Here is a 144,179-nt window from a genome sequence, read left to right on the forward strand (position 1 = left end):
AGATGCTCGTTAGCATCTTCATTTGGGGCCTCACCGAATTGGCATGTATTAGTCACCATGTGGAGAAATTGCCCCTTTATTTCAAAACCATCAGTCATCGTAGGTTGAACAATTGCGTGGCCTTGTCCCGTCCTTGTTGCCTTCATCAAAGCATCCATCGTTTGATTTGTAGCAGTCATCTCTTCCTCTTCTTTAATGACTGGCTCGATGATTGGTTGAACAATTGGTTCAGAGTTAGTATCTAACGAAAGTGACTCTAAACCTTGAGCAAGAGATTCTACTTCTTGAGCTCTTAAGCATTCGTGAAGTTCTCTTTCAGGTTCAGGATATGAAGGAATTAAATTAGAGTTGGAAGAACGTAGATTCATGCACTAATACCTATCCTGCAATCACAACACCACAAACAAACCAACTGCAAAAATACAAGCTTACAATAAAAAGTAACTTTTCTAGGAATTGAATTCCTACAAAAGGATCGAATAATTCAAAGTTTATTAAATTTTTTTAACAAAACCGCTCCCCAGCAGCGGCGCCAAAAAGTTGATGTGTCAAGACGTAACCTTTAAAATGTAGACAATATACTTAATAATTAACCCATAATACAGGCAACTAAAACCCGATCATGTAGTAACTAGCAAGTAAATTTGACAGTTCGATCCACAGGGAGAAGTTTGTTTAAATGATTTTACCACAATTAATTATTCTAAAAAGGGGGTTTATATTTAAAATTGTGTTTTTGTTTAACGAAACAGTAAATAAAAATAATAATTAACAAGAATGAGAATGCGGTGTTTACTTCTATGCTTGATAGATGACAGGGATTGTTCTTTTATAATTAAAACCGTTATGCGATAGTTACAATAGAGTAGTTTATATCAATTTCACAATATCTATAAACTTAAAAACTATGTTTAATCAACAGAATTCTTTCTTGGTTAAATTCACATAAAACCTAGTTTACTAAGATCACTCTAAGTAAACTACATGATTGTAAAACCTAAATATCATCCAATTACCATCCTATATTCACATATAGGTATCTAGATCACTAGGTGTTGAAGTACAAATTATACCCTTTGATAAATTCACATAAATCAAGTCATAACTCGTATAATTGAACTAGAATATAAAGATAGTTACAACAATGGATTTCTTGAAAGAACATGGTGATTTAGATTGATTAACTAACTAGATTCAACCCGGTTAAACTCACGTGAAACCTTAATTACAACAATCACTTGAGGTAATTTCATAACTATGTTGCTTTGGAACTTATTCAATTACCGAATTAAACACATAACAAAATCACTTAAGTGTATGTATCTAATTGTCTAGATTACTAGATGTATTGAAGTATAGATTGTTTTCCTAGTTAACTCACATTAATGGGTTGCAATCTATATAATTGAAGTAATGATCTAAACATGCATAACAATGGTTCTTACGGTTGAACTAGATAATTAAATCAATCAAACATATGTATAACTAGCATAACATCAAAGTATAGAACAATCCCAAGCCATAAATCTTACATTGAAGCAAACACACAAGGCTTTTAGCCTAACATAATCATAGTAGAACTAATGAAACAGTAAATACAAGTTGAATTCATGTTAAAAAGATATAGAACAATAGTACCAATTGCGATAAATGATCCTAGCTTAATATTGATGTTGAAAGAGTGGAGATTAACTTGCAGCCTTCCTTGGACCTTGAAAATCGTCTTAAAACTGGGGGAGAATGTAGTAGTGAAGGTCTCCCAAGTAATTAACCATAATTAAATAACCTCAAAAGTTAGGTATTTTGGCCAGAAAGTGACCAGATGCGCCGCATCTCTTTGGGATGCGCCGCATCTCTTTGGGATGCGCCGCATCTCTTTACGTTTAGTAGATTCCAGCTTGATTCTACACTCAAGACTGTCGGCAGGGGGTCAGATGCGCCGCATCTGGGACAGATGCGCCGCATCTGGCTTGGATGCGCCGCATCCATCTCAGATGCGCCGCATCTGTTGCTATTTTGGCCCAGAAGTCTTCATGCTCCGCATCTGAAACTGTCGGGAGTTATTTGGTGTAAAAATGCGCCGCATCTAAGAGAAATGCGCCGCATTTGGACCTGTTTCAGTGGTTTCGGGCTGTTTTACGCATTCGATCTTCGTTTTAACTCTGTTTTCGCTGTTGGTCTTCATTTATTCATTCACAATGGACTTTTTACAAATGTACATGAATTACAATACATACGTATAACAATTACATACAAATGGAACAACATTGGATCGAAATAACGATAATAAACATGTATAATTTTGGCGTTATCAATATACCAATAGTACATACATCTAAAAGCTGTGTATTGTACGAGTACGAATACGGGTGCATACGAGTAGAATTGTTGATGAAACTGAACGAGGATGTAATTGTAAGCATTTTTGTTAAGTAGAAGTATTTTGATAAGTGTCTTGAAGTCTTTCAAAAGTGTATGAATACATATTAAAACACTACATGTATATACATTTTAACTGAGTCGTTAAGTCATCGTTAGTCGTTACATGTAAATGTTGTTTTGAAACCTTTAGGTTAACGATCTTGTTAAATGTTGTTAACCCATTATTTATTATATCAAATGAGATGTTAAATTGTTACATTATCATGATATTATGATATACATTATATCTTAGTATGATATATATACAGTTAAATGTCGTTACAACGATAATCGTTACATATATGTCTCGTTTCGAAATCATTAAGTTAGTAGTCTTATTTTTACATATGTAGTTCATTGTTAATACACTTAATGATATATTTACTTATCATTTAACATAATTAACCAAGTGTATCAATATCTTAATATGATTCATATGTACCTAGTAAGACGTTTTTATAACGATAATCGTTATATATATCGTTTTCGAGTTTCTTAAATTAATAGTCTCATTTTTATGTATATAACTCATTATTAAAATACCTAATGAGATACTTACTTATAATAAAATCATGTTAACTATATATATAACCATATATATGTCATCGTATAGTTTTTACAAGTTTTAACGTTCGTGAATCACCGGTCAACTTGGGTGGTCAATTGTCTATATGAAACCTATTTCAATTAATCAAGTCTTAACAAGTTTGATTGCTTAACACGTTGGAAACATTTAGTCATGTAAATATCAATCTCAATTAATATATATAAACATGGAAAAGTTCGGGTCACTACATATTTCACATCTAGGACGCTCACAACAAATCCGACTACATATTTGTGATCATTGCATCATACTCTTCAATTTGGTACCAATTACACTACTTTGGGTAAAGTTTCTAAAAACTCTATATCTCTTTAATTCGTTTTATAGACTTGAAATGGTGCTAGTTAGTGTCTATGGCTCCTTTATAACATGAATATGTGATTTGTTTGCTTGTTCTTGATGTTTTGAGTAACTAACATGAACACTTGAAATGAGTTTGTTAAATCCTTGATTTTGGTTGATTATGTGTTAAAAGTGTTACTAGCATCATTAGCTTCATTTTGGTATGTTGGATGACATGAAAACCTTACATTAACATGATTATTGATTTTGTGATTCTCGGTTAGGGTTTGATAGATCTTAAAATGAACATTCGATGCATTAAATGCTTTGCAATGTCATTTGTAAGTGTTTAGTTGTATTGTACGCGTAATTACCTACGAAACGGCAAATTATATGTATGTAGTAAGTTCCCGAATCATAAAATGCGTTTTACGAACTTGAAACTTCAATGATGAACTTTTAACGATCATTCGACGAGGATTTGGTCGTTTTAAATGATGTAATTGTTTGATGAAATGTGTTTAGTTGTATTCCTCGTCAAAATACCTTTCCAACGATATAAGATACGTGTTTTGAATGTTTTCGGTTCATAATTTGTGTTTGAAAGTGTTTTGGTTCGAGACTTGTCAAATTGCAGCAGCAGCAATCTGTAATACATTTGGACGTCATCCTAATCCCTTGGACGCTGTCCCACCCTTAACTGCTGGACGCCGTCCAGATGATCTATCAGGGGCTGTCCAAAATTGTCATTTTTCGTTTAATTTTAACTATGCTACGCACCTCCGATTAACATGTAACTTGTTCTAACATGCTCACATATGATTATATAACTTAGAAAAATTGTCGGATACCCGACCCGACCCCATTGACTTTGAATTTGAACAAGTTTGACTTTTAGTCAAACTTAACCAAAAACTTATGCAATCGTTCTAATCCTCTTTTATACTTGATTCTTGCATGAAACTTGACAACTTGATTCACATGCTATATAATCGAGTCGTAACGAGCCATAGTACTAATTGAACACATTTTGACCGACCTTGTGTCATGACCAGTAATTGACACGACTTATTTGTTTAGATCAAGGCTAAGCAACTTTCGTTTGCACAACGTTTAATTTCAAGTACTTTGGCATGCAACCACGGTGAGATCATAGTCCCACCTTTTCAATAACTTTTACTCTTTAAACTATTGGATGAGAAACATATACGTATCATACTTTTATGCTTTGAACACAAGTACAAAAACAAACCTTCCACATCGAGTTAGAACAAAAATCCTCAATTCGATTATCATTAGTTACACTTGTCGGGTGTAAGCGAGAACTTATGTTGTATGGCCATATGGGTTTGACAAACCCTCATTCGGACGGTTCGCTACCGTTATTCGGATGAAATATATTTTCGAGAAATAGTGTAGGTTCTAACACTATGTGTATGGGGTTCGTGGAAAGTTAAGCCTTGATAATTGGGTGCTCGCGAACATACTTTTGGAATGTAAACGATTCAGATAATCAACGTTATGGAAATAAAGAAAAATCTTGTGGTTCAAAACAAAGTTTACAAATACACCTATGATTTCACCAACGTTTTTCGTTAACAGTTTTCTATATATTTCTCAGGTTCATGAATGGCTATTTGATACATGCTTCCGCGTACACTTATACTTGCTTGGGGTCAAGCATATATGCATACACTCTGATTACTTACTTGGGGTTAAGGCATACATGCACACGCTAGTGATAGCACCTTTGGATTCAAACTTAAAGCATACGTACTTACGCTATTTTATAGCAACCGTGATTTTAAACTAATTGTGTCGCAAGTTATTTCATTTATACTTTATAACTTTTGTAAACTTACATTCGATGTCGAACCATTGGTAAACTTAAAATTTGTAAGTCTTATACTTTTCAAATGAATGCGACATAATTTTGGTCAAACGCGTCTCATATAGGGACTATGACCACATAACGGGACCTAAGTTAACGACGCCATCAATGATGATTTTGTCGGGTCGTTACAGATGGTATCAGAGCATTGGTTGTAGAGATCTAGGATGTGCATTAGCGTGTCTGACAGATTCGTTAGGACGCATTAGTGAATCTAGACTACAACCGGATAGTTAACCATTTCATCCTGACTTGCATTTGCTATAGATAGCACTTATTTGACTACTTGTACATTTATACTGAATCTTTCATAGGTGAACCCCTTAATGGTACCAAATTTTTATCATACGAACTTGTACTCTGCCACTTTCTGATAACCCACGTAAATTCAAGATTCATACGCGTAAGGATGATGACGACTTCATTAGTCACACTAGTTCAGGAACTCTGTCTCCCAGATTGTTATTCACCACCGTTCCAACTTACTATCCACAAGTACTGTAAAGTTTCCACCATTATGGAAATCATTAACCACCACCGATGTCACACCGGTGTTCCTTACTATCTACCACTTCTTATTGCTACTACCACTATTCTAGGTGAGTATCGTCATCAATACTTATCACTACGGTTGCGTACTACTCGTTATCATAATTCGTTACTCCTTTCGTACCTAAAGACATTATTGGTTAACTTAAACCGCATTGACGTGAACAATCGTTTATACACTTCCCTCGGGAAACGCTTCTTTAGAGTTGCACAAATTCTTTCGATTCGATACGAGTCACGTTAGAGATGCCGTTACACTTTGTTCATTTTAAATCTTCACGATTACAAGAACTTGATTCTATGGAGTGATGTGGGAATGGAGGTATGAGTTAGCATAATATAATGACACTCGATCAACGTAGTTATATTATGGTAATTCATACCAAAGTTCTAATGACTCGTGATGGTGATTGGACTCGATCAACCTAATCACCATCATGTGCCATGTACATGACTTTATTTTTCCTTGTTGCCATCCGAAAACTTCGAGAATATTGATAACAACCATACCAGGGACACATCTGGATATTACCAAATCCTATTTATGCTTCTGAACGAATGACCAATTCTTTTAACTTTAAAACATATGTTACACGTGTATACTATCTCGTCTTCGCACATTTTTATCGACGAACTATGAAACGCTTGATATGCTCACATCGAGGTGGAAACTTCTCTCGCATTACACTCGTACTTCCGTGTAAGGAAAAATTTTATCCAAATTCTCAATGGAGAGATAGACTCTTCACGTTATACTAGTATTCGCCACGAGGGTGAATAGTCCTAACAAACATTTTTCGGAAACCAATAAGAAACCAATTCTAACAAACGTCTTTCAATAACTGACAAGATGGGAAAGACTTGTACAACTATACATTGTAGGAATTCTATCTCGACATGGTGTGCCACTGTCATTTATTTCAGATTGAGATACTCGTTTCACTTCTAAATTTCGGAGTGCCTTACAAGAAGCCTTGGGAACACGTTCAAGCATGAGTACCTCGTATCATCCACACACCGACGGACCAAGCAAACATACGATTCAAACCTTGGGAAACATATCACGAACTTGTATTGTTGCCTTTAATTGATTTCCTCTTACAACGATAGTTATCATTCGAGTATTAACGCCGCACCTTTTCGAAACTTTATATAGCCGCAAATGTCATTCTCCTATTCGTTGGACCGAAGTAGGCGACAAGCAAACCACCGGACCCAAACTCATTCATGAAATAACCGTTAAGATCGTTCAAATCCAAGAAAGACCCAAGACGGCCCGTAATCGCCACTATGCCGATGTTAGACGTAAGCCTCTCGAATTCCTAGTGGGTGACCGCGTAATATTAAATATCGCACCTTGGAAAGGTGTAATCCGTTTCAAAAAATATAGAATGCTAATTCCACGATACTTTGATCCTTTTAAAATCTTGGGGCGTATTGGACCCGTTGCTGTTGCTTACTGTTTCGAACTCCCAACTCAAACAAATTATGTTCATCCTAAATTATGTGTATCAAACTTAAAGACGTGTCTTGCGAAACAAGAACTTGTTATCCTTTTCGATGAGCTTACTATCGACGACAACCATCACTTCCTAGGGGAACTATGAATCGTGAAACCAAACTTTAAAACAACGTAAAACCCCAATTTTAGAAGTTCGTTGAAATGCCCAAGGAAGTAACTTAACTCATTCGTAGAATTGGCAACGCAAGATTTCAAGGAAGAAACAACGACTACTACTTCCAATTAAATTTTGGGACGGAATTTTTTTTAAGGTGTAGGTAATGTAACATCCCGCATTTTTCCGTTAATTCATTTTAACGCCGTCTTTTTTTTTTAAATAATCTTTCGTCATCTATATTCGTACCTTCCATTAACTAACGTTCTTAACACTTCCGTTATTAGATTGTAACATCTCCCGTTTATTCTCGCGTATTTAAAATAATTCGTTTGTTTAATTCACGCACCCGCTTTTAAACTCGAGGGACTATTGTTGCCAAGGGACCAAAGTGGAGACTAGTGGCCAACTAGTCACCACCACCCACCTTCCATCTCTCATTCTCTCTTATCTCTTCTTCATACTTCCATTTTTACTCTCAAACACCCACTTCACAAATTCATCATCTATTTCACATCTAGGACGCTCACAACAAATCCGACTACATATTTGTGATCCTTGCATCATCCTCTTCAATTTGGTACCAATTTCACTACTTGGGGTAAAGTTTTTAAAAACTTTAGATTTCTCTAATTCGTTTTATAGACTTGAAATGGTGTTAGTTAGTGTCTATGGCTCGTTTATAACATGAATATGAGATTTGTTTGCTTGTTCTTGATGTTTTGAGTAACTAGCATGAGCACTTGAAATGGGTTTGTTAAATCCTTGATATTGGTTGATTAAATGTTGTTAGATGTTAAACCTTATGTGTTAAAAGTGTTACTAGCATCATTAGCTTCATTTTGGTATGTTGGATGACATGAAAACCTTACATTAACATGATTATTGATTTTGTGATTCTTGGTTAGGGTTTGATAGATCTTAAAACGAACATTCGATGCATTAAATGCTTTGCAATGTCATTTGTAAGTGTTTAGTTGTATTGTACACGTAATTACCTACGAAATGGCATATTATATGTGTGTAGTAAGTTCCCGAATCATAAAATGCATTTTACGAACTTGAAACTTCAATGATGAACTTTTAACGATCATTTGACGAGGAATTGGTCATTTTAAATGATGTAATTGTTTGATGAAATGTTTTTAATTGTATTCCTCGTCAAAATACCTTTCCAACAATATAAGATACGTGTTTTGAATGTTTTCGGTTCATAATTTGTGTTTGAAAGTGTTTTGGTTCGAGACTTGTCAAATTGCAGCAGCAGCAATCTGTAATACATTTGGATGCCGTCCCAATCCCTTGGACGCCATCCCGCCCTTCACTGCTGGATGCCGTCCAGCCATTCTGGACGCCGTCCAGATGATCTATCAGGGACTGTCCAAAATTGTCATTTCGTTTAATTCTAACTATGCTACGCACCTCCGATTAACATGTAACTTGTCCTAACATGCTCACATATGATTATATAACTTAGAAAAATTGTCGGATACTCGACCCGACCCCGTTGACTTTGACTTTGACCAAGTTTGACTTTTAGTCAAACTTAACCAAAAACTTATGCAATCGTTCTAATCCTCTTTTATACTTGATTCTTGCATGAAACTTGAAAACTTGATTCACATGCTATATAATCGAGTCGTAACGAGCTATAGGACTAATTGAACACATTTCGACCGGCCTTGTGTCGTGACCGGTAATTGACACGACTTATTTGTTTAGGTCAAGGCTAAGCAACTTTCGTTTGCCCAACGTTTAATTTCAAGTACTTTGGCATGCAACCACGGTGAGATCATAGTCCCACCTTTTCAACAACTTTTACTCTTTAAACTATGGGATGAGAAACATATACGTATCATAATTTTATGCTTTGAACACAAGTACGAAAACAAACATTCCACAGTGAGTTAGAACAAAAATCCTCAATTCGATTATCATTAGTTACATTTGCCGGGTGTAAGCGAGAACTTATGTTTTATGGCCATATGGGTTTGACAAACCCTCATTCGGACGGTTCGCTACCGTTATTCGGATGAAATATATTTTCGAGAAACAGTGTAGGTTCTAACACTATGTGTATGGGGTTCGTGGAATGTTAAGCCTTGATAATTGGGTGCTCGCGAACATACTTTTGGAATGCAAACGATTCAGATAATCAACGTTATGGAAATAAAGAAAAATCTTGTGGTTCAAAACAAAATTTACAAATACACCTATGATTTCACCAACGTTTTTCGTTGACAGTTTTCTATATGTGTCTCAGGTTCATGAATGGCTATTTGATACATACTTCCGCATACACTTATACTTGCTTGGGGTCAAGCATACATGCATACACTCTGATTACTTGTTTGGGGTTAAGGCATACATGCACACGCTAGTGATAGCACATTTAGATTCAAACTTAAAGCATACGTACTTACGCTATTTATAGCAACCGTGATTTTAAACTAATTGTGTCGCAAGTTATTTCATTTATAAGTCTTATACTTTTCAAATGAATGCGACATAATTTTGGTCAAACGCGTCTTATATAGGGACTATGACCACGTAACGGGACCTAAGTTAACGACGCCGTCAATGACGATTTTGTCGGGTCGTTACATATGGGCTGGTATCCCAACTAGCTTTCGAGTGTATGTAGTTGGGTTGGACCCTTCAAGTGTTTGTAATCTTGCTAGTCACACTACTAGCCTTCGAGTGTCTGTAATAGTTTCGAGTTTATTAATAAAACTTGGTTTTCGAAAAAAAAATCTGATTTGAAATTGAAAGAAAATAAATAGATTCAATAAAAATACATAAAGTGTAAAATTTGATTGGTGGGGGCAAATCTCACGCTCAAACTTTCCTCCGTCAATATTCCGACTAACGCTTGTATGTGTCAAAAACTAATGTCGTGTTAGTTCCGTCAAAAATGCAATGTGGGTTGACGGGTGGAAAGTGACGCTCGAATAGAAATAGTCTTATAAAAGTAATTTACTTATCATGTCATCGCCGGATTGCCTTATTTGTTCGTTAATAATATGATTATGTTAAAAAAAACTCGTTACATTGAAATAAATTTTATCATACAATAGTTAACACAAACAAAAATGTTTCATCAAATCTATACTATACATAATAAGAAAAGTAAAATAGAGTCATTCAAAACTAAATAAATCAATCTTAGCCATCCATTAATAATATGAGAGTAAATAATGACCATTAGATTAGACAAATCATCTTAATGAAGTCATTAGAAAAAAAATTACAATAACCTGACTATTTTGCCCCTGAAATCAAGAGAAGAGGCGGGCTAAAAATTAGAAAATAGGGTCCTCCAAACAAAACCCTACATTTCTATCCCAATTGGTCGACTAAATTCGAGATAGACTGAATCAGCAAATCAAAATAAATCGTTACAGTGATATAATCAAAATCTTCATAGTCTATCAATTGAATCCATTTAATTAAACAATTTTCCATCGTCGTCACCGCTGCTTGAAGCCAGTCACAATCAATTAACAACATCGATTGTAGCAGAATCAAGAAGACGTTCGATTGTAGCATCTACGAGTTTCAACAATTAACGGTAAATTTTAATTTGAGATCTTCTGTTTAATTCTAAATCGTGGGTATTAAAGACTGATGATCGTGATGTTTTTTTGTTAGGGTTCATCGTCTACATCGACGGTATTGAAATTGAACATGTAATTGCCACTTACAAATAAGTGAATAACTATTATTATTCTGTATATTGGTTAGAGGTTATATGCATTTGAGTGTCAATAATACAGGTTACAGAATGCTCAAAAATTCGAATTTCGACTATAAAAAGTCATTTTTGTGAGGTTAATTTGGATTTATTTCACGTTTTAATAATCAGTTTTCGATTTGCTAGATTGGAGTACACTCATTTTAACAGTCTTAAACAGGTGGGATTCAGGAAGCAATGTTGGAGAATTCGACGGGCATTCAATAAGAATTCTAAGCTGCGCGTTCAAGCCAACAAGACCATTTCGCATCGTCTCATGTGGAGAGGACTTTTTGGTTAATTTTTATGAAGGACCACCATTTCAGTTCAAGCAGTCACATATGTTTGTATCATAAAATAGCCCATATAGTATTTCGTTGGTTAAAATTTCCATTTTGTATGATTGGGGGTGTTTACTGGTACTTTTATATGCAGGGATCACTCGAATATTGTCAATTGTGTAAGGTTTTCGCTCGATGGCACCAAATTCATCACTGTTAGCTCTGACAAACAGGGGCTATTATATGAAGGAAAAACGGCCGAGTTGTCTTCAGAGGATTCTCACAAAGGTAGTATATATGCAGTTAGCTGGAGTCCTGATAGTAAACAAGTAGTTAAATCTTAATCTAAGTTGGTTATATGCTTGATTTTGGTATGTTTTATATAAAATAACATAACCGTTGTTTTTTAATGCATGTTTTCAGCTCTGTTTTATGAACTTTTTTTAAATGTATAACATCTTGTCATCTTCATATTATGGTTTGTTGTATAAGACATGGGATTTCTGACCCATTTACTAATGAATAGGTTGATTTGGGTTGTGTTTTATCTTTAATGGGTCAAACAGGTAGTTTGGGAATAAAAGCTAAATAGAAAACTTGCCAAAATGCTGATAAGTTTTTTCAAGTGTATTTTTTATTGCCTAAACCTCCTAAACTGTTATATTAAAATTTCAATTTTAATTATTATTTAAATAATTTAATATTTGTTAGGGCAGACCGGTGCCAGAAAAAATTGGGCGAAATGTCATTATACTGAAAGAGCAGAGTTGATTGATTCTGTTCTCGATGTTGTTCGTAAGGAAGTCGAGAATTTTAACCGTCTTCAAGGTTTATGTTTCTACATCTCTCTCTATATGCATGTGTATTTTGTAATATTTAATATTAATGTAACAAATAATGATGATCCGAATGTATATGTCTATGTTTTAATCTGATTCAATTACATCGTCTATGATTTAACGATGAAATGGAATTACTGTTTATAATTTTGTGTTATGATTCTACCTTCGGTAAAGTAGGGTTTTGAAAGTAGATCTACCGAATTGATATTATATATAAAATCACATTCAAATGTTCGCCAGTCACACATAAATTTTCAGCTTCTTTGAGTAAAATTAACGATTTTAAATACTTTGAAAGTGACTTCCTATCTGCAAGGATCATTTGTAACGACCCGACTTTTTCGACTTACTTTTGTGCTTGTTACTTTCTGCGAAACTGCGTATTTGTGCGTACTGTGTTGGTTTAATATCTGGAATCTCATTTCATGATTAATTACTTTCGTTAATACCATACAACGTGCCATTAAGTACTTAGTTACTTAACTTGATCCCTGAATGCTTTTATGACCGTTAGTGTCACTTTACGTTTAGAACGAGCTATATGTTTTGGTACACGTTTAACTTTTGTCGTAATTGGAATATTACGACTACGTAATACTAATTGTTATTTCCTAATAACAATTACTTGGGTTTTTGGTTGCTTAATTACGCTTAGTAATTTACTTATGCTCACTGGTTAGTCTTGTTGGACTTTCTACCTTGTTGGACTTTAGCCCACCCTACTCTAGTTAATGGACCATTTAATTAGCCCAATTTTAAATGGATTATGACCCATTAAGATGTAGGGCAAAAACTCATTTATAAGAGCCAACATACTAGCATTTTTATTAACCATAATCACAAATGTTGCATGGGATCCTAACAATAAGCACCACCTTTAGACCACCACTAACCAAAAAGCAAAAAGGTGTCCCCCTTGTCCCCCCCAAACCCCACGGCCAACCCTCACCATTTTCACTATAAATACCAAGCTATTTCCTTCCATTTCACACTTGATCTCATTCACATTTTACACACACTTACTCCCTAATTCTCTCTCTAGTCTTTCTCACTCTAAAAAGTGTAAGTTTCAAATTTTCTTCTTCTTCTTATTTTCTTCTTATTTTCGACATCATCATCATCACTAAAGGATCAAGCTTTTTAGCTTCTTGATCTTGTTATATCTTGAAGATTCAAACTTTGATTTGAATCCTTTAATAACATGAAAGATTCAAGCTTTCTAGCTTTGAATCTTCATTATTTTGATGGATCTAAGCTCTATAGCTTAAGATCACTTTATTTTTGTTAAAAGATCAAAACTTGTGTTTATGATCTTCATGTAACTTGTAGATCTAGCCTTTTGCTTTAAGGATCTTCAAGAACATTAAAGATCCAAGCTTTCTAGCTTAGGGTTTCATTATTTTGTTAAAGATCTTAGCTTTTTAGCTTATGGTCTCATTACTTTTACTAGATCTTAGCTTTCTAGCTTATAGTCTCATTAATCTTGTAAAGATCCAAGCTTTCTAGCTTAGGGTTTCTTAATACTTGAGATCTAAGTTATTATTGTAGATATCACTTACTTGGAACCTTTTTATGATTTTTATGGTGATAAAAATCAAGTCTTCATCATCTCATATGATGAAGTTGCATAAATTTGTGTCAAAAGGACAAAGGTTGAAGCTTTATTGTGTTTATGCAATCAAGAGACAACCTTGATGTTCAAAACTTGTAGAATGTTAGATTTTACTCTTAGTTGCGTGTTGATGGTTGAAACTTGATTAAAGTGATGCTAAAACATCAAAGAGTTGTACACTTGAAGCTTACACGTATCAAGGATGAGAACCGTGATGAGCATCATGCACCAAGAAACCCACCAGAGCACTTGTTTGCTGTTTTTCAGGGTCTGATCAGACTCCTAGGACTTCTGAAAACTTGATTTTCAGATAGTTCGTTTCGAGTAGATGACTTTTAGTTTAGGACTCGCCTAAATCCGATATATGGTTTAGGATTTATAGCCTTCCGAAAATCACTACGCCCTTGTAACGACATGCTGAAAATTCTGACCTACTCGCGCTTGAACCGCAGCCACGGTCAAACGACATCGAGTTAAGATCTGAAAATTGGAAAGAGGTTAGAGGACTCACATACGAAGCCTTGGCCACTGACCACACGTCTTTTCGTTTTGTATAGAGGTCGTAGCAGCTATCCGAAGTCAGCCTTTTGTTTCGATCTCTATTCTTGTTGAAAACTTACTTTATCTTTTACGAATGATGATGATGATGATGATACTTAAGACTTAATTTATTCACTTTTAAACTTTTAGGGACAATATACTGACTTAGTGACCTTTGACTTAGGTTGACGACCTTTCAGACCGACTTACTACCTGCATACTTTTCATATCGACTTTTACTGCTTATTCACTGTGAGTTATAGCTTCCCTTTTTACTTTACTATTTTTGAGACTGAGAATACGTGTGCTTTTTATATTTTACATACTAGACACGAGTACTTAAACTTTATATATGTGTGGGTGACATAACGGCACAAAGATTTCCCTTATCTCGGTAACGTTTAGTCATTGGTTTATGAACCGGTGAACGCGAATCTTAGATATGAATCCATAGGGTTTGACATCCCCACTAGGGCTAGTCGCGCTAGCATTCAACGGGTGTTTAATACTTCGTAAACATACGCACTCGCCAAGTGTACTTTTAGGGGGTAATCTTACGTTAAGTTAGTTACCGGGTGCCCACGGATAAGCATATACTTTTCATACTGTTTTGAATACGAAATCTCGTGGTCTACATTACATTACTGATTAAAAACAAACTATAGCTCACCAACATTCGTGTTGACCTTTTAAGAGTGTATTTCTCAGGTGCTTAGACGTTGTTGCTTCCGCTGTTAGACTTGCTGTCTTGATGTTATAGACTTGCTGTTACAGACTTGCTGTGTTAGACTTCCGCTGCATTACTTGGAGATGTCTCAATCATGGAACTTTTATTTTGCATTCGCAACTTATGTTATTTTGAATAATGGCTTTGTAACGACCTTTGTGTCACGTTATCTTTTGTAAAACGTTATCTTTTCATGAATGCAAAACTTGTTTTAAAACATCATGTAGTATTATACCATGTAATGGACCTGTTGTTGATGATTAGTACATGATGGTTTTGTACGGGGCGTGACATCATTACTTTTGGGCTTTGGACGTTCGTCGCAATTCTATCAACGATGTTATTAAAGCTCTATTCTAGGTCAGCTTTTGAAATGACATTTAATACGAAGTAATAAGAAGTAATACATGTTTCACTTCTCATATTTAATGATTGTTCTGGTTAGAGGTGAAAATGGAATGGGTCGAGAGGGTTTTTGGAATTCATGTTAACCAGTTCTTTATGGTAACCAGTTTAACATTCTTTATGTTAACCAGTTTAACATTTAATTTCATTATGTTTTGATTAGGGATATTTATAAAGTTCCTTAATTTTTATGTATTTTGTATTATTCAATTTGTACGTGTTTAACCGATTTTTTATTAAAAATATCACACTTAACATCTTTCTATCCAATTATTATATTTTACAGATCATCAGCGGTTCAAGAACTTAAACAATCGATTGACGGTGAACACAATATTATTTCGGATTAGTAGCATAGGCAATTCAGATTAATTAATTTCATACTTCAGGTTTCATTGTAAGTAATTTTCAATACCTGCCTGAAATGTGGGTTCATGAAAGATGTTTAAAACAATAATTATTTTGTTCATTTTTATTCTTAAAAGTATACAGATTAGGTGATCATATTGATCGGCTGATACTTTTTGGCTAAAAATTTTATATAATTTATTTTTGTTTGCAGTTCTGCTACATTCAATCTGTTTTGATAGACAAAGGTGTGTTCAGGAACATTTTCACAAGCCCATTTGTTTTAAAATGATAGTTGTTGGTCTAAGGTGTGTGCAGGAGTTTATACTGTGTAGTGTGTCCATTTGGTTGGGTCATGATGGTGTAATAGCCATCAATATAAAATTCTTGACGTTTTAAGAAAAGTAGTGAAAATAATGCAGTTCTGGTTTGTATTTGTTGTTAGGTGATTCAGGTGATTGATCATGAAAAGGTTGTACTGAAACAGAGAGACCAGAATTGGGACTATTTTTGAACTGAACCAAAATCATTGTCATGTTGTCACAACCTTCACCACCAAAGGAGGGTGCGAAACACCTGTCATATACCTTCTCGCACACCACTGAGAGCTTACTGGAAGTATTGTTATAGGCTGGTTAGTTGATACGGTTATTTTGACATGTTTTTATATTAATTAATTATTACAACATTTGACTTTTAAGCGCTGGTCTCGATTAAGTTTTATCTCAAACGGTTAAACTGTAGAAACTTAGCTAAAAATGAAACGGGGCAAAGTAGTTTTAATTTCTATCATTTTGATAAGTATTAATTTCTATAATTTTGATAAGGGGTGTGGTTTGTTTTATGGGGTTATCGAATAATAGTTGTAAGAATGTGTGTGAGTCATTCAGGAATGTAAGGAGGACTTATTGGTGGTTTAGGTTCCCTACATCCATTTGACCCATTTCAAAGAACTATATGTTTGAATTATACGGCAAACGGGTCATGTTGGGTCTGTTTAAGTAACGGGTCAAAATGGTTTTGGGTTGAAATGGGTCATGGGTCAAATATATCAGATTTTTGAACGGGTCTAAAAGGGTCAGGTTGGTAATGAGTCAAAACAGGTAATGGTTCAAATTGGTTAAATAAATATTTTAGCTATTATTATTTATTAAAGTATTTATGTAATATGTATCTATTAAAGTATATGTAGTTTGTATATATTAATTCTGTGGTTTTTGTAATGATTACGAAGTAGCCCCTTAACAAGTTGGACAAGCTTCTTGGTAGAAACATCAATGCTGGTAAGCATCACACATCTTAACTTTTCGTAGGCTAATTTTTTATATTTTGTACATTTTTCAATCAAAAAATGCTTTACCACTCAAGTTAAAGTATGAAGAAAAAGTGTTGATGGATTTAAGCAATTCACTAGGTGATTTCCAGAAGCTCAATACATTGATGAATTTTTTATGTACCTCAGATCATGCTCATCTTAATGAACTCATTAAGAAATAATTATCATTAAACGAACTATTTTACCCCAAATAACTCTAAATCAAACGGGAGAAAAGAAACAAAATGGGGTTTCAGCAATCTAAATCAACCGCTACCATAAAAAAAAAACCCTTAATTCTTTCTCACAAATCGTCTCCTAAAATCGAATTCAAATCTAAAAGTTTCCTCCATTGATTCGATCCATTTAAGCATTTAACAGTAAGATTAATCTTTATCTGTTGTATTTATTCAAATATAACAGGATGAGTAATCGGATTAAGACAGATTTGATGTACATCCAAATTTCGGTTTTTGTCTACAACAAAAATTCGGTAGAATAAAGATGATCATTGTCAATGATAAAGTTTATGAAATGAAGATCGTGATTCAATCGAAACCATTCCAACAAAATCATCCAAGCCTCTGTGAATGATGACCCAATCATGTTTAAAGAGTAATGGATAACAGATACTAATTACCATTCCAATTAATTCAGAGATATATTCAAGTTCATTTAGTTTCTTTACTGTATATGTATTTATGAATTTTACATGGTCACGTTACTCATTTGAAACTGATATGATTAGTTTATGGGTAATAATCATTAGATGCATATCAGATAGTCTATAATTAAATGACATATGCATTATGATCATTGCTATGATTAGTAAAGTATTAGTATTCATTTTTTTTTCCTAAATGATGTAATTTAACTATGATTAAGAATTTATGTTATTGATAAAAGGGATGCAGATTATAGAGTGAAAGTCCACATAAGTGTGGAAGAAGTATTTTAAGTACAATCTATCTGTTGCATCATCACAGAAAATGGTCCTACATGTAACATAAGTGTATATTCTATTAAAAATACCCTAAAACCCTACATGTGTCAACTATCGGGTCATAATAGTTAATGTTTTATGGATATGGGTCAACTCTGTCATTATTTGTGAGAAACAGGTAATACTATATAAAATCATATTACTGGGATAATTTGATATATAATTAGTACTAAAAATTTAACTCTCAACTAATATCTAATATCTATTAGTACTACAAACTAAACAACATTAATAGATTATTTTTTTATTTTCTTTTTCTTTGTAATCAAACGAACATTATTATTTATAAAGTTACTTAACTGGAACCATCACAATTTCAATAACGCCATACAAAAGCGCTTAAGCTAGTATTATATAACACAAATGAAAATATTTATAGTTAATATAAGAAAGCTTCAAAAGTTAAATTATAGTTAAAATATAACAGATAGTCAATAGTGAGTAGTTATAATAAATACATACATAATTCATTATTAGATAAAATAACTCATAAAAATCAAAACAAGATAAAATCTCATCATCCAGATTGGAGTAAGCGTTTTTTTTACTTTTCACTTGATAATCTGTTTCAGTATAACTCTTAAATTGTTCCTTACCTGCCTGAGTGGTATCCGGGAGATTGATCTCTTTGTCCTTTTCGTGTAGGTGCATATACGATCCTTGAGGCCAGAACTGGTATTCGGGGGATTGACCTTTTTGTCCTCTTCTTGTAGGCGCATGTACGATCCTTGAGGCCAGAACTAAATGATACTGTTAACAATTAGTTAAAAGTTACCGGTTCTTTTATATTTCAAGGAACATGAATTATTCAATATATCCACTTTAGTTAAGCAATTAAGTATTTATTTATTTATATTTTTTTGAAAAAATATGTTAATATATCTAATGGCATCTTTTTTAACGATTCTTTATATGAAAACTATCTAACAATGAGCTGAGAGAGGTGTGAAGCCCCGTACAAAATCATCGTGTACGGTACATCAACAACAGGATCATTACAAGGTCAAACACTATATGCTGTTTGAAAACCAGTTTTGCATTCATGAACAGATAACGTTTTACAAAAGATGAATAGGAAACATTAACATGAGTACATGATACTAAGGTCATTACAAAGCTATTGTTTTGAAAATAACATAAGTTGCGAATGCAAAGTAAAAGTTTCATGCTTGAGACATCTCTAAGTAATGCAGCGGAAGTCTAACACAGTAAGTCTGTAACAGCAAGTCTATACACCGAGACTAGAACAGCAAGGCTAACAGCAGAAGCAACAACGTCTAAACACCTGATAAATACATGCTTAAAAAGTCAACACGAATGTTGGTGAGCTATAGTTTGTTTGTATTCAGTAATGTAATGTAGGCCACGAGATTTCAGTGCTTCAAACAAGCGTTTCAAATCAGTATGATAAAGTATATGTATAACCGTGGGCACCCGGTAACTAGACTTAACGTTTATAACCCCCTGAAAGTACACTTGGCGAGTGCGTATGTTCACGAAGTATTAAACACCCGTTAAATGCTAGCGCGACTAGCCCGAGTGGGGATGTCAAACCCTATGGATCCATATCTAAGATTCGCGTTCACCGGTTCAAAAACCAATGACTAAACGTTACCGTGCTAAGGGGAATGTTTATACCGTTGTATAACCCACACACATATAAAGTTTAAGTACTCGTGCCTAGTTTGTAAAACGTAAAAGCGCATGTATTCTCAGTCCCAAAATAGTTAAAGTAAAAAGGGATGTTATAACTCACAGTGAATAAGCAATACAAGTTGATACGAAAGTGTGCAAGTAGAAAGTCGGTCCGAAAGGTCGTCAACCTAAATCAAAGATTACTAGGTCAGTAGGTTGTCTTTATAAGTTCTAATAGTGCATAAAATAAGTTTAAGTGTCATCATCATAAAAGCCAAGTAAGTTAATCAAGTATAGTGGTCAAAACAATAGGCTGAATTGGATCAGCTGCTACGACCTCTACGTAAATCAAAAAGACACAAAATCAGTGTCCATGGCTCCGTATGGGAGTCCTCTAGTTTCTGACCAATTTCTAGACTCAAACTCGTCTTAGTTTGACCGTGGTGACGGTCTAAGTGTGAGTAGGTCCGAATTTTCAGCACAACGTTACAAAGGAGTATTGACTTTCGGAAGACCATAGATCTTAAACCGTAACTCGGATTAAGACGAGGTCTAAAAGGAAAATCATCTAATCGAAACGAACTAACTGAAAATCAACTTTCCAGTAGCCTAGATGGTCTGATAAGATACGAAAAACAGTAGGTTAGGTGCTCCGGTGGGGTTCTTAGTACTTGATGCTCATCACGGTTCTCATCCTTGATGCTTGTAGCTTCAAGTGTACAACTCGTTGATGGTTTAGCATCACCTTAACTAAGATTCCACCATAAATACACAATATGTTAAGACCAAGTAAGAATACAACTCAATCAAGAGTCTTAGATAGATGATGAACCAAGGTTACATCATATCCTTAGTCTTAACACAAATTCAAGTCACATTTACAACTAAAGCTACAAACTTTACATCAATCAAACAAGTATGAACACAATCTAAGTCAAATGAGGTGATAGAACCCTAAGTTAGAGAGCTTGGATCCATTTCACACAAGTTACAAGGTTGCAAAGCTAGAAAGCTTGCACCTTTGATGTTTTTGAAGATCTTGAAGCATAAAGCTTGGATCTTGAAGCTACATGAAGATTACAAACACAAGTTTGAATCTTTTCAACAAAATAACAAGATCATAAGTTAGAAAACTTAAATACAACAAAAAGATATGAAGATTCAAGCTAGAAAGTTTGAATCTTGATTGGTCTTGAAGATCTTGAAGCATAAAGCTTGGATCATGAAGATACATGAAGATTACAAACAAAAGTTTGAATCTTTATCACAAAATAACAAGATTAAAGCATAAAATAAGTAGATCTACAAAGTTGGTGAAGATTCAAAGCTAGAAAGCTTGAATCTTCCATGTTCTTGAAGGATTCATACTTGAATCAACAAGATAAAATCAAGATCAAAGTTAAAGGAACTTGATCTCCATATAATGATGATGATGAGCCATGAATTTGAAAAGAAAAAGAGGAAGAAAAGAAAACTTACAAGAATACTAGAAAGGAAGGAAAGAAAAGAGCAAGTGTGTGTGAAAATCAAAATGAGAGCAAGTGTAAAATGGGAGAAGTATGGCTAGTATTTATAGGCAAAATAAATGAAAAGGATTGATGACATGGAGGCCTCCTTGGCCGTGATTTTCATGGAGGGAAGGGGGAGACACCATTTTGCTTTTTGGGTAGTGGTTGTCTAAAGCATGTACTTATGCTAGAATCCCATGTAACCATATGGATAATCCTTATCCAAATGCTTGTATGACTCATTAATTAATTTATTTTATTTATTTTATTTATTATAGGTCACTAGTAAATAATACTTGGGCTATTTAATTGGATCACTAGCTAAAGTAGGGTGGGCTTAAGTCCAACAAGGTAGAAAGTCCAACAAGACTAACTATTGTGCATAATTAAATTACTACGCGTAATTAAGCATCCAAAAACCTAGGTAATTATTATTATAAAATAATAATTAATATTTTGCAGTCATAATATTCCGATTACGACAAAAGTTAAACGTGCGCGCAGTTCGCGGTTTATTCGAAACGTTAAATAACACTAACGGTTATAAAGGCTTCCAATGATCAAGTTATGTATCCTACGTACTTTAAGGCACGTTTTAACATATAAATGGAAGTAAACCACGTAAATCAAGTTTCCAGAGTATAAAGTAACACAGTACGCACAAATACGCAGTTTCACAAAAACACAAGGCACAAAAGCAAGTCGAAAAAGCCGGGTCGTTACATTACCCACCTGTTAATGGAAATTTCATCCCGAAATTTGAGGAGTGACTAAAAATGGTACCGTATTTAAATAAGAAGTAGCGTATCAAGGTTCTGAGAGACTCGTGGTCTCAGAAGTGAGCTATTTACCTTGAAAGGTACTTTAGCGTATAAAGGTAAGAATAGGTATATGCCATTGATTAAGTCTCTTGTCCTAAGAGACCAACAAATTGATTTCGTTTCTGGCTAACATGAGTACGTCATCTGAATATATACCCACAAAAGGAAAGATGACGTTTTTAGCCTTACAGGCATCTTCAGTAAGCTGAATGCATGGAATACATCATGAAAGTTACCAAACTCATCTAAAACATTGAGCGCTTATGTTGTAGTACCAAGCTGACAGATAGAATGGAAAACAGGGCGATCACAATATACTGCATGTGAACTCATCCTTGGATGGAAAGAAAGCACAGTTCCATAATATAACTTTATCCATTCAGTTACATGTTGAAGTTAGGTTTAACATTAATCTAGAACAACATATAGTTGTGACCAATGAAGGAAGGAATATGTAGGGTAACCATATCCGTGATATAGATGTTTTAAGCAGTCCCTTCCAAAAGGATAACAAGATTCATAGATTCTTAAAGTATTTTATACTACATTTCCGAAAGAAAATCGCACGAAAGGTGTGGTTCTCGAACGAGAGTGAACTCTCCGAGCGGTTCGTTCTGAATTTATCCTTATACTTAAGGGGATGCGCGGATGAGAAGATACGTGAACCCTAGGTCATAAAGAACGGTTTACTCTAAGTGAAAAGGATCTCAAAAACGATTCATTGTACCTCAACCTACTGATTCATAGAGATGATGTTTACGAGGGTGCTGCGATTAGCCGTGATACATTGAGAGTAGAAACCCGTCTAGTGCCTTTCCTACAATAGCGTGACCACTGAGTGTACCTCAGAAGACTGATTTATCGGCCCGCGTTTTTGTCATGTCTAACCTTAAAAGGTACATTTCATGAGCGCAAAGACTTCTTAACAAATTTTTTTTTTAAATCTGCCACCCAAAGTGGCTCAAATGTTTTTAACAAAGATTTTAATAGTAAGCTTCATCCCTAACGGAGGGCGAGAAGAAGTGTGATCCATATATGGTGTAGTCTAATACGAAAACCTTTAGTAACACCAAGGAAGTTTTGAAAAACCTTTAAACGTTTGATGTGATAACATAAACGGAACGAAGTTCTTAGTAAATTTAGAAGTATGTACAACGTGTACCATTTTGCACAAAACTATTTGACTTAAGTTAAATAACTCGATAAATGAGCGATTTTTAAGTTATTTGGAGGTATAACTTTGTATGTACTAATCAAATTAAGTGAAGGTAAATTTATTAACTTAATTACGTACATACATATATGGTTTTATAAATCGCATAACTGACAGAAAAGTTTTTAGTACTTTCATTTATCCATAAATCTCGTGAGGACCGCACAAATAAGCAACGTGTAAAATCAATGTGTAAAAATTTTGATAAACATAGTTTTTCGCATTTCAGAGGTTATGAGTTGAAAAAGATTGAGTGAAAAATCTTTGAATCATCGGGTGACGCATTACTAGGTAATGAAAACTAATGAATTAAATATAGTTTTGATAACATAAGTCTTTGGGCAAAAATGTTCACGTGTGAAGCCGTTGCTAAAAAGTGAGGTACGAAGGATAAAGCGTGAGGATGAGAAGTTAATCGCTTCTTGACTTTGCAGAATGCCACACATGTTATGGCTAATATTAAAGTCGGAATACTAATGATGTTAATATCGCTAGATGAGAATTTCCTTGGAATAGGTCAGGACTTTGAGTTATGTAAGATAGAGCATCGCTCTGACATGTGTGAAGAATAAGATCCCTGGGGTAACACAGTAATTTTGAATGGTTTAAGTGTTTGTGGATGCCCGAAGGCTCTGCATGATGTGGTAGTAAGTGCCTTCATCACATACACACACACATGAATCTCTTAGTTTCGACGGTTGTCTGTCTTCATGATGACTTGGATACGAATAAGCAACGAAAAATTTTATATTGACAAGCAACGAAAATTTTATAGAATTCGTTTAAGGTGACGATGTAAGAAAAGAAATTAAGTTCTTAGCAAACTAGGGTTATATACAACACGTACCATTCAAGATAAAATATCCTTTGAATAAAAGATTTGATTTGTAAAAGTGAAAGTAAAATTTCATATGTATTTGTCAAAAAGAAGTAATTATTTACTTTATTTTATATAACATATACGATTTCAAAAATTTGCACGAATGGCAAATAAAATAAATTTATTTTTATTAAGTTTTGAGAGGATCGCACAGTAAAATAGTGTAAGTAAAATTTTGGCAAACAAAATTTTCATATTTCGGAGGTTACAAGTTGGAAAAAGATTGATGAGAATCGAGTAAAAGACTTTTGAAAATCTCGGGTGATATTTGAGCAAAAATGTTACGAGGTAATGAAAACTGTTGAATTTAGATGTGGTTGATGACTATTAGTAGGGCATAAGTCCTTCGACCAAAAATGCTTAAGTATAAAGTTGTTGCTTATAAGTGAGACACGAAAGGGAGAGTATGAGGACGGGGATTAACTACCCATTGATTTTGGAAATTCTGAACTGGTATGACTAATATCGAAGTAAGAAGGGTGATGGTGTGATTATTATCGATTAAGATATCTCTCAGAATAAGTTAGGACTTAGAGTCGCGTAAGAATGAGTATCAAATAAGATTCTTGGGTAGTATAGAATTTGAATTGCTGAAGTGACGGGATACAATTTCCTTTATGTATCGTTGTCCATTGTATCGGTTTCTTTCTTGGCTAGAAAGTGAGCAGATTTGGTGAGGCGATCAACGATAACCCCGATAGTGTCATAACTGCCGACTGTTTTTGGTAGCTTCGGGATGAAATCCATCGTCATCCCTTCCCATTTCCATTGTGGGATCTCGGGTTGTTGAAGTAACCCAGATGGCTTTTGGCTCACCATTCTCGCGAGGTATACGAAAAATCTTCTTACTATACATAACTTTCGCTTTCATCCTTGAAAGCTAGTCCATTCCAACTAAACCTTATTATACTATCGCGAAAAATTCTATCAACTTTCTCAAATAACATCTGCTTGTGCGTAGGTAACTAATCCTTTCCAACTACTACTATAAAACTTCCAAGTTTTATTGACATGAGGTCATCTCCGAATGACCCATTTGTTAATTTTAAGGTACTACCTTAAATTACTCCTCTATCTCTGTCAGCTTACCATTAGCTTGTCCTATAGAATACATAACCCTCATGGTTGTTAATGGATTACTATTCATAACACTAATGTTATTAGATATAAGGTTTCTATCGCTCTAGTATTAAACATCTCCGAGACAATAAAACGTTGTGACGAAACGTACCCTAACTAAAATCAGGATCCATGCGAGTCTCCATAGCTTGAGATAACGATTGCACTATCGCAAGTAAGTCCAAAGTTTTCCCTATTTGAGAACTTTTTCCTTAAGTGTCTAGGGTGTCTATATTCATAACAGATTATCGGGTTATCAATTTCGCAATCAAGGCCCTTCTTGTACAGTATCTAGGCTTAGTGGTTATTCCTACCTCTAACAGACCATAATGCGTACACTCGAGTGGTTCCTACCAAAATTTTCTTTGAATCACTTCATATTCCTTATCTAGTAACATTGGGACTTCTGCATGATTTACTTCAATATAACCACGCTGGTCTGGCGTCATTATATTGTACTAAATCGTACGTTCATTCCAACATCGTTCCATATGGTCAATGTAACGTGTTCACTTCAAGTTCTACTAAATTTCATCTAACAGTGCTTTATCTATGCTATCTCAAAACAAAATCTACATAATTAATCTCAAGGTTTCTCGGTGTGGGTGCGTAGGTTCCGTAGGTCATGCCTCAATGTCTAAATGTCCCGAAATTTCTTCAAAATGTCCGGGTTCAAGTAACGTCGTTAGGTTCCTTTCTAGAAATTCAAGCTGGGTCTCGTGTTGAGTTGTACGTGTAGCAAGTAGTAATATGATATGTCTTGAGGTGACTCACAAGTCTTTGGGTATGGCAGAGCATCAGTGGAAGGCACTCTGACCTTGTGAAAGGAGATGTCCTCCCGACTTCTCCAATGCCTAAGAGTGTTAGGGACCTAAGTTCAGAAGTGTCGTTAGATCGTCGAGTAGTGGTGGAGAATGGAAGAGATAAGTGATGGTCACGAAAGTGTACGGGATACGGGTCATCTTGCAGAAACTGAACATCCTTCGAATGTTCATACGTTGTACGTGGCTAATTAGGGTGAGCTAGGGGTGCGGTTACTCCGACAAATCCTCGCATATCTCCTCCTCCGAGGATCAACTTTAGTGGGCGTGTAATCCGAGGGGTACTCCTCCTAGATTGCGTGAAGTAATGCTTCGATCTCTGGAACGGTGGAACAGTAGTAACAGGTGGATTACAATACTAATCTTTAGGGTTAGACGTGTGGGAAAAGGGTTCAAAAAAACATCTGAACTAGGAAAGGTAAGTTTTTCCAAGTCGTTGCAGCGAATAGCAGGCATGAAGCAAGCACGTAATCAGGCACTACAGCAACCTAGCTCGTTTACAGTAGTATATAGCATGGCAATATTAACAGTACTAAATAGAAGTAACATGTAATCGAAAGCAGATAGTAGCATGCAGTAGCTAGAATAAGCAAAAGCATGCAGCGAGTTTACATAGCAGTAAAAGGAAACGGTAGCATGCAGCAAGTTCATACGGTAGTAAAAGTAAGCAGTGGCATGTAGTAGTAGTAAGCAGTAACATGTAGTAATATAACATAGTAGCATGCAGCAGGTTCCGCAGAAACAAGTAAACTAGCAAGTTGTAGATTAGTCCTATTAGTGAATCCTACTCGGGTCAGTCCTAGACTCACTAATGCAACCTAATTCCCTACAACCAATGCTCTGATACCAACTGTGAAGCCCCGTACAAAATCATCGTGTACGGTACATCAACAACAGGATCATTACAAGGTCAAACACTATATGCTGTTTGAAAACCAGTTTTGCATTCATGAACAGATAACGTTTTACAAAAGATGAATAGGAAACATTAACATGAGTACATGATACTAAGGTCATTACAAAGCTATTGTTTTGAAAATAACATAAGTTGCGAATGCAAAGTAAAAGTTCCATGCTTGAGACATCTCTAAGTAATGCAGCGGAAGTCTAACACAGCAAGTTTGTAACAGCAAGTCTATACACCGAGACTAGAACAGCAAGGCTAACAGTAGAAGCAACAACGTCTAAACACCTGATAAATACATGCTTAAAAAGTCAACACGAATGTTGGTGAGCTATAGTTTGTTTGTATTCAGTAATGTAATGTAGGCCAGGAGATTTCAGTGCTTCAAACAAGCGTTTCAAATCAGTAATTCAAATCAGTATGATAAAGTATATGTATAACCGTGGGCACCCGGTAACTAGACTTAACGTTTATAACCCCCTGAAAGTACACTTGGCGAGTGCGTATGTTCACGAAGTATTAAACACCCGTTAAATGCTAGCGCGACTAGCCCGAGTGGGGATGTCAAACCCTATGGATCCATATCTAAGATTCGCGTTCACCGGTTCAAAAACCAATGACTAAACGTTACCGTGCTAAGGGGAATGTTTATGCCGTTGTATAACCCACACACATATAAAGTTTAAGTACTCGTGCCTAGTTTGTAAAACGTAAAAGCGCATGTATTCTCAGTCCCAAAATAGTTAAAGTAAAAAGGGATGTTATAACTCACAGTGAATAAGCAATACAAGTTGATACGAAAGTGTGCAAGTAGAAAGTCGGTCCGAAAGGTCGTCAACCTAAATCAAAGATTACTAGGTCAGTAGGTTGTCTTTATAAGTTCTAATAGTGCATAAAATAAGTTTAAGTCTCATCATCATCATCATTCATCATCATAAAAGCCAAGCAAGTTAATCAAGTATAGTGGTCAAAACAATAGGCTGAATTGGATCAGCTGCTACGACCTCTATGTAAATCAAAAAGACACAAAATCAGTGGCCATGGCTACGTATGGGAGTCCTCTAGTTGCTGACCAATTTCTAGACTCAAACTCGTCTTAGTTTGATGGTGGTGACGGTCTAAGTGTGAGTAGGTCCGAATTTTCAGCACAGCGTTACTTAGGAGTATTGACTTTCGGAAGGCCATAGATCCTAAACCGTAACTCGGATTAAGACGAGGTCTAAAAGGAAAATCATCTAATCGAAACGAACTAACAGAAAATCAACTTTCCAGTAGCCCAAATGGTCTGATCAGATACGAAAAACAGTAGGTTAGGTGCTCCGGTGGGGTTCTTAGTACTTGATGCTCATCACGGTTCTCATCCTTGATGCTTGTAGCTTCAAGTGTACAACTCGTTGATGGTTTAGCATCACCTTAACTAATATTCCACCATCAATACACAATATGTTAAGACCAAGTAAGAATACAACTCAATCAAGAGTCTTAGATAGATGATGAACCAAGGTTACATCATATCCTTAGTCTTAACACAAATTCAAGTCACATTTACAACTAAAGCTACAAACTTTACATCAATCAAACAAGTATGAACACAATCTAAGTCAAATGAGGTGATAGAACCCTAAGCTAGAGAACTTGGATCCATTTCAAACAAGTTACAAGGTTGTAAAGCTAGAAAGCTTGCACCTTTGATGTTCTTAAAGATCTTGAAGCATAAAGCTTGGATCTTGAAGCTACATGAAGATTACAAACACAAGTTTGAATCTTTTCAACAAAATAACAAGATCATAAGTTAGAAAACTTAAATACAACAAAAAGATATGAAGATTCAAGCTAGAAAGCTTGAATCTTGATTGGTCTTGAAGATCTTGAAGCATAAAGCTTGGATCTTGAAGATACATGAAGATTACAAACAAAAGTTTGAATCTTTATCACAAAATAACAAGATTAAAGCATAAGATAAGTAGATCTACAAAGTTGGTGAAGATTCAAAGCTAGAAAGCTTGAATCTTCCATATTCTTGAAGGATTCATACTTGAATCAACAAGATAAAATCAAGATCAAAGTTAAAGGAACTTGATCTCCATATAATGATGATGATGAGCCATGAATTTGAAAAGAAAAAGAGGAAGAAAAGAAAACTTACAAGAATACTAGAAAGGAAGGAAAGAAAAGAGCAAGTGTGTGTGAAAATCAAAATGAGAGCAAGTGTAAAATGAGAGAAGTATGGCTAGTATTTATAGGCAAAATAAATGACAAGGATTGATGACATGGAGGCCTCCTTGGCTGTGATTTTCATGGAGGGGAGGGGGAGACACCATTTTGCTTTTTGGATAGTGGTTGTCTAAAGCATGTACTTATGCTAGAATCCCATGTAACCATATGGATAATCCTTATCCGAATGCTTGTATGACTCATTAATTAATTTATTTTATTTATTTTATTTATTATGGGTCACTAGTAAATAATACTTGGGCTATTTAATTGGGTCACTAGCTAGAGTAGGGTGGACTTAAGTCCAACAAGGTAGAAAGTCCAACAAGACTAACTATTGTGCATAATTAAATTACTACGCGTAATTAAGCATCCAAAAACCCAGGTAATTATTATTATAAAATAATAATTAATATTTCGCAGTCATAATATTCCGATTACGACAAAAGTTAAACGTGCGCGCAGTTCGCGGTTTATTCGAAACGTCAAATAACACTAACGGTTATAAAGGCTTCCAATGATCAAGTTATGTATCCTACTTACTCTAAGGCACGTTTTAACATATAAATGGAAGTAAACCATGTAAATCAAGTTTCCAGAGTATAAAGTAACACAGTACGCACAAATACGCAGTTTCACAAAAACACAAGGCACAAAAGCAAGTCGAAAAAGCCGGGTCGTTACAAGAGGAGTTGTTTCGAAACCCGAGCATTTCAGTTAGATACACTATTACTTGTATTTTTTTTACCTTGAAAAGCAAGTGAAATTGTTTATATATAACTCAAACATGTACATCAAAACTGGGCAACATGCCTCGAAATAAATTACATGGCTAGCCCAAAACACGAAAGCAAAACTATTACATTATAGGATGTCTAGATCGCAACCCAAGCAAACAATCAAAGATCAAGATTAAAAGACGGATTTGTAAGCCAAATTTGTCAATCGATACTCTTTCCTTCTAGCCTCCTCGAAATTCGTTAAAAAGATTTGAATTTCATTTAAAGCAACCGGGAATATGCTATTACCTATATATATATATATATATATATATATATATATATATATATATATATATATATATATATATGTCACGAGAAAGAAAATAATCTAATTGAATCAAAAATATTTTGATAGTTAATCTAATTGACATCTTGAGATGTTTTGTGAAACTTAATGAAATTAAAGACTGGTTTCTAACCATAATTAAATTGATAAGACCTTAGACCATTTTCAACCGTGACTGTGACGTCACAGGCAGTTTGGCTAAAAAGTGCAAACTGACGGTGATTAGGAACTGACCTTTTTTAACCAGTGTGTCAGTTTTTTGTGTCAAATATTGATAATCAACTCAAAATATTCCTCTTCCACGTGGGCCACCATTGTTAAAAACGGGTTGCTTTTAGATAGTCTAAATATACCTTTCGCTACGTCTTTCATGAAATGTATCTCGGATGGTAAATTGACTAGCTTTTGGAATGAAAAATGGCTAGGTAACATCTGTCTTAAGGAAAAATATAACCGGCGTTTTCGTCTAGATGTCAACCAAAACGCCACCATTTATGACCGGGTAAGGTGGGACAACAATAATATTCTCACTTATTGGAGTTGGTCCCGAAAAATCTCTGGTAGACTTCACGGGGACCTATCCAATCTTACTAACGATCTTGCGAGTTTTGTGCCTTTTAACAGGAACGAAGATGAATGGCGATGGGAATTATCTTCCCATGGCGGGTTCTCGGTCAAGGAGCTCACCAACATCATTGTTCAGACTACATTATTACCAATGAACGTGGATGTCGAGACTTTAACAAATAAACTCGTCCCTATCAAAATCCTAATTTTCATATGGAGAGCAAAGCGTAAAAGGATCCGGGTGCTTACCGAACTAGATAAAAGGGGAATTGACCTCGATTCCATTGGTTGTCCTGTGTGCGATGACAATCTGGAACAAGTGGATCACGCTATCTTTTCATGTAAGTTTGCGTCTGATGTTTGGTCTCGTTTGTTTAATTGGTGGAATTTAGATTTGCCTACAATTATGTCTCTAGATTCGTTAATTTCGGTCTCGGGATTACATTTCTCTACACCTCTTATAAAAAAATATATGGCAAGCTGTAGTTTGGATAACTTGCTACCTCATTTGGCAAAATCAAAACGCGATTGTTTTCAACAAAATAAAGAAGGGTTTCGCGGTTTTGACAAGTGAAATTCAACTAAAAGGGTAGGAATGGATCTCCAATAGATCGAAGAGCATAAAATTTGACTGGAATTGTTGGCTTCATTCACCTTTCGCCATGGTCAGCAATCTTGCTAACAGATGTGGGATTGGTTAACTTTTCATACGAGTTTCTGCTTGTGTGATGTTACGAGTGGATGCTTCGGGAATTTGGGTACCAGCGTTGATTAACCTTGTCGTTTACTTATATCTCTCGAGCTGGCCTGACCTTCCTGTAAGCTCTATAGCAGTCGATCTAAATGGGTGGGTACAGGTTGCTTTGTTGCTATTCTATAGCACTGTTTCCTTTATTCTCCCAGCTTGTTTTTCAAGTGAGATCCATGTCTTGGTGTCTTACTAGGAGGTTAGGCTCAGGTTAAAACTCACATGTATATTATCGTGTAACATTTCTTATTGTAACTATTGTGTACTGTACATTACTTCTTCATTAATAAAATACTACTTTGCCTTTAAAAAAAATGGTGATGTGGCAAAATCTGATTGAAAATGGGGTGGGAAAAAATAAATTAATTATTAAAGTATATATTTATTAAATTATTTAAATTCATTGATTGGTTGAAAAAAAAAACTGACGGAGCCAAAAAAATCGTCAGGATGGTGACTGGCGGGACTGACGGAACTGGACTGACGCTGCACTATTTTCATCAATTTCCGTCAGTTAAGTCCAGGTAGGACTGACGGATGGGGACTGACGCCGCATTGAATGTCGTCTTATGGACAATTAACGAAATATAAATAGAATATCGACTCGAGAAATTAATATAAAGATTCTGGATATTGATTATTAAATTTTTTACTTCCGAACTAACAAAATATAATGAATTTCGCTAACCTATCACTACTCAAATTGTGAGTTCTTTTAAAGCTAATAATTTTTTATTTTTTTTATATTGGTTATTAATTTTTTCTTTGTGTACGGTAAAAAATTCATCAGAGATATTTATATAAGGACTAACAACAACAAATAATTCAATACTTGCCATTATAAACTTCTTGTAAAATGGTTGTTAGACCTTGTGTGTGTTTGAACGAGTCATCCTCCACATAAGCTTAAATGAGTCACATTAACGTGTGGAAAAACGTACAGCTTAAATGATACTTATTGTTATATGCGTGGTTACTTTTGATGTGGAAAAAACGTACAATCGACGTTAAATTTCACACATCCATAAAGTTCAAAACAGTTTAATGCTGATTTATAAATAGCATAATATTAATATTTATTTGTATTTATAAATTACTTAATTTTGGACATATAATTAATATGGACATAGAAGTTGTGATGTGGTCTAGCGGTTGGTGGTCTGACTCCTTTAGGGGAGGTTGGGAGTTCGACCCCTGTTGGCTACATAATAAAAACACAATTTCATCCATGCTATGAAGTATTCACCCATGGCACATTTCTCATATTGTTTGAGGGGTAAAGGGGAGGAGGGGTTTTACTTGGCCGTGCCCTTGGATCGGTTTCAAGGTTTCCTCTCGGGCAACGATGAGGGCGGGATTATTATCGCTGCATCGGCATAGTCGAAACGGGAGATGATCGCAACGGGTAGTTTAGTCCCCCTTAGGTGATTCCGATAGATGTTCAAAAAAATTAATATGGACATATATGGTGATTTCTTAGTTCTCACACTTTCTCCAGTTTTTGACTTTTATTCCGATGTGTTTAGAAAAACGTAGAAATTTTGTTTTCTTGTGTAACAATTTATGCTCTATGATATAATGTTACTTTCAATAAGCAACACCACACACCACTACTTATTAAAACAAAAACATTTTTATATTGTATTTGGAAAACGTTTATATATATATATATATATATATATATATATATATATATATATATATATATATATATATATATATATAGCGTGGTGAATGCAAATGAGAGTATTTGATTTCTCTCAAGCCATTCAAAAAAAAGAAGGATAATATAATATGATATTTGTTATATTCGTGGTTAAGTTATGCAAGTCTTCGTGACATTGAAAATTACTATATTATCTAAAAGACAAAACACTGTAGTACTATTCATCAATATTAACCAGGGGTATTTTCGTCATTTCACCTTCTTTTTTTTTTGGTCTCCAACGATAAACGAAACAACTTTCGTAAAAGAACCAACTCTTCAATGTTACCAAAAGATGTCGAAAAAATTTCTTTTTTACAAAAAAATCAACTACCTTTTTTTTTTCCCTCAACGATAAAAGAGGCAACTTTCATAAAAGGAACAACCCTTCAATGTTACCAAAAGATGTCGAAAAATATTTTTTTTTTACAAAATAGATCAACTAACTTAAAAAAAAAAAAAAAAAAAACTAAAAGAAGCAACTTTCACAAAAGAAACAACCCTTCAATGTTAGATGTCGAAAAAATTTTTACAAAATAAATCAAGATTTTTTTTTTAACTCGCATTCAAAACGGAGCCCCCGGCGCGAAGCGAATGCTCTACAACTAGTTTTAACCATTATATGAAATTTGTTTTTTTATTACATAAATCAAAACATCTGAACAAAGAAAATTAATAATTGACATTTTAATATTTTAACATAGACCTCAAAATTAGACCGCTATATGTAATATAAAATAATACCATCTTAGATAACCAAAATAAAAAAATTTCTTTCGTTTACAAGTTTGAGACAAAATGTAGACTGATGAGTTGAACTTTAATATATAAGAGTATTTTTTATTTTCAAAGTTGATCAATTAATTTAGAATCATATCAATTAAGATTACAATTCTTAATTATAATGTTTAACAATAGCAAGTGCGAAAATAAGATTTGAACAAACGATATATCAATAATTGTATGTATTATAATCTTTGAATATACAATTACAATTACAATTGTATAACTTCGGAGCAACTAACATTGTGTCTAGCCTGCTCAAATTATTCGGCACAAACTAAATTACAATAGACGATAAGCTAAACTTGATTTCTTATTCCATAAATCATAGTAGAATCTCATTATATCGTGATCTCAATAACTACGCTTATATGCGCTCACAGTTTTTAACATTCAGAACTTAACTTTGTAAACGTGTTTACAGTTGTTGACTATTTCTGAAACCCTCCGTAATCGTCTTGTACCAAAAAAAATTGAAAATTTTCGTTTGGAGAGCAAACAAAAAATGAATTCCGGTAAGGTGCGAGCTCGATAAAAGAGGTTTAGACCTTCATAGAGTAAGATGTCCATTATGCGACGACGACTTGGAAACGGTGGACCACTAGGTTATTTTCTGCAAACACTCGATGGATTTGTGGTGTCGGGTGTATCAATGGTGGGGACTGGGTAATTTTTCTAATCTAAGCGTGTTTGAGACTCTTCAAGGCAACAATGGTGCGGTTATGTCTAGTTTGGGCAAAAAGATATGGCAAGCAACGGAATGGGTATGTGCGTACTATCTATGGAAAAATCGCAACAACAAAGTGTTTCATGGGAAAAGTTGGTCGATCTCGGTTTTGTTGAATGAAGTTAAAATCAAGGCTTTCGATTGGATATCTCACCGATTAAAAGGAAGAAGTTAGATTGGCTCACGTGGTTAAACAATCCGAATATGTATCTAACCTTCTCATAGTTAGGTCTTATGTAATTATGTAATTGTGTGTGCATGATTATTTGTTTTCGGGTTTGTTTCCTCACAAACCTAGTGCGTGTATTAGATAATCTGTAATAGGGTTTGGGCTCCTAACTGGGCCAAGCCCACCCATGTAATTTTTTTATGAAATAATGTACACTTTCTTACTTTAAAAAATAAAAATAAATAAATAATATAAAAACGGGTTTTTATCACAGCTTCACAAGTATGAAAAACATAGATAGTGTTCTGAGCATGAGATATGAGATGCTCTAGAACCTCTAGACTTAGAATTATTCCCGAAACTCTAAGCAAACTTTTGAGTCATCAAATTTTTAAAATGGATTTCAACATTGATTTTTCCAACATATATGTTGTTAAATTACAAATATATAAAATGACCAACATAAAAAACAAACTCTAATATATGTGTGTATAATAAATAGCCATTAAACCATTAAACCACTACATATGAATATATGATCTTATGGATAATGCAATAACTTCATAACTTGAAGTAGTCAACTCCATCATGATCATGATATATACAAATCAAGGTACCCTAAAATACGCTACAACTAATTATTCAGTTTTCGATTAATCATTTTAATTACTCCAAATGGATGTTTTTTTTAAATAATTTTTTTCTTAAAAGAATTTACCCGATATATATTATAATATTAAAAACATAATAAAAGATACAAAGAGGAACAACGATCACAATACAGCCTCACCGAAAACCAAAAACCTAGCCGAATCTTATAAACATGATTAGCCAAAACAAGAACACCTACAACATACTTACATAAAGACATCAAACAAATAAAAACTTCCAACTACAACCGGCCTGATTTTATACCAAACGGGGACGTTTTCTTAAAAGCGTTTTTCTCTGCCATAAACATGGCAGTTTCATTATCATTAGGTTCTATATCGCTCGCCTCGTCCACTAGATTAAGAGTTCCAAACGAATCCTGAATCTTCATTTGTTTATCCTTACTTGTCTCAACTTCCGACCTCTTTTTATTTTCATTATGGAACACCTTCGGCCGATAAACCATTTTTTGTTTGGGTTGACCCACAACAAACCTCCCTTTATTCCCTGTTTCCGAGCCACAGTTGCAACATCTTTTCCTTTCTTTTTAATCACATTTGGAAAACCATCTACATCCAACTGTTTTTGTTTGTTGTCATCCTCTATCACTTTAGGTTTGACCTTTTGGCATTGAAAATCTGTATGACCATACACTTTACAACACGAACATTGTGATGGTTTCCATTCATATGTCACACATAAAAATCAATAGTACGAACCTGACCGTCAACTAGGGGTGTTCATCGGTTCGGTTTTTTCGGTTTTGAAACTGTTAAAATCAATACCGAAAGCCAAACCGAAATTGAATTCAAATATGAAAACCGAAACCGAAACTAAACCGAATTCAAATTAGGTTTTCGGTTTGGTTTCGGTTAAAACCGAATTCAACTTTCAAAATCAATTTTTTACTTTTTCCCTACGAGATGAACAAACATTGTTGTAATAACTTTTTAATATATCATGCTAAACTAATATATATGATTGAACGTATATATACAAATTTACAATATACAATAAGCTTATATAATATCATAATAAAATACATATTATACATATTATATTAAGAAAATAAACAACATCAATAACCAAGAGAAAATTGATTTGAATTGGTTACATGTATAAGAATGTGGAGAGAAAGAAATTAAAAAAATATATGAATTAATAATTTAAATAGGGTTTAAAATTCGAGTAAACAAATTTGGACTTGAAAAGGTAAATTATCTACTCAAATCATATATCAAACACATATATACAATAATATTAATCACTTAAAATATATATTTAATGATGTCGAAATTGAATTTGGTTTTATATTCGGTTTTCGATTAACCAAATTCAGAAATTTCAAAACCAAAAACCGAACCGAAAACCAAATTTGAATTCGGTTTTCGGGTTCGCTCGATCCGAAAACCATTTTATAAATCGGTTTGGATTTTTTCGGATCGATTTCGATTTGATGTTCGGTTTAAACGGTGTTAACTAAACCGATGAACACCCCTATGTGGCGTCAACCCAAATTTCATCCTGAAACTTCGATTAAGGCTTGCATGAAATTAGGTCGACCCCATGCTTCAACACACATAGTACTCGTGTACGTGTCCAACATTTTGGGATTATCTCATTTAGACGCCATTAAACTAAGAGCATCTTCCATATACTCTATTAGCGGGATATCATGCAACAAAAATATATAGTACCTTAGTTAAATCTTTGTTTGTCAATGAAACATTAGGTGACCATATTATCTTTTGTTTGTCAATGAAACATTAGGTGACCATATTATCTTTTAAAATAAATTATTCAGAGTAATGTTTTACTCCTATCTTTATATTTCATCGACCACATATACTCAAAAATCAAAGAAACATATACTCTATTGCAAAAAACTCAAGGAACAAAAAAAATTATGAGAAAATGAAGCAATTAGAGATCGATAACTAAAGTCAATAGTCAAAGTCAACTTCTTTGAAACAGAGGTCCCTACGGTTTCATCTTTGAAAAACTTAACCCAACTAGCCACGCAATTCACCATAATTAGTCAAATTCACACACTATAAACCAACCCACATTACACCATTTATATACCACTTCTTTCGTATCCAATTCAGACCTTCAAAACAAACCTGTCTCTATTCTTCCAGTGGTGCACGTAGCCCGAACCATGCCGGATTTCGATCATCCACGTGATAATGATCCATCGTTCTATCGTGCGAACTCCCCGGATGTAAACAGTAGAATATTAATAATTGCAATTATATCGTTATCAGTTGTCGTGATAGTAGTAACCATGCTACACATATACGCCAGGTACATACTCCGTCGTCAAGCACAACGACGAGTGGCTCTTCGACAGATCGGGTTTGTGACCCGTATCCACTCCGAAGAGCCACCCAAAAGGGGTCTTGAACCCATGGTTATAGCCTCTCTCCCTACACTCATTTATAAAGACAAGAATCATGAACCAGAACATTCGGGGTCGAACCCTGAATGCGCGGTTTGTTTAAGCATGTTTGAGGATGGTCAGATAATTAGAGCTTTGCCGAATTGTAAGCACCATTTTCATGCTGAGTGCATTGACAAATGGTTAGGCTCACAATCCAGTTGTCCTATTTGTCGCCATGAGGTGAGCTCAGGTGCGACCATACAACCCTTACCTCGTGAGCCGAGTACTCGGCTCGGGATTAGTGCGGGCCCACCTTCAGCTCCGCCAATAGAATGTACGGATTGTGTAATTACAACTAGTATAGAAGGCACATCTGATGAAATGGTACAAACATCTGCAAAAGTTAACGGGACTAATTCGAGATTGAGTTCTTTTAGGAGGATGCTTAGTATGGATCGTTCTACAAGACGTGTTAACTCTTGTACACAAGATGGAGTTGAAGATCTTGAAAGGCAATAAACTGATTGATATGATTCGTTGCATGTAAAAGTATAAATTTTGTTAGAATTGTGATTATTATTTTTTTTCGAAATTTGTGTGCATATAAAGACAAATTACAAAACTTGAACGTCGACAGATATGTTTAAGATAATATTTTAGCAATTGAGATTTCTTACATAAAAGACTTTCATGTACGCCGTTGTACTGAGATAGTAAAATTCAAAGGGGCGGCAGGTATACCCATGTGGAGCGGCGTTGACCTTAACCATAGTTTATGGAACTACAGTATGTTGTTTAGAACTTTGCAACGTAACTTTAAAATGGCCTTGACCCCCTCAATAATAAGGTGTGATCCACAGTGGTGAAAACATAAAAAAAAAATTCAACAGGGGCAAAAAAAACTTTGGGTCACGTGCTTTCTAGTTGGGGGCAAAATCTGGAAGCTTTTGAGCAGAATATGAAGACTTTTGGTGACAAAATCAAATTTTAAGCGTTAAAATTTCAAATTTACTGGAGTAAACTTAAAAAATTAAAAATTTTAAGACTAAAAAAGTCTGGAAATTTAAAATTGACTGGAGGCATCTTCCCCTCACCCCACCCTATGCTGTTTCCGCCACTTGTGACCAGAGAGCAACAGACCTTTAAAATGGCCTTGACCCCCTCAATAATAAGGTGTGATCAGAGAGGTAGGGGGCCAGAGCTAAAACACATGCTAGTATTGTACAACAGGCTTCTTGATCTTTTATTCATATTAACTAAAATGCACATGCGTATAATTTGCATAGCTTTAACATACTCTATTAATCGTCCATAGTGTATGATGTGACCTCTCTTTCTATTACATATTCCGGTTGATTAATTCGCGCAATATCCAATCCAGAATATAGACTTGCTTATGCCATCTCCTCCAATAGTATATTTATGCTCCTAAATCACTGATATTGGATGAAAGGGATAGGGACATATTTGGTAAGGGGAAATAAGAGCATTAATAAATAGTTGGACTGTATTCTATGGTTTGAGATGTTGTGGGGAATGTCGTAGAGTTATTGTGTGACGTGACAATGCTGTGAGAAAGAGGGATAATTTAGATAAAGTTGCAGACTTGCAAAAGACGATTGTATATGATTGTCGATAATGTGGTAAACATGATTAGTAATCGAGTATATATAAATAAATTTATTTTAAATTAAAAAGCCAAACCCATTTCTAGCTTCATTTTTTTTATCCGTGGTTACACTACACGCCTTAAAATTGTTGTCCCACGACGCTTCATAAGTGTAGGCGTTGCAAGTGTGCCATATCACACAACGTTGAGAAAAAAACGTCCCGCAAGAACTGGTCTTAAAGTTGAGAGATGAGAAAGCTTATTCAAATTCATATCCTTTATTATAAGTATATTCGTCATTGTGGTAAATACCATATGTGAATGAGTTCGCCCTTTTGAACCTTTAAATTGGTTTGTATTCAATTCACGCCTTTTAGAAAGCATTTCTAATTCTAATGTTCTCAAACCAGTCCACATCACACCACCATCATGTTGTTGGTGGCTTATGGCAAGTGTTGCAGAAGGGCAATATGATGCCTGCAAGTCCATTAGCTAAGATACAAGATTGACGAAACTGGGATAGTTAGCAGATAAAAGATACAGAGCAAAGCTTTGAAGGATGATAATTTAAACATCATAACTACCATCTAATATATGCTGGCTATAATATTATTGAAAGAGTCCGATGCGTGAACCCTACCATAATATTGCTTGTGTACCGGATGACCAACTGTTCATATGTTCCTATGCCAGAGTCAACGTCTAACAATAAGGGCGCTAAACAAAAGCATAATGTACCAGTGGGACCTAATTTCCTTTTAATTAGAAAAAAGGTCTGCAGAATTCCAAACCTGCATACAAATTATTACCGTTCGTCTCAAGTTCAGTTCTCACCATCTACCTTTTCCTGCAATGGATGAAGCATCATTTGTTACATGGTGTGATAAAGAAAAAGTATAAACAGTCGAAGAAAATTAAAATCCATTTTCAATCACAAAGACCTTCAAATTAACATACTATTATCATCAATATATCGATTCATAAAATGTAGTTGTTCTTTTTGAACATAAATAATTGTGAACTTCTGACATATTACTCTGATGAAACGATTACCTACTTGCCCAATTTCATTACAATTACCTACTATAATTTCATTATAACAAACTAGCAGTGTCCACAAGACTCGTTCTTTAAAGTAAAATAAGGGGCTTCCTAAACTATGACTATCTCTTGCGAGTGTTTTCAATTTGCAGAGGACATGCAATATGTAATGACGTGTTACATAATCATACAGTAGCTATAGTTAGGTCATTAGGATTCTAGCATTTAAAGGTTTTAATTTTTTTAGAATACTAAAGAAAAACAAAAACTATTTGGTGATCTCTTATAGTTCCTCATCCAATCATATTTAACTCCCTGATATTCCAAGGTGTTATGCATTTAACATAGTGCTTTCAAATAATGGTGGATATATAGGCATGGCATAAACGAACGGGATTTGACTCTTGACCTAGTCATCCAGAGATATGATACTAGTGAGGTTTGAACCTGAAACCTCTTTATGAGAATACGAGAGCACCAACCTCTAAGTCATTTTGTAATGAATATATATACCATAAATTAAACAAATATATAAACAGAGACAATTAAACAAATCTAAATGGCAACCAAAGTACTTATATAAATACGGATAGATGTATGTTATATCCATGGATGTAAAAATTGGTCAACTCAGCCGAGTACGTGTGACTCGTGGTAATGCAAGGCGATGTGGTCTGACCCAGACTGTAAACTGGGTCAACAATAAATATTCTGTCAAAGTCAGCTAAGATTTTAATATGTTTGAAAATAGTCTAATTTAAATAAATCACTTTGGGATGCTTTCGTTTCCATTGGTCTAAATCTTTAGTGCTGTTCACCAACGTTCTTCACCCTCTAGTCTATAAACAAATGGTTTAAAAAAATCTAATATTTTAACCTACAAAAAGTCAATCCGAGTACTACCCGCCAAGACCCAGTACTCACTAGTCACTACGAGTACCCCGATGACTTTAAAACCTTAGATTTCATATGCTCTCAATGGGTAAAAGGCACAAAAGTTAACAAGGTAGCTTAAAAGAAACGGTAAAAAAGCACAAAAACACGTCGAAACAATTCAAGTAAACACCAAACATTTCAACCCGTAACAATTTTTTTTACCTCTATTAACCTGTTACCCTGCCCAGCCATATTGCCACCTATGAACAATACCAATCAAGTTCTTAAAGTGGACTCAACTTGTTAGTTATTCCAAATTTCCAATATGATAATGTAAAAGGGTTTGTCCAAATGTCAAACCTTTAATTCATCAGCATCAAGAGGAGCACTTTCGACTGTAGCATCAATCACAAGTACTTCATCAAGAGACTTCTGACTGTCTTCCAGCTCAGCAGCTGATTCCTGTTCATCAACGGACTTCAGATTGTCTGCCAGCTCAGCAGTACACTCTTGTTCACCCACCGACTTCTGTACATCTTCAAGCTCGGCAGTTAACTGGTGTTCATCCACTGACTTCTTATTGTCTTCCAGCTCAGCAGTAAACCCTTGTTCACCCACCGACTTATGTACGTCTTCAACCTCAGCAGTTGACTGGTGTTCATCCACTGACTTCTTATTGTCTTCCAGCTCAGCAGTTAACTCATGCTTATCCACCGACTCCTGATTCTGTTCAGGTTCAGCAGTTAACTGTTGACCAATTGACTTCTGATTCTCTTCATGTTCAGCAGTTAACTGTTGACCAATTGACTTCTGATTGTCTTCATGTTCATCAGCTAACTGTTCATGTTCATCCTGACCCTTCTGAGTTTCTTTACTTTGTAAAAAAGATTCTCTGAGCCTTTTCACTTCATTTTCAATAGACATCAATTTATCACCCAGCATTGAAACTTTATCATCATGCATTTTAAGAACATAAAGAGATTGATCTTCAAGATTCTTTGCAACCATCATAAACTTCATCTTATCTTCTTCTTGCTTTAATCTTTGCTTCTCCAATTCTGTACTCAAAACCAGACCACCAGGGCCAGCATCTTTGTAAAGTGGTTCTTCAAAAAGAACATGCTTTTTCCTGTATTCATCAAATTTAAACCGAGTAACATCCAATGCTTTTTTGTAACCCTTTACAATATCCCCCACTAGATACAGCTCACGTTCAAGCCGAAACACCTCAGTGTGCTTTTTTTGCAACTCTTCATCTTTCGACTTTATCATGTCTTCTAACAAATTATGACGTTCTTGCAGCTGATTCAACTCGTATTGCTGGCTATATTGTGAATTTGTAAAACTTTGTTCTTTTGACTCAATTACCATCTTCGCTTTCTCCATCCATTGCTGCATTTGCTCAAAGCAGTAACCAAGATCACTTGATTTCAGCCTCTTATTGTATCTGTCATGATGGTGTAAATCTTCTTCATCAGGCTCCATTACTCTTTTACCACCATTATTAAAAAAAGATGGACCACCATGAGACATAAACGTTTCATCTCTTGATCCAAATAAATCCATGGAAGACATCCCATGAGAGTTATTATAAGGAATGTGAGATGTTTCCATTCCTTGAAGATAATTATCAGCCAACCCATCTCTATCCATTGAATCATTCGCCTCCATATCAAACCCTTCATCCAACCTTTCACCTCCTTCTTCTTCTTCTTCAACATCTTCACAGTCCAATTGTTCAAGTTGTTCATCTTCACCTTTTTCAACCTGTCTTTCCTCAAGACTATTCAAATCACTATTTTCACAACGCTGCAAGTAATGATCACCCAAAATGTTCTTCCCACCCAAATCCCATTTCTCCCGTTCCTCCACCTCCTCCTCCTCCTCAGCCGCCTTAACTTCTTCATCATCCACCATTATTTCATCATCTTTCTTTACCCCTTCGTGTACAAATTCCTCAACATCTGGTCCTAATGTCAACTCAATATCATGTTCTTCAACTAGTGAAACTTTCCCTAAATTCTCATATTTCTCTTCATCTTCTACTTTCTCTCCCTTCTCTTCTTTCTTTTCGTTCTCATTTTTCTCATCTTCCTCTTCTTTCTCGTTTTCCTCATCCTTTTCTTTCTCATCTTTCTCTTCTTTATCTTCTCTTTCATCATCAACTTTCGTAACTTCTTCACAATCATTATCAACCCCATCGCCTATTTTCACAGTTTCTTCACAATCATTATCAACCACATCATCAACTTTAGTAATTTCTTCACACTCATTATCAACCACATCGCCTATTTTCACAGTTTCTTCACAATCATTATCAACCACATCATCAACTTTAGTAATTTCTTCACAATCATTATCAGCCACATCATCAACTTTAGTAGTAATTTCTTCACACACATCATCAGCAACATCATCATCACTATCCACAAAGAGTTCAGGACGATTAGCCCTTATCAAGTACTGTAAATGAGACGCGTAGTAACAATCTGTTAGCTTATCTCCTTGAGCCAGCTCTCTCTCAACTCTATACCAAATCAAACTAGCCGAATCCAATTTTTCAGGATGCCCATCCCTAATACACCTAGTCCAATTCTCAATCTCAGTAGGCATAACCAACGGCATTTCGCCTAACAACATCCAGTTCATAACAAAATCCTCAATAAACCCAATCGCCTCATCCGAAAACACCTCTGAATCCAAATCAACCTCATCAACATTACTAGTCCCCTTTTCTACTTTAACAGGCAGTTTCAAAGTCTTAGCTAAAGCAGCCCTAGTCACAACAATCCTCGTATCATTCACGAAACTACACCGTTTCTTAGCATCGTAATTCACAATGAACTGAACTATATAATCCTTTCGAACAGTACGGTCAAACTCAATTTTGCTAAATTCATATAACCCTAATCGCTTCAACACATCTTCATGTTTAACTGAGTTCAATGCTATTGTAGGTCTAAATGGTTTAGGATTCAATATAGCGGTTAGATTATTCATCTTTTTCATCGATGATTTCCGTTTAAAAAAATTACCTTTCTTGCGTTTGTTGTTCTGACGTGGCCTTGGTGACGTCATTCGTGGTGGCGGTGGAAGTTGAGTTTGATCGTTTTCAACGACAATCGTATGATTTTTGTTTTCATCTAGTTGTTTATTGTCTGATTGATTAGGGTTTGGGGGATCTAGGGTTTCGCAATGAGGTGGTGGTAATTCGGTAGGGTTTGGATCTTGCATGTGTATATCGTGTTGTTTATGATCTGATTGTTGAGGTTCAGAGTGAGACGGAATTGCAGTAGTATCGACATCCATGGATGACTGTTGTTGTTCTTCGGCTTCCACTTCCACTTCTTCTACCGGAGACGACACCATTTCCCCGTTTATTGATTGGGTTAAACCTATTTCCAAGAATTTTTTCTCTATTGTTCCAACTAGTTATCTAACCTAGCTTTGGTATACGAATTCGATTTTTAATGTATTTTATTGCGTTTAATAAAATTATTTTGTGACTAACGATGATGTCGTTGAAGCGCAACTCGAGTCGAACTAAAAGGTATAACCCGTGAGAGATTTAAATGTTATTTTAAATTAACAATATATGTGCATCTCCGCGTTTCGCTATGCAATTGTCGACTTTTAAAAATTTAACGCAAAATCAACGTGTATGAAAAGTACCCCAAATATTTAGCGTTTTTAAAAAGCGTCCGTTTTGCGTATAGCTAGTGATATTGTGTTTCTAAAATTATTTCGAGTTTAACGATGGTGTCGGAAAAATTTAACTCGTTGCGAGCGAGAAGATATGACCCGTTGAATATTTGGGTGGAGTTTATTTAAGATTCTTTATGAAAATGGTTATTTGACAATTTACTCCCCTGTTTGGGGGGTCGGTTTGAATTTTTCAAAAAAGTGTGGAGGCCTTTGTTGGTAAAATTAAATTTAGTTAAAATTAAAAAAAGAGAGGGGAAAAGTCGAAAATGCCCCTGATACTATTCATAACTTTTTAAAAAGCGTCCGTTTTGCGTATAGCTAGTGACATTGTGTTCCTAAAATTATTTCGAGTTTAACGATGGTGTCGGAAAAATTTAACTCGTTGCGAACGAGAATATATGACCAGTTGAATATTTGGGTGGAGTTTATTTAAGATTTTTTTTATGAAAATGATTATTTGACACTTTACCCCCCTGTTTGGGGGGTCGATTTGAATTTTTAAAAAAAGTGTGGGGGCCTTTGTTGGTAAAATGAAATTTAGTTAAAATTAAAAAAGAAAAGGGAAAAGTCGAAAATGCCCCTGATACTATTCATAACTTTTTGTCTGTTAGTTAATATGTAAATGTAAATTTGTAATCAGCATCTTCAAATTCTTTTTTTTTTCCTTTCACCATCCCTTGATTTTTACAAAAGTGCAATCATTATTTCTTCGTCAAACTGGCGTCCAATTTATCCGTTAAGTGTCGTTACTCAATTAACACGTAATAAGTATTTTCGTCTTATTATTTTATTTTCAGTCTTTTTCTTTGTTGGTCCCTCATTTTTATACTATTTAGCTACGGTAATCCCTTCATTTTACAATTTTTGCGTGGATGATCCTCTGTCTAACTTTCGGTTAAAAAATTTGTAAACTTTTGACATGTGCATTCCATGTGAGGGTAAATATGTCTTTTACCCCCATCGTCAATTTAATCTTCATCTCCATCTCCATCTTCATTTTCAAACACGTCAAAAAGAAAAACCGCTCGCGCATTAACAATTTTTAATTGGTTTCAAGAGTTTGAAAGTCCGTTAATTTCTATTTGATTTCAAGAGTTTGAAAAAAAAAAATCGCTCGTACAATAACAATTATGTTATGTGTTTGATTTTGATGGGTTAACTAAAATAGGGTTTTTGATGTTTTAGTGAAGAAGATAAATATGGAGATGAAGATGAATATTAAGGGTAAAAAGACGTATTTACCTTCACATGCAATGCACATGTCAAGAGTTAACAAATTGTTTTATCAAAAGTTAGGTGAAGGGACCACCCACACAACAATTGTAAAATGAAGGGATCAACGTAGCTAAATGATATAAAAATGAAGGACCAACATAGCAAGAGAGGTTGAAAGTGAAGTAAAATTCTGAAAATGTTCATCACGTGTTAATAATGTGGTGGCACTTAACGAACAAATTGGACGACAGGTTTATGGGTGGATACTAAATGTACATTTTTGAAAATCAATGGATGCTGAATGCAAAAAAAAATTGAGGGGCGCTAATTGCAAAATGGGTATACTCAAGGGACCAACGGAGCAAAAAAGTTATTTCCAAATGTACATTTTCTTTTTCTTATTTAACTACTAATTACGGAGTGTAACTATAGTAAATTAGTAAAAGTATAAATAAAAACCAGTGAAAATAATAGTTCATTCGTCCAATATTAATACTTTTGTTTTGACTTTAAAAGTTTTTTCTTTCCAACTTTGATTTTAATATATTATGTTTGTGATATATAATACTTGATAAACGTTATACCGGTAAAAAAAATTTCAAAAACCAATCCACTGACATAACTTTTATCAAATTATATTTTTTACAAATAAAAATATTTTATGTCAAAGTTAAAAAGAAAAGACCCTTCAAATCAAAACATGATTGTTAATATAAGACGGAGAAAGTAGTAATAGTAACCATTAAAAATGTAACACTTACAAGAAGCATGCTTGTGATTCTTATAAGATGTGTAGCGGGAAGGCCGGTCTTTATAATATTGATGCTTTGGGCGGAGATTGAAATATGCCCTTCAACTTTTAAACGATAAACTTTAAATTACAACTCAACATAAATCATTTAAAATAATATTCTCGTGCATTTTCAAGTAAAATAAATAAATACTCTCTTATAGAACTTAATGTAAGAATTTTTTATATATTTAAATGTTAAGTTTAATATGTTTATTGAGTTATATTCTGAATATGAATTCATTAGCATTTCAACTATTTTTATTTATTAAAGTTAAACTATATTATATCCTATAAATTATTGAAAACCCATAAAGTTTCTAAAGTTAAAAATAGTTCAAGAAAATAAAATTTTATTAATTCAAAATGACTATAACATTTTTTTCGATGAATAGTTTACCCAGTATATATTATTTATAAATATAATATAAAATACAAATAAGAACAACGACCACGAGCGCCTTACGACCTCACAAACAATCACAAACTAAGCTGTAACATACAAAGCAAAAACATGACTAGCAAAAGCAAAGAAAATCTATGACGCACCTAAACCAAGACATAGAACAACAAGGTCATGTAAGATAACGGGTATGAAAACAGATAATTGTATTGGTTCCTGAATCGTGAAACACTTTTCTAATTAAGTATTTCGCCCCTCACAAGCATCGGATTAACACGAAATCCTAATTAGGATAAGACAAGAACGTTTTTGTTTCCAGGCAAGAGGAAATCAAAATCACGAATTAGAGAATTTGTGTGTGTTTCTGTATTTGTTTGAATGAATGTAGAGAATGCCAAAAATGTTTTTAATAAAACAGATTATTAGCAGTTATTGTTTGAAAGGTTGTAACCTTTCATTTGAGCGGAAAATGGTGTTAGATGACACCTTTTCATTAGAACGTATAGTAACATATAATGTCTTTTCAGTTGAGGTTTCGGCGCGCTGCCCCGAGCCCGCGAGGGGCGCTGCCCCCTCGACCCCAGCCAGGGGCGCTGCCCGCTCACCTGGGAGCGGGACCCCAGCCAGTTGCAGCCTTGCATACACATAGTACTAATACAAAAGTCTAGCCTCATAGGTTTTCTGAACTTTGAAGCAATCATGCTAAGGCCATACTTAGTAAAACTGTCAAAATAAGGTCATCCTCCAATAACTATAATGTTGAATACGTGAATTATAAGAATAGTTACAATGCTTACAAATTGTGAATTCAAAATAAAATTTAGTAAAAATACAAATATTATGAATAAATGCCTCACAACTATTAACTTTTTATTTTTAACAATAAAGAGTTATGTATATTTTAGAGGATAACAATAAAATACTAGTGAAAGGACCCGTGGAACCACGGGTTCTTTTAAATGAAACTGTTGATTTTCTATGTTTTAGGTATTGAACAAATTTAAATTGTTATTCGTTTAGTTAAGATTACCTTGACAATTAGATAGGCATATCCATTAAGCGTACAAATGAAAATGCAATCGTTAAAACATAATAAAATACCTCAACGCATTGAAAATATCAGGGACTCTGGACTCCTTCGTTGCCTTTGTCTCCTACGCAGAAGAGGTTGTAAAAAGTCAAACGACCCTAAGATTAGCATCCCACTTAAAAGAACAATATGAGAGAAATTTTAAAGGAAGTAAATAGTCAAACAATCATACGACTTACAGCTTTGGCAACTATGTTTGCATTTAAGTGTACATCAACCTCGACATCATAGAGTACCCAAGCCCATTTAAGGTTATAAATGCCAAAACTAATTTACCTTCTTTGTCACTAGGTCTTTAAGTATCACTTGAACACAACTTTGATTATATGATGTCTGCATAGATTAAAGATACATAAACAGTCTGATAATACAAAAGATAAAGATTAAAGGCCGTAAACAATCTGATAACAGAAAATATGAACATGGTTTTGTCTTGAAAATAGATAACTCATTGTAAAACAAAATATATATCATGATCATACCCACTTGAAGAGTTGGCATACTGTGATGACCCGAAAATTTCTGACCAAATTTAAACTTAATCTTTGTATGATTAACGTTTCCGACACGATAAGCAAAGTCTGTAAAACTGAATCTCAATATTTTTGAACTACTTTCATATGTTCAATTACCCATTGACTGTTCTCGACGATTCGCGAACAATTATATGTAAATAGATACATATATATACTATAACTTGAAAGCGTAACAAGTATTAATTGTATGAATAGATTGCGACGTATATTTAAAAATGTGTTTATAAATATTGAGAATAGATATTAACTTGGTTATGAAACGTTTGATAAATACTATTATATTAATAAATTACGAGACGATGATTTATAGAAGTAAATGACCAAAACACTCAAATGTATGAGTTATATTTCGAGTGGTATAGTTTATGGATAATTTAAGTCTATATTTTGACAAAGGTACGAGTCACTAAACGTATAGTGCTAGTTTTCTAAGCGTACGAAGTAACGTTCGAAAAATCGGAACCGGGACATAAGTCGACGTACGACTTATCGGAACAAAAATTACAAATCAACTATGCACGAGAATATAACATAATATATAATTAATTAATTTAAATTATATATATTATATTAATATTTAATTATGTCTACGAGCTAAATTATAAAACAAATGTGAGCTGGCAGGAGCAGCCATGCGATCACATGGCATATATGCACAGAACCCATGCGATCGCATGGGGTCTGAATTCAGGAGACATCTATAAAAGCTCGATCAGTTTACTTCACAAACACACACATCTATCTATCTTTACTCCGTATTATTATTTATATTATTATTATTATTATTATTATTATTATTAAGATTAATATTATTATTATTAATCTTATTATTATTAGTAGTAGTATTATTATACATAAAATACTACGACGAGGTCATGAGCGTGTCACTTTCAAAATGGGTTCTCAAACGGGTTAAAGCTAAGGAAATTATGGGTTATAGCTATGAAGGTTATGGGTAATGTTCATGGGTATTATTTGCAAGTCAAACTAGTGTTTATCATCTCCGTTACGTCTACGTACTTTCCTGCAATATTGAATCACAATATTGATACGTGAGCATTCATATCTTATATTTTATATATTAATAGTGCATCCCTGACTAGTGCTTGAGTATATATGTTTATGCATGTTTGTATGTTAAATTTAGTCATTAATGAATCATGAATTTAATACATATATTACTGATAAAAGGTATATGATATGCATGTTTTTGGAAAGCTGGCAAAAAATCAATAACTTTTCATTTAAAAATCGAGTAATTTCAATGAATGAATTAAAAGATATGGTCAACTGAATTATGATTAACATTAATTGAAATTGCTTTTGAATCTGCAATTGATATTTAAACAACTTGTTTATAAGATTGATAAATTGAATTTTCAAATATTACTAATCGAGTAAATGAATTTCTATATAAGGCACGTCTCGTCTTGTTGAGCAATTGTCAAAATTGATTGTTTTATCATATTCTAAAGCCTTATAAAAACTATAGTCTAATTTTACAAGAATTGGAAAACTATGTGAAATGTTAAAATGTTTCGATTGCCATGATCATTCAACTATAGTATTGAGTCAGATTGACTTTTTGAAATGACTTTTGATAACTTTTGTATGTCGATCTCGAGCATTAGGATTGTGATACACTATGACCAGACCTAGCTTGATAAGACATTTATTGACCAAAATATGTTCTCTAGGTTGAGATCTACGGTTAATTGGTATTCCGAGTTTCGGTCACGTTTCGGTGAACGACTTTATGTGCTGCTAAGGTGAGTTTCATATGCTCCCTTTTTAATTGCTTTTGCAATCTATATTTTTGGACTGAGAATACATGCACTTTATTTTAAACGCAATGGATACAAGTACATACTAAATTCTACACTGAGTTTGAACCGAAAATCCCTTAGCTTTGGTAACTAGTAACTGCCAGTTATAAGAACTGGTGGGCGCGAGTAGTTGTATATGGATCCATAGGGCTTGACATCCCCGTTTGTTCCAGGTTTAGAAACCCTAGCCTGAACTATAAAACAGACGTATGCTATTTGAGTTTAGTACACGTTGGTTGACGTGTATTGTACATGTTGGTTGCATGTATGTTAAAACAGGGGTACTTATTATATATACGTTAAAGTTTAGTTACCAGGGTGCTCAATCTTGTAGAATATTTTGATAAACGTTTCTGGATGAAACAACTGAAATCTTGTGATCCACCTTTATATACAGATTATGCGAAACATTAAAACTATGAACTCACCAACCTTTGTGTTGACACTTGTTAGCATGTTTATTCTCAGGTTCCCTAGAAGTCTTCCGCTATTTGCTTATATGTTAGACAAGCTTTGTGCATGGAGTCATACATGCTTTATTCAAGAAAACGTTGCATTCACAAAACCATCATCATGTATTATTGTAAACTATTATTTACGGTGATTGTCTATATGTAGAAATCATCAGATGTCGAAAACCTTGGATTTAAATATTCATTTAAGGTATACCTTTTCAAAAGAATGCAATGTTTATAAAACGTATCATATAGAGGTCAAATACCTCATAATGAAATCGATGAATGACGTATTCGTCCATATGGATTTGGAGCGATCGTCACAGTTGGTATCAGAGCGTTGGTCTTAGCGAACCAGGTCTTGCATGAGTGTGTCTAAGTGATAGTTGTTAGAATGCATTAGTAAATCTGGACTTCGACCGTGTCTGCATGTCAAAAGTTTTGCTTATCATTTCTTGTCGGAAATTACCTGTCTATCATCTTAAGTCTAAACGCGTCTTATTACATTGATTGCATAGATAGTGTATAGACAAAATTCATATCTTGACATATCAATTACAGTAAACTTTTCCTGACATCTTCCGTAAAATCCTCCGTAACTTATGAGATTCTGGTATTATAAATACATATGTAAACTATGTATTGAAGAATACCAAATTAGTCCTATAATCTATTTCATTCCAAAAATCGTTTCCTTGATTACACATGTCATAACCCGACCTTAACCATAAGGACGAATACAATAACATATGATTTCATCGCGAGGTATTGACCTCTATATGTGACATTTTTCAAAAACTGCATTCGTTTTTACAATACAAACCATAGCTTTTATTACAAATACAAGGTTTAAACAACTTAATAATGATTATCGTTTAGCGATAATCTTAGACTTACAAACTTTACATGTGATAATAACAATACGACCTCCAACATATTTTACATTACAAATCCTCCGATATGCAGTTTTATTTTTGACACAAATATGCATACTCAAGATCTTGCTTAAATTCAACATGTTGCAGCGGAAGCTTTTAGTTATCACATGAGAATAAACATGCTTAAAACGTCAACATAAAGTTGGTGAGATATAGGTTTAAAGCCGGCAGCGTTATGAATATAGACCACAAGATTTCATATATAAACATTTTAATAAAAATATTCTAAGTTGTTGAGCACTTGATAACCATACTTAACATTTAATCAACGTCGCATATTCCCTTTATTATGAAATCTTACTACACCGTACCAAGTGTAGTCACCGAAACGAAGTACTGTGCAACCGTTGAATACTGGTCCTCCAGTCCGGTTGGGGTTGTCAGGCCCGATAGATCTATCAACAGGATTCGCGTTTACAATACCTCATGTAAATAGTAGTTACCAAGTTACAGGGAAGTATGCCAGTGGTACAACTCAACGTAGAATATATATTTTTAATCACTTGTGTCCATAACGTAAATCATAAAATGCATGTATTTTCATCCCGAAATATTTAGAGTTTAAAAGTGGGACTATATACTCACTTTTGTCTTGAAGGTATTTAACTCGACTTGGTCTCCGATAGATATCACGAACCTAACCATATATATAATATATCAACATATTTTCTTTTCAAGTAATCGTTACATATATATATATATATATATATATATATATATATATATATATATATATATATATATATATATATATATATATATATATATATATATATATACTTTTAATACTTTTAATATTTTCTTAGTCCGTAGTTAGCAGTCCGATGTTAGTGGTCCACAATTAGTTGCTTAAATAAAATAAATAAAGACCCCATCGTATTCGTGTTGATCAGAATTAATCTTGACCCATGGTACCATGTTGTCAAATGACGTGTTGCGTACATAAAGTACCGTGTTGTCAAATGACGTGTTGCGTACAATCATGAGGTCTTATGATTAATCTTCTCGTGTTGTTTACGGGTGGTCCTGAAATATATAAAATAAAATCATAAGTAAATATATATTAAATATTATGTTAATTAGCCAAGATATGATTAATCCGATTTTGTCATAATATGATATATTACAGGTCTTGAAGTGTTATTAAAAATCAAATTAGAAGGATCTATTTAGTTTGCGAACAAGTTTGAAATCACTCAAACTATGTTCTTGTTGTTAAAATTTTATAACACAAAATAAGATAGCTATATAAATATGAATCGAATAAGGTTATGAATAAGGTTACTACCTCAAGTTACTTGGACAAAGCTACTGGAAAAGGTAAGAAAAATCTTGGAATCAAAAGAGTGGTGGAGTGGGATTGAAAGATTGGAAGTAATCTCCTTGAAATCAGATGACTATATTGATACGTTCTTGAGTAGGTAAATGAAGAGAGATTAGGGAGTGAATTAACTTGAAAGAAAATTGAAAATGAAATTATATGTGTGTGTGTGTGCAAAATAGCATGATTATGGGATGGATATATAGGAGATTTAGTTTGTTTTCTTGCACAAAAGTCACACATGAGGTTAAATGGCTGGTTCCCACATGTAACATCATGTCTAGTGGCTGATCATTGAAGTTTATTGTTGGTATATACCAATAGTAAATATGTATAGAAGCTGGGTATGATACGGTTACATATACCCTAGATATACTTGTAGAAATTTTGAGGAATCGGAACGAGAATTCAAATATGGACGGGTTTATAACTGTAAAAGAGGCTCAAAACTGGGCTTTTATTTTTGGGTCAAATCGGGCCAAAATAAACCTAGCCAGGGGCTCTGCCCCTTGGACCCCGCCAGGGGTTGCCACCCCTTGGACCCCGCTTATCGGGGGCGCTGCCCCCGAACCCCCGTCATAATCAAGATAAGTTCAAACAAGTGTGCACTCCACACTTCCCCAAACTTGTTCGATATTTATCAAGATTATTTTGGTTACAAATTAATCCCATTACACTTAAATCATATTGGTGACATAGATCACCAACACATTATAGATTGTAAGTATATATGTCAAAGAACGTTACATATAGTTATCGTTTTGAAAACTTAAGTTTGTGGTCTCAAAGTATACTTATAACTCATTGTTGTTAGTTCACAATGAAATGTTAAACCATCCTTAAATCATGTTAAATATGTATAGATATGTACATATACATAATCGTATAATTATCGTGTGTTATATAGTTCGTGATATCATCGGTCAAATTGGATGGCCAAACGTTGTGTGAAACTCTTTTCAAAAACATAAGTCTCAACAGTTTGGATTGCTTATCATGTTGGTAAGGTTTATTTTATGTAAATATTAATCTCATAAGTATAAAACGATCGGAAAATCCGGGTCGTTACAATACAAAATGGATCATGTATCTTGTTCAAATTCCTTAGATTCTGACAACTATTCCGATATGGATTTCCACTTGAGCTCCGAAAGCAGTGTGACTGGAATGGATCAACTAATTAGCCATCATCTATTCTGGATGAATTGGGGATGAGTTCGTAATCTACTTAATCATTGGAGACAAGAAGAAGGTGATCCCTTCCATCCACCACATTCACCTCTTGGCGAAGAATCTGAAGCACTTACCAGCGAACCTATTCGAAACACCATCTTCTCTCTCATTTCCAGAGTATCTCGTCATGATTATATACTATCCCATATTCTAAATCTTATTCATCCGCTCATCCGAACCGACAATCATCCCAGTGTAATAGAAGAAGTCAACAAGCTTCACGCTCGAGTAGTGACTTTGGAGAACATGATGCGCAACCTGCAGGCATCACAGGCACCACCAGCATCAGCGGCAACAGTACCACCGACAACAACACCAACAATACCATTACCACCACCAACAATCGCATCCACATTACACGCCTCAACATCACGATCTGTACCTCGAACATCAACATCATACGCACCATAGGCACCAAGGAGTACCAACAACAATAAACGATGAAGTATTGATTCATAACTTCATCAGAGAAATATTCTACGGTGATTATGTAATCTCTAAAATCTTAGAGATTATTTATCCCAGTTCTAACCGTAAATCAGATGAATAGAGATGATAGAAGAAAGAATCGAAACCCTGACAGGAATGGTACATGATTTACAAGCTAGACTTATTATACAGTATCACCAGAAGTACCACTAGCAACAGCTGTATCACCACAAGCTCCACCAACTCCATAACCACCGACGATATCGACACCACAATCACCAATGGGTATATTAAGATAACGAGTTATGAAGTATTAACTCACTATTTCAAAAAAAAAAAAATTTATATATTATGTATATATAAATTTCGAAACCATAATATATCTTACTAAAGCTATTACGCGTGAATTTTAAGGGGTAGATACTACTCGGTTAATTTGGCACTACGATACGTATTGCAGTGTTCAAGAGTTTTAAGGTACGGATTCTTATTTGCAAAGTAATCAAATATCATTTTTAATTCCTAAAATTCTTTCAACGTTATTCGATTATAGATTTTTAAGTTGTGTTTTATATGCTTCAAAATTTGATTTATGCTTCTAAAATGAATATGATATTTGTTAGCTTTGGTTCAAACGAGTTCGTATTACAGGTATTGCTTAACTTGAATCGTATATTAAATTGTTTTTAGTCTCTATTAATCACATCGTGTTCATATATATAATCGAATCTAACCATTGACGCCACCGATTTCAGTTACGATATAAAAGAAAGTTAGTCTTATAAAATAAACCAGAACCTGAAAACTTCTAGTAATCTTGATATCGATATATTGAAGCTTCGATTTGTAACTTACCGTTATAGTTAAGATTAAGAATAGATTTACATGGGTGGTTTAAAATAGTGTTATTAGTTAATGATTTCAAAATTCAAAAGAAAATGAAACATGTTACAAATACATATGAATAAAGAGTTAAATCAAGAAGATGATATGCTTATGTGTACGTATATTCAAAATATTCTCAGTTTAGTTCATGTATCTTAGATAAGTCTATTAATTAGTATATATATATATATATATATATATATATATATATATATATATATATATATATATATATATATATATCATCAATAGTTAACATCAAAGAGAACTACTAAAGTAGTAATGTAAATAGAAATGGACAAGAGATGTCGCCAGAAAACTAAATTATCATATTGAGACAAAGATGATTAAAATAAGTTGGATATTTTATGTAGATTAGTGGAAAATTTTGGAGGATCTATTTCAAGCTTGTGAGGTTTAGGCATCTATACAGGTACGGATATTCTAGGTGGTTTTAGGATCGCTTCGGTAAATCTTTCCTCTAAAAATCTTGTTTCGAATTGTGTATAAAAAAATTATTGGTATAACATGCTTATTTGGAAATTCGTTATATTTGTTAGTCTATATATTGTGTTGTGATTTCCTCATTTTGGATGTACTAACGAGGTTGGTAATTATGTTTGTTAATTGAGGAAATTATAATATTTTTCCCTTTGAAAATTGTGTCAAAACCATGCCTCGAAACAGCCACGAAAAATGTCGAAAACATTCCGGTAAAGAACATGTGTGAGTGTGGCGAGTGGTATGGTGATTCGTATCGAGTGTCCCTCATTCCATGTGGCTTTACATGTTCCTTTAAGTCCCGTTTAAGTTATTAATTTGTTAAGGGCTAAAATATTATGTAACATGACTCATGACAAAGGTTGGACCGAATGGTTGGGTTGACACTTGATTTTAAAAATAATACGACATACAATATTATAACCATTTTAAGTATTTTGTCAAGCGTAAAATATTTAAGTCATATCATTAATTCTTTTTAAATATCTTTTAAAGTCTATTAATCACTTTAAAGGGTATATGAAAACTTATAATTTATAAATCGGTTAAAACGTTTTCTTAAAATGTACCTAAGAGTAACCTATTCATGGAGGTCCCATTATTGTGACACCGGTAACGTGGCATCGACCGTAGTGGTGTATTTGTTATATCTACGGTGTCTCCTTTTGATTGCCCGGTGGTGGTACGAGCTCATTGTTATTATATATTTGTGATAGGAGGCGTATGGATCGATCCTAGGATTTTGTTTTGATGGTATACGTTCATCATAGTATCATACGAAACGTCACTGATATGGATGATTAGTGGAGTAGCTACCCTATGATTTCATTTTGGATAATTTGATATATATATATATATATATATATATATATATATATATATATATATATATATATATATATATTTGTTTAACTCTTAGTACGTGACTTTGATATTTCGACATATTCGTTATTAAGGATATATACATATTTGCAACTAGATTTAAAAATAAGTTACTTTGTAAATAAGCTTGTTTTGAAATTTGTCATGCATGTCATACTGTACTCTGTTCTTTGTTATATCCGTTCACGGGGCTTTGGCTCAGTCGTATTCTTTGTTTTCCTTCTTATACGACAGGTAATCAAGGGGGCGTTGGGAACGAGGGAAGAGTGTATAGTGGAGTGAACTTAGCACCTTGCCTTAGAGATTTCCTTCAAGATTTAGTAGTTTATTTTGGTTTATTAACACTTTTGAATAAGTTTGTCAACCTTGGTGTTTTGACTATGGTTTGAATTCGAATAAGAATAACGCTCATTTACCTTTTAAGTTACCTTTATTTATACGTTTTGTAATTCGTAAGATTAGGGTCTTTACAGATGGTATCAGAGCTTAGGTTCCCTCTTGTAGAAACTTACGTCCTAAGTTATGGCCTGTGAGATTTGGGTAGACTTTGGGTTAGGATTTTCTTTCCGCATTAATAATATGTTTCCACTTCTCATATTCTCTTGTTATCCTTCTTACTAATCGTAACCGTTATATCCTCATCTCCTTCATAGATGGCACCGAAAAGAAAAGGGATGTCTGAGGAGGAGGTAGAAAACAAGATTAACCAAATAATCACGAATTTGTTACCCAACATTGTAGCTCAAGCTATTGACTCTATGCGTAAGCAAGGTGGCGAGACTTTTAAGCATGAAGATGAAGAGGAGGATGAGTATGTGGAGATGAAAGCTGTAACGGGGGATGCTATTCATGTTTGGCTAGGACGGTTTCAAAAACAGCGTCCTTTGTCATTCAGCACTGCTAGTACTCCTGTTGAAGCTGAGAATTGGATCACTCACATTAAGAAGATGTACCGAGTGCTTAGTTGTGAAGAGAGATTTTGGGTTCCATTGGCTACTTATAAACTAGAAGGGGATGCTCAGCGTTGGTGGATCGCTTTGAGACAAGCGAAAGGAGGTATCAATTTTGAGGATTCGTTAGATTGGGTTGATTTCAAGGAGTTGTTTTTCCGTCAGTACTTTTCTGAGGTGGAGAAAGAGGCTGTGATTCGGGAGTATGCGAATATTAAGCAAGGGAGTGATGAGTCAATTAATGATTTCACTAAGAAGTTTTTAAGACTTGTGGGATTGATTGGGGCTGCTGCTGGGTCTTCCGAGGACCAAGCCCGTAAGTACAAATGGGCTGTTCATGGGAGTTACCGCTCTAAAATGATTAATCTGAAATGTTTTGATGTCGCTGAGTGTGATGACCCGAAAAATTTTGACTAATTTAAACCAATTCTCTATACGATTTATTATTTTGACACGTTAAACAAAGTCTGTTAGATTGAGTCTCAAAATTTTTAGAACTGTTTCATATATACAATTACCTTTGACTACTCTCGACGATTCATGAACAATTATATGTATGTATATATATATGTACAAGTAAAAACGACTTTCCTACAGTAAAATACTATTTGCTACAGTAAAACACTATTTGCTACAGTGAAACCGTATTTTGCTACAGTGCTACAGTAAAAACGACTTTGCTACAGTGATTTGCTACAGTAAAACACTATTTGCTACAGTAAAACACTATTTGCTACAGTAAAACACTATTTGCTACAGTAAATACTATTTGATGTCGACGAACTAGTAAACAAAACGGGAAAGGCGGCCATGCGATCGCATGGCAAAAACACTGAAAACTCATGCGATCGCATGAGCTACAGTAAATCGAAAAGTACTATAAAAAGGCCAGTTTGTTCGACGAAATACTTCAAAATATATTTTCTTATGTAATATAAATTTTAATTTATAATTATAATTATAATTTTAATTTAAGTTAATAATAATAAAGTATATTCGAGGGTGTTTTAATTCGGGTTTCAAACCGCTTTAAGCTAAGGAAATATTGGGTATTGTTTGGGGTATTGTTCTTGAATCCAAGGCCAACCATACAGTCATCTACCGTCATTACGTCTATGCAATTTGCCTACAATATTGAGTCTCAATATTGAACTGTGAGTTTATAGTCTCCCTTTTTAAATACTTTAAATATTTTTGGGCTGAGAATGCATGCAATTTATTTTAAACGCGATAAGACACAAGTACATACTAAATTCTACACTGAGTTAAACCGGAAATCCCTTAGCTTTGGTAACTAGTAGCTGCCAGTACATAGGATATGGACTGGTGGGCGCGAATAATTGTATATGGATCCATAGGGCTTGACATCCCCGTCCGAGCTAGAGCGCTAGCCTTTTAACGGACGTATGTTATTTGAGTTTAAGACACGTTGGTTTGCGTGTATTAAAACGAATGGGGTAATTATCACTATAGCGTTAAGTTTAGTTACCAGGGTGCTCTGTTACGTAGAATCTATTGATAAACTTTTGATGAAATCTTGTGGTCTATCTTTATACATGTTTATGACTCGAGCAATTAAACCTATAACTCACCAACATTCGTGTTGACTTTTTTAGCATGTTTTATTCTCAGGTCCTTAGAATGCTTCCGCTGTGATGTGCTTGTTGCCTGCATGGAGTCTCTCATGCTTTGTACAAAGTTTATTGCATTCAAAATAAAACTGCGTTGTGTAATAAATAATTGGACTGTGATGTCAACCTGTAAATTAAAGACTTATGTATTTCGGGGTTTTGCTTATACCTAAGCACTCGCCCACATGTTTATAACTTTCTATGTTTAGAAAGTCACTTATTTTAATGAATGCAATATTTTATCAAAACGTATCATATAGAGGTCAAAACCTCACTGTGGAATCAATGATTAACGTGCCGCGTCAATAGCGATTTTGACGGGTCGTTACAGTTGGTATCAGAGCTTGAGGTCATAGGGAACCAGAAATTACATTAGTGTATTTAACTGGTAATTGTTAGGATGTATTAGTGAGTCTGGACTATGACCATATCTGTTGTTACTGATTTTTGCTTATTATTTGGTCAAAAACATTATATGTGATATATTTATATGCTAACGTAATTGTTGTTTCAATTATGTGATAGATGACTTCCTCTAATCCTATCATTTTGTACGACTCGGAATCGGACACTGAATCTATTCTATCCACAACTGAAAAGGGCATTCCAATACCTATTAAAGAAGAAATTGTGTTAGCCGGGGAATCTCAACTCCCGGTAAACCCAGAGGAGATTCCAGCTCCACCCAGCTTTAGTTTTCCAGAGCCACAGTATCGTTGGCATGGACCCATGATCCCTGGAGTAAACGAGGATCGTCCATTTCTAAACAAATATGGACATTGGTCCAGATATACCGCCGACGGGCGGGTTGTGCCGATTACGCCTGGCAGATTTCGGTTCATGACCACCGGTACATATTCTTTCAGTTCGTCATCATATTCTCCTACACATGACTCAGACAGTTCGTCATCAGACGAGATCAGTAAGGAGGAGGATTTCGCTAATGAAATAAAAGAGATCACTAAGGAGAAATTCCAACTTGCAATAGATAATAAAAACAACCACAATAATAAAATGTCCTTAATTATTAAAAAAGAACAGGACCATTCGATCCGTAACCACCCTTATTGTATTAAACCCACTGAGGCAACGGGTACCTCAAAACCCCAACTAAAAATAAAATACACTGCCAGAATGTCTGTCGGACCATGTGCACACAAACAATTGGCAGAGAGAACCAAATGGGAAGAAGTTTCTGATAGTTCTGAATAAACGACCTCGCAACCATAAATCTTCCATGCGCTATTTCATTGCTTATGTGTGCTACTCTATCTTGTTATGTAAAATAAGCATATGTAAAATATCAGTATTGTATGGTATTGTATTATTTTGGTTTATTAATAATAAATGCATGGAATGATTATTTGTATTATTACTACTTATTATTATTATTATTATTACATAATAATGTAGTAACTCGCTATAATTTTTCATAGTGGAATATTATTAGGATTTTAGTAGTTAATTCCTTGTACTAGCTATTATGTATGAACTTAACGGGTAGGTAATACCCTAGAAATAATTATAAAATGCTAATAAGAAGAAGAGGCTTTTATAATAATCGGTTCATATTATTAAACTATTGACAACTCATTTTACCTATAATATTCTATATGATTAAATTATATCTGTTGTGTTTATTGAAGAAACATGTCTCAAATGTCGGATGCTGAGTTTGAGCAACTAGTCGAGAAACGTGTGAATGAAAGAATTGCTGCAGCCGAGGCAGCAAAAGCAACAGCCGAAGCAGCAGCCAAAGCAGCAGCCGTAAACACAAACTCACGAAACGGATGCTCATACAAAACTTTTCAAGGATGCAAACCACAGACGTTTAGTGGAACCGAGGGACCAGTCGGTCTAACCCGATGGTTTGAAAAGATGGAGTCCGTTTTCAAAATCAGTAATTGTGCGAACGGAGACAAGTCAAAGTATGCTTCGTGCACGTTGCAAGATGGTGCACTTACTTGGTGGAACAATTATGCTAAAGCAGAAGGAATAGATACGGCATATGATATCTCTTGGGAAGAACTGAAAAAGATGCTAATCGAGGAGTACTGTCCTCGAAACGAGATCAGAAAAATGGAATCTGAGTTACGTAATCTGAAGGTTATCGGCGCGAATCTCAATAACTATGAAAAGCGTTTCATGGAACTAGCCTTGTTGTGTCCCGAATTGGTGCCAAACGAGAAACGAAAGATAGAAATGTATATTGACGGTTTATCGATCAATATCAAAGGAAATGTTACATCGTCCAAACCAAATACGATGCAGGAAGCCATGACAATGGCACACCAACTCATGGACCAGATCACAGAGAGTTCGATTAAGGCACCAATTACCGAAGTCAAGACAACTGAAGGAAAGAGGAAATGGGAAGACTATAAGGGCAAAAGTACTCATCTGAAGAAACAAGAAACTTTTAAAGGTAAACAAGATGGGGCAACTGCAAGTCCAAACTATAAGGGACCTCATCCGTTCTGCAAAAGATGTTACACACATCATGCAGGCTATTGCCAAGTGGTCTGTGATAAGTGCAACAAGAAAGGACATGTGGCGAAAGATTGTTATGCCACCGTTTCTGAAGTAAAGACAAAATCGACCGATGTCAAGAAATGTTATGGATGTGGGAAGTCTGGTCACTTTATAAATCAATGCCCTGATAAGGAGAAGAACAAAGAACCCACACGTGGGAGGGCATTTAATGTTAGTGCCAGTAAAGCACGTGAGGATCCTAATCTTGTCACGGGTACGTTTACCGTTAATAATCAACTAGCTTCTATTATGTTTGATACGGGTGCTGATAGAAGTTATATGTGTAAAGACTTTAGTTTTAAACTAAAATGTGCATCATTACCTCTAGACGATAAATATACTATTGAATTAGCTAATGGTAAACTGATAAAAGCCGATAAAATTTGCCATGGTTGCGAAATGAATCTCGCTGGTGAAACCTTCAAAATTGATTTGATACCCGTAGAATTAGGAAGTTTTGATGTAATCGTTGGCATGGACTGGATGTCCAAAACAAGAGCGGAAGTTGTTTGCGCTGAGAAAGCAATCCGCATCCCTCGTAAGGATGAAACGTCATTAATGATTTATGGGGAGAAGAACAACTCAAAACTGAACTTTATCAGCTGTATGAAGGCCCAGAAACTTATAAGAAAAGGTTGTTATGCTATTCTGGCACACGTAAAGAAGATCGATACTGAAGAAAGAAGCATTGATGACATGCCGGTTGTAAGAGAATATCCCGGAGTATTTCCAAAAGAATTACCGGGGCTACCTCCACTCAGATGTGTAGAATTCCAGATTGATCTCATACCAGGAGCTGCACCTGTAGCCCGATCTCCATATAGACTTGCACCTTCAGAAATGCAAGAATTACAAGACCAGTTGCAAGAATTATCGGACCGTGGATTTATTCGTCCTAGTTTTTCACCTTGGGGTGCTCTTATTCTGTTCGTCAAGAAGAAGGATGGATCTATGAGAATGTGCATAGATTACCGAGAATTAAACAAATTAACGATCAAGAATCGGTACCCATTACCGAGGATTGATGATTTGTTTGATCAATTGCAAGGATCAAGTGTTTATTCTAAGATTGATCTACGCTCCGGATATCATCAGTTGAGAGTGAAGGAAGAAGATGTTCCTAAAACAGCGTTCAGAACCCGTTACGGTCACTATGAATTTTTAGTCATGCCTTTTGGATTGACTAATGCTCCAGCAGTATTCATGGATCTAATGAATCGCATATGTAGACCGTATTTAGACAAATTTGTCATTGTTTTTATCGACGACATATTGATTTACTCGAAGAACAAGGAAGAACATGAGCAACACTTAAGACTGGTACTAGAGGTACTCAAGAAAGAAGAATTGTACGCAAAATTTTCGAAGTGTGATTTCTGGTTACAAGAAGTACAATTTTTGGGCCATGTTGTCAGTAAACATGGAATTAAAGTTGACCCCGCCAAGATCAAAGCCATTAGTAAATGGGAAACACCGAAGACTCCAACACAAATCCGCCAATTCTTAGGTCTTTCTGGTTACTACCGAAGATTCATTCAAGATTTCTCTAGAATCGCCAAACCCTTAACTGCATTGACTCAAAAGGGAAAGAAGTATGATTGGTCCACAGAACAGGAATCCTCATTCCAGTTATTAAAGAAGAAGTTAACGTCTGCACCCATTTTGTCATTACCGGAAGGAAATGATGATTTCGTGATCTATTGTGATGCTTCACGCCAAGGTTTAGGATGTGTATTAATGCAACGCACAAAAGTCATCGCATACGCCTCACGACAACTAAAAATTCATGAAAAGAACTATACGACGCACGATTTGGAACTTGGAGCAGTAGTTTTTGCACTCAAAATATGGAGACACTATCTATATGGCACCAAGTGTACAGTGTACACCGACCATAAGAGTCTTCAGCATATTTTTGATCAAAAACAACTCAATATGAGGCAACGTCGCTGGGTAGAGTTGTTAAACGATTACGATTGTGAAATCCGTTACCACCCCGGAAAGGCTAATGTTGTAGCTGATGCCCTAAGTCGAAAAGAAAGAGTAAAACCTCTTAGGGTCCGAGCTTTGAATATTACAATTCGTACTGATCTCACAAAGCAAATTCAAGCAACACAGTTAGAGGCTTTAAAAGAAGAAAATGAAAAAGGCGAAATGAGCAGAGGGTTAGAAAAACAGCTTGAAGTAAAAGCCGATGGAACCCTGTATTTTGCTGATAGGATATGGGTACCAAAACATGGTAATCTAAGGCAACTAGTACTAGATGAAGCACACAAAACGAGGTACTCAATTCACCCAGGAAACGGGAAAATGTACCACGATCTCAAGAAGTTTTATTGGTGGCCTAATATGAAGACAGAAATTGCTACTTATGTAAGCAAATGTTTGACGTGTGCAAAGGTCAAAGCTGAGCACCAAAAGCCGTCAGGATTACTGCAACAACCAGAAATTCCGCAGTGGAAATGGGAAAGAATAACTATGGATTTCATTACGAAATTGCCAAGGACTGCAAGTAGTCATGATACTATTTGGGTGATAGTTGATCGTCTAACTAAATCAGCTCACTTTCTACCAATAAAGGAGACAGACAGTATGGAGAAATTAGCACGCCTATATTTGAAGGAAGTAGTTTCCAGGCATGGTGTACCCATCTCTATCATATCTGATCGTGACACCCGATTCACATCACGTTTCTGGCAGTCATTACAAAAAGCATTGGGAACTCGATTAGATATGAGCACCGCTTATCACCCACAGACAGATGGTCAAAGTGAAAGAACAATACAAACATTGGAAGACATGTTACGGGCATGCGTGATTGACTTTGGAACCAGTTGGGATCGACACTTACAGTTGGCAGAATTTTCATACAATAACAGCTATCATACGAGCATCAACGCAGCGCCATTTGAAGCACTTTACGGTAGAAAGTGCAGATCTCCTATATGTTGGAGTGAAGTAGGAGAAAGACAACTTACTGGACCAGAAATTATTCACGAAACCACCGAAAAGATCATTCAAATACAACAGCGATTGAAAACGGCCATGAGTCGCCAAAAGAGTTATGCTGATGTAAGAAGAAAACCGCTAGAATTTCAAGTGGGCGACAAAGTCATGTTGAAAGTGTCACCCTGGAAAGGCGTTGTACGATTCGGTAAACGAGGAAAGCTAAGTCCTAGGTACGTAGGACCCTTTGAAATCACCGAAAGAATTGGAGCAGTTGCTTATCGATTAAGGCTACCGCAAGAACTTAGTAGTGTTCACGACACATTTCACGTGTCAAATTTGAAGAAATGTTTAGCTGAAGAGGATGTCGTAATTCCTCTTGACGAAATACGAATAAATGATAAACTCCATTTTGTCGAAGAACCTGTTGAAATCATGGACCGTGAGGTCAAACAATTAAAACAAAGCAAAATACCGATAGTTAGGGTTCGTTGGAACGCAAGACGAGGACCCGAGTTTACTTGGGAACGTGAAGATCAAATGAAGCAAAAGTATCCACATTTGTTCACTGATATCGCTCATGAAACAGGTACTACTAAAAATTTCGGGACGAAATTTTCTTTAACGGGGAGGTACTGTGATGACCCGAAAAATTTCGACTAATTTAAACCAATTCTCTATACGATTTATTATTTTGACACGTTAAACAAAGTCTGTTAGATTGAGTCTCAAAAATTTTAGAACTGTTTCATATATACAATTACCTTTGACTACTCTCGACGATTCATGAACAATTATATGTATGTATATATATATATGTACAAGTAAAAACGACTTTCCTACAGTAAAATACTATTTGCTACAGTAAAACACTATTTGCTACAGTGAAACCGTATTTTGCTACAGTGCTACAGTAAAAACGACTTTGCTACAGTGATTTGCTACAGTAAAACACTATTTGCTACAGTAAAACACTATTTGCTACAGTAAATACTATTTGATGTCGACGAACTAGCAAACAAAACGGGAAAGGCGGCCATGCGATCACATGGCAAAAACACTGAAAACTCATGCGATCGCATGAGCTACAGTAAATCGAAAAGTACTATAAAAAGGCCAGTTTGTTCGACGAAATACTTCAAAATATATTTTCTTATGTAATATAAATTTTAATTTATAATTATAATTATAATTTTAATTTAAGTTAATAATAATAAAGTATATTCGAGGGTGTTTTAATTCGGGTTTCAAACCGCTTTAAGCTAAGGAAATATTGGGTATTGTTTGGGGTATTGTTCTTGAATCCAAGGCCAACCATACAGTCATCTACCGTCATTACGTCTATGCAATTTGCCTACAATATTGAGTCTCAATATTGAACTGTGAGTTTATAGTCTCCCTTTTTAAATACTTTAAATATTTTTAGGCTGAGAATGCATGCAATTTATTTTAAACGCGATAAGACACAAGTACATACTAAATTCTACACTGAGTTAAACCGGAAATCCCTTAGCTTTGGTAACTAGTAGCTGCCAGTACATAGGATATGGACTGGTGGGCGCGAATAATTGTATATGGATCCATAGGGCTTGACATCCCCGTCCGAGCTAGAGCGCTAGCCTTTTAACGGACGTATGTTATTTGAGTTTAAGACACGTTGGTTTGCGTGTATTAAAACGAATGGGGTAATTATCACTATAGCGTTAAGTTTAGTTACCAGGGTGCTCTGTTACGTAGAATCTATTGATAAACTTTTGATGAAATCTTGTGGTCTATCTTTATACATGTTTATGACTCGAGCAATTAAACCTATAACTCACCAACATTCGTGTTGACTTTTTTAGCATGTTTTATTCTCAGGTCCTTAGAATGCTTCCGCTGTGATGTGCTTGTTGCCTGCATGGAGTCTCTCATGCTTTGTACAAAGTTTATTGCATTCAAAATAAAACTGTGTTGTGTAATAAATAATTGGACTGTGATGTCAACCTGTAAATTAAAGACTTATGTATTTCGGGGTTTTGCTTATACCTAAGCACTCGCCCACATGTTTATAACTTTCTATGTTTAGAAAGTCACTTATTTTAATGAATGCAATATTTTATCAAAACGTATCATATAGAGGTCAAAACCTCACTGTGGAATCAATGATTAACGTGCCGCGTCAATAGCGATTTTGACGGGTCGTTACACTGAGGCAGCCGATTATGCTCGAAATTTGGAGATGGAGTGATCCGAGTATTTGACTACTAAAAATGATGATGGTAAAAATAAGAGGGTTAAGAATGTACAACCACTATGATCTATGCCGCCACCGACTACCAAACAGGGTTAACAATCTGGGAACCAAGGGTATCGTGGTAATAATTGGATTAACAGAGGAAATCAGCTAAGGATTGACAATGGGCCAAATAATAATAACCGTGGTCAATTACAAGTGTACCTTCCCCAAGGGCAACAAAGGGGTAACGGAAATGGTGGTGTTAATGCCAATGCACCTTGTGGGACTTGTGGAAAGAATCATCCGGGAAGAGTTTGTTATCGTAGTGTGGGTTCATGTTTTGCTTGTGGAGAGGTTGGTCACTTAGCTAAGGATTGCAAGAATCCTAGACCTGGGTTTGTTCCGAGGGTTCCTCCTCCAGCTCCTGGTGGACGCATCTTTGCCATGACTACTGCTCGGGCTGCTGACGTAACAGGTATACTCGGATCTCTTTTCATTTTAAAAATATTTCCTTTGAGTTTTTTGTTCATACATTCCTGATATGATTAGGTACTATTACTGGTCATGTATTTGTACACCATCGTGCCCTCTTCGTTCTGTTTGATTCTGGCTCTACGCACTCGATTGTGTCTGTTAAGAGCTCGAAATATTTGAAAGTGTCTCCAACTTGGTTGTCTACTCCGTTTACAATCTCTACCCCAATGGGTAGTATTGAAATTATAGATCGTGTGTATCAAAACTGCCGTTTGGAATTCAATGACTGCATGTTTCCCGCAAATCTATTTCCTATGACCATGCATGACTTTGACATTATTCTTGGCATGGATTGGTTATCTCAGCATCACGCGACTATCGATTGCTATTCTAAGAGGATTTTGTTTGGAAATCATTCTATACCCGATTGTATCTTTAATGGTGATCTTCCTGAAAAATCTATTAAGGTTATCTCAACGCTTAAGGCGCAAAAGCTCATTTCACATGGTTGTGTTGGTTATTTAGCTTCGATTTAGAATTTGTCTATCGAGAGTCCTTCACTTGAAAATATTGATGTTGTTCGAGAGTTTCCTGATGTATTTCCTGACGAATTGCAAGGTTTACCTCCAGTTCGTGAAGTTGAATTTTCGATTGATTTGATTCCTGGTTCTCAACCGATATCAAAAGCTCCTTATCGTATGGCACCACTCGAGTTGCAAGAACTTAAGGAGCAATTACAAGAATTGATAGATTGTGGATTTATTCGACCAAGTGTGTCACCTTGGGGTGCGCCGGTTTTGTTTGTCAAGAAGAAGGATGGTAGCTTGAGACTTTGCATTGATTATCGTGAGTTAAATCATATTACTATTCGAAACCGTTATCCGCTTCCGCGTATAGATGATTTTTTTGATCAACTTCAAGGTTCGAAGTATTTTTCTAAAATTGATCTTAGGTCTGGGTTGTAGTGACCCGAATTTTTCCATATTTATATATATTAAATGAAATTGATATTTACATGATTAAGTGTTTCCAACATGTTAAGCAATCAAACTTGTTAAGACTTGATTAATTGAAATAGGTTTTATATAGACAATTGACCACCCAAGTTGACCGGTGATTCACGAACGTTAAAACTTGTAAAAACTATATGATGACATATATATGATTATATATATATATAGTTAACATGATATTATGATAAGTAAGTATCTCATTAGGTATTTTAACAATGAGTTATATACATAAAATTGTGTTTATTGAATTAAGAAACTCAAAACGATATATATAACGATTATCGTTATAACAACGTCTTACTAATTACATATGAATCATATTAAGATATTGTTACACTATGTTTAATCATGATAAATGATAAGTAAACATGTCATTATGTATATTAACAATGAACTACATATGTAAAAACAAGACTACTAACTTAAGGATTTCGAAACGAGACATATATGTAACGATTATCGTTGTAACGACATTTAAATGTATATATATCATATTAAGATATATTAATATATCATAATATCATGATAATATAATAATTTAACATCTCATTAGATATAATAAACATTGGGTTAACAACATTTAACAAGATCGTTAACTTAAAGGTTTCAAATCAACATTTACATGTAACGACTAACGACGACTTAACGACTCAGTTAAAATGTATATACATGTAGTGTTTTAATATGTATTCATACACTTTTGAAAGACTTCAAGACACTTATCAAAATGCTTCTACTTAACAAAAATGCTTACAATTATATCCTCGTTCAGTTTCATCAACAATTCTACTCGTATGCACCCGTATTCGTACTCGTACAATACACAGCTTTTAGATGTATGTACTATTGGTATATACACTCCAATGATCAGCTCTTAGCAACCCATGTGAATCACCTAACACATGTGGGAACCATCATTTGGCAACTAGCATGAAATATCTCATAAAATTACAAAAATATTAGTAATCATTCATGACTTATTTACAAGTAAACAAAATTACACATCCTTTATATCTAATTCATATGCCAACTACCAAAAATACCTACAAACACTTTCATCCTTCAATTTTCTTCATCTAATTGATCTCTCTCAAGTTCTATCTTCAAGTTCTAAGTGTTCTTCATAATTTCTATAAGTTCTAGTTTCATAAAATCAAGAATACTTTCAAGTTTGCTAGCTTACTTCCAATCTTGTAAATTGATTATCCAACCTCAAGAAATCTTTTTTATTTACAGTAATATATCTTTATAATACAAGGTAATACTCATATTCAAACTTTGATTCAATTTCTATTACTATAACAATCTTATTTCGAGTGGAAATCTTACTTGAACTTGTTTTCGTGTCATGATTCTGCTTCAAGAACTTTCAAGCCATCCAAGGATTCTTTGAAGCTAGATCTATTTTTATCATTTCCAGTAGGTTTATCCACAAAACCCGAGGTAGTAATTATGTTCATAACATCATTCGATTCATATATATAAAACTACCTTATTCGAAGGTTTAAACTTGAAATCACTAGAACATAGTTTAGTTAATTCTAAACTTGTTCGCAAATAAAAGTTAATCCTTCTAACTTGACTTTTAAAATCAACTAAACACATGTTTTATATCTATATTATATGCTAACTTAATGATTTAAAACCAAAAAACACGAAAAACACCGTAAAACCGGATATACGCCATCGTAGTAACACCGCGGGCTGTTTTGGGTTAGTTAATTAAAAACTATAATAAACTTTGATTTAAAAGTTGTTCTTCTGGGAAAATGATTTTTCTTATGAACATGAAACTATATCCAAAAATCATGGTTAAACTCAAAGTGAAAGTATGTTTTCCAAAATGGTCATCTAGACGTCGTTCTTTCGACTGAAATGACTACCTTTACAAAAATGACTTGTAACCAGTATTTCTGACTATAAACTTAAACTTATACTTTTTCTGTTTAGATTCATAAACTTAAGTTCAATATGAAACCATAGCAACTTGAAACACTCAAAACGGATTTAAAACGAAGAAGTTATGGGTAAAACAAGATTGAATATTTTTGCTTGTTGTAGCTACGTGAAAATTGGTAACAAATTTATATTAATCATATCCTAGATAACTTATATTGTATTATACATGTATTCTAATATATTATATAATCTTGGGATAACATAGACACGTATGCAAATGTTTTGACATATCATATCGACCCATCTATATATATTATTTGGAACAACCATAGACACTCTATATGCAGTAATGTTGGAGTTAGCTATACAGGGTTGAGGTTGATTCCAAAAATATATATACTTTGAGTTGTGATCTAGCCTGAGACGTGTATACACTGGGTCGTGGATTGATTCAAGATAATATATATCGATTTATTTATGTACATCTAATTGTGGACAACTAGTTGTAGGTTACTAACGAGGACAGCTGACTTAATAAACTTAAAACATTAAAACGTATTAAAAATGTTGTAAATATATTTTGAACATACTTTGATATATATGTACATATTTGTTACAGGTTCGTGAATCGACCAGTGGCCAAGTCTTACTTCCCGACGAAGTAAAAATCTGTGAAAGTGAATTATAGTCCCACTTTTAAAATCTAATATTTTGGGATGAGAATACATGCAGTTTTATAAATGTTTTACAAAATAGACACAAGTAATTGAAACTACATTATATGGGTGAATGATCGAAGCCGAATATGCCCCTTTTGCTTGGTAGCCTAATAATTAGTAAACCGATCTACTAGTTGACGCGAATCCTAAAGATAGATCTATTGGGCCTAACGAACCCCATCCAAAGTACCGGATGCTTTAGTACTTCGATGTTGTTTTATCATGTTCGAAGGATTTCCCGGAATGATAGGGGATATTCTTATATGCATCTTGTTAATGTCGGTTACCAGGTGTTCACCATATGAATGAATTTTATCTCTATGTATGGGATGTATATTGAAATATGAAATCTTGTGGTCTATTGTTATGATTTGATAATATATAGGTTAAACCTATAACTCACCAACATTTTTGTTGACGTTTTAAGCATGTTTATTCTCAGGTGATTATTAAGAGCTTCCGCTGTTGCATACTAAAATAATGACAAGATTTGGAGTCCATGCTTGTATGATATTATGTAAAAACTGCATTCAAGAAACTTATTTTTGATGTAATATATTCTTATTGTAAACCATTATGTAATGGTCGTGTGTAAACGGTATATTTTAGATTATCATTATTTGATAATCTACGTAATGCTTTTTAAACCTTTATCGATAAAATAAAGGTTATGGTTGTCTTAAAAATGAATGCAGTCTTTGAAAAACGTCTCATATAGAGGTCAAAAGTTCGTGACGAAATCAATTAATATGGAACGTTTATAATCAATATTGATGTGTGCAGCATGGGGTACGATATACTATATATATTTTAATACGAAATACGATACAAATTACACAAGTTTTAATTATTTATTTACAAATGGGATATACCTAAACCTTGCTACAACACTATAGGCAGTTTACCTAATCGTAGAGTAGTATAGTTTTTAGTAAGTCCGGTTCATTCCACAGGGAGCTGGTGATACGTACTATATTTTTATATAAGTATATTTGTACAAAATATATTATATATAGTAATAATATATAAAAGGGGGTTAACCGTTTAATGACCGGTTTGTCGATTTTATATCTTAAGTCACAATTAAAACCTAATGCAAAATATAAATGACGATAATTAAAGGTACGATGAAATATAAAATAAAATAATTATGCTTATTTAAACTTCCGTAACCATGATGTTTGACGTTTTGATTTTAATTAATTACCATGGGTTAATTGTCCTTTGTCCTGGATGTATTTGAAACCTATCTGGTTTTTGTAATAATAGTTCATCGGTCATAATTATAAAATGCTCGGCAAATTTAACCTTATACCCGAAGTCAAATATTCCAACTAATTGGGGATTCGAACTGTAACAAGGTCTTAATACTTTGTTTAATGAATACACCAGGTTATCGACTGTGTGTAATCCAAGGTTTTAATACTTTGTTAACAATTACACCAATTACCCTTGAATGTAATCCACCCCTATTTTAATGAGTCCAGTGACTATTAATCCATCCCCATGTCCGATCAAATGAACAATAATTCGTACTTATAAATATCCCGCCCATCGTGTCCGATTAAGCGTATGTGGTTATATATCGATACGTCAAATTGTAACCTTTATATTAAATTAACGAGGTATCGTTAATTTAATATAAAGCCCATTAATAGCCCATAGTCTAATTTCCACAAGTGTCGATCTTTTGTCCAAACTCCAATTATGGTACAAAGCCCAATAACCCCATCTTTAATATTTAACCCAACATCATGATTACTTCGATTCAAATAAGCATAATAATAACTTAAGTACGAGACATTAATTTAAAAAGGAGAACATAACTTACATTGATTATTTATCACGTAGTGTTACACGGACAGAACTTCGACTTTAGAACTCGTAAAATAACCTTTACATTACCCAAACTAACTAATATAAAACTAAACTAATATATTATATATATATATATATATATATATATATATATATATATATATATATATATATATATATATATATATATATATATATATATAATATATATATTAACAGAGGGAGAGATATGTAGATGGTGTATGATACTCGGCAGAATGCATGGACTTTTATAGGCATTTTGATTCCTGACTGCTCCAAGATCGCGAAGCAAATGTGCCTTCCAGCTCCGAGATCGCGAAGTAACGCACTCCAGCTCACCAACTTTTGGCCATTTGCTTGTCGACGTTATTTAATATAATATATAATATATAAATAATTTATATAATTATTTAAATATTATATTATATTTTTGTGCATAGTAGACTTGTAATTTTTGGTCCGTTGCGTCGGGCGTTGATAGTTGGCTCAGGTCCCGGTTCCGGATTTTAGAACGCTTTTTCGTATAATTTAATATCTTGTACTTTGCATTCCGCAACTTGTACTCTTGTAATTTTTAGACGTTTCTCATCAATAAATGGAACCACTTGAATTGTATCTTGTACGTTTGAGCATTTTGGACATTTTTGTCTTCGAATCTTCGTTTTCGCCTTTTGTCTTCGCACTTATTTAATATAAACGAATATTACTTGAAAATAGAATAATTGCAACTGAAAACTTTACATATTGGAAGGATATTGCGCCTAAATATATGTTCATTTCGAGCACTATCAAATATCCCCACACTTGAACGTTGCTTGTCCTCAAGCAATACATAACTTGAAATTAAATCACACGAATCACTTCTTTATTCTTCATACTTTATACATCAGTGATTTTGATACGGCGGTATAAACAATGATAGTAACATTTGTGGTTTACAGTCCCACATGACTATAAAAATTTAGATCCTTTAGGAAATTGGATCTTTATGAAAACATTTGATCTTTTGAAAATTCAATCTAACTTTTACCCTAGATAAGTTTTCCGGAATAACCCTTCACCGGTGTTGCAAAATATTTTTGTGGGTTTCAGATTTGAAAATTTTAGCTCAACACTTGCAGTTTTGTGTTACCCACTTGCTAACCTTGTATTAGGAAAGCAACACGTCCAGTTTACTTGTCCCGTATATTACCTTTCGGCAAACTACCGTCCGATTGTAAAGGAAAGCGATGAACAAGCAACTGTTAAGGCAATGTCTAATGACATGCATTTGATTATGGTCCAAAAATGTGTCGGATGCTATTACTATCCTTTGTAGGAGCAATAGTAAAGATCATCCTATAATTTTTCGGTCTGGCACAAGGTCCTGTCTCCGACCATGCTATGCAACCACCGTTCTTACGGTTGACACCCGATTTGATTCAGGTGACCTAATGAATTCCAGGTGAATTCCTAGGATTTTACGTTCAATGTAATGAACGCATTGAAAATAGGTTTTCAGAAAACAAATCGGTTTGTAATTTTGATCAAAATATTTTCTTGTTCAAGCTCGAGTTTAGATATCATTGAATTCCATGAGTGTGTAATTCTCAATCTTTAAGGTCAATCTCAAGGATTGAGTAATATCAAGCTTAAAAGCTGATTTTTAATCTTTAAGGAGATTATCCTTTCTGGGGGTCTGATTCATTAGTCTTATCAAGTTAATTTGCACGGCACCCTCCCATTTTACGAGATAAATCCTTCTCATGGTTAGGATAAATCTGACTACATGGCGACCCTGTTTGATGCTGAGGTCCGTGGATTTCCAGTCGATTTTTGAGAAAACTTTTCAAGGTTTTTCGTAGACTCTACAACTGGTATGGAATACAACTGCTTGACCTAAATCAAGAAGCGCGTGTCTTTTTTGGAAGACTTTACTTCCTTTTAATGATAGAATTGATTCATCGTGTAGATCCATCTTTTCTTTCATCGGGTAAAACAGTTAATTTAGTCCAAAACAAAAGCACCTGCAATAACTTTACAGAAACATGTGATAGATAGTTTTTAATTGAATAACTTGGTACATTCTCCCCACACTTGGCTTTTTTTTCATGCGTCTTTTTATATCTTAATAAATAAATTCAAGCGTTTTAGTTGTTTCTCAATTTATGTCCTTTCCGAGGTAACAATAATTTCGGCATTAACACCTAGTTTTATCGTTCATAAATATGTATAAACATGATTTTGAATTCATTTAGTTGAAATTTTTTCAAATTTTCATAAAATTTAGAAAATAAGCCAAGTATAAACCCGAGAGAATTTATAACCCTTCCCCACACTTGAGATCATGCAATGTCCTTATTTGCATGAAATCAGAGTATAATTATAAATTCATGAGGGTGATTAGTGTAGAAAAGTAGTTAAAGATACCAGTTTTTAATTACAAAGCTCGTCGAATGATAGATGGCGCGCCTCATCGTTCATTCCTTCTTGTTTTATCACACATGTTTTTCTTCAAAAACGGTTGCTTTTCTGAACTGTTTGCTAATATTTGAAAATACGTCTTTTACCCTAATCGTGCATTTTTATTAACGAGTTATGCGCTAACCCGAACCCCGAATTTAACGTTAAGTGGGGTTAGACTTCCCCACACTTAGCCGACGACATGTGAAGTCAGTAGAATAAGTTCCACGAATTAGAATAGTGAGCCAGTTATTTACATCTCGGGTGGTATATAATATATCAATGGGTTTAGAGTTTAGACTCACCCGATCGTCACTACTTAATTCTTTTTTAAGTGTAGCTTTTAGTAAATGGATATGTCTCTTTTCTGGTTCTTGGTCAAATGGATCGATATACACCGACATACATACTATAGGGTGGAAAATTCCTAACATTTCCTTCCGTTTATTCTCGGGATCAAAGTTTTCACCTCTATTACCCAATTGGGTAAAATCCGAGGTGTCATTATTTATTACAGCTCGTAGTTCATCTTCGGTAGATGAATCGTCTATTGAGAATATTGGGTTGGAAGGTTGTGGCTGGATTGAAGCAAATTCTTCTTCATTAACGGTCCTTATCGGTTCCTCCATTTTGGTCTCGGGGGTAAAATTTTCAACGTTATTGTTTTCCCAAGAGTACCAATTTGTCACCCTTACTTCTTCTTCTTCATTCATTGATTGATCGATGATTTCGTCGATAGAGGCTAATGTGTCGATATGTTGTGAAATTGGTAAAGCTGAATAAAAAGTATCATCGGAATAGTTGGTGATTTCGGAGCTCTCGAATTCATTAAAATTCGACGATATGAGATTTTCTTGCACAATACTCCTCAGATTAACAGGTGTGTAATCTAATATAGTTTCAGCTTGTCGATTTACAAACTCTCTCATTTGTTCATTTTGAGCATCGAGTTCTTCGAGTTTGATTTTCATATTGTCTAAAAGATTTTCAGACACATAATTTTCCTCGTCTTCTGGTTGTTGAGTTTGGAAATATTCTTAGGAATAATCCCAATTTGAATTGTATTTCTCATAATCGTTCCACTCAGGTTCCGTGGGCGCGTAATTTTCCATAAGAACGTAATAATAACATTCCCATGTTGAATGATAATCTCCACAGATATCACAACCAGTTATTGTTTCGTCATTCGTTATCCAAGATTGACCGAACGAATTGTCATTAACACCCGTTTGAGAGTATTGATTTCGTATGTCATAAAGAGTTTCCAAAATATTCTCGAAATTTTTCATAATGTGCTTATTACCAAATTTTAGCTACAATGTGGTGCATTTGCTAATTATTCTATTAGTTATAAATAAAAAATTATATAAGTTATCAAATTGATAGACTTTTTTGATTTTGCCCACGTTTCGAATAGCCAATAGATGCAGCAGGTAGCCAGGACCCTTTAAATCGGAAGCCCACAACTCGCCACTAACAAATCTAACTATTACTACGAACCAGAAAATTTGGATGTCTATCAATTTAACCGCTTAAAATAATTTTTCGTTTGGAATTTTAGAGAAGAAATATAAAATCTATGTCCTAAAAACTAGCGTGTCGAGAAATAAGAAAGAAAAAGATTACGCGTCGAAAAACGTCGAAAAATAAAAATAAGAAAGAAAAATGTCGAAACTTAAAAGTCTAAAACTATATCTAAAATGTTGCGCCTAAAGGTATTGAAACTTAAAAGGAATTCTACATCCAAAACGGCAATAACTTAAAAAGGCACTAAAATTTAAAACGGCGTCGCAAAATTCTAAAGCGCATAAATCTTAATCTAAAGAAAAAGCACTTAAGGAATTTTACGGCAAAACTTAGAAATCTAGAAATATAAAAATTCTACGGCAAAAACTAAATTTAAAACTAATTACGAACGATAAATATGCAAATTACGAATTAAACGATAAATATACAAATTTTAGCTAAAATGATAAAAATAAAAATTTTATAAAAATATTATTTTTATATTATTATTTTATAAAAATATTAATATAAATAATAATAACTAAAACTTAAAATATAAATTAATTAAAAACTAAAACTAAATATTAAATATAAATCCTAATTAGGTTTAAAATAATAATAATTAAAAATTAAACCCTAAATATGTAATTAATGATCCAAGGTATCAGCTGTCAGAGCATCTCCGCGATCGCTGCGATTTGTACCTTCGATGCTCCGAGATCGCGGAGTTAAACAGTGATGGATCCGGTTCAAAGGTTAGGCTGCTACAGTGTTCCGCCCAGTTCGTTTTAATTTTTAATTTTTTTTTAATTTTATATTGTTTTTCTAAAAATATATATAAATTTATTTATACAAAAATGAATTAAAAATATAGCGTTTCGCCGACTCCCCGGCAGCGGCGCCAAAAACTTGATGTGTGCAGCATGGCGTACGATATACTATATATATTTTAATATGAAATACGATACAAATTACACAAGTTTTAATTATTTATTTACAAATGGGATATACTTAAACCTTGGTACAACACTATAGGTAGTGTACCTAATCGTAGAGTAGTATAGTTTTTAGTAAGTCTGGTTCGTTCCACAGGGAGCAGGTGATACGTACTATATTTTTATATAACTATATTTATACAAAATATATTATATATAGTAATAATATATAAAAGGGGGTTTACCGTTTAATGACCGGTTTGTCGATTTTATATCTTAAGTCACAATTAAAACCTAATGCAAAATATAAATGACGATAATTAAAGGTACGATGAAATATAAAATAAAATAATTATGCTTATTTAAACTTCCGTAACCATGATGTTTGACGTTTTGATTTTAATTAATTACCATGGGTTAATTGTCATTTGTCCTGGATGTATTTGAAACCTATATGGTTTTTGTCCATAATAGTTCATCGGTCATAATTATAAAATGCTCGACAAATTTAACCTTATACCCGAAGTCAAATATTCCAACTAATTGGGGATTCGAACTGTAACAAGGTCTTAATACTTTGTTTAATGAATACACCAGGTTATCGACTGTGTGTAATCCAAGGTTTTAATACTTTATTAACAATTACACCAATTACCCTTGAATGTAATCCACCCCTGTTTTAATGAGTCCAGTGACTATTAATCCATCCCCGTATCCGGTCAAATGAACAATAATTTGTACTTATAAATATCCCGCCCATCGTGTCCGATTAAGCGTATGTGGTTATATATCGATACGTCAAATTGTAACCTTTATATTAAATTAATGAGGTATCGTTAATTTAATATAAAGCCCATTAATAGCCCATAGTCTAATTTCCACAAGTGTCGATCTTTTGTCCAAACCCCAATTATGGTACAAAGCCCAATAACCCCATCTTTAATATTTAGCCCAACATCATGATTACTTCGATTCAAATAAGCATAATAATAACTTAAGTACGAGACATTAATTTAAAAAGGAGAACATAACTTACATTGATTATTTATCGCGTAGTGTTACACGGACAGAACTTCGACTTTAGAACTCGTAAAATAACCTTTACATTACCCAAACTAACTAATATAAAACTAAACTAATATATTATATATATATATATATATATATATATATATATATATATATATATATATATATATATATATATATATATATATATATATATATTATATATTAACAGAGGGAGAGATATGTAGATGGTGTATGATACTCGGCAGAATGCATGGACTTTTATAGGCATTTTGATTCCTGACTGCTCCGAGATCGCGAAGCAAATGTGCCTTCCAGCTCCGAGATCGATAAGTAACGCACTCCAGCTCACCAACTTTTGGCCATTTGCTTGTCGACGTTATTTAATATAATATATAATATATAAATAATTTATATAATTATTTAAATATTATATTATATTCTTGTGCATAGTAGACTTGTAATTTTTGGTCCGTTGCGTCGGGCGTTGATAGTTGGCTCAGGTCCCGGCGCCAAAAACTTGATGTGTGCAGCATGAGGTACGATATACTATATATATTTTAATACGAAATACGATACAAATTACACAAGTTTTAATTATTTATTTACAAATGGGATATACCTAAACCTTGATACAACACTATAGGCAGTGTACCTAATCTTAGAGTAGTATAGTTTTTAGTAAGTCCGGTTCGTTCCACAGGGAGCTGGTGATACGTACTATATTTTTATATAACTATATTTGTACAAAATATATTATATATAGTAATAATATATAAAAGGGGGTTTACCGTTTAATAACCGGTTTGTCGATTTTATATCTTAAGTCACAATTAAAACCTAATGCAAAATATAAATGACGATAATTAAAGGTATGATGAAATATAAAATAAAATAATTATGCTTATTTAAACTTCCGTAACCATGATGTTTGACGTTTTGATTTTAATTAATTACCATGGGTTAATTGTCCTTTGTCCTGGATGTATTTGAAACCTATCTGGTTTTTGTCCATAATAGTTCATCGGTCATAATTATAAAATGCTCGGCAAATTTAACCTTATACCTGAAGTCAAATATTCCAACTAATTGGGGATTCGAACTGTAACAAGGTCTTAATACTTTGTTTAATGAATACACCAGGTTATCGACTGTGTGTAATCCAAGGTTTTAATACTTTGTTAACAATTACACCAATTACCCTTGAATGTAATCCACCCCTGTTTTAATGAGTCCAGTGACTATTAATCCATCCCCGCGTCTAGTCAAATGAATAATAATTCGTACTTATAAATATCCCGCCCATCGTGTCCGATTAAGTGTACGTGGTTATATATCGATACGTCAAATTGTAACCTTTATATTAAATTAACGAGGTATCGTTAATTTAATATAAAGCCCATTAATAGCCCATAGTCTAATTTCCACAAGTGTCGATCTTTTGTCCAAACCCCAATTATGGTACAAAGCCCAATAACCCCATCTTTAATATTTAGCCCAACATCATGATTATCTTCTATTCAAATAAGCATAATAATAACTTAAGTACGAGACATTAATTTAAAAAGGAGAACATAACTTACATTGATTATTTATCGCGTAGTGTTACACGGACAGAACTTCGACTTTAGAACTCGTAAAATAACCTTTACATTACCCAAACTAACTAATATAAAAATAAACTAATATATTATGTATATATATATATATATATATATATATATATATATATATATATATATATATATATATATATATATATTAACAGAGGGAGAGATTTGTAGATGGTGTATGATACTCGGCAGAATGCATGGCCTTTTATAGGCATTTTGATTTCTGACTGCTCCGAGATCGCGAAGCAAATGTGCCTTCCAGCTCCGAGATCGCGAAGTAACGCACTCCAGCTCACCAACTTTTGGCCATTTGCTTGTCGACGTTATTTAATATAATATATAATATATAAATAATTTATATAATTATTTAAATATTATATTATATTCTTGTGCATAGTAGACTTGTAATTTTTGGTCCGTTGCGTCGGGCGTTGATAGTTGGCTCAGGTTCCAGTTCTGGATTTTCGAACGCTTTTTCGTATAATTTAATATCTTGTACTTTGCGTTCCGCAACTTGTATCTTGTAATTTTTAGACGTTTCTCATCAATAAATGGAACCACTTGAATTGTATCTTGTACGTTTGAGCATTTTGGACGTTTTTGTCTTCGAATCTTCATTTTTGCCTTTTGTCTTCGCACTTATTTAATATAAACGAATATTAATTGAAAATAGAACAATTACAACTGAAAACTTTACATATTGGAAGGATATTGCGCCTAAATATATGTTCATTTGGAGCACTATCTAATATGAACGGGACATTTCAGTTGGTATCCGAGCGTTGGTCTTAGAAAACCAGAAAATTGCATTATGTGTCTTACCGAGTTTGTTAGGATGCATTAGTGAGTCTGGACTTCGACCGTGTTTTTCTTCAAAAATGATTGCTTAACATTTTTTTGTTGGAAACTATATATTATTAACATGTAAATAGTATGTGATATATTAATCTCTTAACGTGTTTGATATTGTGTGATAGATGTCTACCTCTAGTACAAATCCCATTGATTCACCTAATAATAATGAAGAGTCGAATATATTTTGGGAAGATTCACAAATTCTCGAAGAGGAACTGGAAGAGGAGGAACCGGAAGAGGAGGAACCGGAAGAGGATGAACCGGAAGAAGAGGAATCGGAAGAGGAGGAACCAGAAGAAGAAGAGGTTCCGGAGGAAGAAATATTGATACCTATAGTAAATCGATTAAATAAAAGAAAATCCTCAACCAACGGACCAAAGTTAATAATGGTCAATGGTGTTTCCGCCGAGGAAGCAAAATATTGGGAAGATTACCAATTTTCCGATGAATCGGATCCCGATGAGGATTCCGATGATGTTTTAGAAATTACCTCGACCCAATTTAATAAAGCGAAAGAAAATAATAAGGGAAAAGGTATAAAAATAGAGAAACCCGATTCCAACCCCGATGAACTTTATATGTATCGACAACATCCGTATTTCCTAAAATGTAACAATGACCCGGGAACCTCTAAACCATCAGGTTTTTCTAAACCATTATGGAAAAGGACAGCTCGTATTAGAGGAATACCATATATTCCTAGAAAATTAGAAAAATGAACCAAGTCCGAAGAAGAAGAAACCAGTGATTCAGATTAGAGGGTTGTAATCATGTTGTGTATTATATGTATTATAGTGTGCTTGTACTTTTATGTTCTATGTAAAAATTGCTTGTATTGTTTGTTAATTATCTTTTACGAATCTAATCCTTGTCTATTTTACAGTATAAAAACAAAATGGACGTTAAGAGTAGAAAACCGAATATTTTAGAAGACCTACCAGAGGATATGATTGAGGAAATCTTGTCTAGAGTTGGTCAGAATTCATCAGCACATTTAGTTATGGCAAAATTAACTTGTCAAACATTTGAAAGACTTTCCAGAAATGCCTTAGTTTATAAAAGGCTTTTCTTTGATAGGTGGGGTATATCACATTGGGGAGACTGTAAGTTACGCCGTGTTTTCTTTAAAGCATTAAATACGGGGAACCCAAATGCAATTTTACGCTACAGGTTAAGAACCTATTTTGACTCAACATATCCCAACATAGGATTTCGTGAATTAGAAAGAGCTTCTAACATGCAACATAAAGAAGCATGTTATGCTTACGGGTTAGTGATGTTCGCTTCTTACCAAAGTGAGAAAAAGAACATCGGATTGCAACGTTCGCTTCTTACCAAAGTGAGAAAAAGAACATCGGATTGCAACTTTTAAATAAAACCTTCCCACAAGTGACGGATTCAGTAGTTGGGGTGAGAAACAAGGTTTTTAGATTATTACGGGGCTGTTGGACATTACGAAACCCTCGTCCTTTTGACGACATTACAACATGTTGCCTAGCCAATGGTCATAATGGTTATTTTCCACAAGACCAAGGATGGTAAGTCGTCTTAGTAAAACCAGAATACATGACTTGTTTCTGGACTTATGAATTACGTGTCTTTATTTCCTTTGCTGAACAACTTGCATATTAACTAGATTTATCTTCAAAACTGTCCTGTATCATAGTGAACTATATTTCATGTTATATGTAATATAGCGAAGTTGTAAGTTTGAAGAATATTTGTATGTGATATATTATTATAATCAGTTTTTCATACGAAATTGTAGTAGTTGAATTGTATATTAGCTACTAAGTATGAACTTAACGAGTAGGTAGTACCCGAATTTAAACTTATAAATCGCTAATATGAAGAAAAAGCTTTTATAAATGAGTTCATATTATGCTACGAAATACTATTGACTACTCTTAATATTCTGTATGATTAACTCGATTCAGTTGGCTATTTTGAAGGAAATGGCACCGACTACTCTACACACCATGAATATGAGCGAAGAGGAATTTCGTACCTTTCTTGCTGCAAACATAGCCGCAGTACAGGCTGCGCTACATACCAACAATAACTCTGAATCTAGCAATGTAGCTAACGGCGCAAGAAATCGTGTAGAATGCTCCTACAAAGAATTCACTGCCTGCAAACCTTTGGAATTTGATGGAACCGAAGAACCAATTGGATTGAAACGGTGGACCAAGAAAGTCGAATCAGTGTTTGCCATAAGTAAGTGTACTGAAGAGGACAAAGTTAAGTACGCTATGCATACCTTCACAGGTACTGCGTTAACGTGGTGGAACACCTATCTTGAACATGTAGGACAAAATGCTGCTTACGCACTACCGTGGTCGGCATTCAAGCAATTGATGAACGAGCAGTACAGTCCTAGAAACGAAGTCAATAAACTCAAGGCAGAACTTAGAGAGTTACGAACACAAGGGTTCGACGTTACCACATATGAACGACGATTCATAGAGTTATGCCTATTGTGTTCGGGAGCATTCGAAGATGAAGAAGAGAAGATCGGTGCATTTGTAATAGGGTTACCAGTAAGGATTCAAGAAGATGTGAGTTCACACGAGCCCGCTTCTATACAGAAGGCAAGTCGAATGGCTCATAAACTCATAAATCAGATTGAGGGAAGAATTAAAGAGCAGGCGGCCGAAGAAGCCAACACGAAACAACTCAAGAGGAAGTGGGAGGAAAACGGTGAGAAGAGTCACCAATACAACAACAACAACAATTACAACCACAATCGCAACAACTATCCCAACAACCGCAACAACAATCGCAAAAATAACCGCAACCCTAACAATAACTACAACAAACATCCCAACAACAACAACAACTACAACAACCGTTTCAATAATAATAACAATCCCAACAACAACCTCAATAACAACAACGACAACAAAAACCAAAAACAGCCATGTCATAGGTGTGAAGAAAATCATCAGGGGTTTTGCACGACATTTTGCAACAGGTGTAAAAGAAATGGTCATAGCGCAACAAAGTATGAGGTCTATGGACCAAAGTTTAACAGAACTAAATGAACAAATAATGTCGAAACAAGTAATGCCGAAATGAATAGTGTCGGAGCAAGTAATACCAACGCTGTTTGTTATAAATATGGAAAACCGGGCCACATTATTAGAAATTACCCGAATCAGGGGAATACTAATGGGCATGGCCGTGGAAGAGTTTTCAATATTAATGCGGCAGAAGCACAGGAAGACCCGGAGCTTGTTACGGGTACGTTTCTTATTGACGATAAATCTGCTTATGTTTTATTTGATTCGGGTGTGGATAGAAGCTATATGAGTAGAGAATTTTGTGCTAAATTAAATTGCCCATTGACGCCTTTGGATAGTAAATTTTTACTCGAATTAGCAAACGGTAAATTAATTTCAGCAGATAATATATGTCGGGAGAGAGAAATTAAACTGGGGGATAAAACGTTTAAAATTGATTTAATACCAATCGAGTTAGGGAGTTTTGATGTAATAATTGGCATGGACTGGTTGAAAAAGGTGAGAGCAGAGGTCGTTTGTTACAAAAATGCGATTCGCATTATGCGTGAAAAAGGAAAACACTTTAATGGTGTAAGGAGATAAGAACAACACGAAATTAAATCTTATTAGTAGTTTGAAGGCGCAAAAACTAATAAGAAAAGGTTGTTACGTCATTCTAGTACACATCGAGGAAGTTAAACCTGAAGAAAAGAACATAAGTGATGTTCCCGTTGCAAAAGAATTTCCCGATGTATTTTCGAAAGAATTACCGGGATTACCCCCACATCGATCCGTTGAATTTCAAATAGACCTTGTACCAGGAGCTGCACCAATAGCTCGTGCTCCATACAGACTCGCACCCAGCGAAATGAAAGAATTACAAAGTCAGTTACAGGAACTTTTAGAGCGTGGTTTCATTCGACCAAGCACATCACCATAGGGAGCTCCTGTTTTGTTTGTCAAGAAGAAAGATGGTACATTCAGGTTGTGTATCGACTACTGAGAGTTGAACAAACTTACCATCAAGAACCGCTACCCACTACCGAGAATTGACGACTTATTTGATCAACTACAAGGCTCGTCTGTTTATTCAAAGATCGATTTACGTTCTGGATATCATCAAATGCGGGTGAAGGAGGATGATATTCCAAAGACTGCTTTTAGGATGCGTTACGGTCATTACGAGTTTATGGTTATGCCGTTTGGATTGACTAACGCACCAGCTGTGTTCATGGACCTCATGAACCGAGTGTGTGGGCCATATCTTGACAAGTTTGTCATTGTTTTCATAGATGACATACTTATTTACTCGAAGAATGATCAAGAGGATGAAGAACATTTAAGAAAAGTGCTAAAGTTGCTGAGAAAAGAAAAACTGTACGCTAAGTTTTCAAAGTGTGCATTTTGGTTGGAAGAAGTTCAATTCCTCGGTCACATAGTGAACAAAGAAGGTATTCAGGTGGATCCAGCAAAGATTGAAACCGTTGAAAAGTGGGAAACCCCGAAAACTCCAAAACACATACGCCAGTTTTTAGGACTAGCTGGTTACTACAGAAGGTTCATCCAAGACTTTTCCAGAATAGCAAAACCCTTGACTGCATTAACACATAAAGGGAAGAAATAAAGATGAACAAGAGAAAGCGTTTCAATTGTTAAAGAAAAAGTTAACTACGGTACCTATATTTTTATTACCTGAAGGGAATGATGATTTTGTGATATATTGTGACGCCTCAAAGCAAGGTCTCGGTTGTGTATTAATGCAACGAACGAAAGTAATTGCTTATACGTCTAGACAATTGAAGATTCACGAACAGAATTATACGATGCATGATTTGGAATTAGGTGCAGTTGTTTTTGCATTAAAGACTTGGAGGCACTACTTATATGGGGTCAAAAGTATTATATATACCTACCACAAAAGTCTTCAACACATATTTAATCAGAAACAACTGAATATGAGGCAGCGTAGGTGGATTGAATTGTTGAATGATTACGACTTTGAGATTCGTTACCACCCGGGGAAGGCAAATGTAGTAGCTGACGCCTTGAGCAGAAAGGACAGAGAACCCATTCGAGTAAAAGCTATGAATATAATGATTCACACTAACGTTACTACTCAAATAAAGGAGGTGCAACAAGGAGTTTTAAAAGAGGGAAATTTAAAGGATGAAATACCCAAAGGATCGGAGAAGCATCTTAATATTCGGGAAGATGGAACTCGGTATAGGGCTGAAAGAATTTGGGTACCAAAATTTAGAGATATGAGAGAAATGGTACTTAGAGAAGCTCATAAAACCAGATACTCAATATATACATCCTGGAACGGGGAAGATGTACAAAGATCTCAAGAAACATTTTTGGTGGCCAGGTATGAAAGCCGATGTTGCTAAATACGTAGGAGAATGTTTGACGTGTTCTAAGGTCAAAGCAGAGCATCAGAAACCATCAGGTCTACTTCAACAACCCGAAATCCCAGAATGGAAATGGGAAAACATTACCATGGATTTCATCACTAAATTGCCAAGGACTGCAAGTGGTCTTGATACTATTTGGGTAATAGTTGATCGTCTCACCAAATCAGCACACTTCCTGCCAATAGGAGAAGATGACAAGATGGAGAAGTTAGCACGACTGTATTTGAAAGGAAGTCATCTCCATACATGGAATACCAATATCTATTATCTCTGATAGGGATGGCAGATTAATTTCAAGATTCTGGCAGATATTACAGCAAGCATTAGGAACTCGTCTAGACATGAGTACTGTCTATTATCCACAAACTGATGGGCAGAATGAAAGGACGATACAAATGCTTGAAGACATGCTACGAGCATGTGTTATTGATTTCGGAAATAGTTGGGATCGACATCTACCGTTAGCAGAATTTTCCTACAACAGCAGCTACCATTCAAGCATTGAGATGGTGCTGTTTGAAGCACTTTATGGTAGAAAGTGCAGGTCTCCGATTTGTTGGAGTGAAGTGGGGGATAAACAGATTACGGGTCCGAAGATAATACAAGAAACTACCGAGAAGATTATCCAAATTCAACAACGGTTGAAAACCGCCCAAAGTCAACAAAAGAGCTACGCCGACATTAAAAGAAAAGATATAGAATTTGAAATTGGAGAGATGGTCATGCTTAAGGTTGCACCTTGGAAAGGCGTTGTTCGATTTGGTAAATGAGGGAAATTAAATTCAAGGTATATTGGACCATTCAAGATTATTGACCGTGTTGGACCAGTAGCTTACCGATTTAGTTACCTCAACAACTCGCGGCTGTACATAACACTTTCCACGTCTCGAATTTGAAGAAATGTTTTGCTAAAGAAGATCTCACTATTCCATTAGACGAAATCCAAATCAACGAAAAACTTCAATTCATCGAAGAACCCGTCGAAATAATGAATCGTGAGGTTAAAAGACATAAACAAAACAAGATACCAATTGTTAAGGTTCGATGGAATGCTCATAGAGGACCCGAGTTCACCTGGGAACGAGAAGATCAGATGAAGAAGAAATACCCGCACTTATTTCCATAAGATACGTCAACACCTCCAACTGCTTAAAATTTCGGGATGAAATTTATTTAACGGGTAGGTACTGTAGTGACCCGAACTTTTCCATGTTTATATATATTAAATGAAATTGATATTTACATGATTAAGTGTTTCCAACATATTAAGCAATCAAACTTGTTAAGACTTGATTAATTGAAATAGGTTTCATATAGACAATTGACCACCCAAGTTGACCGGTGATTCACGAACGTTAAAACTTGTAAAAACTATATGATGACATATATATATATATATATATATATATATATATATATATATATATATATATATATATATATATATATATATATATATATATAGTTAACATTATATTATGATAAGTAAGTATCTCATTGGGTATTTTAACAATGAGTTATATACATAAAATTGTGTTTATTGAATTAAGAAACTCGAAACGATATATATAACGATTATCGTTATAACAACGTCTTACTAATTACATATGAATCATATTAAGATATTGTTACACTATGTTTAATCATGATAAATGATAAGTAAACATGTCATTATGTATATTAACAATGAACTACATATGTCAAAACAAGAGTACTAACTTAAGGATTTCGAAATGAGACATATATGTAACGATTATCGTTGTAACGACATTTAAATGTATATATATCATATTAAGATATATTAATATATCATAATATCATGATAATATAATAATTTAACATCTCATTAGATATAATAAACATTGGGTTAACAACATTTAACAAGATCGTTAACTTAAAGGTTTCAAATCAACATTTACATGTAACGACTAACGATGACTTAACGACTCAGTTAAAATGTATATACATGTAGTGTTTTAATATGTATTCATACACTTTTGAAAGACTTTAAGACACTTATCAAAATACTTCTACTTAACAAAAATGCTTACAATTACATCCTCATTCAGTTTCATCAACAATTCTACTCGTATGCACCCGTATTCATACTCGTACAATACACAGCTTTTAAATGTATATACTATTGGTATATACACTCCAATGATCAGCTCTTAGCAGCCCATGTGAGTCACCTAATGTAGTGACCCGAACTTTTCCATATTTATATATATATTAAATGAAATTGTTATTTACATGATTAAGTGTTTCCAACATGTTAAGCAATCAAACTTGTTAAGAATTGATTAATTGAAATAGGTTTCATATAGATAATTGACCACCCAAGTTGACCGGTGATTCACGAATGTTAAAACTTGTAAAAACTATATGATGACATATATATGGTTATATATATAGTTAACATGATATTATGATAAGTAAACATATCATTAAGTATATTAACAATGAACTTCATTTGTAAAAACAAGACTACTAACTTAATGATTTTGAAACGAGACATATATGTAACGATTATCGTTGTAATGACATTTAATGTATATATATCATATTAAGAGATATTCGTGCATCATAATATCATGATAATATAATAATTTAAAATCTCATTTGATATTATAAACATTGGGTTAACAACATTTAACAAGATCGTTAACCTAAAGGTTTCAAAATAACACTTACATGTAACGATTAACGATGACTTAACGACTCAGTTAAAATGTATATACATGTAGTGTTTTAATATGTATTCATACACTTTTGAAAGACTTCAATACACTTATCAAAATACTTCTACTTAACAAAAATGCTTACAATTACATCCTTGTTCAGTTTCATCAACAATTCTACTCGTATGCACCCGTATTCGTACTCGTACAATACACAGCTTTTAGATGTATGTGCTATTGGTATATACACTCCAATGATCAGCTCTTAGTAGCCCATGTGAGTCACATAACACATGTGGGAACCATCATTTGACAACTAGCATGAAATATCTCATAAAATTACAAAAATATGAGTAATCATTCATGACTTATTTACATGAAAACAAAATTACATATCCTTTATATCTAATCCATACACCAACGACCAAAAACACCTACAAACACTTTCATTCTTCAATTTTCTTCATCTAATTGATCTCTCTCAAGTTCTATCTTCAAGTTCTAAGTGTTCTTCATAAATTCTACAAGTTCTAGTTTCATAAAATTAAGAATACTTCCAAGTTTGCTAGCTTACTTCCAATCTTGTAGAGTGATCATCCAACCTCAAGAAATCTTTCTTATTTACAGTAAGATATCTTTATAATATAAGGTAATACTCATATTCAAACTTTGATTCAATTTCTATAACTATAACAATCTTATTTCGAGTGGAAATCTTACTTGAACTTATTTTCGTGTCATGATTCTACTTCAAGAACGTTCAAGCCATCCAAGATCCTTTGAAGCTAGATCCATTTGTCTCTTTTCCAGTAGGTTTATACACAAAACTTGAGGTAGTAATGATGTTCATAACATCATTCGATTCATACATATAAAGCTATCTTATTCGAAGGTTTAAACTTGAAATCACTAGAACATAGTTTAGTTAATTCTAAACTTGTTCGCAAACAAAAGTTAATCCTTCTAACTTGGCTTTTAAAATCAACTAAACACATGTTCTATATCTATATTATATGCTAACTTAATGATTTAAAACCTGGAAACACGAAAAACACCGTAAAACTGGACATACGCCGTCGTAGTAACACCGCGGGCTGTTTTGGGTTTGATAATTAAAAACTAAGATAAACTTTGATTTAAAAGTTGTTCTTCTGAGAAAATGATTTTTCGTATGAACATGAAACTATATCCAAAAATCATGGTTAAACTCAAAGTGGAAGTATGTTTTTCAAAATGGTCATCAAGACGTCGTTCTTTCGACTGAAATGGCTACCTCTTACAAAAACGACTTATACCTTATATTTCCAACTATAAACATATACTTTTTCTGTTTAGATTCATAAAATAGAGTTCAATATGAAACCATAGCAATTTGATTCACTCAAAACGGATTTAAAATGAAGAAGTTATGGGTAAAACAAGATTGGATATTTTTTATTTTTGTAGCTACGGGAAATATTAACAATTCTATACAAATCATATCATAGCTAACTTATATTATATTATACATGTATTCTAATATATTATGTAATCTTGGGATACCATAGACACATATGCAAATGTTTTGACATATCATATCGACCCATGTATATATATTATTTGGAACAACCATAGACACTCTATATGCAGTAATGTTGGAGTTAGCTATACAGGGTTGAGGTTGATTCCAAAAATATATATACTTTGAGTTGTGATCTAGCCTGAGACGTGTATACACTGGGTCGTGGATTGATTCAAGATAATATATATCGATTTATTTATGTACATCTAACTGTGGACAACTAGTTGTAGGTTACTAACGAGGACAGCTGACTTAATAAACTTAAAACATCAAAATATATTAAAAGTGTTGTAAATATATTTTGAACATACTTTGATATATATGTACATATTTGTTATAGGTTCGTGAATCGACCAGTGGCCAAGTCTTACTTCCCGACGAAGTAAAAATCTGTGAAAGTGAGTTATAGTCCCACTTTTAAAATCTAATATTTTTGGGATGAGAATACATGCAGGTTTTATAAATGATTTACAAAATAGACACAAGTACGTGAAACTACATTCTATGGTTGAATTATTGAAATCGAATATGCCCCTTTTTATTAAGTCTGGTAATCTAAGAATTAGGGAACAGACACCCTAATTGACTCGAATCCTAAAGATAGATCTATTGGGCCTAACAAACCCCATCCAAAGTACCGGATACTTTAGTACTTCGAAATTTATATCATATCCGAAGGGTGTCCCGGAATGATGGGGATATTCTTATATATGCATCTTGTTAATGTCGGTTACCAGGTGTTCACCATATGAATGATTTTTATCTCTATGTATGGGATGTATATTGAAATATGAAATCTTGTAGTCTATTGTTACGATTTGATATATATATAGGTTAAACCTATAACTCACCAACATTTTTGTTGATGTTTTAAGCATGTTTATTCTCAGGTGATTATTAAGAGCTTCCGCTGTCGTATACTTAAATAAGGACAAGATTTGGAGTCCATGCTTGTATGATATTGTGTAAAAACTGCATTCAAGAAACTTATTTCGTTGTAACATATTTGTATTGTAAACCATTATGTAATAGTCGTGTGTAAACAGGATATTTTAGATTATCATTATTTGATAATCTACGTAAAGCTTTTTAAACCTTTATTGATGGAATAAAGGTTATGATTTGTTTAAAAATGAATGCAGTCTTTGAAAAACGTCTCATATAGAGGTCAAAACCTCTCAACGAAATCAATTAATATGGAACGTTTTTAATCAATAAGAACGGGACATTTCACCTAACATGTAGAGACCCGTCCTAATCCATCCTGACGAAGTCCATATCGATTATAAACGATTCACAACAGTTGATTACATCGCGAGGTACTTGACCTCTATATGATACATTTTACAAACATTGCATTCGTTTTTGAAAAGACAATCTTTCATTACATCGAAAGTTGACGGCATGCATACCATTTCATAATATATCTAACTATAATTGACTTAATAATAATCTTGATGAAATCAACGACTCGAATGCAACGTCTTTTGAAATATGTCATGAATGACTCCAAGTAATATCTCTAAGATGAGCAAATGCACAGCGGAAGATTTCTTTCATACCTGAGAATAAACATGCTTTAAAGTGTCAACCAAAAGGTTGGTGAGTTCATTAGTTTAACATAAATAATCATTTCCGTCATTTTAATAGACCACAAGATTTTCATTTTCAGATCTCATAAATATACGTCCCATGCATAGAGACAAAAATATCATTCATATGGATTGAACACCTGGTAACCGACATTAACAAGATGCATATAAGAATATCCACTATCATTTCGGAAAATCCTTCGGACATGATAAAAGAACATCGAAGTACTAAAGCATCCGGTACTTTGGATGGGGTTCGTTAGGCCCAATAGATCTATCTTTAGGATTCGCGTCAATTAGTAGATCGGTTTACTAATTCTTAGGCTACCAAGAAAAAGGGGCATATTCGGCTTCGATCATTCAACCATATAATGTAGTTTCGATTACTTGTGTCTATTTCGTAAAACATTTATAAAAATTTCGCATGTATTCTCAGTCCAAAAAATATAAAGGGTAAAAAGGCAAATGAAACTCACAATACTGTATTTTGTAGTAAAAATACATATGACGAAACTGAACAATGCAGGGTTGGCCTTGGATTCACGAACCTATAACATATATATATATATATATATATATATATATATATATATATATATATATATATATATATATATATATATATATATTAACATGCATAATGGTAATCGAACAATTTATATATTATACTTTAGATTATATATCTTATATATTAAATTTGTATATATAATTAAAATAATTAATATTTATATAGTTTTATATATATATGTATATGATTAATATTATATTGATATCTTGTTATATGTAAATCTTTGTATACATAATTTTTAATATATATAATTATATGTAATATTATGGTAGTTGTAATAAATATACTATTATATAGAAAATATTTATTTGTAATAATAATATTGTTAATATGAAAATAATAGTAATAATGATAATAATAATAATATTGATAGTAATAATAATAATCTTAATGAAATTTTTTAGTAATAATGATAACTTTAATAAAAATGATAATGATATTAATAATAGTAATAATAATAATAACTATAATATTTATAATAATAATAATAATAATACTTTTTCTAGAAATGATAATAAGGATAATAAGGATAATAATAATAATAATAATAATAATAATAATAATAATAATAATAATAATAATAGTGCTATTAATAATAATAATAATATTAATAATAATATTAAGTGTAATGATAAAACTACCTTGCAAGAAAAAGCTCCAAAAAGAATTAATTGCCCTTGCCCGGGCTCGAACCCACGACCTATCGATAACCCAACACGACATTAACCATTGAGCCAATTCTACTTTTCTGATCTAAACTCAGACCCAATAGTATTTAACCCGTATTATTATTTCCTTGTCCAATTTTATATCGGCCCAACATCATAAATGAGCACAGTCCACTTAACAATATTAATTTGTTAGGCTTTTACAAATCAACAGCCCAAATAAGCAGCCGATCTATATTATTCAATCTATCTTGATATCTGTCGGTTCACTTTCACAATACACAAACATACGAATACGAACACCCAAAAATCCCTTTTCTCCAAGATCGATTTCTATGAAATCATATCATAAGATCACTGAAATCGTTTCCTAGATCTACGCTTAAGGGTCCTATGAAGGAAATCAAGGCCAAGAACAAGCGACTGATTCAATTTTTTGTTACCACAAAGGCGATGGCGATGATGAACCTAATAGTAAAAAATTAGAGTCTAAAGCGGTCCAGGTATGAATTTCCTTTACGAAAAGTGTTTAGAATTTCCCATAGAACAATCAAAATTAATGATTTGTTCCCGAAAGTCTTTATAATTCATGAATTAAAAAATATTGACAAAAAGGTTTTATTCGTTGACTTTGGATTCTGGAATTTTAGAATTGTAAATCGATTAAGATTAATACATTACGAGGCACAAACGAATATCCAGGGATCGTAATAAGTCGTTAATTGAATTTTGATGTTAATTCGATTGTTCTATGATCCTCAACAATTTTTGCTTGGCATGTGTTTTGAAAATATAGTTGAATCGTAAATTACTTGAGGAAGTGTTGTGTTTCTATGTATTCTTAATTGATCGAACAAAGGTAACAGGTAGATAGATTGAGATGGTTGTTTGCAGAGTGGTGATTGAAGGTGGGTTGGGTTTAATCGAATATAATTAAAATAACTACATATATGGCTTGATTGAGAGTGGAACAGAAAGAAACTAAATAAGGTATTGAATAAGTGTTTAGTAACAATTCCAATGGAAGAACACTCTGATATGACTATCAAAGAAAAAGACTGGTGCACAAGAAATTGAGTTGTTTTGTATACATGTGTTGATGAGGTAAGAGTATAGATTTGGATTAGCGTATATACATATATATATATATGTATATATATGTATGTATATATATGTATGTATGTATGTATGTATATATATATATATATATATATATATATATATATATATATATATATATATATATATATTACAGGTTCTGAATGCTTTATAGATTTGGTCTGTTGCAATGAAATTAATGAATTTTTGCAGGAGGTGGTTTTGTTATGGTGGTTTTCGTTGCAGGTAATAGTGATAGCAAAACAAATGAGGTCAGCAGTAGAATGAGGTAGTAGTAGTTGAACCTCTTGGGTGTCCTTGGTGATTTACCAACTGATGTAGCAGGTCATAACTGCAGCAGCCACTTCACGACTACAGTGACCACAAGTTGACAGCAGGTACGAGCAGTTTAAGCAGAAAAATATTATATAAGGTTGCAGCAGCAGTGATGACAGTTAAAGGTTGAATCAGAAAAGAACTAGGTGTTTGTCAAAGGAGCTGATCAAGCAAGAAAATAAGGTGATGAGTTTGCAAAAACAAAAAACAATTGAGATGAGAGTTGTGGATGAAGGAGTGGAGTTTCACGTTTCATGATTGATCGAGCTTATATGTTTTAGTTTTGTATATGTATCTCATATATATTAAGGATAGAATAGATATTGATGATGGTGATATGTAACAGAAAGTTACTTTGAAATAGTAACTAAATCAATTAAATCAATTAGGATTTGATGATTTGTTATGTAGTGAATGTAAGGATTGAATAAGAAAATTAAAGATATTATTGTTGTTGTAAGTGGGGTTGTTGATCGAATATATCCTATCAGACAGGAATTAATAAAAACAAATAGAATTGATATAGACCTTAAACAGATTTTGTTTACATTCCATTTGATTTGTACTGGATGGACATAAGTCTTCAATTTGATACTGGTTGAAAGTGATATATGAAATGTCCCGTTCTTATTGATTAAAAACGTTCCATATTAATTGATTTCGTTGCGAGGTTTTGACCTCTATATGAGACGTTTTTCAAAGACTGCATTCATTTTAAAACAAACCATAACCTTTATTTCATAAATAAAGGTTTAAAAAGCTTTACGTAGATTATCAAATAATGATAATCTAAAATATCCTGTTTACACACGACCATTACATAATGGTTTACAATACAAATATGTTACATCAAAATCAGTTTCTTGAATGCAGTTTTTACACAATATCATACAAACATGGACTCCAAATCTTGTCCTTATTTTAGTATGCAACAGCGGAAGCTCTTAGTATTCACCTGAGAATAAACATGCTTTAAACGTCAACAAAAATATTGGTGAGTTATAGGTTTAACCTATATATATCAAATCGTAACAATAGACCACAAGATTTTATATTTCAATACACATCCCATACATAGAGATAAAAATCATTCATATGGTGAACACCTGGTAACCGACATTAACAAGATGCATATATAAGAATATCCCCATCATTCCGGGACACCCTTCGGATATGATATAAATTTCGAAGTACTAAAGCATCCGGTACTTTAGATGGGGTTTGTTAGGCCCAATAGATCTATCTTTAGGATTTGCGTCAATTAGGGTGTCTGTTCCCTAATTCTTAGATTACCAGACTTAATAAAAAGGGGCATATTCGATTTCGATAATTCAACCATAGAATGTAGTTTCACGTACTTGTGTCTATTTTGTAAATCATTTATAAAACCTGCATGTATTCTCATCCCAAAAATATTAGATTTTAAAAGTGGGACTATAACTCACTTTCACAGATTTTTACTTCGTCGGGAAGTAAGACTTGGCCACTGGTTGATTCACGAACCTATAACAATATATACATATATATCAAAGTATGTTCAAAATATATTTACAATACTTTTAATACATTTTGATGTTTTAAGTTTATTAAGTCTGCTGTCCTCGTTAGTAACCTACAACTAGTTGTCCACAGTTAGATGTATAGAAATAAATCGATAAATATTATCTTGAATCAATCCACGACCCAGTGTATACGTATCTCAGTATTGATCACAACTCAAACTATATATATATTTTGGAATCAACCTCAACCCTGTATAGCTAACTCCAACATTCACATATAGAGTGTCTATGGTTGTTCCGCAATATATATATATATATATATATATATATATATATATATATATATATATATAGATGGGTCGACATGATAGGTCGAAACATTGTATACGTATCTATGGTATCTCAAGATTACATAATATACAATATAAGTTGATTAGGTTATGGTTGGAATAGATTTATTACTAACTTTCACGTAGGTAAAATGAGTAGTTTTTATCAATCTTGTTTTACTCGCCATTTCTTCGTTTCTAATCCGTTTTGAGTGATTCCAGTGGCCACGGTTTCGTATTGAACTTAACTTTATGAATCTAAATAGAAAAATTATAAGTTTATAGTTGGAAATACAAGTTACAAGTCGTTTTTGAAAGAGGTAGTCATTTTCGTCGAAAGAACGACATCTTGATGACCATTTTGAAAAACATACTTTCACTTTGAGTTTAACCATGATTTTTGGATATAGTTTCATGTTCATAAGAAAAATCATTTTTCCAGAAGTATAGCTTTTAAATCAAAGTTCTTCTTAGCTTTTAATTATCCCAACCAAAACAGCCCCCGGTTTTACTACGACGGCGTATATCCAGTTTTATGGTGTTTATCGTGTTTCCGGGTTTTAAATCATTAAGTTAGCATATCATATAGATATAGAACATGTGTTTAGTTGATTTTAAAAGTCTAGTTAGAAGGATTAACTTTATTTGCGAACAAGTTTAGAATTAACTAAACTATGTTCTAGTGATTACAAGTTTATAACGTTGAATAAGACAGCTTTTTATGTATGAATCGAATGATGTTAAGAACATCATTACTACCTCAAGTTCCTTGGATAAACCTACTGGAAATGAGAAAAATGGATCTAGCTTCAAAGGATCCTTGGATGGCTTGAAAGTTCTTGAAGCAGAATCATGACACGAAAACAATTTCAAGTAAGATTCCCACTCGAAATAAGATTGTTATAGTTATAGAAATTGAATTAAAGTTTGAATATGATTATTACCTTGTATTAGAAAGATAACCTACTGTAAGTAACAAAGGTTTCTTGATCTTGGATGATTACTTGGAATGGATATAGAAAACTTGGAAGTAAACTTGCAATCTTGGAAGTATTCTTGATTTTACGAAACTAGAACTTTTGGAATTTATGAAGAACACTTAGAACTTGAAGATAGAACTTGAGAGAGATCAATTAGATGAAGAAAATTGATGAATGAAAGTGTTTGTAGGTGTTTTTGGTCGCTGGTGTATGGATTAGATATAAAGGATATGTAATTTTGTTTTCATGTAAATAAGTCATGAATGATTACTCATATTTTTGTAATTTTATGAGATATTTCATGCTAGTTGCCAAATGATGGTTCCCACATATGTTAGGTGACTCACATGGGCTGCTAAGAGCTGATCATTGGAGTGTATATACTAATAGTACATACATCTAAAAGCTGTGTATTGTACGAGTACGAATACGGGTGCATACGAGTAGAATTGTTGATGAAACTGAACGAGGATGTAATTGTAAGAATTTTTGTTAAGTAGAAGTATTTTGATAAGTGTCTTGAAGTCTTTCAAAAGTGTATGAATACATATTAAAACACTACATGTATATACATTTTAACTGAGTCGTTAAGTCATCGTTAGTCGTTACATGTAAGTGCTGTTTTGAAACCTTTAGGTTAACGATCTTGTTAAGTGTTGTTAACCCAATGTTTATAATATCAAATTATATTTTAAATTATTATATTATCATGATATAATGATGTATAAATATCTCTTAATATGATATATATACATTAAATGTCGTTACAACGATAATCGTTACAAATATGTCTCGTTTCAAAATCATTAGGTTAGTAGTCTTGTTTTTACATATGTAGTTCATTGTTAATATACTTAATGATATGTTTACTTATCATAATATCATGTTAACTATATATATATCCATATATATGTCATCATATAGTTTTTACAAGTTTTAACGTTCGTGAATCACCGGTCAACTTGGGTGGTCAATTGTCTATATGAAACCTATTTCAATTAATCAAGTCTTAACAAGTTTGATTGCTTAACATGTTGGAAACACTTAATCATGTAAATAACAATTTCATTTAATATATATACAAACATGGAAAAGTTCGGGTCACTACAGTACCTACCCGTTAAATAAATTTCGTCCCGAAATTTTAAGCAGTTGGAGGTGTTGACGTATCTTCTGGAAATAAATGCGGGTATTTCTTCTTCATCTGATCTTCTCGTTCCCAGGTGAACTCGGGTCCTCTACGAGCATTCCATCGAACCTTAACAATTGGTATCTTGTTTTGCTTAAGTCTTTTAACCTCACGATCCATTATTTCGACGGGTTCTTCGATGAATTGAAGTTTTTCGTTGATTTGGATTTCATCTAATGGAATAGTGAGATCTTCTTTAGCAAAACATTTCTTCAAATTCGAGACGTGGAAAGTGTTATGTACAGCCGTGAGTTGTTGAGGTAATTCAAGTCGGTAAGCTACTGGTCCGACACGATCAATAATCTTGAATGGTCCAATATACCTTGGATTTAATTTCCCTCGTTTACCAAATCGAACAACGCCTTTCCAAGGTGCAACTTTAAGCATGATCATCTCTCCAATTTCAAATTCTATATCTTTTCTTTTAATGTCAGCGTAGCTCTTTTGTCGACTTTGGGCGGTTTTCAACCGTTGTTGAATTTGGATTATCTCGACTATGGTAATGTTTTCCCATTTCCATTCCGGGATTTCGGGTTGTTGAAGTAGACCTGATGGTTTCTGATTTTCAGCTTTGACCTTAGAACACGTCAAACATTCTCCTACGTATTTAGCAACATCGGCTTTCATACCCGGCCACCAAAAATGTTTCTTGAGATCCTTGTACATCTTCCCCGTTCTAGGATGTATTGAGTATCTGGTTTTATGAGCTTCTCTAAGTACCATTTCTCTCATATCTCCAAATTTTTGTACCCAAATCCTTTCAGCCCTATACCGGGTTCCGTCTTCCCGAATATTAAGATGCTTCTCCGATCCTTTGGGTATTTCATCCTTTAAATTTCCCTCTTTTAAAACTCCTTGTTGCGCCTCCTTTATTTGAGTAGTAAGGTTATTGTGAATCATTATATTCATAGATTTTACTCGAATGGGTTCTCTGTCCTTCCTGCTCAAGGCGTCGGCTACCACATTTTCCTTCCCTGGGTGGTAACGAATCTCAAAGTCGTAATCATTCAACAATTCAATCCACCTACGCTGCCTCATATTCAGTTGTTTCTGATTAAATATGTGCTGAAGACTTTTGTGGTCGGTATATATAATACTTTTGACCCCATATTAGTAGTGCCTCCAAGTCTTTAATGCAAAAACAACCGCGCCTAATTCTAAATCATGCGTCGTATAATTTTGTTCGTGAATCTTCAATTGTCTAGACGCATAAGCAATCACCTTCGTTCGTTGCATTAATACACAACCGAGACCTTGCTTTGATGCGTCATAATAAATCACAAAATCATCATTCCCTTCAGGCAATGACAATATAGGTGCCGTAGTTAGCTTTTTCTTCAATAACTGAAACGCTTTCTCTTGTTCATCCTTCCATTCAAATTTCTTCCCTTTATGCGTTAATGCAGTCAAGGGTTTTGCTATTCTGGAAAAGTCTTGGACGAACCTTCTGTAGTAACCAGCTAGTCCTAAAAACTGGCATATGTGTTTCGGAGTTTTCGGGGTTTCCCACTTTTCAACAGTTTCTATCTTTGCCGGATCAACCTTAATACCTTCTTTGTTCACTATGTGACCGAGGAATTGAACTTCTTCCAACCAAAATGCACACTTTGAAAATTTAGCGTACAATTCTTCCTTCCTCAATACTTCTAACACCTTTCTCAAATGTTCACCGTGTTCTTGGTCATTCTTTGAGTAAATAAGTATGTCATCAATGAAAACAATGACAAACTTGTCAAGGTATGGTCCACACACTCGGTTCATAAGGTCCATGAACACAGCTGGTGCATTAGTTAAACCAAACGGCATGACCATAAACTCGTAATGACCGTAACGTGTTCTGAAAGCAGTCTTTGGAATATCATCTTCTTTCACCCGCATTTGATGATACCCGGAACGTAAGTCAATCTTTGAATAAACAGACGAGCCTTGTAGTTGATCAAATAAGTCGTCGATTCTCGGTAGTGGGTAGCGGTTCTTGATAGTAAGTTTGTTCAACTCTCGGTAGTCGATACACAACCTGAATGTACCATCTTTCTTCTTGACAAACAAAACAGGAGCTCCCCACGGTGATGTGCTTGGTCGAATGAAACCACGCTCTAAAAGTTCTTGTAATTGGCTTTGCAGTTCTTTCATCTCGCTGGGTGCGAGTCTGTAAGGAGCACGAGCTATTGGTGCAGCTCCTGGTACAAGATCTATTTGAAATTCAACGGATCGATGTGGGGGTAATCTCGGTAATTCTTTCAGAAATAAATCGGGAAATTCTTTTGCGACGGGAACATCATTGATGCTCTTTTCTTCAGTTTGTACTTTCTCGACGTGTGCTAGAACAGCATAGCAACCTTTTCTTATTAGTTTTTGTGCCTTCAAATTACTAATAAGATGTAGCTTCGTGTTGCCCTTTTCTCCGTACACCATTAAGGGTTTTCCTTTTTCTCGTATAATGCGAATTACATTTTTGTAACAAACGATCTCTGCTTTCACTTCTTTCAACCAGTCCATACCTATTATCACATCAAAACTCCCTAACTCTACTGGTATCAAGTCAATCTTAAATATTTCGCTACCCAGTTTAATTTCTCGATTCCGGCATATATTATCTGCTGAAATTAATTTACCGTTTGCTAATTCGAGTAAAAATTTACTATCCAACGGTGTCAATGGACAACTTAATTTAGCACAAAAATCTCTACTCATATAGCTTCTATCCACACCCGAATCAAATAAAACGAAAGCAGATTTATTGTCAATAAGAAACGTACCCGTAACAAGCTCCGGGTCTTCCTGTGCCTCTACCGCATTAATATTGAAAACTCTTCCACGGCCTTGTCCATTCGTGTTCTCCTGGTTCGGGCAATTTCTAATAATGTGGCCCGGTTTTCCACATTTATAACAAATTACATTGGCATAACTTGCTCCGACACTACTTGCTCCGCCATTACTCGTTCCGACACCATTTGTTCCTTTCGTTCTGTTAACCCCTGGTCCGTAGACCTTACACTTCGCCGCGCTATGACCATTTCTTTTACACTTGTTGCAAAATTTGGTGCAGAACCCCGAGTGATACTTTTCACACCTTTGGCATAGCTGCTTCTGATTGTTGTTGTTATTGCGGTTGTTATTGTTATTGGGATGATTGTTGTAGTTGCTATTGTTGTTGTTGTTGTTGTTGTTGTTTTTGTTGTTGTTGTTGTTATTGTTGTTGTTGTTGTTGTTGTTGTTGGGCCGTTTGTTGTAGTTGCGATTGATGTTGCGATTGTTGGGATAATTGTTGCGATTATTGTTGTAATTGCTGTTGTTGTTGTATTGGTGATTCTTATCACCGTTTTCCTCCCACTTTCTTTTGACTTGCTTCACATTGGTCTCTTCAACAGTCTGTTCTTTAATTCTTTCTTCAATCTGGTTCACTAGTTTGTGAGCCATTCTACATGCCTGTAGTATGGAGGCGGGCTGGTGTGAACTTATATCTTCTTGGATTCTTTCCGGTAATCCTTTCACAAACGCGTCGATCTTCTCTTCCTCATTTTCGAACGCTCCCGGACACAATAGGCATAATTCTGTGAATCATCTTTCGTACGTGGTAATATCAAATCCTTGGGTTCGTAACCCTCTAAGTTCTGTTTTGAGCTTATTGACCTCGGTTCTGGGACGGTACTTCTCGTTCATCAAGTGCTTGAATGCTGACCACGGTAGTGCGTAAGCATCATCTTGTCCCACTTGCTCTAGATAGGTATTCCACCATGTTAACGCAGAACCTGTGAAGGTATGCGTAGCGTACTTCACTTTGTCCTCTTCAGTACACTTACTTATGGCAAACACCGATTCGACCTTCTCGATCCACCGTTTCAATCCGATCGGTCCTTCGGTTCCATCAAATTCCAAAGGTTTCCAGGCAGTGAATTCTTTGTAGGTGCATCCTACACGATTTCCTGTACTGCTAGATCCAAGGTTATTGTTGGTATGTAGCGCAGCCTGTACTGCGGCTATGTTTGAAGCTAGAAAAGTACGGAATTCCTCTTCATTCATATTCACGGTGTGTCGAGTAGTCGGTGCCATTTCCTTCAAAATAGTCAAATGGAACAAGTTAATCATACAGAATATTAAGAGTAGTTAATAGTATTTTGTAGCATAATATGAACTCATTTATAAAAGATTTTTCTTCATATTAGCGTTTTATAAGTTTAAATTCGGGCAGTACCTACCCGTTAAGTTCATACTTAGTAGCTAATATACAATTCAACTACTACAATTCTATATGAAAAACTGATTATAATAATATTTCGCGTTCAAACTTTTATACAATATTTTACAAACTTACAATACCGCTTATTTTACATAAAGCATGAAATATAGCACACAATAACTTTGATACAAGATAGTTGTGAAGATAATTCTAGCTAGTACACAAGTCGTTCAGCAAAGGCAATAAAGACACGTAATACATGCGTCCAGAAACAAGTCATGCATTCTGGTTTTACTAGGACTACTTCCCATCCTTGGTCTTGTGGAACATAACCGTTATGGCCGTTGATAAGACAGCGTGTTGTAACGTCGTCAAAGGGACGAGGGTTACGTAATGTCCAACAGTCCCGTAACAATCTAAAAACCTTATTTCTCACCCCAACTACTGAGTCCGTTACTTGTGGAAATGTTTTGTTTAATAGTTGTAGCCCGATGTTCTTGTTCTCACTTTGGTGAGAAGCGAACATTACTAACCCGTAAGCATAACATGCTTATTTATGTTGCATGTTAGCCGCTTTTTCTAAATCATGAAGTCCTATGTTCGGATACATTGAGTCAAAATAATTTCTTAACCCGTTGCGCAAAATAGCACTTGGGTTCCCCGTAATATATGCGTCAAAGTAAACACATCGTAACTTATGGGTTTCCCAATGTGATATCCCCCATCTTTCAAACGAAAGTCTCTTATAAACCAAGGCATTCTTGGAACGTTCTTCGAATGTCTTACAAACTGATTTCGCCGTAAATAGTTGTGCCGAAGAATTCTGACCGACTCTAGACAAGATTTCATCAATCATGTCTCCGGGTAGGTCTCTTAAAATATTGGGTTGTCTACCCATTTTGTGTTTTTATACTGTAAAACAGACAAGAGTTAGATTCATAAAAAAAAAATACTTATTAATACAAGCAATTTTTACATATATCATAAAGCATAAGCACACTATATTACATATATTACACCATACGAATACAACTATCTTATTCTGACTCGCTCGTTTCTTCTTCTTCAGTTTTGGTTCGTTTTGCTAAGTTTCTAGGGATATATGATGTTCCCCTAATACTAGCTGTCGTTTTCCACAATGGTTTAGAAAAACCTGGTGGTTTAGAGGTTCCCGGGTCATTGTTACAACTTAAGGACTTCGGGGGTTGACGATACATATAAAGTTCATCGGGGTTGGAATTAGATTTCTCTATTTTTATGCCCTTTCCCTTATTATTTTCTTTTGCCTTTTTAAATTCAGTTGGGGTAATTTCTATAACATCATCGGAATTCTCGTCGGAATCCGATTCATCGAAGAATTGGTAATCCTCCCAATATTTTGCTTCCTTGGCGGAAACACCATTGACCATAATTAACCTTGGTCGGTTGGTTGAGGATTTTCTTTTACTTAAAAGTTTTATTATTTCCCCCACCGGTTCTATTTCCTCCTCCGGTTCTTCCTCTTCCGGTTCTGATTCTTCTTCCGGTTCTGATTCTTCTTCCGGTTCCTCTTCGGGAACTTGTGAATCAGTCCAATATATATTCGACTCTTCGTTATTATTAGGTGAGTCAATGGGATTTGTGCTAGAGGTAGACATCTATCACACAATATCAAACATGTTAAGAGATTAATATATCACATAATATATACATGTTAATAATATATAGTTTCCAACAAAAATGTTAAACAATCATTTTTAAAGAAAATACGGTGGAAGTCCAGACTCACTAATGCATCCTAACAAACTCGATAAGACACACTAATGCAAATTTTCTGGTTCTCTAAGACCAACGCTCGGATACCAACTGAAATATCCCGTTCTTATTGATTAAAAACGTTCCATATTAATTGATTTCGTTGCGAGGTTTTGACCTCTATATGAGACGTTTTTCAAAGACTGCATTCATTTTAAAACAAACCATAACCTTTATTTCATAAATAAAGGTTTAAAAAGCTTTACGTAGATTATCAAATAATTATAATCTAAAATATCATGTTTACACACGACCATTACATAATGGTTTACAATACAAATATGTTACATCGAAATCAGTTTCTTGAATGCAGTTTTTACACAATATCATACAAACATGGACTCCAAATATTGTCTTGATTTTAGTATGCAACAGCGGAAGCTCTTAGTATTCACCTGAGAATAAACATGCTTTAAACGTCAACAAAAATGTTGGTGAGTTATAGGTTTAACCTATATATATCAAATCGTAACAATAGACCACAAGATTTCATATTTCAATACACATCCCATACATAGAGATAAAAATCATTCATATGGTGAACACCTGGTAACCGACATTAACAAGATGCATATATAAGAATATCCCCATCATTCCGGGATACTCTTCGGATATGATATAAATTTCGAAGTACTAAAGCATCCGGTACTTTGGATGGGGTTTGTTAGGCCCAATAGATCTATCTTTAGGATTCGCGTTAATTAGGGTGTATGTTCCCTAATTCTTAGATTACCAGACTTAATAAAAAGGGGCATATTCGATTTCAATAATTCAACCATAGAATGTAGTTTCACGTACTTGTGTCTATTTTGTAAATCATTTATAAAACCTGCATGTATTCTCATCCCAAAAATATTAGATTTTAAAAGTGGGACTATAACTCACTTTCACAGATTTTTACTTCGTCGGGAAGTAAGACTTGGCCACTGGTTGATTCACGAACCTATAACAATATATACGTATATATCAAATTATGTTCAAAATATATTTACAATACTTTTAATACATTTTGATGTTTTAAGTTTATTAAGTCAGCTGTCCTCGTTAGTAACCTACAACTAGTTGTCCACAGTTAGATGTACAGAAATAAATCGATAAATATTATCTTGAATCAATCCACGACCCAGTGTATACGTATCTCAGTATTGATCACAACTCAAACTATATATATATTTTGGAATCAACCTCAACCCTATATAGCTAACTCCAACATTCACGTATAGAGTGTCTATGGTTGTTCTGCAATATATATATAGATGGGTCGACATGATAGGTTGAAACATTGTATACGTGTCTATGGTATCTCAAGATTACATAATATACAATATAAGTTGATTAGGTTATGGTTGGAATAGATTTATTACTAACTTTCACGTAGGTAAAATGAGTAGTTTTTATCAATCTTGTTTTACTCGCCATTTCTTCGTTTCTAATCCGTTTTGAGTGATTCCAGTGGCCACGGTTTCGTATTGAACTTAAATTTATGAATCTAAATAGAAAAAGTATAAGTTTATAGTCGGAAATACAAGTTACAAGTCGTTTTTGAAAGAGGTAGTCATTTCCTTCGAAAGAACGACATCTTGATGACCATTTTGAAAAACATACTTTCACTTTGAATTTAACCATGATTTTTGGATATAGTTTCATGTTCATAAGAAAAATCATTTTTCCATAAGTATAGCTTTTAAATCAAAGTTCTTCTTAGCTTTTAATTATCCCAACCAAAACAGCCCCCGGTTTTACTACGACGGCGTATATCCAGTTTTATGTTGTTTATCGTGTTTCCGGGTTTTAAATCATTAAGTTAGCATATCATATAGATATAGAACATGTGTTTAGTTGATTTTAAAAGTCTAGTTAGAAGGATTAACTTTATTTGCGAACAAGTTTAGAATTAACTAAACTATGTTCTAGTGATTACAAGTTTATAACGTTGAATAAGACAGCTTTTTATGTATGAATCGAATGATGTTATGAACATAATTACTACCTCAAGTTCCTTGGATAAACCTACTGTAAATGAGAAAAATGGATCTAGCTTCAAAGGATCCTTGGATGACTTGAAAGTTCTTGAAGCAGAATCATGACACGAAAACAATTTCAAGTAAGATTTCCACTCGAAATAAGATTGTTATAGTTATAGAAATTGAATTAAAGTTTGAATATGATTATTACCTTGTATTAGAAATATAACCTACTGTAAGTAACAAAGGTTTCTTGATCTTGGATGATTACTTGGAATGGATTTAGAAAACTTGGAAGTAAACTTGCAATCTTGGAAGTATTCTTGATTTTATGAAACTAGAACTTTTGGAATTTATGAAGAACACTTAGAACTTGAAGATAGAACTTGAGAGAGATCAATTAGATGAAGAAAATTGAAGAATGAAAGTGTTTGTAGGTGTTTTTGGTCATTGGTGTATGGATTAGATATAAAGGATATGTAATTTTGTTTTCATGTAAATAAGTCATGAATGATTACTCATATTTTTGTAATTTTATGAGATATTTCATGCTAGTTGCCAAATTATGGTTCCCACATATGTTAGGTGACTCACATGGGCTGCTAAGAGCTGATCATTGGAGTGTATATACCAATAGTACATACATCTAAAAGCTGTGTATTGTACGAGTACGAATACGGGTGCATACGAGTAGAATTGTTAATGAAACTGAACGAGGATGTAATTGTAAGAATTTTTGTTAAGTAGAAGTATTTTGATAAGTGTCTTGAAGTCTTTCAAAAGTGTATGAATACATATTAAAACACTACATGTATATACATTTTAACTGAGTCGTTAAGTCATCGTTAGTCGTTACATGTAAGTGTTGTTTTGAAACCTTTAGTTTAACGATCTTGTTAAGTGTTGTTAACCCAATGTTTATAATATCAAATGAGATTTTAAATTATTATATTATCATGATATTATGATGTATAAATATCTCTTAATATGATATATATACATTAAATGTCGTTACAACGATAATCGTTACATATATGTCTCGTTTCAAAATCATTAAGTTAGTAGTCTTGTTTTTACATATGTAGTTCATTGTTAATATACTTAATGATATGTTTACTTATCATAATACCATGTTAACTATATATATATATCCATATATATGTCATCATATAGTTTTTACAAGTTTTAACGTTCGTGAATCACCGGTCAACTTGGGTGGTCAATTGTCTATATGAAACCTATTTCAATTAATCAAGTCTTAACAAGTTTGATTGCTTAACATGTTGGAAACACTTAATCATGTAAATAACAATTTCATTTAATATATATATAAATATGGAAAAGTTCGGGTCACTACAATATAAATCTAATTTCGAATCTGTGTTACAATATTCAATTAATCAGAATTAATAATAATAATACAGATTCATATATAATTAGTAGTATATGTATTTATATATATATACACATGTTTCTTGTATATGTATAATTATATATACTGTATTTTTATAATTTGATGATATATTTGTATCAAATTTCTATTTTTGTTAATTATTTAATATAATTATTCCATTACTTATTAATATATTTGAATATTTGATACCTCAATATGTTAAAAACTATAAATAGAAATTATATATAGGTTCATAATAATATGTATGTAATTATATATATATATATATATATATATATATATATATATATATATATATATATATATATATATTCTAATTAGTATTTTACATTATGAATCCAATTAACTATATTATATTTATGCATATTTATATTTGTATTTATATTTATATTTATATATACATGTTATTTACACACAACTGTTCGTGAATCGTCGGAAATAGTCAAAGGGTAACTGAATACATGAAACGTAGTTCCAAAATTTCCAAGACTCAACATTATAGACTTTGCTTATCATATCGGAATAATATAAAGATAAAGTTTAAATTTGGTCAGAAATTTCCGGGTCGTCACAGTACCTACTCGTTAAAGAAATTTCGTCCCGAAATTTGAGTGAGGTGGTCATGGCTAACAATAAAAATGTTTTCATGATGAATGTGAGTTAATAAATAGAGTTTTATCATCATTGAATAATATAGATAAAACAATTCGATTACGCGAAGAGTATAAGTGAAGCTATCACAAAAGAGCGAAATGTATAAATGCAGTTTGTCTTAACCGGTGACGTAGTCACGATTGATTTTCGGAAATCAAGGAATTTAGAGGAAATTTTCGTAATCTAAAAGATTTGATTCTTCGGCGAATAAGGAAGTTAAGATCTCTATCATTAAATACGGTGATCTGCCTCGATTACTGTGTCTGATATTCCCATTATAAATTAAACTTTTTCCGTTCCATTATTTTCACCATTCCTATGCTTTCTTTCTTAGTTCATACATCCAAAGGATTGTGAAAATGCTTAATCCCGTTCTAATCCTTGTCCTTATCCTTACTATCCCAACAATCATTCTCTTTTTCCAACTTCCACCGGAGAAATCTGTTTTCTTCTACTTCGCCCTTAGGGTTATAGTGTTTTTAATTCTCCCGTGTCTTTATGTTACGATAAACATTGATATACACGGTTTGTAATTTCCGTGTTGTTATTGGGCTTTATATTTTCTCTTATATTTTGAAGCTCTATGCTTTTGTTTTCTCTTCCCGACTTTAACTCAAACGAATAATGATCCAGAGTTTGTAGATATAGAGTTCCGAATGATTATAATGTCCTAAGCAGGAAGGAACGTGATATCACGATTTGATTTTCAAATTTATCAACCTCACGGAAGATAGAACCATTAAGAATATATTTTCTTGATATGTTCAGGAGTTAAGTAGAATGAAAGTGTTATGTAACATGACACATGATGATGGTATGATCTACTGTGGACCATCATCACGTTTCATTAGAACTCAGCATGATTCACTGTAATATAATCACGTTGGCCAAGCGCCATTATATTATACTAACTCATGCTTCAATTCCCAACACTTCTCCACAATCCATTCATAATTCAAACTCAAATTTTAAAGAAAATTTGAAACTAAAGTAGTTTCCCTTATGATGTAATATAGATAGCACGAAGAGATAAATAATTTTGGACGAGAATATTTATGAAAATATCTTCAGAAATATCGAAGATATTTATGATGATATTTTGGAATTTCTAAGTCCGATGTTTGATGAAGAAATATTTTTCGCAAGATTTTAACATGAGTACGGAGTGAAATATTCGTTGAAGGTTTCATCGGATCCAGAATTACTTGATTTCTTTGAATATAGGGTTTGGTCCTTGTATTTGTCTTTGATCTCCTTCATGGTTAGCTCAATCCGTTTTTGAGTACCAAATTTTTCTATCGAGCTTTCCCAACACTCCATTCTTTATCTTCAAATTCTTGGCCATCTAGGTCATCTATAATTTTACTGTTTCCTCTACATTTAATGCAGCCATATCTGAATCGTCGGTTATCAATCCGAGGTGGTTTCAGGAGAATTGTGTTTTTAGATGATTAAATGCTGATTTCTGGTAATTGGTATGGCAATTCTCGTTACAAGGTGCGGATGAGTATATGATAAGGTTTTTATGAACAAATATAATGGTTCTTCGAAGAGACTTAAGCTAATGAGTAATGAAGTTGCTGGTAAGTTTACTGCTAATGTGGTGAAATATAAACGTTTCTCCGGTAACGATGATGAAATAACAACGTATATATCAAGGTTATAATAAGGCTAATCTGAATGGAAGTCGAAGTTGATTTGTTGAAGCTATGACAAAATTGTCTAATTTGAAAAGAAATTGCAAAGTTATTTTCGGTAATAACATCGCCAAAGGAGCTAGCACAGATATGTGTTAAACATTTACTCAGGTTCCGAGTGTTTTCATGTGCACAGCTACATGCACCGATCTTTTCTTCCATGGATGAAATGCGGTTGGTTCATCCTATCAATTGAGGTGTTTTCAAGAATCATGAAAGGTTTGAACGCAGATTGTAATCATCAAGATACAAATGAGGTTTAAGATGAAATCAAGTGGCAAACTTGAAGAATTGTTTAGTTTCATATGTTAAAATCAATATTTTAGTTCATTTTAATTGTCCAATGTTATTAGTCCACAGTCGATAGTCCACAGTTAACAGTCCAATAATTCATATATAGTTTAATATATAATATTCGAATTTAATTAATACGTGTCGTGACCCGTGTACATGTCTCAGACTCGATCATAACTCAAAGTATATATATTATTATAGAATCAACCTCAACTAGTGAACTCGATCATTACAGCATATAGAGTGTCTATGGTTATTCCAAATAATATATATAGATGCATCGATATGATATGTCAAAACCTTGTATACGTGTCCCGATATTTAAATGCGTAAATAACAGTATTTAAATGATGATAAATAAAGTGCGTAAAATAAATAACAGAAATTAAATGACAATAAATAAAATTGCGAGAATTAAATTGCGATAAAATAAATTGTGATAATTAAAATATAACAAGGTATTAACAGTTAGCTAGGAACAGTTAGCTAGGATTCTGTTAGCGTGGATTCTTAACAAAATATAGCTAGGATTTGTTCCCGAAAGTCTTTATAATTCATGAATTAAAAAATATTGACAAAAAGGTTTTATTCGTTGACTTGGGATTATGGAATTTTAGAATTGTAAATCGATTAAGATTAATACATTACGAGGCACAAACGAATATCCAGGGATCGTAATAAGTCGTTAATTGAATTTTAATGTTAATTCGATTGTTCTATGATCCTCAACAATTTTTGCTTGGCAGGTGTTTTGAAAGTATAGTTGAATCGTAAATTACTTGAAGTGTTATGTTTCTCTGTATTCTTAATTGATCGAACAAAGGTAACAGGTAGATAGATGGAGATGGTTGTTTGCAGGGTGGTGATTGAAGGTGGGTTGGGTTTAATCAAATATAATTAAAATAACTACATATATGGCTTGATTGAGAGTGGAACAGAAAGAAACTAAATAAGGTATTGAATAAGTGTTTAGTAACAATTCCAATGGAAGAACACTCTGATATGACTATCAAAGAAAAAGACTGGTGCATAAGAAATTGAGTTGTTTTGTATACATGTGTTGATGAGGTAAGAGTATAGATTTGGATTAGCATATATATATATATATATATATATATATATATATATATATATATATATATATATATATATATATATATATATATATATATATATATATATATATATATATTACAGGTTCTGAATGCTTTATAGATTTGGTCAGTTGCAACAAAATTAATGAATTTTTGCAGGAGGTGGTTTTGTTATGGTGGTTTTCGTTGCAGGTAATAGTGATAGCAAAACAAATGAGGTCAGCAGTAGAATGGGGTAGTAGTAGTTGAACCTCTTGGGTGTCCTTGGTGGCTTACCAGCTGATGTAGCAGGTCATAACTGTAGCAGCCACTTCACGACTGCAGTGACCACAAGTTGACAGCAGGTACGAGCAGTTTAAGCAGAAAAATATTATAGAAGGTTGCATCAGCAGTGATGACAGTTAAAGGTTGAATCAGAACAGAACTAGGTGTTTGTCAAAGGAGCTGATCAAGCAAGAAAATAAGGTGATGAGTTTGCAAAAACAAAAAACAATTGAGATGACAGTTGTGGATGAAGGAGTGGAGTTTCACGTTTCATGATTGATCGAGCTTTTATGTTTTAGTTTTATATATGTATCTCATATATATTAAGGATAGAATAGATATAGATGATGGTGATATGTAACAGAAAGTTACTTTGAAATATTAACTAAATCAATTAAATCAATTAGGATTTGATGATTTGTTATGTAGTGAATGTAAGGATCAAATAAGAAAATTAAAGATATTATTGTTTTTGTAAGTGGGGTTGTTGATCGAATATATCCTATCAGACAGGAATTAATAAAAACAAATAGAATTGATATAGACCTTAAACAGATTTTGTTTGCATTCCATTTGATTTGTACTGGATGGACATAAGTCTTCAATTTGATACAGGTTGAAAGTGATATAAATCTAATTTCGATTCTGTGTTACAATATTCAATTAATCAGAATTAATAATAATAATACAGATTCATATATAATTAGTAGTATATGTATTTATATATATATACACATGTTTCTTGTATATGTATAATTATATATACTGTATTTTTATAATTTGATGATATATCTGTATCAAATTTCTATTTTTGTTAATTATTTAATATAATTATTCCATTACTTATTAATATCTTTGATTATTTGATACCTCAATATGTTAAAAACTATAAATAGAAATTATATATAGGTTCATAATAATATGTATGTAATTATATATATATATATATATATATATATATATATATATATATATATATATATTCATTTTATTATTCTAATTGTTATTTTACATTATGAATCCAATTAACTATATTATATTTATGCATATTTATATTTGTATTTATATATATATATATATATATATATATATATATATATATATATATATATATATATATATATATATATATATATATATATATATATATATATATATATATATATACATGTTATTTACACACAACTGTTCGTGAATCGTCGGAAATAGTCAAAGGATAACTGAATACATGAAACGTAGTTCCAAAATTTCCAAGACTCAACATTATAGACTTTACTTATCGTATCGGAATAATATAAAGATAAAGTTTAAATTTGGTCGGAAATTTCCGGGTCGTCACAGTACCTACCCGTTAAAGAAATTTCGTCCCGAAATTTGAGTGAGGTGGTCATGGCTAACAATAAAAATGTTTTCATGACGAATGTGAGTTGATAAATAGAGTTTTATCATCATTAAATAATATAGATAAAACAGTTCGATTACACGAAGAGTATAAGTGAAGCTATCACAAAAGAGCGAAATATATAAATGCAGTTTGTCTTAACCGGTGACGTAGTCACGATTGATTTTCGGAAATCAAGGAATTTAGAGGAAATTTTCGTAATCTAAAAGATTTGATTCTTCGGCGAATAAGGAAGTTAAGATCTCTATAATTAAATACGGTGATCTACCTCGATTACTCTGTCTGATATTCCCATTATAAATTAAACTTTTTCCTTTCCATTATTTTCACCATTCCTATACTTTCTTTCTTTCTTAGTTCATACATTCAAAAGATTGTGAAAATGCTTAATCCCGTTCTAATCCTTGTCCTTATCCTTACTATCCCAACAATCATTCTCTTTTTCCAACTTCCACCGGAGAAATCTGTTTTCTTCTACTTCGCCCTTAGTGTTATAGTGTTTTTAATTCTCCCGTGTCTTTATGTTGCGATAAACATTGATATACACTGTTTGTAATTTCCGTGTTGTTATTGGGCTTTATATTTTCTCTTATATTTTGAAGCTCTATGTTTTTTTCTCTTCCCGACTTCAACTCAAACGAATAATGGTCCAGAGTTTGTAGATATAGAGTTCCGAATGATTATAATGTCCTAAGCAGGAAGGAATGTGATATCACAATTTGATTTTCAAATTTATCAACCTCACGGAAGGTAGAACCATTAAGAATATATTTTCTTGATATGTTCAGGAGTTAAGTAGAATGAAAGTGTTATGTAACATGACACATGATGATGGTATGATCTACTGTGAACCATCATCACGTTTCATTAGAACTCAGCATGATTCACTGTAATATAATCACGTTGGCCAAGCGCCATTATATTATACTAACTCATGCTTCAATTCCCAACACTTCTCCACAATCCATTCATAATTCAAACTCAAATTTTAAAGAAAATTAGAAACTAAAGTAGTTTCCCTTATGATGTATATATATATTCATTTTAATATTCTAATTATTATTTTACATTATGAATCCAATTAACTATATTATATTTATGCATATTTATATTTGTATTTATATATATATATATATATATATATATATATATATATATATATATATATATATATATATATATATATATATACATATATACATGTTATTTACACACAACTGTTCATGAATCGTCGGAAATAGTCAAAGGGTAACTGAATACATGAAACATAGTTCCAAAATTTCCAAGACTCAACATTATAGACTTTCCTTATCGTGTCGGAATAATATAAATATAAAGTTTAAATTTGGTCGGAAATTTCTGGGTCGTCACATAAAACATGTGGGAACCATCATTTGGCAACTAGCATGAAATATCTCATAAAATTACAAAAATATTAGTAATCATTAATGACTTATTTACAAGTAAACAAAATTACACATCCTTTATATCTAATCCATATACCAATGACCAAAAACACCTACAAACACTTTCATTCTTCAATTTTCTTCATCTAATTGATCTCTCTCAAGTTCTATCTTCAAGTTCTAAGTGTTCTTCATAAATTCTATAAGTTCTAGTTTCATAAAATCAAGAATACTTCCAAGTTTGCTAGCTTACTTCCAATCTTGTAAAGTGATCATCCAACCTCAAGAAATCTTTCTTATTTCAGTAAGATATCTTTCTAATACAAGGTAATACTCATATTCAAACTTTGATTCAATTTCTATAACTATAACAATCTTATTTTGAGTGGAAATCTTACTTGAACTTGTTTTCGTGTCATGATTCTGCTTCAAGAACTTTCAAGCCATCCAAGGATTCTTTGAAGCTAGATCTATTTTTCTCATTTCCAGTAGTTTTATCCACAAAACCTGAGGTAGTAATGATGTTCATAACATCATTCGATTCATATATATATAACTACCTTATTCGAAGGTTTAAACTTGAAATCACTAGAACATAGTTTAGTTAATTCTAAACTAGTTCGCAAACAAAAGTTAATCCTTCTAACTTGACTTTTAAAATCAACTAAACACATGTTCTATATCTATATGGTATTCTAACTTAATGATTTAAAACCAAAAAACACGAAAAACACCGTAAAGCCGGATATACGCCGTCGTAGTAACACCGCGGGCTGTTTTGGGTTAGTTAATTAAAAACTATTATAAACTTTGATTTAAAAGTTGTTCTTCTGGGAAAATGATTTTTCTTATGAACATGAAACTATATCCAAAAATCATGGTTAAACTCAAAGTGGAAGTATGTTTTCCAAAATGGTCATCTAGACGTCGTTCTTTCGACTGAAATGACTACCTTTACAAAAACGACTTGTAACTTGTATTTTTGACTATAAACTTATACTTTTTCTGTTTATATTCATAAACTTAAGTTCAATATGAAACCATAGCAACTTGAAACACTCAAAACGGATTTAAAACGAAGAAGTTATGGGTAAAACAAGATTGGATATTTTTGCTTGTTGTAGCTACGTGAAAATTGGTAACAAATTTATATTAATCATATCCTAGCTAACTTATATTGTATTATACATGTATTCTAATATATTATGTAATCTTGGGATACCATAGACACGTATGCAAATGTTTTGACATATCATATCGACCCATCTATATATATTATTTGGAACAACCATAGACACTCTATATGCAGTAATGTTGGAGTTAGCTATACAGGGTTGAGGTTGATTTCAAATATATATATACTTTGAGTTGTGATCTAGCCTGAGATGTGTATACACTAGGTCGTGGATTGATTCAAGATAATATATATCGATTTATTTCTGTACATCTAATTGTGGATAACTAGTTGTAGGTTACTAACAAGGACAGCTGACTTAATAAACTTAAAACATTAAAACGTATTAAAAATATTGTAAATATATTTTGAACATACTTTGATATATATGTACATATTTGTTATAGGTTCGTGAATCGACCAGTGGCCAAGTCTTACTTCCCGACGAAGTAAAAATCTGTGAAAGTGAGTTATAGTCCCACTTTTAAAATCTAATATTTTTGGGATGAGAATACATGCAGTTTTATAAATGTTTTACGAAATAGACACAAGTAATTGAAACTACATTATATGGGTGAATGATCGAAGCCGAATATGCCCCTTTTGCTTGGTAGCCTAAGAATTAGTAAACCGATCTATTAATTGACGCGAATCCTAAAGATAGATCTATTGGGCCTAACGAACCCCGTCCAAAGTACCGGATGCTTTAGTACTTCGATGTTGTTTTATCATGTCCGAAGGATTTCCCGGAATGATAGGGGATATTCTTATATGCATCTTGTTAATGTCGGTTACCAGGTGTTCACCATATGAATGAATTTTATCTCTATGTATGGGATGTATATTGAAATATGAAATCTTGTGGTCTATTATTATGATTTGATAATATATAGGTTAAACCTATAACTCACCAACATTTTTGTTGACGTTTTAAGCATGTTTATTCTCAGGTGATTATTAAGAGCTTCCGCTGTTGCATACTAAAATAAGGACAAGATTTGGAGTCAATGCTTGTATGATATTATGTAAAAACTGCATTTAAGAAACTTATTTTTGATGTAATATATTCTTATTGTAAACCATTATGTAATGATCGTGTGTAAACGGTATATTTTAGATTATCATTATTTGATAATCTACATAATGCTTTTTAAACCTTTATCGATAAAATAAAGGTTATGGTTGTTTTAAAAATGAATGCAGTCTTTGAAAAACGTCTTTTATAGAGGTCAAAACCTCGCGACGAAATCAATTAATATGGAACGTTTATAATCAATATGAACGGGACATTTCATGGGTATCATCAGCTGCGTGTTAAAGAAGAAGATATCCCTAAGACTGCTTTCCGCACTCGTTATGGGCACTATGAGTTTTTAGTGATGCCGTTTGGATTAACTAATGCTCTTACAGTATTCATGGATTTAATGAACCGGGTGTTCCATGAGTATTTGGATAAGTTTGTGATCGTATTCATTGACGATATCTTGGTATTCTCAAAGAGTAAAGAAGAGCATGAAAATCATCTTCGCGTTGTACTTGAAACCCTCCGAAGTAAGAAATTGTTTGCAAAGTTCTCTAAATGCGAATTTTGGTTGCAACAAGTTGCCTTTCTGGGTCATGTTGTATCAGCTGAGGGTATAATGATGGATCCATCGAAAATTGAGGCTATTACAAATTGGTCAAGACCTACTTCAGTTGTTGAGGTTCAAAGTTTTCTTGGTTTAGCTGGTTATTATCGAAGATTTGTTGAAGGTTTTTCAACGATTATTTTGCCGTTTACCAAGTTGTTGAGGAAAGGGAAAAATTTTGTGTGGACCGATGAACGACAAAAAAGTTTTGATGAGTTAAATAAAAGACTTGTGTCCGCTGCTATTCTTGCATTGCCATCCGTAAGTGGGGGTTTTCAAGTCTATAGTGACGTTTCTAAGCATGGTTTGTTTTTGTTTTGATTCAACATGGTAAGGTAATTGCTTATGCCTCGAGGCAGTTGAAACCTTATGAGGTTAATTACCCTACTCCTGATTTAGAGTTAGCTGCTGTGATTTTTGCGTTGAAAATATGGAGGCATTATCTTTATGGAGAAACTTGTGATATTTTCACTGATCACAAGAGTCTTAAATACATATTCACGCAAAAAGAGATAAATATGAGACAACGAAGGTGGCTTGAGTTATTGAAGGATTATGATGCCAACATTCAATACATCCTGAAAAAGCGAATGTGGTAGCCGACGCTTTGAGTAGAAAGACATATGGTAGTATCTCATGTTTGGTTACTCACATTCGAGAATTCGAAAGACTTGATATGGGATTGAGTAAAAGAGGAGCATCGGGGATGTTGGCAAATCTAAAATTCGAGTCTGATTTAATTACTAGAATAAAAGAGGCTCAATTGGATGATGGGGATTTGTGGATAGTGTTTCAAAATTTGGAAGAGGGTAAAGTGAAAGAGTTCAGAGAAGATGATGATGGTGTTATTTGGTGTGGGAATCAATTGTGTGTTCCTAATGATGATGTTATTCATGAGGCTCTGTTGTTTGAGGCTCACAGCTCACCTTTTTCTGTACATCCTGGTTCGACCAAAATGTTTCAGGATTTAAAGCAGCACTTTTGGTGGAGTGGCATGAAGAAAGACGTTGCTAGATATGTTGGGAAGTGCCTCACTCATCAACAAGTAAAGATTGAGCACCAACATGCTAGTGGTTTATTGCAGCCGTTGGACATTCCCGTGTGGAAGTGGGATGATATCTCAATGGATTTCGTCTGTGGTTTACCAAAGACTGTGAAAAGACACAATGTTATTTGGGTGGTGACTGATAGATTAACCAAATCGGCTCATTTCTTGCCTATCCGCATGGATTATTCGGTAAGTAAGCTATCCGAGCTTTTTCAGCAGGAAATTGTGAGATTACACGGGGTTCCTTCATCCACCGTATCCGATCGTGATCCTCGGTTTACATCTAGATTTTGGAAGGGGTTACACAAAGCTTGGGGTACGCGATTGAAGCTTAGTACTGCTTTTCATCCACAAACGGATGGACAGTCTAAGCGTACGATACAGATATCAGAAGATATGCTTCGAGCGTATGCCTTAGATTGGAAGGGAAATTGGGATGAGTACTTATGTTTGGTGGAATTTGCTTATAATAATAGTTGGCAGGCAAGTATCTGTATGGCACCATTTGAGATGCTTTATGGTCGAAAGTGTAGAGCGCCAGTTTGTTGGAATGAAACGGGAGAGAAATTGATTGAAGGACCTGAGTTGGTTAGAGTGACTAATGAAAAGGTCGCTATAGCTACGAATCGACTGAAGGAGGCCCAATTGAGACAGAAAGTGTATGCCGATAAACACCGACGTCCGTTAGAGTTTGTGGTGGGTGATAAGGTGTTTTTAAAGGTGTCACCTTGGAAGGGTATACGTCGTTTTGGTCTGAAAGGAAAGCTCAGTCCTCGATATATTGGACCGTTTGAGATATTGGATCGAGTTGGTGAAGTGTCTTATCGTTTAGCATTACCGCCACAGTTATCTCATGTTCATAATGTATTTCACGTATCTCATTTGTGAGGTTACAACTATCATCCACTACACGTGGTACAATATCCTTTTTCTGAAATTCGAGCTGATCTTTCTTATGTTGAGGAGCCCGAAGCTATTATAGAACGCGAGGAGAGAGTAACTCGTAAAAGCTCCACCCTTTTCGTTAAAGTTCAATGGAAGAATCATTCTACTAGCGAGGCAACTTGGGAACTCGAGGAAACCATGTGGGCCGAGCACCCTCATTTGTTTGCTAATTAGTGCGTTTCGATTCTATAACTTCTTTCAATTTTGAGGACGAAATTTTTTTAAGTAGGTGGAATTGTAACACCCGTATAATTTTAATTAAAATAAAGCAATAATGGTGATACTTTTGAAAATGGGTCGGTTGGTTTTAAACGAGACCAATAATTCGTTTACTTTAAATTGTAGATATGCACTAATATTTTACAGCTCGATCTCCATCTTCTTATTTTAGGAATACTTTATGAAATTTTATACAACTACTCCATAATTGTGTGGAATATTTATTTGAAGATATGTCCAAGTTGATAGCTCACCATTTTTTTATATTAGCCTTAAATTTCGTTAATCATATTGGACTTATAAATCAACTACAACTCATAGGAAATAACAAAACCCCATATAGTAACTACTCTGTATATATTTGAAACCCTTTTGGTCCGTCCGCCTATTCCTATACGATAACAGAAGTTTAATTTGGCACTACGATACGTATTGCAGTGTTCAAGAGTTTTAAGGTACGGATTCTTATTTGCAAAGTAATCAAATATCATTTTTAATTCCTAAAATTCTTTCAGCGTTATTCGATTATAGATTTTTAAGTTGTGTTTTATATGCTTCAAAATTTGATTTATGCCTCTAAAATGAATATGATATTTGTTAGCTTTGGTTCAAACGAGTTCGTATTATAGGTATTGCTTAACTTGAATCGTATATTAAATTGTTTTTAGTCTCTATTAATCACATCGTGTTCATATATATAATCGAATCTAACCGTTGATGCCACCGATTTCAGTTACGATATAAAAGAAAGTTAGTCTTATAAAATAAACCAGAACCTGAAAACTTCTAGTAATCTTGATATCGATATATTGAAGCTTCGATTTGTAACTTACCGTTATAGTTAAGATTAAGAATTAAGATTTACATGGGTGGTTTAAAATAGTGTTATTAGTCAATGATTTCAAAATCCAAAAGAAAATGAAACATGTTACAAATACATATGAATAAAGAGTTAAATCAAGAAGATGATATGCTTATGTGTACGTATATTCAAAATATTCTCAGTTTAGTTCATGTATCTTAGATAAGTCTATTAATTAGTGTATATATATATATATATATATATATATATATATATATATATATATATATATATATATATATATATATATATATCATCAATAGTTAACATCAAAGAGAACTACTAAAGTAGTAATGTAAATAGAAATGGACAAGAGATGTCACCAGAAAACTAAATTATCATATTGAGACAAAGATGATTAAAATAAGTTGGATATTTTATGTAGATTAGTGGAAAATTTTGGAGGATCTCTTTCAAGCTTGTGAGGTTTAGGCGTCTATACAGGTACGGATATTCTAGGTGGTTTTAGGATAGCTTCGGTAAGTCTTTCCTCTAAAAATCTTATTTCGAATTGTGTATAAAAAAATTATTGGTATGACATGCTTATTTGGAAATTCGTTATATTTGTTAGTCTATATATTGTGTTGTGTTTTCCTCATTTTGGATGTATTAACGAGGTTGGTAATTATGTTTGTTAATTGAGGAAATTATAATATTTTGCCCTTTGAAAATTGTGTCAAAACCATGCCTCGAAACAGCCCCGAAAAATGTCGGAAACATTCCGGTAAAGAACATGTGTAAGTGTGGCGAGTGGTACGGTGATTCGTATCGAGTGTCCCTCATTCCATGTGGCTTTACATGTCCCTTTAGGTCTCGTTTAAATTATTAATTTGTTAAGGGCTAAAATATTATGTAACATGACTCATGACAAAGGTTGGACCGAATGGTTAGGTTGACACTTGATTTTAAAAATAAGACGACATACAATATTATAACCATTTTAAGTATTTGGTCAAGCGTAAAATATTTAAGTCATATCATTAATTCTTTTTAAATATCTTTTAAAGTCTATTAATCACTTTAAAGGGTATATGAAAACTTATAATTTATAAATCGTTTAAAACGTTTTCTTAAAATGTACCTAAGAGTAACCTATTCATGGAGGTCCCATGAGCGCGTTATTGTGACACCGGTAACGTGGCATCGACCGTAGCAGTATATTTGTTATATCTACGGCGTCTCCTTTTGATTGCCCGGTGGTGGTATAAGCTCATTGTTATTATATATTTGTGATAGGAGGCGTATGGATCGATCCTAGGATTTTGTTTTGATGGTGTACGTTCATCGTAGTGTCATACGAAACGTCACTGATATGGATGATTAGTGGAGTAGCTACCCTATGATATCATTTTGGATAATTTGATATATATATATATATATATATATATATATATATATTTGTTTAACTCTTAGTACGTGACTTTGATATTTCGACATATTCTTTATTAAGGATATATACATATTTGCAACTAGATTTAAAAATAAGTTACTTTGTAAATAAGTTTGTTTTGAAATTTGTCATGCATGTCATACGGTACTCTGTTCTTTGTTATATCCGTTCACTGGGCTTTGGCTCAGTCGTATTCTCTATTTTCCTTCTTATACGACAGGTAATCAAGGGGGCGTTGGGAACGAGGGAAGATTGTTGAGTGGAGTGAACTTAGCACCTTGCCTTAGAGATTTTCTTCAAGATTTAGTAGTTTATTTTGGTTTATTAACACTTTTGAATAAGTTTGTCAACCTTGGTGTTTTGACAATGGTTTGAATTCGAATAAGAATAACGCTCATTTACCTTTTAAGTTACCTTTATTTATACGTTTTGTAATTCGTAAGATTAGGGTCATTACAATAAACTTCCTTCACCGAGGAATAATCATAAATAATGAAGTATTGATTACATTAGCGAAATACTCCGCGAAGATTATGTAATCTCTAATGTTTTAGAGATCATTCATCCAAGCCAAAAATCAAATGAGCTTAATATGATATTAACTCATTAAATCTGTATTACATCTGAAGAAAATATACATACATATATTTTCATAAAGACTGTAATGAAAATTCATTGTCCAAAGTATTAATTGTGAAATCTTTAACGGGTAGGTAATACTCGGGAAATATATAAGTTCGCAATTAATATGTTACACTGTGCATTCTTCAATTTTGATTCAAAAATCATTAACGATACTCACTATCTTCACAGTGATACACAATCATTTCATACAAATTCAATTACATATTCTGACAGAACAGAATCCAAGTCAAGATTTAACAAGTGACATCATTCTTAGATCTCTACATCTTTCAAAGCTATACTTTGACTTCAAAACTGTGAAACATCCTTTAGCATTGTTATTACCGAAAAATAATCTTGCAATTCCTTTTCAAAGTATCCAGTTTTATCACACTTCCAACCAGTCAACTTCGACTTTTCAAATTAACCTTATTATAACTTTGATATATACGTTTTTGTTACTGGGGAACCTTTCATGTTCCATCACAGTAACAGTAAACGTACCAGCAACTTCATTACCCTTTGACTTAGTATTTCGAATTTCGCAGCAATTCTACGCCAACAGTTATATATATACATATAATGTCTATCTCCTAGATTTACATACTTCGAATGTGAAATTTCTGAAAAACACCCCAAATTGCGAACTAGTTCTCCGAATTTTAGAAAAATGCTGATGAAGCAGCAAAAACTGTAAAATGACCTTAACAGTCGAAAGTTTGATGATAAAGAGTAGAGTATTGAAAAAGCTCAGAAGATGAGAAAATTTGGTACTGAAAAATGGTTAAACAAACCATGAAGGAGGCTGTGAACAAACCACAAAGACGAAATCTACCTTCAAAGAATCTAAATGATTCAGTGTCTGCTGAAATCGTTAGCGAACACCTTACTCCTTATTCTAAACCTTCACAGACAAATTTTCTGCATCATCCTTTAATTCCAGATATTTTAAAAATTCTAAAACATCATCGAATCTTTCATTATAAATATCCTCGATATTTCTGAAGATATTTTTGTAACTATTATTATCCGAAATTATTTATCTCTTCGCGCTATCTGTGTTACATCATAAAAGAAACTATTTTAGTTTCTAAATTCTGAAAATTTCGAAAAAATGGATGTTTTTGAAGTAGTGTTGGGAATTGAAGCATGAGTTAGTATAATATAATGACACTTGATCAACTTGATTATATTACAGTAAGTCATGCTGAGTTTCTAATGGAACGTGATAAAGGTTCACATATCACACCCTCATCATAAACCATGTTACATAACTCTTTCATTCTATCTAATCTCTAAACATATCAAGAAAATATTTTTCTTGATGATTCGGTCTTTTCCAGATATTCTGGTAATTTGACAAATCAAGATCGTGCCATTACAATTTCTTTCTTAGAACATTCGCTATGTTCATTCTGAAATGTATAGCTACAAATTCTGGACCATTATCCTCTTGACTTAAGGTCGGGAAGAGAAAACGAAAGCATGAAGCTCTGAAATATAATGGAGAATATAAAGCCCGATAACAACCCCGAAATTACAAACCGTGTATATCAATGCGTATAGCAATATAAAGACACGGGAGAATGAAAAACACTATAACCCCAAGGTAATAGTAGAAGAAAATAACCTCCTCTGGTGGCAGATAAAAAAGAAGAATGAAGGATATGATAGCCAAGAAAATATCAAGAATCAGAACTGGATTAAGCATTTTAACAATCTATTAAAAAGTATGAAATAAGGAAGAAGATTATAGGAGTGGTGAAAATAAATGAAACGGAAGAGGTTAATTTATAGCAAAATAACAGACAGAGCAATCGAGGCAGGTGACCGCATCTAATTAAAGAAGATCTTAATCTCCTTAATTCCCGAAGAATCAAATCTTATTTAGATTATGAAGATTTTCTATTCCTTAAATTTCGGAAATCAATCGTGACTACGTCAAAAGATAAGATGAATCTCCATTTCACTCTTTTACGATAACTTCTCTCATACGCTTCGAGTAATCGGATTGTTTTATCCATATTATTTAACGGTGATAAAATTCTATTTATCAACTCATATTCATCATGAAATATTTTTATTGTTAGCCATGACGACCTCACTTAAATTTCGGGACAAAATTTCTTTAACGGGTAGGTACTGTGATGACCCGGAAATTTCTGACAAAATTTAAACTTAATCTTTGTATGATTAACGTTTCCGACATGATAAGCAAAGTCTGTAAAACTGAATCTCAATATTTTTGAACTACTTTCATATGTTCAATTACCCATTGACTGTTCTCGACGATTCGCGAACAATTATATGTAAATAGATACATATATATACTATAACTTGAAAGCGTAACAAGTATTAATTATATGAATAGCTTGCGACGTATATTTAAAAATGTGTTTATAAATATTGGGAATAGATATTAACTTGGTTATGAAACGTTTGATAAATACTATTATATTAATAAATTACGAGATGATGATTTATAGAAGTAAATGACCAAAAACTCAAATGTATGAGTTATATTTCGAGTGGTATAGTTTATGGATAATTTATTTAAGTCTATAATTTGACAAAGGTATGAGTCACTAAACGTATAGTGCTAGTTTTCTAAGCGTACGAAGTAACATTCGAAAAACCGGAACCGGAACATAAGTCGAGTAACGACGTACGACTTATCGGAACAAAAATTATAAATCAACAATGCACTGGAATATAATATAATATATAATTAATTAATTTAAATTATATATATTATATTAATATTTAATTATGTCGACGAGCTAAATTACAAAACAAATGTGAGGTGGCAGGAGCAGCCATGCGATCGCATGGCATATAGGCACAGAACCCATGCGATCGCATGGGGTCTGAATTCAGGAGACATCTATAAAAGCTCGATCAGTTTACTTCACAAACACACACATCTATCTATCTTTACTCCGTATTATTATTTATATTATTATTTTTATTATTATTATTATTATTATTATTATTATTATTATTATTATTATTATTATTATTATTATTATTATTATTATTATTATTAAGATTAATATTATTATTATTAATTTTATTATTATTAGTAGTAGTATTATTATACATAAAATACTACGACGAGGTCATGAGCGTGTCACTTTCAAAATAGGTTCTCAAACGGGTTAAAGCTAAGGAAATTATGGGTTATAGCTATGGAGGTTATGGGTAATGTTCATGGGTATTATTTGCAAGTCAAACTAGTGTTTATCATCTCCGTTACATCTACGTACTTTCCTGCAATATTGAATCACAATATTGATACGTGAGCATTCATATCTTATCTTTTATATATTAATAGTGCATCCCTGACTAGTTCTTGAGTATATATGTTTATGCATGTTTGTATGTTAAATTTAGTCGTTAATGAATCACAAATTTAATACATATATTACTGAAAAAGGTATATGATATGCATATTTTTGGAAAGCTGGCGAAAAATCAATAACTTTTCATTTAAAAATCGCGTAATTTCAATGAATGAATTAAAAGATATGGTCAACTGAATTACGATTAACATTAATTGAAATTGCTTTTGAATCTGCAATTGATATTTAAACAACTTGTTTATAAGATTGATAAATTGGATTTTCAAATATTACTAATCGAGTAAATGAATTTCTATATAAGGCACGTCTCATCTTGTTGAGCAATTGTCAAAATTGATTGTTTTATCATATTCTAAAGCCTTATAAAAACTATAGTCTAATTTTACAAGAATTGAAAAACTATGTGAAATGTTAAAATATTTCGATTGCCATGATCATTCAACTATAGTATTGAGTCAGATTGACTTTTTGAAATGACTTTTGATAACTTTTGTATGTCGATCTCGAGCATTAGGATTGTGATACACTATGACCAGACCTAGCTTGATAAGACATTTATTAACCAACATATGTTCTCTAGGTTGAGATCTACGGTTAATTGGTATTCCGAGTTTCGGTCACGTTTCAGTGAACGACTTTATGTGCTGCTAAGGTGAGTTTCATATGCTCCCTTTTTAATTACTTTTGCAATCTATATTTTTGGATTGAGAATACATGCACTTTATTTTAAACGCAATGGATACAAGTACATACTAAATTCTACACTGAGTTTGAACCGAAAATCCCTTAGCTTTGGTAACTAGTAACTGCCAGTTATAAGAAATGGTGGGCGCGAGTAGTTGTATATGGATCCATAGGGCTTGACATCCCCGTTTATTCCAGGTTTAGAAACCCTAGCCTGAACTATAAAACAGACGTATGCTATTTGAGTTTAGTACACGTTGGTTGGCGTGTATTGTACATGTTGGTTGCATGTATGTTAAAACAGGGGTACTTATTATATATACGTTAAAGTTTAGTTACCAGGGTGCTCAATCTTGTAGAATATTTTGATAAACGTTTCTGGATGAAACAACTGAAATCTTGTGATCCACCTTTATATACAGATTATGCGAAATATTAAAACTATGAACTCACCAACCTTTATGTTGACACTTGTTAGCATGTTTATTCTCAGGTTCCCTAGAAGTCTTCCACTGTTTGTGATGTGCGTAGAGGTGTATACGAAATAGCTTATATTTTACTAGGAAATACTATTAAATACGATACAATTTTACACAAGTTATTTAATTATTTATAGATTGGAAATACCTAAACCTTGCTACAACACTTGTAGGCAGTCTACTTAATCGTACAGTAGTGTAGTTTTTAGTAAGTCCGGTTCGTTCCACAGGGAGCAAGCCAAGTTTAACGCTATATTTTTATAACTATATTTATAAATATATAAATATATATAAATATAAGTAGTATTATTATTATAAAAGGGGGATTTTACCGTTTAATGACCGGTTTGTCGATTTTAAAACTTTAGTCGCAGTTAAAACCTAATGTAAAATATTAAAATTAAAACTTAATTTAAAGCGTAAAGTAAATGACAATAATTAAAGTGCGATAAATAAAAGTGCGATAAATAAAATGACAATAAATAAAATTGCGATAATTAAAAAGTACGATAATTAAAAGTGCAATTAAATAAAATGACAGTAAATAAAAGTGTGATACAATATGAAATAAAGGAATTATGCTTATTTAAACTTCTGTAATCATGATGTCTGATGTGTTGATTATAGTTTATTACCATGGGTTAATTATCCTTTGTCCTGAATTATTCAATATGTCCGTCTGGTTTTTGTCCATAACAGTCCATCAGTCATAAATATAAAGTGCGAGTGTCCTCGTCAAATTATCCTTATATCCTAAGTCAAATATTCCAACTAATTGGGGACTTAAACTATAATTACACCAATTTTCCTTGTATGTAATTCACCCCTGTTTTAATAAGTCCATTAACTATTAATCCATTCCCGTGTCCGGTTAAATGAACGATTATTAGTACTTATAAATATCCCGCCCATCGTGTCCGATCGAGTGTATGTGGTTATTTATAGGTACGTCCAATTGTAATTTTTATATTAAATTAATGAACTATCATTCAATTAAACAAATATAAAGATCATTAATAGCCCATAGTCTAATTTCCACAAGTGTCGTTCTTTTGTCCAAACCCCAATTATGGTACAAAGCCCAATTACCCCGTCTTTAATATTTAGCCCAACATCACGATTACTTCAATTTAAATAAGCATAATAATAACTTAGCTACGAGACATTAATTTAAAAAGGTTGAACATAACTTACAATGATTAATAATAGCGTAGTGTTACACGGACAGAATTTCGACTTACACACTTACAACATTCGCTAACATACCCTTATTATTATTAAATTAAAATTAAAATTATAATTATAATATATATATATATATATATATATATATATATATATATATATATATATATATATATATATATATATATATATATATATATATATATATATATTACGTGAGAGATAGAGAAATAGAGAAAAGATGTGTTACATTCGACCAAAAACTGCGAACTTTATAGGACCTGGGCTGGTACTGTTCATCATGCGATCGCATGGCATTTGTGCCTTCTGGCCATGCGATCGCATGGCCTAGAAATCCAGCTCACAATTGTTTGTTTGCTAGTTTGCCGAAGGTTTTATATATAATATAATATATATATAATTTTAAGAATTAATTATATATTATATTATATTCATGTGCATAGTTGACTTGTAATTTTTAGTCCGTTGCGTCGAGCGTTGAGAGTTGACTCTGGTCCCTGTTCCAGATTTTCGAACGTCCTTTCGCACTATTTAATATCTTGTACTTTGCGTTTTGCGGCTCGTACTCTTGTAATTTTAAGACGTTTCTCATCAATAATTTGAACCACTTTGATTGTACTTTGTACTTTTGAGCTTTTTAGTCGTTTGCGTCTTCAATTCATCGAATCTGTCTTTTGTCTTCACCTTTTATTATTTAAACGAATATCACTTGTAAATAGAACAATTGCAACTAAAAGCTTGTCTTTCTTGAGAGATAATGCTATGAAATATATGTTCGTTTTTAGCATTATCAAATATTTCCAAACTTGAGCGTTGCTTATCCTCAAGCAATATAGTCTTGAAATAAAAATACTAGAATCACTTCTTTATTCTTCACACTTTGTACATCAGTGATTTTGATTTGGCGGTATAAACAATGATAGTAACGATGTGGTTTACAGTCCTACATGACTATAAAAATTTAGATCCTTTAGGAAATTGGATCTTTATGAAAACATTTGATCTTTTGAAAATTCAATCTAGCTTTTACCCTAGATAAGTTTTCCAGAATAACCTTTCACCGGTGTTTGCAAATTATTTTTGTGGGTTTGGTGGGTTTCAGATTTGAAAATTTTAGCTCAAAACTTATGGTTTTGTGTCACCCACTTGCTAACCTTGTATCAACACGTCCAGTATACTTGCTCCGTATATTACCTTTCAGTAAACTACCGTCCGGTTGTAAAGGAAAGCGTTGAACAAGCAACTGTTGAGGCAATGTCCTGTGACATGCTTTTGATTATGGTCTATAATGTGTCGGATGCAATTACTATCCTTTGTAGGAGCAATAGTAAAGATCACCCTATAGTTTTTCGGTCTGGCACAAGGTCCTGTCTTCGACCATGCTATGCAACCACCGTTCTTACGGTTGACACCCGATTTGGTTCAGGTGACCTAATGAATTCCAGGTGAATTCCTAGGATTTTTACGTTCAATGGTAATGAACGCATTGAAAATGGGTTTTCAGAAAACAAATCGGTTTGTAATTTGATCAAAATATTTTCTCGTTCAAGCTCGAGTTTAGATATCATTGAATTCCATGAGTTTGAATTCTCAATCTTTAAGGTCAATCTCAAGGATTGAGTAATATCAGTCTTAAAAGCTGATTTTTGATCTTTAAGGAGATTATCCTTTCTGGGGATCTGATTCATTAGTCTTATAAGCTAATTTGCACGGTGCCCCTCATTGTACGAGACATATCCTTTCATGGTTAGGATAAGTCTGACCACTTGGCGACCATGTTTGATGCTGAGGTCCGTGGATTTCCAGCTGATTTTCGAGAAAACTTTTCAAGGTTTTTCGTAGACTCTACAACTGGTCTGGACGACAACTTCCTGACCTAAATCAAGAAGTGCGTGTCTTTTTCTCTCGGAAGACTTTACTTCCTTTTAAATTACAATAAACTTGGTAAAACTGATTAATATTGTCCAAAACAAAAGTATCTTCAATTATTTGTACAAAAATATGTGACATATGTTCTAAATAACTTGGTAAAATTTTCCCACACTTGGCTTTTATTTTCCTTTCTTTGCCTTTTTATTGTCCTCTATTCCATTTTAAATGAATTCTAACATTTTGGTTTATTTCTCAATTTATGTTCTTTCCGAGGTAACAATAATTTCGGTGTTAACACCTAGTTTTATCATTCATAAATATGTATAAACATGATTTTGAGTTCATTTAATTGAAAATTTTGAAAATTTTTTACTAGAATTGGGTAGTCAGTATATAAGACTTGGGCTGTTCTTTATTATCAGAGAGCACTAGATTCTAATACAACTACTGCGTTACTAGTATTTTTAATGGTAACCAAGTGTTTAAGTTTAAAATTTTAAAAATCCGAAAGAATTTAACCTCTTCCCACACTTAAGATCTTGCAAGGCCCTCATTTGCAAGAAATCAATAACAATTTAAATTATTGAGGGTGATTAGCGTAGAAAAATGATTAAATTTTACCAAAGTTTCCAAACATATTGGCGTTTATTTGCTGAATGATAAATGGTGCAATCATTTGTTCATTCCGTCTTGTTGTTACATCATATTTGTTTTTCGTTTTGTCGTCAAAATTAGTAGCTTTTGCTGAACTTAATGCCAGTCTTTGAAAATGCGTTGTTTTACCCTGTTGTGTACAATTAACAATATACATACATACAAATAATAACATGCATGGTAATTTGAAATGGGACTTAACATCTCACTTTCAAATCAAATATGAAATATTAGTACAACATAATAAAAATGTTAAAACTTATATAAAAGTATCACAATATTATATGTTTTAAACATAAAAATAAATAAAGTTAATAAAAAGATAAAAATCATAGAAATTACCAACGGGAACTATATCAATCTGGATAGGGGTTCCAGTTCATGTCGTCGGGCGGGTTCCACGGTTGGTTATAGGTGTACTGATAAGCCTGGTTAGGGTTTTAGAGAGTAAATGGTGGTCGCATTTCGGGCTGGTGTGGATGATAGTAAGCAGGTCGGGTCGGTACGTAGTTATTTGGTACCTGAGGTGATAGCTTGCTCATGATCTGATGCTGATGATAGTGCCATCTATCATGCTGTCATTGCCTGGAATGCTCGTACACATTCTCGGCTTGCCACTGCTCGTACCGACTATGTCTATCCTGGTATGTCATTTCTACCTCATCTATACGCTGGTAGACGTCAGTCATAGCCTCCCTAATGACATCCCTAATGTCATCCGCTTCCTCCATTTCCTCATCTGAACCTCTCTCAACCTGAGGATGACTACCATCATATGGTACTGCCTGATTGCGTCTGCTCTTTAATACCTTCTGCCTGATTGCGTCTGCTCTTTAATACCTTAGCACCCTGATAGACCTTCAATCCTAAAGTGTCAACCTGTTCCCTACACACCATCAGTGGACCCCCTTGATCCCTATCTACACCCAAATACACTCCAATAAGAGTAACACAAATACCTCCTCCTATTACACCCCCGTCCTGTATTCCTGCCACCATTTTGGACAGATAAAAACCGACACAGTAGGGGATATTAACGAAGCTTCTCGTGTTTCGAATATACTTAAGGTAAAATAAGTCGTGTAAGGTTATCTTCTCCTTGTTTTTACCTCTTTGTGTAATCGAATTAGCTAAAAATCTATGTATAATACGTAGCTCTGCTTTGTTAATATCTAAATAGGAGTGTCTTCCTCCCAGCGTAAAAACATTATAATTTGACATACGCCTCCAGACGGCGTCCGCGTCAAAATTCCTATCTACCCTTTCACCATGATAAATCAAATTCATACAATCAGGTAGTAGTAATTCACTAGGAGTGTAAATCTGTAAAGCCCTGGCCATGTCCAGCATGGACATCTTATACATCCTACGGCCAAGTATAAATGTAAGAAAACTTCTGTCATCTAACCTAACTACATCCGCATTAAGTGAAATAGTACTCATAAGCTCAACACACCATTCCTTATATACAGGCCTACGAATGGTGAATAAACATTCCCAATCGGGAAAAGAAGAGCTGCCATACCTTTGGATCAGATGCTGTCTAACTGAGTTAACTAGTTGGACCCTTTCTAAAGGCTCCCAATCGATTACCCTCGGTACTTCTACATTTTTCGTTACCAGTTTGAATTTGTTACTTTGGTATGTCGGGTAATCTCTCCAACTTCGATCAAATCTCAAATTGGGATGCAACTGTTCTTCATGAATCGTTGGGTGTTCTATTATCGGATGAATCGAAAATTGTACGTAGGCATTAACATATTCTAGTTACGGATCATAATATGGTACGTGTTGATCAGGTTGTTGTTGTTATTCCTGTTGTTGCTCCTGTTCAGGTTCTGGTTCATATTGTGGCTCATATTGCATTTCTGGTTCAGGTTTCGGAGCAGGTTGCCTAGATGATGATGATGCACCATCAGTATCGGTATTTTTTTGCAAAACACATTAAACACAAAATGTTTACATCTAAATATGCATTAGTGTTAGCAAAATAACAACTTGAAACAATTACAATAACATGTTAAATCAAAATTAAACTTATACACATTTTCACAATTTTAACAATTCTACACTTTTTCAAATAAGCATAAATGAAAATGTTTACAAAGTTCATAAGCATTCAACTCAAATAACATGTTAAAATAATCATTACTAGCAATTAAACAAGTTCCAAATGACATTCATATCAATTAAATTGAGTTCATGTATTTTTGACTCAAAAAGTCTAATTTAATACTTGAAAATCATGTTTAGGATCAAAGTTTGGATCATTTAGCTACCTAAACATGTTACACTACTTAATTTAGCAATAATTTATAACAAAAATCGGCCATAACCTGTTTATATCAAAAAGCCCCAAATTGCTCAAGAACACAAACCCTAGATTCCTAAAAATTTTGAAGTTTTTGGCTTCAAATCATGTTAAATAGCATCAATTTAGGTTATACATGCATAATGTACTAACAATTTACCTCTAATTACACTAAAAATCAACAAAATCAAATTAGGTAAAATATTGGTAATTATCACAAAAACTAGGAAATTTAAGAGTTTATGGGTGTAATTTTTACCTTCTTGCTAAAAAATCCAAACCTAGGCATGATTGTAGCGAAGTTTTGTGAGAAATTTGGTGAAATTTGGGTAAAAATTGGTGATTTAAAGAGTGTATGTATGTATGTGTTCGTGTTTGTGTATGAGTGTGGAGTGAGACAGAAGCAGCGAGCTGCTCTTTTTTGTTTCTGACCAGATTTTTAACACCATGCGATCGCATGGTTCTCAAGACCAAACCCCATGCGATCGCATGGGGTCCTGGTTTTTTTTTTTTTTTTTTTTTTTTTTATTTTATAAAATCTTATACTTATAAAACAAAAATTAAATAAATTTAAAATTTTGTTTTCCTTGTTATTTAGGACGAGGGCTGATGTTATGCGAGATGTATATGAAATAGCTTATATTTTACAACGAAATACTATTAAATACGATACAATTTTACACAAGATATTTATTTATTTATAGAATGGATATACTTAAACCTTGCTACAACACTTATAGGCAGTGTACCTAATCGTACAGTAGTGTAGTTTTTAGTAAGTCCGGTTCGTTCCACAGGGAAATCTTTTAAACAAAGCTTAACGCTATATTAGTTTTATTTTATAAAAATACAAATATATATAAGTAATATTATTATTATTATTATAAAAAGGGGGTTTTTTACCGTTTAATGACCGGTTTGTCGATTTTTAAAACTTTAGTCGCAGTTAAAACCTAATGTAAAATATTAAAAATAAATACAACTTAATTTAAAGCGTAAAGTAAATAACGATAATGAAATTGCGATAAATAAAATTGCGATAAAACAAACTTGCAATAATTAAAAAGTACAAAAATTAAAAGTGCAATTAAATACAATGACAATAAATAAAAGTGCAATTAAATATGAAAATAAAGGAATTATGCTTATTTAAACTTCCGTAATCATGATGTTTGACGTGTTGATTTTAGTTTTATGCCCATGGGTTAATTGTCCTTTGTCCTGGATTATTTAATATGTCCGTCTGGTTTTTGTCCATAACAGTCCATCAGTCATAAATATAAAGTGCGAGTATCCTCGTCAAATTATCCTTATACCCGAAGTCAAATATTCCAACTAATTGGGAACTTAAACTGTAGCAAGGTCTTAATACTTTGTTTAATAATTACACCAGGATATCGACTGCGTGTAACCCAAGGTTTTAATACTTTGTTATCAATTATGCCAAGTGTCCTTGTACATAATTTCACCCCTGTTTTAATAATTCTAGTGACTATTAATCCATTCCCGTGTCCGGTTAAATGAACGATTATTCGTACATATAAATATCCCGCCCATCGTGTCCGATCGAGTGTATATGGTTATTTATAGGTACATCCAATTGTAAATCTTTATATTAAAATTAACAAACTATCATTTAGTTAAACAAATATAAAGCCCATTAATAGCCCATAGTCTAATTTCCACAAGTGTCGTTCTTTTGTCCAAACCCCAATTATGGTACAAAGCCCAATTACCCAATTTTAGTATTTAACCCAACATCATGATTACTTCGTTTTAAATAAGCATAATAATAATTTAGCTACGAGACATTAATGTAAAAAGGTTGAACATAACTTACAATGATTAAAAATAGCGTAGCGTTACACGGACAGAATTTCGACTTACACCCTTACAATATGCGCTAACATACCCTTATTATTAGAATTAAAATTAAAATTAAAATTAAAATTATAATATATATATATATATATATATATATATATGTATAATACGTTGATGAATGAAGAAGGAAAAAGATGTGTTTTATGGTGCACCAAAGCTCGAAATTTATAGGCCTGTGAGCTGAAAAAGGGGCTCATACGATCGCATGAGCTTTGCCCTTCAAGGCCATGCGATCGCATGGCCAGTGGGGAAGCTCACATGTGTTTGTTTCTTCTGCCGACGGTTTATAAATAATAATATAATATATAAATAATTATAAGAATTATTTAAATATTATATTTTATTTATGTGCATAGTTGACTTGTAATTTTTAGTCCGTTGCGTCGAGCGTTGAGAGTTGACTCTGGTCCCGGTTCCGGATTTTCGGACGTCCTTGTGTACAATTTAATATCTTGTACTTTGCGTTTCGAATCTTGTACTCTTGTAATTTTGAAACGTTTCTTATCAATAATTGGAACCCCTTTGATTGTACTTTGTACTTTTGAGCTTTTTGGTCGTTTGCGTCTGCAATTCTTCGAATCTGTCTTTTGTCTTCATCTTTTATTATTTAAACGAATATCACTTGTAAATATAACAATTGCAACTAAAAGCTTGTCTTTCTTGAGGGATAATGCTATGAAATATATGTTCGTTTTTAGCATTATCAAATATTCCCACACTTGAGCGTTGCTTGTCCTCAAGCAATATAGTCTTGAAATATACTAGAATCACTTCTTTATTCTTCACACTTTGTACATCAGTGATTTCTTTACGGCGGTATAAACAATGGTAGTAACGATGTGGTTTACAGTCCCACATGACTATAAAAATTTAGATCCTTTAAGGAAATTGGATCTTTATGAAAACATTTGATCTTTTGAAAATTAAATCTAGCTTTTAACCTAGATAAGTTTTCCGAAATAACCCTTCACCGGTGTTTGTAAATTATTTTTGTGGGTTTGGTGGGTTTCAGATTTGAAAATTTTAGCTCAAAACTTGCGATTTTGTGTCACCCACTTGCTAACCTTGTATTGGGAAAGCAACACGTCCAGTATACTTGCTCCGTATATTACCTTTTGGTAAACTACTGTCCGGTTGTAAAGGAAAGCGTTGAACAAGCAATTATTAAGGCAATGTCCCCTGACATGCTTTTAATTATGGTCTATAACGTGTCGGACGCAATTACTATCCTTGGTAGGAGCAATAGTAAAGCTCACCCTTATAATTTTTTGGTCTGGCACAAGGTCCTGTCTTTGACCATGCTATGCAACCACCGTTCTTACGGTTGACACCCGATTTGGTTCAGGTGACCTAATGAATTCCAGGTGAATTCCTAGGATTTTACTTTCAATGGTAATGAACGCATTGAAAATGGGTTTTCAGAAAACAAATTGGTTTGTAATTTTGATCAAAATATTTTCTCGTTCAAGCTCGAGTTTAGATATCATTGAATTCCATGAGTTTGTAATTCTCAATCTTTAAGGTCAATCTCTAGGATTGAGTAATATCAGTCTTAATAGATGATTTTTGATCTTTAAAGAGATTATCCTTTCTAGGGATCTGATTCATTAGTCTTATCCAGCTAATTTGCACGGCGTCCTCCCCATTTTACAAGACAGATCCTCTCATGGTTAGGATAAATCTGACCATTTGGCGACCCTGTTTGATGCTGAGGTCCGTAGATTTCCTGCTGATTTTAGAGATGACTTTTCTAGATTTTTCATCAACCTACAGCTGGTCTGGACGACAACTTCATGACCAAAATCAAGAAGCGCGTTTCTTTTTCAGAAGACTTTACTTCCTTTTAATGATGGAATTGATTCATCGTGTAGATCCATCTTTCTTACAGTAAATCGGGTAAAACTTTTTAGAAATTGTCCAAAACAAAAGTATCTTCAGTTATTTGTACAAAAATATGTGATATATGTTTTAAATAACTTGGTAATTTTTCCCACACTTGGCTTTTTATTTTCCTTTTTATTGTCCTCTATTCCATTTTAAATGAATTCTAACATTTTGGTTTGTTTCTCAATTTATGTCCTTTCCGAGGTAACAATAATTTCGGTGTTAACACCTAGTTTTATCGTTCATAAATATGTATAAACATGATTTTGAGTTCATTTAATTGAAAATTTTGAAAAATTTTACTAGAATTGGGTAGTCAGTATATAAGACTAGGGCTGTTCTTTATTATCAGAGAGCACTAGATTCTAATACAACTACTGCGTTACTAGTATTTTTAATGGTAACCAAGTGTTTAAATCAAAAAAAAAATTTAAAATCCGAAAGAATTTAACCCCTTCCCACACTTAAGATCTTGCAATGCCCTCATTTGCAAGAAATCAGTAACAATTTAAATTATTGAGGGTGATTAGCGTAGAAAAATAATTAAATTTTACCAAAGTTTTCAAACATATTGGCGTTTGTTTGCTGAATGATAAATGGTGCACATCATTTGTTCATTCCGTCTTGTTGTTTCATCACATTTGTTTTTCGTTTTGTCGTCAAAAGTACTAGCTTTTGCTGAACTTAATGCCAGTCTTTGAAAATGCGCTGTTTTACCCTGTTTTGTACAATCGACAATATACATACATACAAATATAAACATGCATGGAAATTTGAAATGGGACTTAATATCCCACTTTCAAATCCTAAATGTGAAATATTAGTACACAATAATAATAAAAATGATAAAAATTACATAAATATATCCAATAATATAAGTTTAAACATGAGAAAGTAGAAAGATAAAAACATAAAAATTATAAAAATAACCAATGGAACTAAATCAGTCTGGATAGGGGTTCCAGTTCATCTCGTCAGGTGGGTTCCATTATTGGTTATAGGTGTCCTGATAGGCTTGGTTATAGTCATACCGGTTAAAGGGTGGTCGAATGTCGGGGTTGTGTGGCGGAAAATGAGCAGGTCGAGTAGGTACGTAGTTATTTGGTACCTGATATGATAGTTGGCTCATGATTTGGTGCTGATGAACTAACCAGCTATCGTGTTGGCGTCGCCTATAATCCTCGTATACTCGCTCAGAGTTCCACTGCTCATACATACTATGTCTGGCCGCGTTCGTCATTGATTCCTCATCTATACGAACGTGGACGTCAAGAATAGCATCTCGAAAGACATCCCTAATGTCTTCCGCTTCCTCCATTTCCTCGTCTGAGCCTCTCTCTACCTGAGGATGATTACCTTCACAGGGCAATGCCTAGTTGCGTCTACTTTTCAATACCTTAGCACCCACATAAACCCGCAATCCTATGGTCTCATCCTATTCTCTACAAAACTGTAATGGACCCCATTGGTTCCTATCAACACCTAAATACTCTCCAATGAGAGTAACAAAAATACCTCCTCCTATTATACTCCCGTCCTGCATTCCTTCTACCATTTTAGATAAATAAAAACCAACACAGTAAGGGATATTAACAAAGCTCCTCGAGTCTCGAATACACTTTAGGTAAAATAAATCATGTAAGGTCATTTTCTCCTTATTGTGACCTCTCTGTGTAATCGAGTTAGCCAAAAATCTATGAATCACATGAAGCTCGGCTTTGTTAATATGTAAGTAGGAGTGTTTTCCTCCTAGTGTAAAAATATTATAGTTCGACATACGCCTCCAAACGGCGTCAGCGTCAAAGTTCCTATCTACCCTTTCACCACGATAAATCAAACTCATACAATCGGGTAGTAGCAATTCACTAGGAGTGTAAATCTGTAATGCCCTGGCCATGTCCATCATGGACATTCTGTACATCCTACCGCCAAGGATAAATCTAAGAAAACTTCTATCATCTAACCTATCTACATTTACATTTAACACTATAGTACTCATCAATTCAACACACCATTCCTTATATACAGGTCTACGAATGGAGAAAAGACATTCCCAATCTGTAAAAGAAGAACTGCCATACCTTTGTACCAAATGCTGTCTAACACGGTCAGCTAGATGGACCGTTTCCAAAGGATTCCAATCAATTACCCTCGGCACCTCTACATCTTTTGTTACCAATTTAAATTTATTACTTTGATATGCCGGGTAATCTCTCCATCGTCTATCGAATCTCAGATTAGGATGTAACGTGTGTTCCGAAATTGTTGGGTATTCGACAGGCGGATGCGGGGGAAATACTGTGAATTCATTAGGTAACTGTAGCGGATCATAATAAGGTACGTGCTGATCAGGCTGATGTTGTGGTTCCTGTTGTGGTTGTTGTTCAGGTTCATATTGCATTTCTGGTTCTGGTTCTGGAGCTGGAGCAGGTTGTCTAGATGATGATGATCCTGAACCTCCAGTATCAGCTTTCTGCAAAACACATTAAACATAAAATTTGTACATCCAAATATGCATTAGTGTTAGCAAAATAACAATTTAAAACAATCACAATAACATGTTAAATCAAAATTAAACTTATACACATTTTCACAATTTTTCACAATTCTACACTTTTTCAAATAAGCACATATGAAAATGTATACAAAGTTCATAAGCATTTAACTCAAATAACATGTCAAAATAGTCATTACTAATAATTAAACAAGTCTCAAATGGCAAATATATCAAATTAATCAAGTTCATGAATTTTGTACCTAAAAAGTCCTCTTTAATCTTTAAAAATCATGTTTAGGATCAATGTTTGGATCATTTAACTACCTAAACATGTTACACTACTCAATTTAGCAATAATTCATGACAAAAATCAGCCATAACCTGTTTATATCAAAAAGCCCCAAATTGCTCAAGAACACAAACCCTAGATTTCTAAAAATTTTGAAGTTTTTGGCTTCAAATCATGTTAAATAGCATCAATCTAGGTTATACATGCATAAAATACTAACAATTTATCACTAATTACACTAGAAATTAACAAAATTGCATTAGGTAAAATATTGGTAATTATCACAAAAAGTAGGAATTTATAGAGTTTAGGGGTGTAATTTTTACCTTTTTACTGAAGAATGCGAATCTAGGCATGATTAGAGCAAGAAATTTGACGAATTACGGTGAATTTTGGTGAAATTCGGAGAGAATTTGAGTGTATTTTCGTATGTGTTTGTGTGTTGTGGTGTTGAAGAACAGCTCGCTGCCCTTTTGTGTCTGGCCTGATTTCCAGCCTCATGCGATCGCATGAGGTTGGAGTGTAAACCCCATGCGATCGCATGGGGTGCCGGCTACAGTGTTTTGACCTTTTTTTTATATATAAAACCTTACACTTTATAAAACATAAAATTAATAAAATTTTAAAAATTTGTTTCTTTTTAGGATGAGGGCTTTTCCGATCGATGTCCTAGTCTGTCCCTCGACAAAAATTTTAAAATTTGTCATTTTTAAGCGCGGTTTTAAAAGCAAAAATTTTTGGGTTTTTTTTAATGTTTTTGGCATACTTTAATTCAATAAGATTAAAAATAATGATAATAAAAGTTCTCGTCCCTCCCTCGGGTAAAGCAATTTCGGTTCAACGACCTAGTCTTCAACTTACGACGAATTTTAAAAATCATATTTTTAACTTAGCGAAATAAAGTAAATTTTTGTTTTTAAATTAACACCAAACTTAAATTTAAAATGCATAAAATTGAAAATTCATATTAATAATTAAAAATTCACACCAAACTTATATTATATTTTTATTTTTATACATACAAACTTATATTAAAAATATTAATTTTTCAAATATTTACAATTTTAAATATATATTAATTTTAACAAGTTTACAATATTATTTTAATATTAAATTTAAAAATAAAATAAAAATAAAATTAAAAATCTTTTTGGCTTTTATCCCACTTTAATCAATCAAATATTATCAAAAATATGCGCCCCTCTTTTCGGTAAAGTAATTTTGGTTCAATAACCTAATTTAACTCATGACGAATTTTTGAAATATTTTGGGTTGATTGATTAAAGATATGTATACCTTAAGAATAAACGTTAAATTTCGCAGTGATGTAATAAATTTTTGAATGATAACAATAATTTCGATCGCAAGACTTAATTTTATCGAATACCAATTTAATACTTTATAGCGAACAAATTAGCGTTTATTATCAAAAGGTTAAAAATTAAAATAAAAAATGAAAACTGTACAAACTTACCTGTGAAATAGATTTCTTAGTGATATGCTCTAGCCCACTCATAAGATAGTCGGACTAATTGGTATTCCATGGCTACATAGGCGTAACCTCAAGCATTTAACGTTTTTTCTTCTAAACATATGAACGGTCCATCTATGCATAAAGTAACAAATTCGGTATTGGAATATGTCTGATTATTTGAACATTTACCTTCGTGTGACCATTTTCCGCATTTGTGACATCTTTCAAGGTGTCGTGCTCTTCTTTTCGCTGCGAATTTTGATTTTCCTTTACCAAATTGTAACTTATTATCTTCGTATCTGGATTCTTTTCTTACTCCGTCCAATTTTTCTCTGATTACTGATACCAGTTCACTCGGAAGTATGTCATTATTACGTTTAGTGATCAAAGCGTGTAGCATTAGACCATGGTTTAGTTCACAGGAAGTCTTCATTTCGTAAAAACCTAAAAAAAATAAAAATTCAGAATGGGAGGAGAAGACTAGTTCTTTAGGGTCTGCTAGGGAAAGACCATTCGGGTTCCATTTTCGAGAACTACACGAAAATAGAAAATCTAACTCTAACAGAAATACATATTATCCTTTAAAGACTTGATTCTCCCCACACTTAGTTAGCCGTGGTGTCGAAATTGTGATTAACTTCGTTGTCAACTTCCATCGGACTATCTATGTAATGTTTAACTCTGTGACCATTAACCTTAAATTCAATTCCATTTGAATTTATTAATTCTATTGTTTCGTACGGGAAAACTCTTTTGACTATGAATGGTCCAGACCATCTTGATTTCAATTTTTCAGGAAATAGCTTGAATCGTGAATTGAAAAGAAGAACTCTGTCACCTTCTTTAAATTCTTTTGAACTTCTGATTCTTTTATCATGCCATTTCTTCGTTTTTTCCTTATAGATTAACGAATTTTCGTATGCTTCATGTCTTAATTCTTCTAATTCGTTTAATTGACTTAACCGTAGACGTCCAGCTTCATGTAAATCAAGATTACATGTCTTCAAAGCCCAAAATGCTTTGTGTTCAATTTCTACTGGAAGATGACATGCTTTTCCGTAAACGAGTTTAAAAGGTGTGGTTCCAATTGGAGTTTTGTAGGCTGTTCTAAAAGCCCAGAGTGCATCCTCCAATTTAATGGACCATTCCTTCGGATTTGATCCTACGGTTTTCTCTAGAATACATT

General features: G+C 33.5%; 3 protein-coding genes across 3 annotated transcripts; 2 read left to right on the forward strand and 1 right to left on the reverse strand.

Moving 5' to 3' along the window:
- Positions 1-37,813: 37,813 nt before the first annotated feature.
- Positions 37,814-38,744, forward strand: LOC139844986 (E3 ubiquitin-protein ligase ATL41-like). The gene has a single exon (XM_071835208.1). It carries the CDS (start codon positions 37,867-37,869, stop codon positions 38,605-38,607), a length of 741 nt encoding a protein of 246 aa, XP_071691309.1. The 5' UTR covers positions 37,814-37,866; the 3' UTR covers positions 38,608-38,744.
- A 1,281-nt stretch (positions 38,745-40,025) lies between these two features.
- LOC139844987 (uncharacterized) lies at positions 40,026-45,016 on the reverse strand. The gene is made up of 2 exons (XM_071835209.1): positions 41,975-45,016; positions 40,026-40,544 (listed from the first exon to the last, which is right to left on the reverse strand). Exons 1-2 carry the CDS (start codon positions 44,981-44,983, stop codon positions 40,521-40,523), a joined length of 3,033 nt encoding a protein of 1,010 aa, XP_071691310.1. The 5' UTR covers positions 44,984-45,016; the 3' UTR covers positions 40,026-40,520.
- Positions 45,017-58,476: 13,460 nt separating this feature from the next.
- Positions 58,477-121,476, forward strand: LOC139842565 (uncharacterized). The gene is made up of 8 exons (XM_071832688.1): positions 58,477-59,162; positions 68,259-68,575; positions 68,650-69,041; positions 69,111-69,345; positions 113,595-113,653; positions 119,181-119,613; positions 119,897-121,221; positions 121,324-121,476. The coding sequence occupies exons 1-8, from the start codon at positions 58,477-58,479 to the stop codon at positions 121,474-121,476; spliced, it is 3,600 nt and encodes a 1,199-aa protein (XP_071688789.1).
- Positions 121,477-144,179: the final 22,703 nt, after the last annotated feature.

This window comes from Rutidosis leptorrhynchoides, chromosome 4, assembly GCF_046630445.1.
Source record: "Rutidosis leptorrhynchoides isolate AG116_Rl617_1_P2 chromosome 4, CSIRO_AGI_Rlap_v1, whole genome shotgun sequence".
Classification (NCBI taxonomy): Eukaryota; Viridiplantae; Streptophyta; class Magnoliopsida; order Asterales; family Asteraceae; genus Rutidosis; species Rutidosis leptorrhynchoides.

What these genes read in the sequence shown, in the direction of transcription:
- LOC139844987 (XM_071835209.1), bottom strand. Translation starts at nt 44,983, where the DNA reads ATGGTGTCGTCTCCGGTAGAAGAAGTGGAAGTGGAAGCCGAAGAACAA. An exon ending in TTGATGCTGATGAATTAAAG is followed by an intron (nt 40,545 to 41,974) that starts GTTTGACATTTG and finishes CATCCATTGCAG; the next exon opens with GAAAAGGTAGATGGTGAGAA.
- LOC139842565 (XM_071832688.1), top strand. Translation starts at nt 58,477, where the DNA reads ATGGCACCGAAAAGAAAAGGGATGTCTGAGGAGGAGGTAGAAAACAAG. An exon ending in TCGGGCTGCTGACGTAACAG is followed by an intron (nt 68,576 to 68,649) that starts GTATACTCGGAT and finishes TGATATGATTAG; the next exon opens with GTACTATTACTGGTCATGTA. An exon ending in TAGTGACGTTTCTAAGCATG is followed by an intron (nt 119,614 to 119,896) that starts GTTTGTTTTTGT and finishes ATCCTGAAAAAG; the next exon opens with CGAATGTGGTAGCCGACGCT.
- LOC139844986 (XM_071835208.1), top strand. Translation starts at nt 37,867, where the DNA reads ATGCCGGATTTCGATCATCCACGTGATAATGATCCATCGTTCTATCGT.